We start from the raw sequence: 101,529 nt of genomic DNA on the forward strand, positions 1-101,529 counted from the left end.
TTTATTTTTTCCCTTATTTAATTATTTCCCTATTTTATTTTTTCCCTATTTTATTTTTCCCCTTATTTTTCCCTATTTAATTTTTTTCCTTATTTAATTTTTTTCCTTATTTAATTATTTCCCTATTTTATTTTTTCCGTTTAATTTTTTCCCTTATTTTTCCCTATTTTATTTTTTTCCCTTATTTTTCCCTATTTTATTTTTTTCCTTATTTTATTTTTTCCCTTATTTTATTTTTTCCCTATTTTATTTTTTCCCTGTTTAATTTTTTCCCTTATTTTTCCCTATTTAATTTTTTTCCTTATTTAATTTTTTCCCTATTTTATTTTTTCCCTCTTTAATTTCTTTTCCTAATTTTTTCCCTATTTAATTTCTCCCCCTATTTAATTTTTCCCCTGTGTTTAATTGTTGCCAATCTTAATTTTAATGCTTTCATGTTTTTATGCTATTGTAAGCCGCCCAGAGTCTCTCTCAAGATAGTGGGGAGAATATAAATTCGGTAAGAAAATTAGAATATTTTTTTTCCCCGTGTGATTATTGTTAATCTTAATTTTAATGTTTTTATGCTATTGTAAGCCACCCAGAGTCTCTCTTGAAAGAATGGCGATAATATAAATTTAATAAGAAAATTAGAATATATGACTTTTTCCCCCCTTTCTCCAATTGGAGGTGGAGACCCTTTTGAGAACTGTAGGCAAGGAAATGTCATTTTAATGTATGCCAATGAGTGTACATTCAAAGGGACAACAAAGTTAGTCTGAAAGTCTATTTGCCAAAATAATTCAAGAGGCGTGATGTATGGTGTAGAACCGTGATGGCAAACCGGTGGCACGCAGAGCCCTTTCTGGGCATACATGCCACCACCAGCTGTTCTTCTGGTTTTCAGCCAGCTCATCTTTGCGGGCGCCAGAGCACTGGAAAACAGCCTGAAAACAGCCCCCCAAACAGCCAAAAACAGGCTGTTTTTCCACACTGGCCAGCTAGTCTTCGTGGGCACCAGTGCTCTGGAAAATGGCCAAAAACAGGCCTTTTGGGGGGGATTTTTGGCTGTTTTCAGAGCCAGAAAATGGCCCGAGAAACGGCCTAAAACCCACCCAAAAACAGGCATGCGCGCACTGGCCCGCTGGTCTTCGGGTTTCCGGTGCATCCATGGCACTTGTTGCCAAAAAGGTTCGCCATCCCTGATATAGAGGGTGGAAACTGAATTCAGATTTTAAACAATTATGTGAAACCAACCAATAAAAACAGAATTCTACAGAGGGTAGGAGTAGAGGAGAAGTAAGGGAAGGAAGAAGGGGAAGGAGAGGAGGAAGGAAGGAAGTAGAGAAGGAAGGGAGGGAGAAAAGAAAAGAAAGAGAAAATAAGGTGGTGTCATAGCAGGTGTGAAGGATGGTAAATAATACATTCCAAATTATACCTTATACCCTTTTAAATGGAATAATAATAATATAAGAATGGCAAAGAAAAAGAATAATTATGTGAATGTATACCTATAACTGCATGTAAGAGAATAGATGACAGTAAAAATATAAAGCACAATATAGGTAAATAATACTTGATCATAAGTAGCTAAGTATAAATAAATAAATAAAAGTATATAAAAATGATAATGAATAACGAGATTATAAATGCAAGATAGAAATGTATAGAAGGGAAAACACTAACTGCAAAGAAACCGATTCGGAACTGCTGTATGATATACGATGGAACTTATTGTTCCTATGTTGTTTTTAAGTTATGTGGTTATTTTTGTTAATGTGTTTATGTGTTCTGTTGATGTGCTTATGTGTATAAAACAAAATAAAAAATAAAAAAACAGAATTCTACATCACTTGTCAGTATGGAGTTTAAGATTGCAATTGAGGGTGAAACAGACTGTTGTGGACTAGTAACTTGGATCAGTAGTAGTGTTTATGACCCTGACTGTAGTTTATTGTGGCTTTTCCAATCCAAGGAAACTGAGGTTTAACCACTGCCCAAGTTTTTAGAAGGGAGCAGGAGAAAAGGATTGGTGTAGGGGGAGAATAAAGGGAACCACTTTTTATGTTGTTGCTGGAAAAGAAATCATTTCGGTACGTGGCGAGGATAAGAACGCAAATGCCAGGCTTCTTCCGTTAAGTGTAATGGTTTTTTTTTTCCTTTTTAATTTACATTGTACAGTTTTAAATAATAAGAGCATTCTCTTCCAGTGCCCCCCTGTGCCATTCTTTTAAAAAAATTTTTTTTTTAAATACACAGAAATTCCAATACCGAATATACAAATCTGATAAAATACTTAAAACAGGAAAGAAATAAAATAACTTGGCAACCACATTAGGAGAAAGAAAAGGAAAGGAAATATGGGACATAAACTTGGGGTTTGGTTTCCGTTGACTTCTTCCCTTCGCAAAGACCTAAAAATGAAAGAGAGCATCTGCCCACAGGTAAGTAGCCTCTTGAAGGATGGGGCACTCCCCCCCCCTTCGCCCCAACCTTCCCCGTTCCCCCATCTCAAGGTCCGCCCCTGTTTGAGCACAGCCTTCCCTGCCGAGAGCTGGCGTGTTACCTAGGCATTCGGAGAGTTGCAATCCTAACGGGATTCCATGCAATCCCAAAGACGGTGCTTCACGGAGGAAAGGCAGCCTCTGAAATTCAGGATTTTTTAAGTTCTGGATCCAAGCAAGAAATTAGAAATATAAATAAATATTTCTGAGGAAAAAAATGGACGCGAGCCAGCAGAATTCGATCGGTGAATTCGCTGAATGAGATTGAGTTGGAATAAATAAAGAGAGATTAGCAACAGCAATAGCAGTTAGACTTATATACCGCTTCATAGGGCTTTCAGCCCTCTCTAAGCGGTTTACAGAGTCGGCATATTGCCCCCAACAACAATCCGGGTCCTCATTTCACCCACCTCGGAAGGATGGAAGGCTGAGTCAACCTTGAGCCGGTGAGATTTGAACCGCTGAACTGCAGATAGCAATCAGCTGAAGTGGCCTGCAGTACTGCACTCTACCCACTGCGCCACCTCGGAGATTGGGGTCACAAGGAAAAGAAAAGGGGGGGAGGCAATCCCCTTAATTTACGCAAAATTTTAGGCTGGCTGAGTCAAGGAAGTACGTACAGGCAGTCCTTGACTTAACAAACCATCCGTTTAGTGACCGAATCTACAACAGCAGTGAGGAAAAAGTGACTTATGACACTTAAGGACCACTGCAGCATCCTTATGGTCATGTGATCAAAATTCAGATGCTTGGCAACTGGCATGGACTTAATGACGGTTGCCGCATCCTTTGGCAAACTTCAAATCAATGTGGAAGCCAGATTGAGTCCGACGACCAACGTGTTACTAATTTAAAACTCCCGGACTGGCTGCCTGGAGAAATTCTGGGAGTTGAAAGTCCACGGTGTTTTTAAACTTGCCAAAGTTGGACTAACACCCCCCAGATATCTCTCCTTAAGACCCCGTAGTTCCCGGATTCTTTGAAGTGCTTAAACTGAATCCAGTGAGTAAACTGGAATCGGGCATAATTTACATAAGAATTTTTTTTTAAAAAGAAAATAAATAAATACTGGGGTTGCGTCAGTAAACTTCCTAACTAAACAACGACATATTATGGGGTTCAACCGATTTTTGTGCTTTGGAGATTTCATTGAAACAGAACACAGGAGAAAGTGAGGTTTGTGTCGAACCCCCCCCCCCTCTTGTGACGGGAGATGCGCTCTGGCCCCGCTCGTGGCTTAGGAAAAGATGCATTATTGATGTCAAAAAGGGGGAGAAAGCCCACCTGTCCCTTTGTTTTTTCTCCCTATCCCTCCCCCCCATCCCTCCCCATTTCCTCTGCCCCCACCCCCACCCCCAAGTGCCATTTTCTGCAGCGCAGTTCTGCCATTGAAAAACCTCCCTAAGGCCGTTTGGAATGCAGGGGACTAAAAAAAATTCTTCCTCCCGGTGCTTGTCAATAGCACCCAACTTTAGCCAGGGATATTGCATCCTCTCCAACCGATCGTAACAAACAGGAAAATAACAAGGTGTGCGCTTTTTTTGTGTGTTTGTGTATACCCTGTAAACCGAACCCTGTCTGCGCGAGGAGTAGCCTTTGGAAACGAGCCGTACAAAAATCTCGAGACGCAAAGTGCGTTGATCTGGGCTTGGCTTTCGGGCATGAAGAACCACAAAATCACCAAAAAGTAGATATATATATATGTGTGTGTATGTGTGTCTTTGGTTATTCAGGTTTTCTCCCGCGTAAAATTGGAGGTGTCTTGGCGACGTTTCGACGAAGTCTCATTCATCATCTTCAGGCTTCGGACGAAGCCTGAAGATGACGAATGAGACTTCGTCGAAACGTCGCTAAGACACCTCCAATTTTACGCGGGAGAAAACCCGAATAACCAAAGACCTACATATTAACACCCGCGAAAACCTCAGAAAACATATATATATATTAAGGGCAGGATGCAGGCGCCATCTTAAGTCGTACTAAAGATGTTCCTTTCCCCAAAACTGGAATATGCATCTTATCCCATAATAAATTTTGACCTAAATGAGGAAATCCACTAATATCCCCCCCCTTTTTTTTTTCTCTTCGTCATCCTTCAAGCTTGACATATCCCACAAATACAAGGTTTAAAATTCTGGAGGCTCCCTCAGCCGCTCTACAGCTAGTCCTTGACTTACAAACGTTCATTTAGTGTCTGAAGTTACAACGGCACTATAAAAAGGGGCCTTTATGACCCTTTTCCTCACTTATAATTGTTGCAGCAACCCTGTGGTCACATGATCAAAATTCAGAGGCTGGGCAACTGGCATGGACTTATGACGGTTGCAGCGTCCCGGCGGGGTCACCTTTTGCGGCCTTCTGACAAGCAAATTCAATGGGGAAACCAGTTTCACTTAAGAACTGTGTTACTAATTTAACAACTGCAGTGATTCACTTAAGAATTGAAGAAAGAAAGAAAGAAAGAAAGAAAGAAAGAAAGAAAGAAAGAAAGAAGAGAGAGAGAAAGTAAGAAAAAGAAAGAAAAAAGAAAGATATATCATAAAACCTGGCAAAACTCACTTAACAACTGCCTTGCTTAGCAACAGACATTTTGGACTCAATTGTGGTCATCAAGGAATATCTATATTTTGTTGTTTGCTTTAGGTGAGCAAACAATAACAGGAAATTGTGATTTTAATGTGCTTTTCTCTGCTTAAAAGATTCCATGCATTCTCACACCACCTTTCCTTAACCTATCACACCACCTTTCTTTCCTTAAAACTCTTCCATTGGGTTCAGACAAACACGGCCTGAGCAGAAAAGGGAAGGCAGAAAACTAAAACTTTTAGGAATAAAAATTGCCCTTTTACACTTTTAGGTTAAAAAATTTCAACATTTTACACCAGACTGTAAAATTGGACACTCTCAGCTAGCTCTTAACTAGCCTACAGATGCCGAAAACTCACCTAGAAAACATCAAGACCCTGATTTTAAAACACAGCCTGGGCTATTTTATTTTATTCTTATTTCTTAATAATAATTAAAAAAAACCCCACCTCTTCCATCCATCCCTTTGCTAGAGGAAATCTGCACATCTGCTTTAAATAGATTATGTAAACCGTACCTATCTGCCTAACAGATTATTTTGCATAATTCCTACAGATTGGAAGTTTGGGGTTATTTCAAGGAAAAATTTGGTTTTTGCTTTTGAGTCGAGAGGAAAAGGGGTGTGAACCGCTAAAGCAGGAAACGATATAACCTAAATGGAACTAAATTAGAGGATTTCTGAAAAATCGAACTCGCAGGATTTTAAGTGCTCTTATTCCACTGGTGGCTGGACCTGAATATTGTTGACTAACGCGGAAGAGATTTTAAGATTTAGGGAAATATTGTCTCAGCCCACCTGAAACCTAAGACGTGTTGCATGCAAACCAGGTCTCATTTTTCCAGGTAAGCCAAAAGACATTTTTTTTATGCACCGAAGTTTATCCACGTCCACGTTTTCCTTGAAAACCTTTTAACAAAAATATAACCTGGTTAAAAACGTTGTGCGTTTGTGTCAGGCATTGTATTTTGTGCGTGGTGTGTGGCCCCCCCGGGGATGTGGAGAAAAAGCTTGTGCCCCCTTCTAATGGGTAAAGCACAGAGAGAAAGAAAGATTAAGAGGATAACAGAGTTGGAAGGGACCTTAGAGGGCTTCTAGTCCAACCCCCTGCTCAACCATTCGTCGAGCGACTGTTCGAAGTGACAATGGCACTGAAAAAGATGACTTGCAACCTGTCCTCACACTTAACAACCGTTCGGCATTCTCACGTGATCAACATTTGAGCACTTGGCAATCAAAATGTCTTTCTGATGATTGCCATTTGCGACTTTCCGAGCAAAGTCATTGGAGGGGGGTGGGTGGGACTTGCTTAACGACTGTATCGTTCATGTAACAACTGCAGGATACCCTTAGCAACGATGACAAAAAGGTCATAAAATCGAACGCAACTCATTTAACAACCAGCTTGGTGAGCCACGGAAATTGTGGCACCCATTGTAGCCTTACTACCTGTAATGCAGGTATTAAATTGGGATTTAATTTTCTCTTGGGATTTTATCCAGGGATTAAATGGTCTTTTAAGGGGAAAACAGTCAGGAGAAAAATACAGGGCGGGGCATAACCTTTTCCTAGGGGGTCACAGCAACACTTGTAATAACAACACAAATAATTCATACACCATTCGAAAGCCCATCAAAAACTGAGTTTATTGACACGATTTAATAGTCAGTATGACCACCATTAGTCCTTCGAACAGCATTCAAACGAGGTGCCTCTCGAAAGGCAATGCATTTTATTCTGTCAATGATCCTTTGTTCTTCCGAATCGAATTTTCCAGCCATTCTTAAAGCAAATTTAACATTTAATAGCTCATTCAATTCAGTTTTTTATGGGCTTTAAAATGAGGTGTCGCGGAAGTTGTAAACTGCTGTCGATCTTGCTGTGACCCCCTAGGAAAAGGTTATGCCCCGCCCTAGAATTGCAAAATAATGACTGTTTGAAGATTTGTTGTGTTCTTATCCACCTCGTTTGAATGCTGTTCGAAGGGCTAATGGTGGTCATACTGACTATTAAATCGTGTCAATAAACTCAGTTTTTGATGGGCTTTCGAATGGTGTATGAATTATTTGTGTTGTTATTACAAGTGTTGCTGTGACCCCCTAGGAAAAGGTTATGCCCCGCCCTGTACGGCTGTCCTTGTTTCAATATATTTTTTAACGGCCGTGTTTGATTTTAGCCTGGAAATGCCCGACAGACTTCTGTAAGTCTGGGATCAGTCCAGGTAGTTCTCGATTTACAAACATTTGTTTCACAACAGTTCAAAGCTACGTTGACCTCAGGAGAAAAGGGACTTACGTCCTGTCCCCGAAATTACAACTGTTGCACCACTCTCGAGGTCACGGGATCGGCAATTTTAGGCGTTTGGCAACCAGCTCGCACTTACGACGGTTGCAGAGCCTTGCGGACACGTGATCCCAATCTGCGAACTTCCAAGAAGTAAAGTAAATGGCTCACATTACAACCGTACCGATTTACAATGAGAGTACTTGAGAGACCGCCTCCTGTCAATTACCTCCCTGCGACCAATTAGATCGCATAGACTAGGCCTCCTCCGAGTTCCATCTGCCAGTCAGTGCCGACTGGCTACTACACGGAGGAGAGCCTTTTCAGTAATAGCTCCGACCCTTTGGAACGATCTCCCCGTGGAGATTCGTACCCTCACCACCGTCCAGACCTTCCGCACAGCCCTTAAGACCTGGCTAGCCCATCAGGCCTGGGGATAAAGATAATTTGTCCCCACCCGAATGATGAATGAATGAATGTTGCTTACTATTTTACTTCTATGTATTGTTTTGCGTCTATTGTCTGTACCCTCCCTTCCTTATTTTGTGTAAGCCGCCCTGAGTCCCCTTAGGGGAAAGGGCGGCCTATAAATACTAATAAACATTCAAACATTCAAACAATGGAAATTCCTCTCTCAGATACGGTCATAAGTTGAGAACTACCAACACAGGGAACCAGGGGCTGGGGGTGGAGGGGTGGGGGGGAATCTCAGAAAGAGCAGCCTGATGCAAAAATATTAGCAAAAATCGGAGCCCCGGGTAACCTCTAAGTGTCCAAACATAATCGCGAGAACTTCTGCCCGCCTTCCGGGTAACGGAGTTAATGCCAATCGGAAACAAGGCGCATCCTTCTCCGGTTGGCGCAACCTTACAAAGCAAACACAGCTTGAGCAGAAAGCTAGAATGCCAAGCAAATGACCCCCCCCCCCCTGACTGGAAAAGACAGGAGGGGTTTAATATTACGACTTTTTTTTTAACCAATCGGGCGCCCAGATTGTGTCTCAAACTACAATTTCCAGCAGGCCGAGTTCTGGAATTGTGAAAGAGGAGGGAGGGTGGGTTCAGGATTTAATGACAAATCCACCACTCTCCTCTTCCTGAACCCTCACCATACCAGCAAGAACTTCTTATACACTCATGGAAAGCAGCTTTTGAAGACAGAGACATGTCCAGGACATCATGCTCCCCCCCCCCAAAAAAAATACAGGTAGTCCTCGACTTACAACACTTTATTTAGTGACTGTTCAAAGTTACAACGGCCCTGAAATCAGCCACTTCCGACTGTTTTTCACCCAACTGTTGCGGCGCCTCTATGATCACGTGATCAAAATCAGATGCTTGGCAACTGACTCATATTTATGACGGTTACAGTGCCCCGGGGTCATGTGATTCCCTCTTTAGCGACCTTCGGACAAGCAATGGAGAAGCCAGATTCACTTAACAGCCTCGTTGTTAAGAAGGGTAAGGGATTCACTTCACACGTGTGGCAAGGGAGGTTGTAAAGTAGGGCAAGACTCACTTAACAAATGTCTCACTCAGCAACAGAAATGTGGGGTTCAATTGGGGTTGTAAGTCGAGGACTACCTGCACCCAGGACTTAAAAACCGGGACTGCGATGGGTCGGGAAAAGGAAAGGAGAACAGGATGAGATCCAAAAAAGAGAGCCATCTTCTCGTCACCCATGATGAGCTCCCGTCCTAAGGCCAACGCTATTATATTTCAGTCTTTAGAACAGAGGTCTCCAACGTTTGCAATTTTAAGACTTGTGGACTTCAACTCCCAGAATTCCTCAGCCATCTGGCTGAGGAATTCTGGGAGTTGAAGTCCACAAGTCTTAAAGTTGCCAACGTTGGAGACCCTTGCTTTAGAAGACATTGGGGGTGTCACAGGGAGGACGAGGAGCAAGGAATGCTTGCCTGATTGGTTTGCCAAAATACACGGCTGGTCGGTGAAATCCATCTCGGTGGAGGTTGCCCAAGCCTGCCTTGGACTCATCCAAACATGTACAGCAAGGACGGGCGGAGCTTATGGATGTTACCGACATTGGTAAAACACGGGATGCTTTTGGAGTTCATCGTAAACTTTGGTCAAAATTACGGCGTAGTCCTCTCATTTTGTTTTGCCGAGTTCATCTCCCCTTTCCTTAAAATAAACCCTCCCCCAAAAATCAGCCCTAGAGAGAATATCGCAGGGAGGGGAAGGGGGAATACATGCCTGGTGTGCACCCATGACAACTTCTGACCATCTTGCTTTCTCTTTCTTGCAATAAAGTAAGTCCCATGTTGGGACCGAAAATCATCCCGTGAGGTCTCCCAGGAGTGCTACCAACCATCCTCACCCAAAGGGGTGAAAGGGAGTGTGGGAAGGGGAAGAGCCGGCTGGGGGAAGGACTAGAACCCCAGCAAGCCTCCGTCTGGGAGGAAAGCTGCCTGCCTTACGCCCGTCGCGGCCTTGGTGGCAAAAACAAAAACAAAAACCCCAAATGGCGCGTCCGGTAATTGCTCAGTTTCACCGGACGGCTTTGTGCTTGCCACCGCAGCAACCGCAGCGCTCACCGCAGGAGTAGCAGGCGTGGAGGGGTAGGTAGCAGCACATGCACGGGACCACCAAGGAGAGGGTGGCCAGAGCCAGCCAGCGGATGCAGAAGTGTGGGTGGCCAGTGTCGCAAGAACAAGGGTCCGAGTACTCCCCTTCCGAGTCTGACATGCAATGGTAGAGCATGCTCTCGGCACACCACATACAAGTAAACTGGTAGACACAGTGGCCGATGGGGTCTGGCGCATCCTGGCACTGTCCCCGCCCGTTTTCTTCGTTGTTAAAGACATCCCGGCAGTAGACGCACCGCGAGGGCACAGTGTCCTCTTCCACACCCATGATGGCTCCAGGGGGCGCCTGTGGTGACTGCTGTTGCTCCTTCACCGGCTTGTGTTTCATGGGAGAGGAAGCCCCATGGATCCGGCAGGAGGGCGAGGCCTTGGGGTCCTTGAGCCGCCCTTCCGCCCCAGGGGGAAAGCTGTACTCCTTCTCCCGGGGAGATCGGCTGCCCCGTCCGCCCTTCTCAAAGTGTACGCACAGGTCGATCTTCTCGGGGTCTGCCTGGTGCTTCTGAACCACGGCCCGCCGGTAGTCCTCGTAGCCTTTGGTGACCCAGGGACAAGGGGTGATGCTCTCCAGCTCCTCCTCCTCTGGGAGAGTCAGCTGCTGCAAGGGCTCGGCTTGCACCTGAGGGGGGTGGAGAAGAAAAGGATGGAAGTCATGCCCAAGAAATTCAAGAAGTGGGTGGAGGGGGGGGAGGAGGAAAAAGAGGAGAAGGGAGGGGAGAAGAAAAGGGGGAAGAAAGAGGAGAAGGAGATGATAATCAGAGTAGAGTAGTGAGGAAAGGGGAGAGGAGGAGAGGGGAGAGGAGAGACGTGAGGAGAGGAGATGATGATCCTGACTACGCACCGGTCCAGCCGAGCTCGCCCCTTGTGTTGAACTGAAGGGGAACTCTTCAGAAATGGGGGTGCGAATAAAGCAGGTGGAGGAGGACTCGCTGGTCACAATGGTGATGGGTTTGGGGAGCATCTCCTTCTGGCTATTTGAGGAAGACTCACTATCTGTGCGCACCTAGAGAGAGAGAGAAGCCACAAGGCAGAGGTTATGCCGAGTCCGAGAGCAGGTCCCCGGGCTTTTCATTCAGTTGCCCCTAGCACAAAGTAGACTTGTGACCAAATAGAGGAGCCATCTTTTACAGGTAGTTGTCAACCACAAGATACTTCAACTGGTTGTAAAGGCAAAGTCGTTGCCAACTGTCACAATTGGGATCACGGGATGGTACAATGGTTGTAACTATCACAAGTGTGAAGATATTTAAATTTAGCAGCTGGAACAGTGGGGTTGTGCAGTGAGCCAGAACACACAGTTATGGTTGATTGGCAGAAGAGGGCTGGCTCCGGCATGAGGCAATCTGGGCTGTGATTGGTTGCTGTGGGTGCAAAGGGGGAGGTTCCCTTTTTTCCCGCCTTTTTCTTCTGTGTGCCCCTTGCTTGCTCTCTGATTTACCTCACGATTCTCCTGCTTGCCTGATTAGCTAGTTTACTGTATATAAATGTATTTATTTCTGCAAAACTGCAAGTTCGTGTCAACATCTCTTGATTCCATTTGGACATCGGCTGCGGCAACTCCCTGACAGTGCTACTCTTTGAAAAGGACCCATAAAAGAGAATATTTGTATCTCTGGGCTGAACTGAGAGATCCTTCATTGCATAATATATTTATATATATATAGAACTACAAGTTTGTGTCAGCGTCTCTGACTCCGTTTAGATACCTGCTGCTCAAATTCCCTGGCAGCGCTACTCTGAAAAATAACAAAAAAGAATATTTTTAGCTCAGGGCTGAACTGAGAGGTGTTTTGTTTTCCTGACTTTGGTGGTTTTCGGTCAGACGTTTCACGACCCAACTAGGTAACATCATTCCTGCTAATAGTAGTAGTAGATATTTAAATTTAGCAGCTGGAGCAGTGGAGTTGTGCAGTGAGCCAGAACAACAGCTAAAGCTGATTGGTTGTGCTGGCTCCTGCGTGAGGCAATCTGCGCTGTGATTGGTTGCAGTAGGTTCGAAGGGGGAGGTTCCCTTTTTTCCCCGCCAATTTCTTCTGTGGGCCCTCTTTGCTCTGTGGTTTGTCTCACGATTGCCTGATTATATATCGATGTAAAATATATGTATTTATATAAAACTACAAGTTCGTGTCAGTGTCTCTGGCTTCATTTGGACACCAGCTGTGCAATTCCCTGATAACGAGGACCAGTGGCAGCAGAGGTGGGTTCCTACCAGTTCGCATCTATTCGGTAGAACCGGTTCGTCAAATCTACCGAACCGGTTAGAAGAGGTTCCACCAGTGGACCCGGAAAGCAGGCCACACCCACAGAAGAGGTTCCAAAGATTTTTGAAACCCATCATTGACACACACACACACACAAACACACAGAGAGAGAGAGAAAGAGAGAAAGAAATAAAAAAAGAAAAAAGAAATAAAAAGTGAGAGAGAGATGAAAGAAAAAAAGGAAAAAGGGACAGAGAGACAAAAGGAAGGAAGGAAAGAGAGAGAGAGAGAGAGAGAAAGAGAAAGAGAGAAAGAAAGAAAAAAAAGAAAAAAGAAAGAAAAAGTGAGAGAGAGATGAAAGGAAAAAAGGAAAAAGGGACAGAGAGACAAAAGGAAGGAATGAAAGAGAGAGAGAGAGAGAAAGAGAAAGAGAGAAAGAAAGAAAGAAAAAGAAAAAGTGAGAGAGAGATGAAAGAAAAAAAGGAAAAAGGGACAGAGAGACAAAAGGAAGGAAAGAGAGAGAGAGAGAAAGAGAAAGAGAGAAAGAAAGAAAAAAGAAAAAAGAAAGAAAAAGTGAGAGAGAGATGAAAGAAAAAAAGGAAAAAGGGACAGAGAGACAAAAGGAAGGAAAGAGAGAGAGAGAGAAAGAGAAAGAGAGAAAGAAAGAAAAAAAGAAAAAAGAAAGAAAAAGTGAGAGAGAGATGAAAGAAAAAAAGGAAAAAGGGACAGAGAGACAAAAGGAAGGAAAGAGAGAGAGAGAGAAAGAGAAAGAGAGAAAGAAATAAAAAAAGAAAAAAGAAAGAAAAAGTGAGAGAGAGATGAAAGAAAAAAAGGAAAAAGGGACAGAGAGACAAAAGGAAGGAAAGAGAGAGAGAGAGAAAGAGAAAGAGAAAGAAATAAAAAAAAGAAAAAAGAAAGAAAAAGTGAGAGAGAGATGAAAGAAAAAAAGGAAAAAGGGACAGAGAGACAAAAGGAAGGGGAGAGAGAGAGAGAGAGAGAGAGAGAGAGAAAACACATGGCCGGCAAGCCACTCCTACCAGGTCACATGGCCTGCAAGCCACTCCCCCAAAGGAGGCCACACCCACAGAGTAGGTTTGAAAAAGTTTTGAAACCCACCACTGAGTCATTTTTTACCCCAGTGCCCTTGTAACTTTGAATGGTGGCTAAAAGTATGATTGTAAGTTGACAACTACTTGTAGTATCAGGCATTGGAGAATGATTTGAACCTTACTCTGGCCATGCAAAGGACAAAAACTTTTTTTTTTTTTTAAAGGGTGTTTTTCCATTCCTTCCTTGGCTAACACGGATGAGAAAAACCGCTTTACAATAATCAGAAAACATCCCGTTCGAAGTAGAAAACGGACTCACAGGAAGGGCTTCGTCCTGACCAGCTGCTTCATCCTCGGAGGACGAAGAGGAGCCGCTGGCACTGGAACCAGGGGAAGAAAAACCTGGAAGGTGGAGGTAAAAGTCTAAATATGTGCACAAAATTATACCAAAAGTCTTTTTTTAAAAAAAATTACAATAACAATAGGCCTTTATCCTGAATGAAATATGCAAACATGAAGAAAAAAAAATGAAAATGTATTTGTATGAAAAATGAAAATGTATTCAAAAGAATGAAAATTTTCTCATAAGCAGAGGTGTGTGCGTGTCCGTGTGTGTGTGTTTTGGATTTATATTGGCATGCTGCCTTGAATCGATGGGAGCTGCCGGCTATTATACATTTAAAATATTATTATTATACAATTGTATCACAGCGTCCAGTTGTTTCGCCGGATTTGGCATTGGTTACTAGTCGGACCCCACCCAGGGGCCTAGATACCAGGACTTAAAAATCAAAATTCAACGACTATGGCACAAACCAGCAGTGGTAATTCCAGTGGTAATCGGCACACTGGGTGCTATTCCAAAAGCACTGGAATTACATTTAAAACAGTTAAAAATTGACAAAATCACCATCAGTCAAATGCAAAAAGCCGCACTGCTTGGATCTGCACGCATATTACGGAAATACGTTACGACGTCCTAGGCCCCTGGGTGGGGCCCGACTAGTAACCAATGCCAAATCCGGCGAAACAACTGGCCGCTGTGATACAATTGTATAATAATAATAATAATCCTAAATTTATCGGACTTGAACATTCTGACTCTACAAAAAATCACTCTACTTGGAACAGCTTAAATCCTCCGACGTTACCTTAACAGTTCCTAGGTCTTTGGTTAGGACTTGAGCTGTTGAGCTATCAACCAGCCTCAAAGGCTGTGAATTCTCACCAAAGATTAACCAAATAATAATAATAACAACAATAACAATAATAATAATATTTAAAACAGTTAAAAATTGACAAAATCACCATCAGTCAAATGCAAAAAGCCGCACTGCTTGGATCTGCACGGATATTACAAAAATACGTTACGACGTCCTAGGCCCCTGGGTGGAGCCCGGCTAGTAACCAATGCCAAATCCGGCGAAACAACTGGCCGCTGTGATACAATTGTATAATAATAATAATAATAATAATAATAATAATAATAATAATAATAATAATAATAATAATAATAATAATATAAACAATAATAATATAAACAACAATAATATAAACAATAATAATATAAATAATAATAATATAAACAATAATAATAACAATAACAACCTATTGTCATCAGGGCACTTGGCACCATGTCCAAGAATTTTATAAGATATATCAACAAATTGCAGCTTCCAGCAATAACACCAGCAGAACGGCCAAAAACTGCGCTACTCGGAACATCTTATATTTTAAGAAGGTCCTTGGTTGATACCTAGGACGCTGGCAGCAAACCGTATCAACCATTAGCACCAGTCACTGGTATTTGTGGTGCATTTTTGAATGTTCAGTTGGCTGAATTTCATGTTTAATGAATAAAGTATATAATAATAATAATAATATCAGCAGTGATAGGTGTCTTGGGTGCAACCCCAAGAGAACTGGAGCTCCACTTGAACACCATCGGCATTGACAAATTCACCATCTGTCAATTGCAAAAGGCAGCTTTACTTGGAACCTAATCCATTCTGGGACGACACCTCTAATGTCATCAAATATCCACATCTGCCTATGCCAGATCTTTAGGAAGGGCTCAGTAAGTGGATAAATATGCCAGATCGAGTCTGAACATCTGGCTTGACAGTGCGATGAACCGTAATAATAATAATAATTCCAGAATGAACTCCTAAATTGTCTAAGCTAGTTCCAGAAATTCTCCAGTGTTTCCTGCATTCATTTTGAGTAAGGAAAAAGCCTAGTAGAAGACAGTGCAATTACTCAGCATTTCAATAACTCTCTGTAGTAATTACTGTGACCCTACAACTTCTTTACAAATTACTCCTATTTCAGGGATTGGTGGAACTCAGAAAACAATACCTAGAAGTTGATCAATGCTGCCAGCTTTGAACCCGAAATTTTCCATTGTAACATGCTTAATGGAAGTTGCCGTATTCCAGTGGCTCAGTTGCATAGCCTGGTAGCCCCCCCACCCCAACCCCCCCACCCTAGTTTCCCAGCAGTCCCCTCACCTTCTGTGATCTCCTTCAAAGCGGCTTGCACGCCATTCTCAAAAGTCACTGCATCTGCAGGGCTCTGAAAAGTGAGGCCAAACTTGTTATCCCCGACTTTCCAGTGGTGGAAAATGGGGTTCACCTTGTTGTAGACCAGGTCCCTTTTCAAGGCACACTCCAAGATGGTCTGCAGGACAGGAAGGAGGAGGAGGAGGAGGAGGAGGAAGAGTGGATGATGGGAAGAACAATTGGAGGACACCTCCCCTCCCCACACCTCATGCTGCCCACCGAGACTACGTTGACCTAAATGTGGAGAAAAGCTGACTTTTGCCTCTAAGATTAAGACTGGGTCTGATGGGGAAGTCACTTGAGCAAATATTAATATCCTGAATTAAGGATTGCTACAGTCTTACTGGTAACATCCCGTATGCTTTATCGTCTCCTGCAATGGAAGGAGAGGAAGGGTCCGCTAATGCAGTGTTTCTCAACCTTGGCTACTTGAAGATGTCTGGACTTCAACTCCCAGAATTCCCCAGCCAGCGAATGCTGGCTGGGGAATTCTGGGAGTTGAAGTCCAGACATCTTCAAGTAGCCAAGGTTGAGAAACACTGCGCTAATGTACTCTTAATCTCTTTGGTTTGCAACCGTCTGCCTCCTATCCCCTTCCCCATCCCATCGGTCTCACCGTCTGGTCCCGGAGTCGCTCTCCGTTGATCAGGTACTGGCGGCGCGGCCCTTCGTCAGGGAGCCGGACTTTACAGATGGTCACATGGCTCAGGCCACCACCGCCCATGGGCACCCAACCGCCGCTTGAGTCGTCTCGAGTCATCACCACAGCCCGCACCCGAACCATGTAACTGGGAGGAAACAGCAGAGAGGAAGGATCAGGTCAAAGCAATCTCCCCCCACCCGCTCCCTCAAACCAACCTGGGCCATTGCTTTCCCCAGGTGATGTCCACCAAGCTTACAGCTCCATCGCTACCCCAGCTGGGGAAGATGGGGTTGTGGTTTTTATGTGTCGGAGAAGGCTGATCTAGACATGGTTTCCACCTCCAGAAATTCAAGTTTGCCTTGAACTAACCGAGAAGGGCCCTGGACCACCAACTTCCAAGATGGTGCCTTCTTCTCATAAGTTGCAAGTTAACTTTTGAAGAGTCACCAAAAGTGGTGAGGTTGTGAGAGATTGAATTGAGTTTCTCTTTCCAACAACCTCAAGGATCTCCAGAAGTTGCAGATACTCCAACACTGGGAGTTTTTAAGAAGATATTGGACAACTATTTGTCTAAAATGGCAGGGGTGGGTTTCAACCGGCTCGCGGCGGTCCCTGCGAACCGGTTGGTCGGCGAACCCGGAAGTAAGTAACTTCCGGGAACAGCGACTGGCTCACCCGCCCGCCCGCGCTCCTTACCCGGTTTTGACGAGTTCTGCACTTCCACGCATGCGTAAGATGCATACAGCGCCTGCGTGATCCTCCAGGAGCAGCTGGAGCATCGCACAGACGCTAGTACGTATGCGTGCGCTGCGCGCATGCATGAGGATGCCGCCGGCCCCGTTCCAACCGAACTGGTTGGAACGGGGCGAGAAACCCACCCCTGTAAAATGGTATGTAGTTTCCTGCTTGAGCGGGAGGTGGGACTAGAAGACTTCCAAGACCCCTTCCAACTCTGTTGTTCTGTCATACTTCTACTTCAAATTTCTGCAGGGTTCACGTGGAATGAAGTTCCAGTTGGTGGTACCTAAATAGTGTATTTAACACACCTGTTTCTAAAAGCTGCTCTAGGTATCGTGATCTCTTCTCATGGGGAAAGGCCAGGTGGCCTAAAAGGTAAAAGCCCTGTTTGCTTAAGGCCCACCGTGAATCTGCCTCCTTCACCTGGAAGGCACCTCCTCTCCACGTGAGGACAGACGATGATATGCAAAGCAGACTTCAGAAGAAAAACAGGTCCCACGTGGACATCAAATATTCTCATTACTTATTAAGCCGCCCACACAGAGAATAGGAAAAGGGAGTTCAGATATTTTCCCCCTTCAGATTCACATGGGGATAGAATCGGTTTTACCTGCAAAGATAAGGCATTTTACCTGCAGCCCATCTTTTGCAGCAAAGCTCCCCAGGTAATTTTTTTAAAAAAATAATTTATTTTAAGTAAAATCAACAACCGAAAAGAATAACAGAGTTGGAGGGGAGTGTGAGGGTCTTCTAGCCCAAGACCCTGCTCAAACAGGAAATTCTATACTAATTATGGCCTTTAAAGCGCTCCATGGCTTAGGCCCAGGGTACCTGCGAGACCAAGGTGGCGCAGTGGTTAAATGCAGCACTGCAGGCTACTGCTAGATCAGCAGGTCAGCGGTTCAAATCTCACCGGCTCAGGGTTGACTCAGCCTTCCATCCTTCCGAGGTGGGTAAAATGAGGACCCAGATTGTTGGGGGCAATATGCTGACTCTCTGTAAACCGCTTAGAGAGGCCTGAAAGGCCTATGAAGCGGTATATAAGTCTACAGCTATTGCTATTACCACCTACTGCTACCGGTAGCCTCCCACCGTCCAGTGCGATCCCACAGAGTTGGCCTCCTCAGGGTGCCGTCGGCCAGACAGTGTCGGCTAGCGACCCCCAGGGGGAGAGCCTTCTCTGTGGGAGCCCCTTCCCTCTGGAATGAGCTGCCCCCGGAGCTTCGTATAATTCCCCGACCTCTGGTCCTTCCGACACGCCCTAAAAAGTTGGCTTTTCCAGCAAGCCAGCCTGGCCTGAACAAAACAAAATAAATGATTGATCACTGTTAATTTTAATTCGAATTTTTTATTTTAAATGTCATTGTCAATTTTAATTGGGTTTGGGATATTCTATTTAATTTTTTAAAACTTTTGTATTATGTCTTTCTTTTAATGTTGTACGCCGCCCTGAGTCCTTGGGAGAAGGGCGGCATATAAATCTAATAAACCATAAACCTATACCATTCCAGACAAAACGATTGTCCAAATCTCTTCTTTAAAAACTTCCAGTGTTGGAGCATTCACAACTTCTGGAGGCAAATTGTTCCACTGATTCATTGATCTCACAGCCGGGACATTTCTCCTTATTTCAAGATTGCTTCTCTCCTTGATTCGTTTCCATCCGTGGTTTCTTGTCCTGCCTTCAGATGCTTTGGATTTGACTCCCTCTTCTTAATGACAACGCTTCAAATATTGGAGCATTGCTATCCTGTCAACCCTACTCCTTCTTTTCATTAAACTCAAACAGACCCAATTCCTGCAACCGTTCTTCGTAGGTTTTAGCCTCCAGGCCTCTAATCCCTCTTACTGCTTTGTTCTACACTCTTTCCAGGGTCTCAACATCTTTTTTTTTATACTATGGTGACATCATATCATAAAATTATCAGCGCATTATAAAATGATCTGCAAAAGTAAAAGCCACAAAAATTAAAAACGTAGTCCGAAACATAGCCTTATTGCATCCGCTGAATCGCGGAATCGCTGAATCGGGGGGCTCTCGAAATATCCAGCCCCCTGGAGATTGTGGCTGTTGTATATTTTAATGTTGTTTGTGTATTATTCCCCCTCTCTTGTTTTATTGTAAGTCGCCCGGAGTCCTTCGGGAGTGGGCGGCATACAAATCAATAAAACTATAAACTATAACTAAAAACATAGCCCGAAACACTGAAAACCCAAATCCAGTTAAGAGGCCCCGGGAAAATCTCCCTCTCGAGCAGTGGAAATTAAGTAAGCACATAAGCAAAAGACATCATGGCTGAAAGTAGCATTATTATGCTGACTTCTCTGATCTTACAAAATTCACCTACACTCAAAGGGTGGTTTTTGCGAAACACAGCGGAACAAGCCGAAATGAGATTGGGTCGTTGAGGATTCATCCCTTTATGGAAAACTAGTTGTGTTATGGGTGCAAACTAAGCTGTCAGGTTAAGCCTTGGCCACTTGTACTTCAACTCCCAGAATGCCTCATCGTGGTTGAGACACTTCGTTCTAAATCCTCAAAGGTAAAAAGTTCAATAGGAAAATAGGGATTTATGGGCGAGACTCACAAACCCAACTTTTCACCTGACAAACTAAAAATAAATAATAGAAGAATGATTCACCTACTGACATCCTCCAAGCTGCCATGGATGACGATCTAAATCACTCTTTCCCAACTTTGGCCAACTTGAAGATATGTGGACTTCAATTCCCAGAATTCCCCAGCCATCATGGCTGGCTGAGAAATTCTAGGAATTGAAGTCCACCCATCTTAAAAGTGGCCACAATTGAGAAACGCTATGTTAAGCCAACATACAGTTTATTTGCTTGTACAAAACACATCAACACAACATTTCTGGTTTGCTAGCTTGAGTTTCGAGTGTAGTGTTCTACATGAATCTAGTTGTACAAGGACGACGAGAAAACCAAACCTTGAAGGTGGAAGCTTTAGGACAGAGGTCTTCAAACTTGGCAACTTTTAAGACTTATGGACTTCAACTCCCAGAATTCTCCAGCCAGCTCCACAAGTCTTAAAGTTGCCAAGTTTTGAAGACCTCTGGTCTAGGAGGTTGGATGTTGAACTAGCTGTGGGAGGACTCAAGATTGTGGTCCTCTGTAGGACTTCGGCCTAACCCTACCTTCTCAGACTGGCCTCCCTCCTATTTTTGTTGTTCGGCAGACTTCATAAACTCCTGAACAAAAGATTGCATTTAACTCTCAACAAAAAAGACATGGAAATAAGAGTTTTATCCAGAAACTCCAATTCAAGTCTTAACTCTAACTCGGCCAAATATGGCTGGCCTTACTTAATCCCAGAATTCCCTGCCCAGCAACCTTTTAAGATGTCTGGACTTCCAATATGTTGGCTAGGGAATCCTGGGACTTGAAGTCCATCCATCTTGAAGGGGGTCAATGTTGAGAGACATTCTTCTTTCTCTCCAGCTTCCCTTTCTCTATTTTTTTCCCCACCATTTGCATAGTAGCTTCAGCTGCCTGGCCTCATCATAATCTCATCCTTCGGCAAACAGATGCTTTTCAACGTCTTGCTCTCCGAGTTAATGATTAAACTGTCTGAAATGGAAGGCAGAAGCAGGAAAGGATGTTTGAGCTGATGGAAAGAATTCACAGACAGCTGTATGGAAGCAGACGACTTAATGGAGACCTTCTATGTGGGTTGGACTTCAAGTCCCAGAATCCCCCAAACAACAACTCAATAGGCCTTATGGCTTAATTTATTCAAAAACTTCCTTGATTACGGGACTGGAGGCTAAACCGTACGATAAACAGTTGCGGGAACTGGGAATGTACGGGCTAAAGAAGAGAAGGGGTGGAGTAACACAGTAGCATCTTCCAATACCAGTAGTCCTTGACTTACATGAGTTCATTTAGTGGCCATTCAAAGTTACCACGGCACTGCGACCTTCTGACGAGCAAAATCAATGGGGAAGCCAGATTCATGGGTTACTAATTTAACAACTGCAACGATTCACTTAACAGTGGCAAGAAAAGTTGTCCCATAGGGGCAAAACTCACTTAACAAACAAACAACTTAGCAACATAGATTTTGGGCTAAATTGTGGCCGTAGGTCGAGGACTACCTGTACTGGAAGGGCTGTCACGAAGAAGAGGGGTGGTGGTCAACCAATTCTCCTTAACACCTGAAGAAGTAACGGATGGAAATTTATCAAGGAGAGGACCAACCTTCAAATAAGGAGAAACTTCCTGACAATGGAATGACTTTCCTTTAGAAGTTGTGGGTTCTCCATCACTGGAGGCTTTCAAGAAGCGATTGGACAGCCATTTGTCCTTGAGCTTGGACTAGATTTGATTTTGATTTTTGATTTTACTTTATTTGTATGCCGCCCTTTTCCCTGGGGGGACTCAGGGCGGCTCACAATATAAGGGAAGGGGAAAAACAGACAAGTTACAAACATGAAAACAATACACCGTTAAAAAAGCACAACAGTCATACCATTCGAGTGGGGTTGGAGTCTTTAGCCCCAGGCCTGTCGGAACAGCCAGGTTTTAACGGCTATGCGGAAGGTCTGGAGGGTGGTGAGGGCACGAATCTCCACGGGGAGTTCGTTCCAGAGGGTCGGAGCAGCCACCGAGAAGGCTCTCCTCCAGGTAGTCGCCAGTCGACATTGGCCGGCTGATGGAATTCGGAGGAGGCCTAATCTATGGGATCTTATTGGCCTAGTGGAGGTAATTGGCAGCAGGCGGTCTCTCAAGTACCCAGATCCTATACCATGGAGGGGTTTGTAGGTGACAACTAGCACCTTGATGACCTAGATGACCTCCAAAACCCCTTCCAAGTCTGTTATTCTGTTACTCAGAGGATACAAGCCGCCAACTTCTACCAGCAAAGGATCAGGTTCATTTTAGGTCTAAGCTAACGCATCATTTCACTTTGGACACCTCTGGATCATCATCTACATTCCCGGGTCTGTGCCCACGTCAAGATTCCTCTCCCAGGCCACCAGCTCAGAGCTTACCACGTGCTCCAGACATCCTACAAGCTCATAAAATATATATTGAGCATCAAACTTCCCTCTGGTTAAGATCCACCTCTTCTGCTCGGGAGGTGGCCCAGAAAGAACATTTCTTACCCACCTCCCTTGGCAAAAATGGAAGCAAACCCGTGCCATTCTCCGCCTTCGCATCGGTTTTGCCGATTGACATCACCTCCCCACCATCCAACCCCGGAGTAGGTGGTTCTCCATTAGCGTTTGTTCTCGGCAGAGCGGCCACAAAACGAACAGGAACGTCCTTTGGGCTGATCAATTGATCAATCCGAATAAAGCTGGAAGGGGTCTCTGGAGGTCCTCTAGTCCAAACACCTGCTCAAGCAGGAGACCCTCAACCGTTTCAGACAAAGGGGGTGTCCCGTCTCCTCTTAAAAAGCCTCCAGTGTTGAAGCACCCACAATTTCCACAAGGAAAGCCATTCCACTGGTTAATCGTCTTCACGGCCGGGAAGTGTCTCTTTAATCCCAGATTGCTTCTCTTCTCCAAATAAGACCCTCGAGATCCCTGTCCATTAAAAAGCAAAGCTGGCGGAGGCTTTCTTAATTCACAATCGATTTACCGAAATCACCAAAAAAGGCAGCTAAAGATGGTGGCCATCTTGTTTGGCAAGCAAACATTTAATTTCATCGTCTCTAGATAGATCAAGCGGAGTAACCCTATCCAGCCCCCCCCCCCCGCTTTTTTAAAAAGGAATTTAAATTTAAAACAGGAAATTTAAAACGGCAGATTTCTTTTTCCCCAAGAAAATTTAAATTCCATCGTGAAGGCCTGCCTCCAACACTCCCTGGGTAGAATGCATCCATGCCAGTTTCCCCCAATCTTTCCAGATGTTTGCCTTCCAAATCCCCATCCTGGAATTCTGGGAGTCGAAGCCCAAACATCTGGAAGGCACTAAGTTTGTAAAGGCTGGAACAGCGACCGTGAATCGGTCGCAAGATCGAGGCAAACGACAAATTTGTGGTATATAATGGCTGGGCTGGATTTCAAAGCATCCTGCATTATTTGGGGGAACCTTTCAGCCTCCACCAAGAATTCTAGAATTTATTTCATGTAGGAGTCACGCAATTCCCCCTCTTCTTCAGTAAGCCTGAATCATTTTATAATCATTCTTATTTAGGAAATAAACAGAAAACGAACGCTCTCAACAAATCTGTCAGCGATCAGCTATCTCCTAATTAACCGTTTCTGTTTCAATCAAATATAGATGCATGTTACCCCAGGTTTGGAGTAAAAACACAAAATAATAATAAAATAAACCCATTGAAGAAATGTGATTTCAAAAGCTCCTGTTTGTGCAGTTCAAATCTTATCTACGATATGCATTTTAAAAAATAATAATTCCTTATTAAGGCAACATGCCGGAATAGAAATGTAGGGAAAATCCAAAGTAGAAAAAAGAAAGGAAGGAAGAAAGGAAGAAAGAAAGAAAGAAAAAAAGAAAGAAAGAAAGAAAGAAAGAAAGAAAGAAAGAAAAAGAAAAAAAGAAAGAAAGAAATGACTTCTCTGAGCATTAAATCAAATTAGTTTTAGCTGATCATCCATCGGTTTTTATCCTGCACACTCAAAATAATAAATAAAATCTGTAGTGAAATCTTTAGATTACATTAACAATATTCCTCTCTCCTTATATTCTCCTTTCCCTTCTGCAAAGAAAGATTTTTTTAAAAATTGTATTACAGTCTGTTTAATGACGTCAAACCTCTTTTCCCCAGCTTATGATTTTTGCTCATTAAAACCTATTAAGCCATTTTAATTCTCTTGCCCAGGATGGACGCTGTCCATTACTACCCCACCCCTCAATTTTTTTCCCCCCTGTCGGCTGCTCTCCAACTATCTCCGTGTAACAAAGAGGTGCCTTCTGAGAACTAAGTGGCACGATAACACGCACAGAGACACAAACGTATCCGCCAGCAAACAGGGCACTACGCGGGAATGAAACTAGCAGCTGAGTTCGGGGCAGGGGGGTGGGTGGGAGAGAGAAACTGCGTTTATGGCAAACAGATTAAACGCATAAAGGGGAAGACCACAATGGACACATCACCCAGCCGAGGAACAAACAACACACGAGAAACGAAGCATTTGAAAGAAATGCAAACGAATGGCAAAAAAAGGAAAAACCAGATAACTCGTTCGCAGCCCTGGCTACTGCGTTAAACTTGTGCCAGGAAAGGCCAGGCGTAGAACTTTGGTTAAGGAAACCCTGAATAATGGCTTCCGAAGCAAAACTCGGCGTGCTAGGCTAATTCTGAGCATCTCAGTTCCTCCTGGATGCTGGAGAGATGCTTGTCTGTGTGAGTGGGTGTTATATTCCTTGTTTGGTTTTTATTTCTTAAACAAGGCTCCAGAGTTTTAGAGTCAGGAAGATGGGCTCTTGGGAAAAAAACAGGACCCCTTTCTGCTAAAAAATACCAACTCAACTCACCGCCTTCACCCCCCCCCCCCGGCTTTCTTGCCCTGTGGTAAGAGGGGCAGCCAGTCAATTTGACAAATAATTAAAGTGAATCAATAAATGATTTGACGGCCTCTTCGACGCCTTCAAGAGGGACTCTGCCGCATGGGTGAGAAGGACCCCCCACCCCCCGCGAAGGATAGATTGTATTGACCCAGGTGAGAATCACTCACACACACACACACACAGACTCTCTCTCTCTCCCTCTCTCTCTCTCTCTCTCTGTCTCTGTCTCCTCGACTTACAATGGTTCAACGGCACTGGGAAAAAGTGACTTAAGACCGTTTCCCACACTTACGACTATTGCAGAGCCTCCCCAGGATCACATGTTTCTTTACCCAACTAGGTTAACTTCATCGGTGCCCGTAGGGGGTGTGGTTTACAAACAGAGAGCCAACCCCACTCCCAGCTAGCGCTGATAATGTTACCTAGTTGGGTAATGAAACGTCTGTAAGAAAACTCATAGAACGGCAAGGAGCCCACAGTCTCCTCCTCCTCCTCTTCCTGTCCTCCATTCCGCAAACCCCACTCCCTTCCGGCGTTAATGATGTTGCCTAGTTTGGTAATTAAACGTCTGCAAGGAAACCATCAAACTCAGAGAGAGAGCATCAAGGACCTCACAAATGGTCCTTGATTCTCCAGCCAGGTGGAAAGGCCCAGCTAGAGATCTAGAAGAGCCAAGATTTTTAAGGAGCAGGGGATGGAAATCCCAGAAGTTACACATTCAAAAGGGAAACGAAGATTGACATCCATTTCTCAAAAGAGATCTGTCAAGATTGGAGGCCTCCTCGGGCAATCAGCCTGAATACAGACTCCGATCTCGGAGATAGTCGAGTGCAAAGATTAAAAGATGATGGAGTTGTTGTGTGGGTGGGTGGAAGGGTAGGACCATCAAGTCACATCAGATGATTTTCATCGCCTTCATGACGGTGAGGCCAAAAGCGTGGCTAATTGCGGCATGGATTTTTTAAAAGTATTTTTGTCCGTCCGTCTGCTTCCCCCCCACCCCCCCGTCCCAGTATAGATGATCTATTCCAGTGATGGCAAACCTTTTCGGTACCGAGTGCCCACCCCGGAATACGTGTACATGCACGCGTGTGTGCCAGAATGCCAGAAAGCTAAAAACCAGCTGGTTGGTATGCGCATGGCTGTTTTTGGCCATTTTCCGGGCCATTTTCAGAGTGTTTTTGGAGCTTTTTCTGGACGGTTTTGCATGCTGTTTTTGGCCTGAAAAATGGCCCAGCAATATCCTGGGGTTTTTTTTTGCCGTTTTTTCAGTCCGTTTTCCAGTGCTCTGGCACCCGCAAAGAAATCAGCTGGCCAGAAATCAGAAGTGCAGCTGGCGACGGTGCACATGGGCACAGAGAAGGCTCTGCGTGCCACCTTTGACATGCGTGCCATAGGTTTGCCATCACGGATCTATTCTACCCCTGAGTTTGCTTTTATTCAAGTAAGGGACCTCCAAATATGCTAGTTGCATCAGGGTTTCTCAAGGTTTGCAATTTTAAGAGATGTGGACTTCGACTCCCAGAACTCCCTAGCCAGCCAAGCATTGAGAAACAATGTGACCCAGTGGTCATTCTGGATGGGGATGATGGGAAGATCTGGAACATTGGTGGAAAAAAATTCTGCTTTGTACCTGAGGCTTGCTTGAGCATTGTATGTATGTATGTATGTGTGTGTGTGTGTGTGTGTGTATGTATGTGTGTGTGTGTGTATGTGTGTGTGTATGTATGTTTGTGTGTATATATATTTATTTATTTATCAGCACAATTACAACATATATATATGTGTGTGTGTGTATGTGTGTGTGTGTTTTATTTGTGCTGATAAATAAATAAAGGGAGACTAGTATAGCAGTTAGCTTCCTCCCATAATTGGGGCTTACCAGGGGTTGTAAAAATCTAATATATATATGTATATATATGTATATATATGTACATATATGTATGTATGTATGTATGTGTGTGTGTATATATGTATATATATGTACATATATGTATGTATGTATGTATGTGTGTGTGTGTGTGTGTATATATATATATATATATACACACATACACACACACACACACACACATTCTTTTCAATGCTGAGCTGGCCTTAAAAGAGGGAGGGAGGGAGGGAGGGAGGGAGGGAAGGAAGGAAGGAAGGAAGGAAGGAAGGAAAGGAAGGAAGGAAGGAAGGAGAGGGAGGGAGGAAGGAAAGAGAGGGAAAAGGAAGGAGGAACAGGCCTTTTAAAATTGAAAGGATCGTCTATGTATTCTTTTCAATGCTGGGCTGGCTCAAAAATTATCTATAAAAAGAGGAAGGAAGGAAGGAGAAAGGAGAGAGTTGGCAGGAAGGAGAGGAAGGAAGGAAAGAGAGGGAAAGGAAAGGAAAAGAGGAAGGGACCTTTTAAAATTGAGAGGATCGTCTATGTATTCTTTTCAATGCTGGGCTGGCTCAAAAATTATCTATAAAAATAGGAAGGGAGGGAGGGAGGGAAAGAGGGAAGGAAGGAAGGAAGGAAGGAAGGAAGGAAGGAAGGAAGGAAGGAAGGAAGGAAGGAAGGAAGGAAAAGGGACTCCTTCAAATCGAAAGGATAACCCTGCCTCTTTGAGATGACAATTTCCACTGGACCAGAGGAACACACCCCAAATAACAATAAACGCATTTGAGCAGCTGGCCGCAAAATTTGGAAAATTATGGGCAGGGCGTCACGCTGGGAAAAACTGCTACGCCCATTTCACAGATCAGCCGGGATAAAACCATCACCGTCCACTTATGCAATGAGGTTTATCTACTTCCGGAATTCAATCCATGTTTTCTTCTGAGATGTTTTCCTGGTTTTTTGGGGATGGGTGGGCGAAGGCCTCCACGTCCCACTGCAGCTTTCCTTGCAAGAGGCTTTCCGCCCTGGGCAGGGAAGACCGGAAAATAAGGAACACTTTCAACTATCCACGCCTTTCCTTAAGCCCTTCGGATGAAAAAAAATTACTTTAAAAAACAAAAACAGGAATTTGGAAAAAAAAAATAGTTCAATATTTCTTAATTATGTCCCTAAAACCAGATAACGGCCGAGCATGGCAGCCCGAAAGGGCTGAGTTAAGGCTGAGTTGTCGTTACAAAACAGATAAGAGCTCGGTGTGGTACCATTTAAGCTGGTGTCGATTTTCTCCAATGTAAGTGAAGGTTGGCATGAATTTCTTGGAGGGTTACGAAGCTTTGGTCAAGATGTCCCTTGAGCCAAGGGGACTCTCAAGACTTAGGAGGTTTTGAGGTGCTGCCAGAGATTGGTGGTGGCCATCGGTTCTTTAATCTCTTCCCAAAATTAATTCCAAGGCTTGAGCACCTGCGCAGATCTTGACTCTACCCAAGCTCAACTCTAACTATCAAACCTGGTTTTTCGTAGCCAAGACAAGAATCCTCTTTTTAGTATCGGCTCACAGGCTTGGAAAAAAAGACAGCCTCGTTATCCTGAAAAATAAACTTCCAAGAAAGAAAGAAAGAAAGAAAGAAAGAAGGAAGGAAGGAAGGAAGGAAGGAAGGAAGGATTGATTCCAACCAACCAACCAGCTTACAGAAAAAAATTGCATCACAATCCCAGGCTAAAGACAAGCCATCTTTGAAGGAACTCCACCAACAACCTTTGAAAAGAAAAAAAGAAAAAAAAAAACAATATTTGGGAAAAGGTGAAACCAAAATGGGGAAGGAAAAGGAGGCGAGGTGAGACCCCCCCCCCTCTCCACCTCATTTCTTGTTTTTGGAGCCTTTCGATCATATTTGATGTTTTCCTGGCGCAAAGAGGAAAGAAGTCTACGAGAGGAGGAGGAGAAAAAAAAAGCGAACCCAGATCGACACCGCCAGACGAAAGGGATCTTCGAACACCCCAAAATATTGTGCCTCCCCACCCACCCATCCAAAATTTGCAGCAGTGCCGGCTGTTCCAGAGATGTTTGGGCCATCCTCAAAAATCGAAGAGAAATGGCTGGTTGGTTCCCTCCAAAGGGCCAGGGAGAGAAAGAAAGAGAGAGAGAGAGAGAGGAAAAAAAACCCCTTAGAAATATCAATCCCCAATATTATCCATATCTATCTATCTATATCTATCTCACAGTATTTTCAACATCCAGGTGACATCACAACGCGTTGCCATGGAAAGCGACATTATGTATTACAAGATCAAGAAGCAAAGTGAAGACACGTATTCCTCGTTTTGGTGGTCAGAGGAAGAAAAAGGAGGGGAAAGAGAAGAATTCTCTCTCTCTCTCCCCCTTTAAAAAAATTTTTTTTTAAAGTCTTTTTTAAAAGGCTCCCTGAAACACGACCCTTTTTCCATTTCACGAAAAGGCACACCGAACTAAAGCAAAACCCCCCATTTTCTAATGTCAAAGAGGTTTTCTTTTTATTTTCTAAGATTTTAAACTCCTACACAGAGAGAGAGAGAGAAACACACACACACACACACACACACACACACACACACACACACACACGGTGAAACCAGCAAGCCACAGCAATAATAATAATAATAATAATAATAATAATAATAACAACAATAACAATAATAATAATGTGAATTTCCCACATCATTTTCCCCCAAGCTTTTTTACTTTTACGGCTCTTCGTCAAGTAGGGATAAAACTGCCAGTGTGATTTCGAAGGGCTGGGAAAACATGCCGGGAACCGACACCTGGCCAGCCTCACTTCAATCCCCACCTGTACGTCTGTCCCCCCACCCCCACTCACCTCGCCCCTCCGGTACACACCCAAACAAGCCAGCAATCTGACATCTACAACAAGCCATCATGTCAACTGCAGAAAAACGTACGCACACCCCTTGAGCTCCTGGCATTCGATCCCCACTGGAAAAGGCACATCCGCCTCACTCAAGGTCTCCTGCCCGGGCACCGTATCATAAAGAGATCACCCACCACCACGTACCAATGAATATACGACCTACCCACCCACCCACCCACCCACCCTTAAAATAAAGCATCTCTCTTTGGAAGCCAAGTAGCAAAACGAAAAGTCAGCATCGTGCTGGCTTTTTTCCCTTTCAAGATCGAGACTTAAGAAAAAAAAACATTTTTCCTCCGACATGCAAAAGAAGGTTACAAAGATTAGGCCACATATATAGGCAAACACAGGCATGTATGAAATATATATATATATATATTTCCATATATGCGTATTCGTTGCACCTATGCATGTGTGCATCAATATCTATATATATATATATATATCTCCAGTTTCAAACCTTGGTGCAGAATTGTAGCCTGCGATGATGTATATATTTAGGAAGGAAGGAAGGAAGGAAGGAAGGAAGGAATAAAAATCTGTAGCCCCCTCCCCCTCGAAGTGAAAAGGATGCTGAAAGCTGTCAGCAGTCTCTTCCTTGAGATCTGCAAACCCACCTACCCACTCGCCCCCTTTCGTCGTTGTCGTGGTCCTCCTCCTCCTCCTCCTCCTCCTCCTCTTCCTTCGTCTTCCTCCTCCTCCTCCTCTTCTCCTCCCTCGCTGGGGCTACAGAGCAAGCTCAGACAAAATACGCTCTCTCTATGGCCAAGCTAGGCTGCCTGTTCCTTCAACCCATCTCAATGGAAACCCTGGTCTGGATTTTTGTGAATGGAGGGTCACATGACCTAGGCTAGGTTCTTTGTCCCGGTTTCTTGAATAAACAACAGGTGAACAGGGATGGGGAGGGGGGGGGATATTACATATATAATATCTATATAATATTTACACACACACACACAAAGACATAAAATAGTCAAATATGGATATTCATCCCAGGAGAGAGAGGGAAAAAAAAAATAAGATTTAGAGAAATGCTTTCTTTGAAGCTCCAGGGGTTTCAAAAAATGATTGAGACAATAACAATTAAAAAAAATTATTACTGTGACAAATTAGTCATAAGAGCCCCCCCCCATCCCCCCACCCCCGTAGACCCCATGCAAACGTAGGAGAGAAAGAAATTAGCTCACCACCACGGCCATTGCAGATATAGATATAGATATATATATATAAAAAAAAACCTGGCTGTTTTTTTATGAATGAATCCAGATTCGAGTGGCTTCGATTCACAAACAAATAGACCCCCCACCCTCTTTCCCTTCCTTCCTCCCTTTCTCTCTCTCTCTCTTGCTCTCGCTCCCTCTGTCGCTTTTTTGGGTGGGATTGAATTCCATTCATAAAAGAGAGAGAAGACCCACCTTCATCTTTCCGAAGGCAAAAAAGAAAGAAAGGCTCATTGAGAAAAAAAATAAAGGAGGGGGGATAAAAACCCACCATCGCGGGCGGCAGACAGTACATCATTCGAAGCAGGAAAAGGGAAGGAAGAAGAAGAAGAAAAAAAAAAAGAATTCCAGTTCCACCAGCGGATTATTATTATTATTATTATTTATAATAATAATAATATTTTTTAAAAAAAACAAGAATGATTGAATATATATATATATCTATGCCAGAAATCAAAGACGAGGCTCCCCAGGAAGATTGTTTTTTTAAAAAAATTTTTTTTAAAAAAAATGGGGAAAAAAGGGGGGGGCTTTTAAACCCTGCGGATTTTTTTCTCTCTCTCTCTCTTTTTTTTTTATGAATGGAGCTTTGAGATCTCCCGCGGCTTAGAAGGGAGAAGGCAGCAAAATCCCCCTTCATTCTTAAAATAATGCATCGTTAATAAGAGGCAGGAAGGCGAATTATTCAGAGTGGTGGTGGTGGGGGGGGGAAGGGAAGGGAAAGGGGAAAAAAAAGGAGGGAGGAAACCCACCCCTCCACCCACATAAGATAAGGAGATAAATCAACTCACTGAGGATGGACTGTGGTTGAAGCTGGGGCTTTGGGCTGGCATAGTCCCACACCGGAGGAGAATGACCCACGCACCAGTTCAACCTGAACGCACAGAGAAGGGGTCGATACTATATATATATATATATATATATATATATATATATATATATATATATATATATATATATATATATATATATATATATATATATATATATATATATATATATATATATATATATATATATATATATATATATATATATATATATATATATATATATATATATATATAGGCTGACGTCGGTGGTCATACTATATAGAGGATGGGAAAAATAGCAGCCATTTCTTCCCCTCCCCCCCCCCAGGAGGGGAGCACATTAAGCCTGGTAACTCTCCCCCCCCCAACTCAGCCCCCTCTCCCCCCCTCCCTAGAGAACCTGGCCCTCCCTCCCTCCCTCCAACTCCTTTCCACCTGCCCCAATGGCACAGCTGCTGCAGGCAGAAGTACTAACCCCCCCCAAATGGGGAGGGGGGGGCAAAGACAGGGGTTTATTTACACCAGGGCCAAAATATGGGGGGAAGTGGGGGGGGCAAGAATCTAAACCTGAGAAATGGGGGGGGAGGAAAAGTGGTAGGGGGGGGATTTCTACCTGGTCCTAATGCCCTGGGAAGATAGAAATTGTAATATAGACCCAGGGATGGGATGTGGGGAGAAGCTAGAGAATGGAAATTGCTGCAGAAAATGCGGGTGTGACTGAGCTGGGAGGGGTAGCAGTGACTGGATGATGTGTGTGTGTGTGTGTGTGTGTGTGTGTGTGTGTGTGTGTGTGTGTGTGTGTGTAAGGGGGGGGTGTTAAGATGCTGGTTCCCGAGTCGAAGCTTCTTCTCTTAATGAACATGAAGCTGCTTTGGCAAAGGGGTTGCAACCCCCCCCCCAAAACAATCAATTTTAAACCAAAGATGGGGGAAGGAAGAAGAGCTGGGGGCGAGGGGGGGGGGGCTTTGCTGGCTTTCTCCGTGCGTTTATTTCTTGATCCAGCCAATTTTTACAGCAAGCCCGATTTGCACACGGGACGACACGCTGGGCGGTTTGCGGTTTTAAAAAAAATCCACCGTATCGTATCTCGTAAAAAAAAAAAAAACAACCCACCCCTCCCATCCCCCACAGCAGTAACTACAGGGAGTCCTCGTCTTACAACGGTCCGTTTAGTGACCAAAGTTACAACGGCACCGGAAAAAAATGTGACTAGAATAGAATAGAATTCAGAATTCAAATAAATTCAGAATAGAATAATGAAGAATTTAGAGTAGAGTCAATAGAATAATGAATTTAGAGTAGAGTCGAATAGAATAGAATAGAATAGAATAATGAAGAATTTATATAATAGAGTAGAATAATGAAAAATGTAGAGTAGAATAGAATAGAACAGAATAATAAAGAATTTAGAGTAGAATAGAATAATAAAGAATTTAGAGTAGAACAGAATAATGAAGAATTTAGAGTAGAGTAGAATAGAATAATGAAGAATTTAGAGTAGAATAGAATAATAAAGAATTTAGAGTAGAGTAGAATAGAATAGAATAATGAAGAATTTAGAGTAGAATAGAAGAATAATGAAGAATTTAGAGTAGAATAGAATAATAAAGAATTTAGAGTAGAGTAGAATAGAATAGAATAATGAAGAATTTAGAGTAGAATAGAAGAATAATGAAGAATTTAGAGTAGAATAGAATAATAAAGAATTTAGAGTAGAGTAGAATAGAATAGAATAATGAAGAATTTAGAGTAGAATAGAAGAATAATGAAGAATTTAGAGTAGAATAGAATAATAAAGAATTTAGAGTAGAGTAGAATAGAATAATGAAGAATTTAGAGTAGAATAGAAGAATAATAAAGAATTTAGAGTAGAACAGAATAATGAAGAATTTAGAGTAGAGTAGAATAGAATAGAATAATAAAGAATTTAGAGTAGAGTAGAATAGAATAGAATAATGAAGAATTTAGAGTAGAATAATGAAGAATTTAGAATAAAATAGAATAGAATAATGAAGAATTTAGAATAAAATAGAATAGAATAATGAAGAATTTAGAGTAGAATAGAATAATGAAGAATTTAGAGTAGAGTAGAGTAGAATACAATACAATAGAATAGAGTAGAATTCTTTATTGGCCAACTGTGATTAGACACACAAGAAAATTGTTTCCGGCTCTCAATGTACATACAACATAACATACATTTTTCACACTTAACAGCAGCAGCCTCACGATCACGTGATCAAAATCCAGCTGCTTGGCAACGGGTTCATCATTATGACCGTTGCCGTGCATCCCGAGCTCTTGTGATCCCCTTTTGCGACCTTCTGGCAAGCTGAGGTTCGGGGCAAGCCAGATTCACTTAGCAACCTGAGTTACTAACTTATCGACTGCAGCGATTCACTGAACAACCATGGCGAGAAAGGTCATAAACGGGGGGGGGGGAGGACGGGGGCAAAGCTTACTTCACAAATGTTTCACTTAGCAACAGAAATTGGGGTGTGTGTGGTTTCAATGGTGGCCGTAAGCCGAAGACCTGCTGTAAACAATCAAGTCAGTCACTTGATCGGTTCTGTCTCCCGGGGCCCGCTGGACAAACCACATTTTTAGAGTCTTACAAAAAAGCAGTCGTACTTCAGGGGAATGAGGTTGCACAGAGAAGGAGCCACCACTGAGAAGGCCCAGTTTGGCAGTCCAAATTTTATATATGTACAGTATATAATGGAAAAGAATGCCTGCTGGCAATTTCTGGTCAAATTATTTATCCATTTATCGATCTTAGAGCTCTGCCTACCTGCCTGCCTGCCTGCCTGCCTGCCTGCCTGCCTGCCTGCCTGCCTACCTACCTATCTAATCTGATAGATAGATCTTTCTGTCTATCTATAGGCCTCTCTCTCTCCCTACCTATCTACATCCATCCATCCATCCATCCATCCATCCATCATCTATCTATCTATCTATCTATCTATCTATCTATCTATCTATCTATCTATCTATCTATCTATCTATCTATCTATCTATCCATCCATCCATCCATCCATCCATCCATCCAATCTGATAGATCTGATAGATAGATCTGTCTTTCTGTCTGCCTGTCTATCTATCATCTATCTATCTATCTATCATCTATCTATCTATCTATCTATCTATCTATCTATCTATCATCTATCTATCTATCTATCTATCTATCTATCTATCTATCTATCTATCTATCCATCCATCCATCCATCCATCCATCCATCCATCCATCCATCCATCCATCCATCCATCCATCCAATCTGATAGATCTGATAGATAGATCTGTCTTTCTGTCTGTCTGCCTGCCTGCCTGCCTGCCTACCTACCTACCTACCTATCTATCTATCTCTTTTATCTATCTATCCACATCTATCTATCTGTCTGTCTGTCTGTCTGCCTGCCTGCCTGCCTGCCTGCAACCGTTCATCGTGTGTTTTAGCCTCCAGCCCTCTAAACATCCTGGTTGCTCTTCTCTGCACTCTTTCTAGAGTCTCAAAGTCTTTTTTATAGTGTGGTGACCAAAACTGGATGCAGTATTTATGTGTGGCCTTACTAAGGCTTTATAGAGTGGTATTAGCACCTCCCTTGATCTTGATGGTATCCCTCTGTTCATGCAACGTAGGATTGGATTGGCTTTTTTTGGCTGCCGCTACACCCTGCTGGCACCCATTGCCTTAACCGGTGCTTAAAATATCCCCCACCAAGTTCTAATCCTGTCCTTCCTCTTGATCTCAGGGCTGGTCTGGAAAGCTGCCAGCCCTGCGAGGTAGGCCAGTTGAGGAAATCAGACTCCACAAGGATGTTGGACCAAAAAAACCAAGCTTCAAACCCTGATAGGATTTCTCTCTCTCTCGCTTCTAACTCGCCTCATGCAACACTCCACATATACAGCTAGTTTCTCAACTTACAACGATTTGCCCTAGTGACCGTTTGAAGTTACCGTGCCGAAAAAAGTGACCTTGAGTGTGATCGTTTTTCACACGTATGACCATTGCCTCATCCCCGAGGTCGCACAATCAAAATTCAGACACTTGGCCATTGGCTCATCTTTACGACAGTTGCAGTGTCCCGGGTTCACATTGACCAGCAAAGTCAATGGGGAAGCCAAATGCGCTTAACAACCGTTTAAAGCTGGACTACTGTAACGCTCTCTACATGGGGCTGCCCTTGAAGAGTACCCAGAAGCTTCAACTGGTCCAGAATGCGGCTGCGTGGGTTATCATGGGGGGCACCCAGGTGCTCCCATGTGACACCCCTTTTAGGCGGCCTGCACTGGTTGCTGGTTATCTTCCGGGTGCGATTCAAGGTACTAATTATGGCCTTTAAAGCGCTCCATGGCTTAGGCCCAGGGTACCTGCGAGACCACCTACTGCCACCGGTAGCCTCCCACCGTCCAGTGCGATCCCACAGAGTTGGCCTCCTCAGGGTGCCGTCGGCCAGACAGTGTCGGCTAGCGACCCCCCAGGGGGAGAGCCTTCCCTGTGGGAGCCCCTTCCCTCTGGAATGAGCTGCCCCCGGAGCTTCGTATAATTCCCCGACCTCCGGTCCTTCCGACGCGCCCTAAAAAGTTGGCTTTTCCAGCAAGCCAGCCTGGCCTGAACAAAACAAAGTATTGATCACTGTTAATTTTAATTTGAATTTTTAAAAAAAATGTCATTGTCAATTTTAAATGAGTTTGGGATATCCTATTTAATTTCTTTTTAACTTTTGTATTATGTGTTTCTTTTAATGTTGTACGCCTCCCTGAGTCCTTGGGAGAAGGGCGGCATATAAATCCAATAAACCATAAACCTAAACCAAAGGTGCTAACTTAACAACTGCAGTGCTTCCCTGAATGACGATGGGAAGAAAAGTTCCAGGATGCGGCCAAGGCTCACAACCACCGTCTCGCTTAACCACATAAATTGGAGGCTCAACTGCGGTTGTAAATCGAGGACTACCTGCATTTATGGATTGAGAATAGGCTCTCCAAACTAGGGATCACCAACTTTTTGGACGTCAGGGACCCCTAAATTCACCATTTTAAATCCTGTGGACCACTAAACGAATTTAAAAATAAAATAAAATCGTATTTAGTGCAATTTCAAAAATGCAAATAATTTTCTCGCGGACCACCGCTTGGTGACCGCTCCTCCAAATACCACCAGAGTCCCTTCGCCACATTTTGACAGAGCCTTAGCCACGAAACCTTGCAAACCGAAGGAAAAAGATACGGGGTTTTTAAATCACGATTAAAAGTAATAAAACCTTACAGCTTCTTCCCTGTATAGGAGCACAACTAACACACCCCAATCCTGCGGAGTAGGCCGGGCTGAGAATGAGCATTTCCAGCATCTTCCACGGAGCTGCTGTGGCTGAGGGGCTGGGCATCCCTGGTGCCCATCTCCCTCCTTTACCCGAGTTGTCAAGTCTTCCCTTGACCAGCTCCTTCTCTTGATCTCACCCATCAAGGGGGGTGGGGGGGGAGAGAAACACGGCCCTCTGCCAGATGTACAGCTCCCTCAGCCAATGACAAATCACAACAGTCCCAGGTATGCCGGGAAAAGCTCTTAAAAGCCCCCTCCCCCTTACTCCTTTTGCCAAGATGCCATCTAAATGCTCTTCGCCACGACCTAAGGCAGCTGGCAGGGAAAGTCCCGGCTTACTCCTGGGCAATTAACCACTGATCTAGCCCAGGAAGGAGTGTTCCCACCCACCCCTACCCTGGCCAAGCCTTTCTTCAGGGGGATCCACCCCCCATCCAGCAGCGGAAGGGCAAAGGGCAGCCAGTAAACCATGCCAATGCGGGGGGGGGGGGACCCCATCGAAAGGAAGAGGGGTTTCTCAGAGGCTGTTGGGACCCAGCGCCCTCTCCTGCTAGAGGGGAGACCAAGATGGGACCTTCCCAGCCCAGACACAGCGGACCACTGTGTTGGGAAGCAATGCAAGAAGAGTGCAAACCCCCTCCCACAGATATACCCCGTGCTGGAAAGAAATGCAAGGAGATGAGACCCCCATACACAACCCCCATCCACACACACAAACTGGACCTTGGTGCTGGAAAGAAATGCAAGAAGGTTGGAAACCCCCTGCCCCAGATATATGCCGGACCCTCGTGCTGGAAAGCCATGCAAGGAGACGGGACGCCCTCTCCCCCAGATACACACCGGACCCCCCTCCCTGGAAAGCCATACAAGGCCATCCATCATAAGTCCAAGGACCGGGGACCCAACCCGGCTGACCTCGAGGGAGGGGAGGGGGTGGGCTGCGGAGATCTGGCGCCCATTTCCATCCCTTGGGGGGGGGCTCTACGCGCGGCCCGCATCACGCGCGCCCAATCCTCCTCCTCCTCCTCCTCCTCCTCTCCAGGCTGGACCGGCGACCCGAAAAGACCCGGCCCCGAGCACGCCTCACCTGTGGAATTCGCTCCCCAAAGCGGCGGCCCCGGCCAACGGCGCCCGCCCCTTCCTTGCCGGCTTTAAGCCTTTCCCGGTAAGCGATGCCGCAGCATGGAGTTAAGCAAGGATGGCCGATCCGCCTTCTCTTCTTCTTCTCCTCCTCTTCTTCCTCCACCTCCTCCTCTTCTTCTTCCTCCTTCTCCTCCTCCTCTTCTTCGCTTCCTCCTTCTCCTCTTCCTCCTTCTCCTCTTCCTCCTCCTCCTCTTTTCTTCCTTCTCCTTCTTCTCCTTCACCTCCTCCTCCTCTTCTTCTTCTTCCTCCTTCTCCTTCTCCTCTTTCTCCTCCTTCTCCTCTTCCTCCTCCTCCTGTTTTTCTTCCTTCTCCTTCTTCTCCTCCTCCTCCTCTTCTTCTTCTTCTTCTTCCTCCTCCTCCTCCCCTTTTTATTCCTCCTCTTCTCCCTCCTTCTCCTCTTCCTCTTCCTCCTCCTCTTCCTCCTCCTCCTCTTCCTCCTTCTCCTCCTCCTCTTCCTCCTCCTCCTCCTCTTCCTCCTCCTTCTCCTCTTCCTCCTCCTCTTTTTCTTCCTTCTCCTTCTCCTCCTCCTCTTTTTCTTCCTCCTCCTCCTCCTCTCCTCTTCTTCTTCTTCCTCCTCTTCTCCTCCTCCTCTTCTTCTCCGCTGCAGCCTCTCGATGCTCCAGGTGCCCCGAGCAGCTGCTCCGACTGCACACGCGGGCGCTTACCTAAGCGCGGCTGCCGGCGCTGCGTAACCAAGGCACACACGACTCAGCGCTTGCAAGACGCGGGGCCAGGGCGCTCTCCCCTGGCCGAGCGGCGCAAGGGAGCCCGGCCGCCGCGAACGCCGCGAGGAAGGGGGGGGGGGAGTGGGTAGGTGGGTGGGTGGGGGTCTCAGGGGGCGGGGCGCCCGTTATATCCGTTGCGGCCCCGCCCACCCGTCCATTTCCCCAGCTCCGTCCGGAGCAGCTAGACGGTGAGAGGGAGGGGCGGGATTTGGGAGGAGGGGGCTAAAGCCCCCCCCGTGTGTGGGTAGGGGGCAAGCGTGGTGAAAAGGGGCGGGAAAGGGGAGGTTCAGCCTCCAGGGGGCGGGATCAAGAGAGAAATGCCCCTCCCTTTCCCCCACCCGAAGAGGGGGTGGGTCGGGGTGGGGGGTGGGGGGCTATCATCTCCGGGCCTGGTTTTGTGACTCCTCCGGAGAGGTCTAACCAACCAAGGGTCCTTCATCTGTGAATGGGGTCAGCATAACAGAATGACAGAGTGCGAAGGGTACCTTGGAGGTCTTCTAGTCCAACCCCGTGCTCAAGCAGGAGACTTGTAGTATTTCGGACAAACTGACGTCCCATTCTCTTCTTTAAAAAAACCCACGATTGTTGAAGCAGTCACAGCTTCCAGAGGCAAGCAGTTCCACAGGTTGATTGTTCTCACCGTCAGGAGGAAATTCCTCCTTAATTCCAGGTCGCTTCCCTCTTTCGTTAGTTTCCATCCCTTGCTTCTTGTCCTGCCTTCGGGTGCTTTGGAGACTAGGTTGACCCCCCCCCACCTCTCCTTTGGGGCAGCCCCGGAGATATGGAACATTGGGTCAGAAGGGGCTCAGTGGCTAAGACGCTAAGCTTGTCGATCAGAAGGTCGGCAGTTCGGCGGTTCGAATCCCTAGTATAGGGTCTCCTGCCGTGACCCTGTAGATCAGTGGTCTCCAACCTTGGCAACTTTAAGACTTGTGACTTCAACTCCCAGAGTTCCTCAGCCAGCTTTGCTTTGCAAAGCAGGTAAAAAATGCAAGTAGAAAAATAGGAACCACCTTTGGTGGGGAGGTAACAGTGTTACGTGCGCCTTCGGCATTGAGTCATGCTGGCCCTCATGACCACGGGAGACGTCTTCGGACAGCGCCGGCTCTTCAGCTTTGGAAACGGAGATGAGCACCCGCCCCCTAGAGGCAGGAATGAGTAGCACATATGTGCGAGGGGAACCTTTACCTTTCAATGGTCACTAAATAAACTGTTGTAGATCGATTATTACTACCTGTATTCAAGCATTATTTCCCAACTCGGCAGCTTGAAGATGGGTAGAACTTCAACTCCCAGAATTCCCCAGGTAGCTTAGCTGTCTGGGGAATTCTGGGAGTTGGAGTTCACCCATCATCAAGCTGCCAAAATTGAGTGTATTCATGTGAACTGAATTCTTGTTTTGCTGCTATATTTTGCATGTAGTTGGAAGTCCTGGAATTCCAACAACCCCCCCCCCCTTTGCCCCGTCCCAAGTTCTACCTTGGGCCGCATTAGCCCCCTCCCCAAATCCCCCCTCCCCTGCAAACCCCTCCTCCCGGTGTCTCACACCCACCTTTGTCTCTGCAGGATGACTGACTATAATGGGCAATATTCAATCCGAAGCCGCCCAAGAATCAGAATCTGTCAAAGACGCGGTGGAGAAAACGCACCCGGACACGACCAAGTCCGAACGGGAGTTAAACCGAAGCAAACATGATTTGGGCAGCCGGCCCCCTGGTCCTCCGGTCCCTGAACATAAAGGGGTCAGCCAGACGCTGAGCAGCGAGCCAGGGGGAGGGGACCGGCAGACCGGAACGGCAGAGATGGGGAAGAACCATTCCAAAAAATCCAAGCTCAAGCTGTCCTCCATGTGGACCCAGAACCCCGTCAGTGGCGGGATGAAAGATGCCAGCCTTTGCGACAAGGACCCGGGGACGGAGAAGTGGGGCTTGTCCTGTCTCAGCAGGGCTGATCTTCCCAGCGGACAGGGGCTCCCCGAGGACCCCAAAGGCCTGAAGATGGCGCTCAGGCCCCCTCCGCCAGCTGACCCCCAAGATTCGAGCGCCAAGAAGGCTCCGACCCGAGGGAAGGCCAAAGCAGAGAATGTCCACCTTGCCAAGAACGCGGGAGGAATGCTACTTCAGCCCGCCAAAGTAGCCGAAATGAGCCCAGGAGGAGAGCCACCGAAGGTGGAAACTCAGGGGTGTTGGACTCAGCACATTAAAACGAGCAGTAAGGAAGGTGTGGAGAATGAGGAGCACCAACCAGAACTTCCGGCTTCCACCAAGAAACCGGCAGGGGGAGCAATACACAGCCTGGAGCTGCTGAAGACGGTTGAGGACAACCTGGGAGGTCCAGGCTGTAGACCCCTCAATGAGAAGAATATCTTCAGGCCAGTACCTCCTGGCTCTGTTGCTCCGCCGGGCATGAAGAAGGTCCCGCTGTCATGGGGGACTGGCCAGAAGGAGAAGGAGCAGACCAGACCTCCGGACAGCGCCCTGGGAGCGACGGGGACTTCCGAGGGCTAGCTGGTCCTGCCCAACTGTCCATGGATTGGGAAAACCCCTCCAACACCCTGCCGGAGAAGCTTCAGGGCCCTCCGGGGAGCCACGCCAAGGCGGAGGCGAACGCGGAAGCTGCAGGACCGGAAGCAGTCAATTATGAATCCATATATCAGGAATTTCTGGACAAAGGGGTGAACCTCTTCTACAGAGTGACCATCCAACCGGGACAGTGGCCGCCCAGCATCGTCAAACAGAAGCCCAGTGTCATTTCCTCCGGCATCTCCTACGCCGACGTCTTGAAGCAGTGCCCGCAGAAGAAGCCACCCGCCAGCCCTGCGCCCGTCCTGCCGAAAGCTTTGCAGCACCTCAGCCCCGCGGGCAAGAAGCTGCCATGCTTCAAGGGGCCGGAGAGGAACAATTCGGACGAGTTCTCCCCCCTCCGCCAGCTATTCTTGGAGCACATCAAAAAAGTGGCCCCCAAGGAATCGGGCCCGGCCACTCCCACCCAACAGGTGGTCACCTTCTTCGAGGAACTGTCCACCAACAACCCCAAGCGGGCTGAATGGCAGAGGCCCCGTCCCCCAACTCCGTACCCCCAGCGCCGTAAAAGCCAGGGTAGAAAGCTGCCCAAATTTGGCACTGCCGTGTCCCAAGTGGTCGCCTTCCTCAGCAGCGACACGAAATGCGATTGGTTAGTGCACGACGAGAGCGAGATGTTACTGGACGAGGCGCCAGGGGCCGGAGAGGAAGCTGCGGCTAACTGCATCGATTTGCCCAGCCCTATGGTCAAAGGGGCAGAAGTCGGCGGTGCCTCCCAACCAGTGACTACCCTCTTGTTGGAACAAGCCATGGGGCCGGAAATCAACGGGAGCCCCCAGAGATCCTGCAGGAGGTCCCAAGATCTGGAAGAGGGGGCCAAGGAAAGGTCCCCCATTAAGGGCCTCTCGTCCTGCGCTGCCCAGCACGCCATCACGCCACTGGCGGACGATCCGCCCCCGGTGCAGTTTGTAAGCCCAGGTCAGCCTGCTTCCCAGGAGACCCTGGAGGTTTCTTCCATCTACCTCTGGGCCCCGGCCTGCGCTTTGTTGGAGCCCACGGTGGACCCCAAGGTGCCAGCTGCAACTCAAACCAGGCCCAAGGTCCGTAAGCAAAGCCTGGCCGTTCCCAAATCGAAGGAGAAGCTCAAACCTTCAGGCCAGCAGAAAGGGAAACTGTTGAAGGGGAAAGGAGCGAAGCAGTGGCCCCGCACTTTCGGGATGAACTCCCAGCTGCGGTTAGACGGCGTCCCTCCTTTCCCGCCGTTCGAAAAGGTCGCGAGGCCGTTTTATTTCGGGGAAGCTTTGGTGAGTCCGGTTGATTTGGCCAGGCCTGGCTCCCTCCCTCCCTCCCTCCCTCCCTCCACCTCCCTCTATCCAATCCCCCCCAATCTACTTCTCTTTCTATCAATTTGGTATTTTTTTTGGTATTTATTGGACATTTATAGGCCGCCCTTTTCCCTGAGGGGACTCAGGGCGGCTTACAATCAAAAAGGAAGGGAAGTGTAGGACAATACAAAAAGAAATGTGAACAAAAATAAATTAAACAGTAAAACTCAACATTCACTCAGCATTTGGGATGGGCGAAAGTAGATTTATCCCCAGGCCTGATGGGCTAGCCAGTTCTTGAGGGCTGTGCGGAAGGCCTGGACGGTGGTGAGGGTACGAATCTCCACGGGGAGATTGTTCCATAGTGTCGGAGCCGCAACAGAGAAGGCTCTCCTCCGAGTAGTCGCCAGTCGGCACTGACTGGCGGATGGAATACGGAGGAGGCCAACTCTATGCGATCTGATGGGACGCAGGGAGGTAATTGGCAGAAGGCGGTCTCTCAGATAGCCAGATCCACTACCATGGAGCGCTTTATAGGTGGTGAGTAGGACCTTGAAGTGCACCCGGAGATCGACAGGTAGCCAGTGCAGCTCACGGAGGATCGGTGTTATGTGGGCGAAACTCAAGAAAGTTTTAGACACGATCCTGGCCAGCTTTGGACCAGTTTGCCTGAAACGACAGCGGAATTCGCGGGTGGCTCAGCCCACCCGCCCAGGGCCTACCACATCCCATTTAAGGCCCTCCATGTAGGCAAAGCGCATGGGCGGAAGGTTAAAGAGAGCCGAGGTGGCGCAGTGGTTAGAGTGCAGTACTGCAGGCTACTTTAGCTGACTGCTAGTTCGGTGGTTCAAATCTCACCGGCTCAGGGTTGACTCAGCCTTCCATCCTTCCGAGGTGGGTAAAATGAGGACCCGGATTGTTGTTGGGGGCGATATGCTGACTCTGTAAACCGCTTAGAGAGGGCTGAAAGCCCTATGAAGCGGTATATAAGTCTAACTGCTTATTGCTATTGCTAAAGCGCGCACTCACATTCGTGAACCGGTAGGGAAGGTAAGTGATTATTACCACTCCTGATCCTGACTCTTTTCTAGCCTGAAAATATTTGGGACTTCCTTGGTCCCCGGATGAGGGACAGGGCAGGACGCTTCCTTCGCAGCGTTCAGGGTAGCCCCTCCTAGGACATCCTGTATAGAGGGGTGGGGAGGAGGGAGCCAGAGGCATCCTTTGTTAGCCCCTCCCAAGAGGGTTGGTTCCCAAATGTTCAGCCTCGTTCCTTGAACATTTAAAAGGGAGATTTATTTATTGAATATCTCCCCCGCCAATCTCACCTAACCGATCCTGGCAGTGGTGGGTTTCAAAAATTGTTCGAACCTACTCTGTGGGTGTGGCCTCCTTTGTGGGAGTGGCTTGCCGCACATATGTAACCGGATATGAAGATGCCGACGACACTTGTCAGAACCACCTTAAATTACCTTGATACTGATGGTATCTCTTGTTAGCCGCTTGGGACAGGATAGAAACCAGTTCACCTGTAGCTCATTATCTGTCTAGGACCGTTCTCTTCCTCTGGACAAGCCCACCAGCCTCGAGCAAGATGCCTCTTACCCCCAGCCTAGTGCCGAACGAGATCCGGAGGCCGACCGATCTCGGGCCCACCACTGGCCGGCGTTTCAGGTCGCCGATTCGTGCCCCAGGAGATGCTACTGCAAACATCAGGACCAGAGGAAGCTACCCAAAAATGTTCTGGCTTGGTGAGCAGGGACTGGGGTGGCCAGATGCCAAGTGGAAAACCTCTCTATCCAGGTAGTCCTCGACTTACAACAGCTCGCTCAGCGACCGTTCAAAGTTACTGAAAAAAAGGGGCGCACGGCCGTTTTTCAGTTAAGATCTTTGCAGCACCCCCCAAATCCAGATGCTTGTCCTCTGCTTCATACTTATGACCCGGGATGGGCTCATGTGATCCCCTTTAGCGACCTTCTGACAGTCAATGGGGAAGGCGGGATTACTAAGCCACCACAGTGATTCACTTAACTGTCTCACTTAGCAACACAAATTGTGGCCTCAGTTGTGGTTGCAAGTTGAGGACTACCTCCATAGTGCTTTACAATGTCAGCCTACTGCCCCCAGCAATTTGGTTCCTCAGTTTACCGACCTCAGAGGGATGGAAGGCTGAGTCTTGAGCCGGTCAGGATCGAACTCCAGGCAATGGGCAGAGTTAAGATTGCAATACTCCCTCCTAACCACTGTGCCCCCTCGGCTCTAATATAAATTGTGTGATATGTGCGTGCAAAGATACGGCATTCCTCAACTTGAGACAGGCGGGCCTGTGCAGGGGATCTGCGGCGTAGGACCACAATCAGGACCCAAATTTCCGTTGCTAAACAAGGCGATCGTTAAGCGAGTCACGCCCGGTTTTATGACCTTTACGCCATGGGCGTTAGGGGAATCACTTTTGTCAAGCCAATCACGTGGTGGTAAAGCTACATTGGATCACCCCATTGGCTTTGTCGGAAGCTGAGAATGATGAGGTCGCCAATGATGATCACGTGAACCGTTGTAAATATATGGCCCAAAATTTGATCACATGGCCTGAGATGGTTGTCCATGCTAGGACAAGCTAGTTTTGAAAGTCCTGTTGTAACTTTGGTCACTAAACGAATGGCTGTAAGTGGAGGACTATGCCAGCCCTGCCAGATGATCAGACTCATTTGCCAATCTTGGCAGAGTGAGTTAAGAGCTTCCCCTGTTGGAAGTTGTGCGGCTAAGAGGGCAGAGCTGCTGTGAACCAAGTCGGCTTGCCGTTCTTCACCCTTCGATGTTCCCTCTTCCCCCATCCAGGCTCAACCCGTCTGCTAACCACCTGACGGAACCTCCCTGGGTCGCCACAGCCATGCTGGCCGTCTCCTTGGTAGCCGGCACCAAGTTCTGCCTGGATTCTTACAAACAGCAACACGTGGCCAACGAGGACTGAACCATTAGCTGCAAGCTTCCTGCTCAATAAACCTTCTACAACACCAGGAGAGTTTGCTCGTGCATCCAACCTTGCCACTTTTAAGGCTTGTGGACTTCGATTCCCAGAATTCCCCAGCCCGCATGAAACCTTCCTCACCACTGTGTCTGGTCTTCAGGTCCCAGAATTCCCCAGCCACAAGGAACCATTCCTCACCACTGTGTCTGGTCTTCAGGTCCCAGAATTCCCCAGCCACAAGGAACCATTCCTCACCACTGTGTCTGGCCTTCAGGTCCCAGAATTCCCCAGCCACAAGGAACCATTCCTCACCACTGTGTCTGGTCTTCAGGTCCCAGAATTCCCCAGCCATAAGGAACCATTCCTCACTACTGTGTCTGGTCTTCAGGTCCCAGAATTCCCCAGCTACAAGGAACCATTCCTCACCACTGTGTCTGGTTTTCAGGTCCCAGAATTCCCCAACCACAAGAAACTATTCCTCACCACTTTCTCTGGACTTCAGGTCCCAGAATTCCCAGCCACCATGGACCATTCCTCACCACTATAAGATGTCTAGATTTCAACTCCCAGAATTCCACAGCCAGCATGTTCATTAGCATGCTGGCTGGAGAATTCTGGGAGTTGAAGTCCGTCTGTCCCCTTAAAGTTGCCAAGGTTGAGAAACACTGAACTAGGGATACAAAGGGGCAGGTGTGGATAGGAGACGCGTGTCCATACTACTCTCTGCTGGGACTACAGCTCCCAGACAGCCTTGCCAGAAGTCATGCGACCTGGACAGTGTTGAGATTTTAATTCCAGGCAGTTTGGCAGCCCAGGTTGGAGATGGCAGGGTTGCAGTTCCCTTTAGTCTCAGGTGTGATGATCATGTGCTAGTTTGCCGCCTTCCAATTGTCATTTTGGTGTGTGGTGTGGGCTCCCGCAACCTAACGGAAAGTAGCTTGTCCGATCTGGGCTTATTTTAATATAAACCAGGGGTCTCCAACTTGGTAACTTTAACACTTGACACAGAATTCCTCAGCTAGCCATGCTGGCTGGGGAATTCTGGGAGTTGGAAGGCCACAAGTTTTTTTTAAAAAAATTGCCAAATTTAGAGACCCCTGGTATGTCGACTCCAGGCCCAGTGTGGCTTATTTTACAAACTCTAGGGAAGCGAACGGTGGCATCATAAAAAGGGTGAATTGGCTTTAAGAGAATCAGGCTTGTAGGAAAAAAACTGGCAAGCATGATCTAATTTAAAAAATAATAATAATAATTACAATTCTTGGGAGAACTATTTAATTCGGTTCAGATCAGACAGCAGAGGGAATCCGTTTCTGGTCAAAACCAGGGGATCCTGCGTATATTCATGACCAAATAATAAATGGGCCCTTTGGAGGTAAAAAAGGAAGTCCCGCCCTTGATTTGGCAGTCAAAAAAAAAAAAAAAACCCAAGGCCAATCAGCTTCTCTGTCCATGCTCAGAGGACCTCTCTCCACCTGGGGCCAAGGAACAAAATGACTTCGAATGACATGTGGACCACCAGACTTATTGGCTTTACTCAAAGAGAGACACTCACCTCATCCCAATTCCCCCCCCCCCAATGGCTCCCATCTTCCCCGTTTTAAGACAGAAGGCAGCCGGATCGATGTGAACCGGCGTGCACAGTCACACACAAAGAAAAATATGGAGGAAAAAGCCACAGCCCACAGTCCCAGCCTGCAGCGAGGGGCGCGTTCAGACGATCATTTCCAACTGCCGGGCGTACTCGATGACTTGCTTGGCCAGCTCCGTGGAGGGGATGGTGGCGTCTTCCGGCTTCTGCTGCTGCCCCGTGAAGCAGTAATGGTTGTTGGAACCCAGGAGCCAGCCGCGCTGGGAAGGGAAGGGAAGCTGGGTGAGCCGAGGGGGTCTGAGGGGTTGTGTGGATGAGTCCACACAACTCTGCGGCAACTGCAGTTAAGCTCTCGGGGAAATTCATTGCCCATGAGGAAGGGAGGAAAGGGTTGGGAGGATGGAAGGGAGGGAGGGATGAAGAGGGAGGGAAGGAAGGAAGGAAGGAAGGGATTGGCAGGCAGGCAAGAGGGAGACAGATAGGTGGAGGGAGGAAGGAAGGAAGGGTCAAGGAAGGGAGGGGGAAGACAAGGCAAGGGAAGCAGGAGAGAGGAAAAAGGAAGGAAAGAAGGAAGGAAGGAAGGAAGGAGAAAGAAAGGGCAGAAGGGAGAAAGGCAGAGAGAGGGAGGGAGGAAGAAAGAGTCAGGAGAGAGGGAGGGGGAAGACAAGGCAAGGGAAGCAGGAGAGAGGGAAAAGGAAGGAAGGAAGGAGGAAGGAAGGAGAAAGAAAGGGCAGAAGGGAGAGGCAGAGGGAGGGAGAAAGAGTCGGGAGAGAGGGAGGGGGAAGGCAAGACAAGGGAAGCAGGAGAGAGGGAAAAGGAAGGAAGGAGAAAGAAAGGGCAGAAGGGAGAAAGGCAGAGAGGGAGGGAGGGAGAAAGTCGGGAGAGAGGGAGGGGGAAGGCAAGACAAGGGAAGCAGGAGAGAGGGAAAAGGAAAGAAGGAAGAAAAAAGAAAGGATTGGCAGACAGGAGAAAGAAAAGGGTTGGTAGGAAGGAAGGAAAGGAGGAAGGAAAAAAGAAAGGAAGGGAGAAAAAGAACTTTTTTTTTTTTTAAAAAAAAGCAAGATTGTCTATGCACTCTTTTTGATGTTGAGCTGGCCTTAAGAGGAAGGAAGGAAGGAAGGAAGGAAGGAAGGAAGGGGTTGGAAGGAAGGAAGGGGTTGGAAGGAAGGAGGGAGACAGATAGGCGGAGGGAGGGAGGAAAGAAGGAAGAGGGTAGGGGAGGGAAGTTCGCCACAGAAGAAGCCAAAGCAGCTGAAGAATCCCCACATGGCCACACTGTCAGCTCCAGAAGAACATGGGAACAGTTGGGCCGGAGTCCAGCCGACTGGCCCAGCCTCCCCCTCCCCCTCCTCACCTTCTTGGCGTAGTCGGACATCTTTTTGGGGGTGAAGAAGAGCATGCGGGTGGCCTCATTGAGCAGGATCTTCTCATAGGCCTTCTCGATGCAGCTGGCAATTTCGTCCCTGCGGAGGGGGGTGGGAGAGGAGGGGGTGGGGGAGAACCCAGATTAGGGAAGGAAAAGCCCTGGGGCCTCTCCAGACCTCCATGGCCCAAGAGGGAAGAGATGCTGGGCGGAGGCTGAGGGGGAAGCTCTCGGCCAGAGTCCTTTGCAGCCGCATCTCTCAAAGGTGGTTTGAGTTTAAAACCAGGATAAAACCTTGCCCAGCCACAATCAAACCCCGTCCTGCTTAGCCTTGCCTTGCACACCTGACACAGACACCAACGGCCCCGTGATGGCCAACCGACGGCACGCGTGCTGGAAGTGGCACACGGAGCCTTTTCTCCAGGCGCGCCAGCTGTTACCCATTGCTCTTCCGGGCTCCGGTGGGCAGAGGTGCGCTGCCCAGGTGGTCTTGGCACGTGTGGGAGTGCAGGAAACCGGAAGAGCAGCGGCCTGGTGTGTGCGTGCCGGCCAGCTGGAAATCACGCACACATGCGTGGCAGAAATTGGAAGACCAGGTGACTGGCACACCTGGGCACGCCAGGAAACCCCCCTCCTCCTCCCGGAAAATCCAGTTGCCTCTTGAAAAAGCACCTTAGGGATGACTGAGAATCTTTATAGATTCAAGGATTACCTGTAGTAAGAGTGCCCCCTCTTGTCTTGGAGAAGGCGCAATGCAGCCTTGAATCAATCAATCTCCCTGTCTCTCTCTCTGTCACTCTCTCTCAGTCTGTCTCTCTCTCTCTCTCTCTCTGTGTTTCTCTCTGTCTCTCTCTGTCACACACACACACACACACTCTCTCTCTCTGTGTCTCCGTCTCTCTCTGTCTCTGTCTCTCTCTCTGTCACTCTCTGTCTCTGTTTCTCTCTGTCTCTGTCTCTCTCTGTCACTCTCTCTGTCTCTCTGTGTCTCTCTCTCTGTCTCTCTCTCTCTGTTTCTCTGTGTCACTCTCTGTCTCTCTCTCTCTGTGTTTCTCTCTGTCTCTGTCTGTCTGTCTGTTTCTCTGTCACTCTGTGTTTCTGTGTCTCTCTATCTCTATCGCTCTCTCTCTCTCTGTTTCTCTGTCTCTCTCTGTCTGTCTCTCTCTCTGTCTGTCACTCTCTCTGTCTCTGTCTGTCTGTCTCTCTGTGTTTCTCTCTGTCTCTGTGTCTCTGTCTGTGTGTCTCTGTCTGTGTGTTTCTCTGTGTCTCTCTCTGTCTCTCTCTCTCTCTGTCACTCTCTGTCTGTCTCTGTCTGTCTCTCTCTCTCTGTGTGTGTTTCTCTCTGTCTCTGTCTCTGTCTCTCTCTGTCTCTTTCTCTCTGTCACTCTCTCTCTCTCTCTGTGTTTCTCTGTGTCTCTCTCTATCTCTGTCTCTCTATTTCTCTCTGTCTGTCTCTCGGTCTCTCTCTCACACACACACAAACCCCATGTCCCCAAACTGAGGGGAGCAAAACACACCTCACAGTGTCCAGCAGGATGTCAATGAAAAAGGCGTAACTCTCGGCCGGGATGTTGCCTTTGGCCAGGAAGACTTTGTTGTAACTGCCTTCCATCAGGTACTGGAGAGAAAGGATAGGTTACGCAACCTGTCACAAAAACGACAGCAAAGCGAGCATCCTTCAGATGCATCCCGCAAGCGGAGTGAAGATGCGGGGGGGGGGGGCAGAGAGGGGGGGGTCTAGGCCAATTTGCCGCGGGACAAGAGTTACACAAATATTGGAAGAAACGGTGGGAGAGAATCGTTCAAGGAAAGGTGCGAAATTGACAACGATTGAAATCGTTTAAAAAAAAAAAAAATTAAATACTTCCACTGAATTGTGAAATTGTCCCACCGCCAGTTGTCCCATGGCGAATTGTCCCGTGACGAGTTGTCCCATTCTGGCAGAGAGGGGCACGTCCTGGATATGTTTGGGGGCTGGGTTTTTCATCTGCCCCCTTTGGAGATTTCTGTTGCTATTTTATTGATTAAACCAAGTCGCTCCTAAGGGACTCCGTGCAACTTACAACTGTTTAAAAATCCACTATGTAATAAAAACCCATACGAACACATTCCCCCTGTGGCAGGAGCAAAGGAATCAAGTCAGCCACGTGATTGCGGCCCCCAGGCATACCGATACAGAATAATAGAGTTGGAAGGGACCTTGGAGGTCTTCTAGTCCAACCCCCTGCTTAGGCAGGAAACCCTACACCACTTCAGACAAACGGCTATCCAACATCTCCTTAAAAACCTCCAGGGAAGTAAATATTTGTAAAAGTTATTTTCCCCCCAAAATTCTCAATTAAAAATAATAATAAAAAAACCTTTTTTAAAGCATCTCCAGAGCTGGTAGCTAAACAAAGAGTTCCGATGATCGCTGATTGTTGCATAGCTGATCGTCTGAACTTATATCTCTATCTCTATATATATTTTGTCACAACCCCTGGCATGCCCAAATATGGAAGGGAGCATACTGCTTCCTTTCTCTATCGGCTCATCTCAAGAGACCATCCAGACAGAAAGCCATTATTTTTAATGTTACCTTTTTGTTACATTTGTATTGCAATTTGTGCTGATTGATATGTATGTATGTATGTATATGTATGTATGTATGTATGTATGTATGTATTTGGTGTCACAACACCTGGTATGCCCAAATATGGGAGGAAGTTCACTGCTTCCTTTCTCTGTCTATCGGCTCGTCACAAGAGACCATCCAGAGAGAAGCCCAATATTTTTACTGTTGCCTTTGTTACATTTGTGTTGTATTTGTGCTGATAAATAAAGGGACACTAGTATACATTATATACTATTTGGGCATACCAGGGGTTGTGACGCTAAATACATACCTATTTCCCTGGCTCAGCTGATAAAGGAAGAGAACCTTGTGGCTTAGTGGTTAACACATCTACCTAATATGTAATACAGCCTAGGTTCGAATCCCAGTAAGGGTATGGGTAGCTGATGAGAGCTAAATAGCTTGAAATAGACTATACTAGTCTCCCTTTATTTATTTATCAGCACAAATAAAAAAACACATATACATATATATATTCAGAATATATCTATCTATCTATCTATCTATCTATCTATCTATCTATCTATCTATCTATCTATCTATCTATCTATATTCAGAAAACCTCAGAAAACATATATATATATATATATATATATATATATATATATATATATATATATATATATATATATATATATATATATATATATATATATATATATATATATATATATATATATATATATATATATATATATATATATATATATATATATGTATATACTAGATTTCTTTTGCAACCCCCGGTATGCCCAAATATGGGAGGAAGATCACTACTTTCATTCTCTGTCCTTCGGCTCGTCACAAGAGACCATCCAGGCAGAAACCCAATATTTTTACTGCTGCCTTTTTGTTACATTTTGTTGTATTTGTGCTGATAAATAAAGGGAGACTAGTATAGATCTAATGGCTAAGAAGTCTGCCTAGTATGTAATATAGCCCAGGTTCAAATCCCAGTAAGGGTATGGCTAGCTGATGAGAGCTAAATAGCTTGAAATAGATCTATACTAGTCTCCCTTTATTTATTTATCAGCACAAATACAACATACGTATATACATATATACATACATACTATTTTTAGCCTTTTTAAACTACCGGTTTGGGCGAACCAGTTGCATTTTTACTACTGGTTCGGGCAAACCGGCCCATACCGCTAGCATTTCACCCCTGGTTTAGGGCTCTTTTGGGAAAGCAACAGGGCCAGAGGAATCAGACAAAGAGTATCTCTCCCATAAAAAAATATGGTGAGATGTACGTTACAGAAACTCAAACTTCTGACCGCATCAAGCATCCGCATTTTCCTATCCCAGGTCCTTGGGGAAGATTCAATCAGTGGATAGAAAAATGCCAAATCCAGTCTAAACATCTGGCTGACGGTGCGACAAACCACAATTGCGGATTGTAAATAACCCAGAGTTTTTTTTAAAAAAAACAGCGTGGAAGGGAGCGGTTTACCTGCTCGAGAGAAACGGGGTGCTTGATGTAGACGTTGGTCTGAATGTCCTTGGCCGGCAGGCGTTCCAGCTCGGTGTGAAACTCGGCAACACGGTTTTGGGACAGCAGGAAGAGGAGATTCAAACCCAGCAGCTGGTGCTTGTAGGCCGATTCGGGCAATTCGTCTCTGAGGGAGGAGTAAGGAGAGATGGGGAACAGGTCAACAGGGGAGTGGGGAGGGCGAAGGGCCTGTGGGCAGAAAGCCTAAAATAAATAAGGCATTGTCATGCTTTGTTTAACCCTGATGAATCTCTAAGAAGCATCACACAGAGTTATAAGTTATGATAAGGTAAAGGTTCCCCTCGAACATATGTGCTAGTCGTTCCCGAATCTAGGGGGCGATGCTCATGTCCGTTTCAAAGCCGAAGAGCCAGCGCTGTCCGAAGACGTCTCCGTGGTCATGTGGCCGGCATGACTCAACGCCGAAGGCACACGGAACGCTGTTACCTCCCCACCAAAGGTGGTTCCTATTTTTCTACTTGCATTTTTTACGTGCTTTCGAACTGCTAGGTTGGCAGAAGCTGGGACGAGTCACGGGAGCTCACCCATTACGCAGCGCTAGAGATTCAAACTGCGGAACTGCTGACCTTTTTGATTGACAAGCTCAGCGTCTTATCCACTGAGCCACTGCATCCCTCTGTAATCTAAGAAATCTTAAGATTTCTACGCTGCTTTTATTCTGTACAACTCAAAGCGGTGGACCTAATGGTCCGGGGAGATGGGCTGAGAGAAAGGGAGTGGCCCAAAGTCGCTCAACCGGCTTTCAAGCCTAAGGCAAGGCTAGAACGTACGGTAGCCCGGTTCCAACCACCAGCAGCTTCACCCCCTACCCCAGACAGGTTATTTTTTTGACAGTTTCCACAGCGTCCCACGGCTTCCGGGGTAGCGCGAGCGAACACATCCCCTCAAAACTCCCCAAAGGTCAACATATTTACTTGTAGTCAAAGTAGTAGCATTTGAGCTGGGCCATATATCTTTCAAAAGACGGAATGTCTTTCTTCAGGATGCTCCACTGGGCTCCGATTTCTAAAATGTCTCCTGGAGAGGGAAGATAAGAAGGCGCAGGGCATGAACAAAAAAGAAGACACAACCACCAAGGACAGCAGAAAAGCACAGGCCCAACACCAGGGTGGATTTGATTTAAACCAGAGGTCTTCAAACTGGGCAACTTGAAGACTTGTGGACTTCAACACCCAGAATTCTCCAGCCGGCTGGCGAATTCTGGGAGTTGAAGTCCACAAGTCTTCAAGTTGCCAAGTTTGGGGACTCCTGATTTAAACCAAGTTGATTTAAATCATGATTTAAACCACCTAGTAAAAATGCTTGATTTAAATCAACTCGGTTTAATTTTAAATCGTAATTTTTAAAGAGCAACTATCATCTGCCCCGCAGTGGCTCCTCCTCTGATCCGCTGTTGACTCACCGACAGCCCCAGCCACTTTTAATGGGATGGCTGGTGATGCGACAGGGACCTGGCAGGTAGCAGGTCAGTGGATGCCCGAACAGGTGGATGCCCGCTAATTTCAAAATTAGAAGCTAGCTACGCGCCTGCTTGAAAAATACTCACTTGCCAAAATAAGCTGCTGTTTAGTCAATTTTGTGCCGGTGGTGGGCAGGAAGTTCAGTTCAAGCAGAGCCAACTGAAAGGCAAGAAGAAAGGAGGGCAAATGACAGACAAGCCACGGTGGGGACAATCAAGCTCACCAAAGTGTATTACATTCTAATCTAACAGCATCAATGCCATACATCAATGCCCCTGCAGCAAAGGTGAGGAACTGTGGGCCCTTTAAGGACTTGTGGACTTCAACTCCCAGGATTCCTGAGCCAGCCATGATGAATTCCTAAGACAGCCCTGCACGCTGGCTCAGGAATTCTGGGATTTGAAGTCTACAAAGCCACGTGATGTGAATCTGGCTCGCCCACTCACTTTGTCCAATGAAAGTCACAACAAAAGGTCGATCACGTGACCTCGGGACACAGCGACGGTCATAAGTACGAACCAGTTGCTAAGCAAGTGAATTCTGACCACCTGATTATGAGGCTGCTAACAGAGGTCTATGAGGAAGGGTCATATAAGTCACTCTTTTCAGTGCCGTCCTAACTTTGAATGGCCATTAAACGAAGTTCTGTAAGTCGAGGCCTGCCTGTACAAACAAACAAACCAATGGAAAGAAAGCAGAACCACCGGCAGCTGTCAGAAACCGAGCCTCCAATCCACCCTTGTTGGTACAAACGATGGAAAAGGTGGGTCTGTAACTTTGCTTTTAGCAACCGGAGATAAGCATTGGGCTGGAGGGAGCAGCCTATTCTGTTTGGAACATGTGACTCAACAGAGGAATTAATACAGGAAAAAACACCCAGCTGATTCAGTCACCTCCTCCCTCCCCATCATGAAATGGCATTTATGTTTTGTTTGTTTGTCTATTACTATATTTTACACGCAGCTTCATCTCCAGGGATTTTGGAACCATTTCTCACAACAGTCACTCGTGCCCTTGTGACCTCTAGGCTGGAATACTGCAATGTGCTCTACATGGGGCTGCCCTTGAAGAGCATCCGGCGACTTCAGCTAGTCCAGAATGCGGCCGCGCGAGCGATTGTGGGTGCACCTCGTTTCACCCACATAACACCTATCCTCCATGAGCTGCACTGGCTACCTGTCGATCTCCGGGTGCGCTTCAAGGTGCTAATTGCCACCCATAAAGCCCTCCATGGTAGTGGATCTGGGTACTTGAGAGACCGCCTCCTGCCAATTACCTCCACACGACCAATTAGATCTCACCGGTTAGGCCTCCTCCGAGTCCCATCTGCCGGTCAATGTCGACTGGCAACTACCCGGAGGAGAGCCTTCTCGGTGGCAGCTCCGACCCTTTGGAACGATCTCCCCGTGGAGATTCGTACCCTCACCACCCTCCAGACCTTCCGCACAGCCCTCCGAACTTGGCTATCCCGTCAGGCCTGGGGTTAAGACTACAACCCGCCCGAATAGTATGAATGTTGTGTTTTAATTATGTATTTGTCTTATATGTTAAAAGTTTGTCTCCCCCTCCTCCCTTTTTAAGTTGTAAGCCGCCCTGAGTCCCCCCAGGGAAAAGGGCGGCATATAAATAAACTTTAAATCTAAAAAATCTAAAATCTTTCTGGCCTTATTTCATTTATTAAACTTAGATGCCACTCCCCCCGGCCTCAAGAAGCAACCCCGGGAAAGGTTTAAACCAGAGGCGTCCAAACTTGAGAACTTTAAAGACTTGTTGGACTTCAATTCTGGGAGTTGAAGTCCAACAAATCGTTCCCAAGTTGGCCGTCCCTGGTTTAAACCAGTGTTTCTCAACCTTGGCCACTTGAAGATGTCTGGACTTCAACTCCCAGAATTCCCAAGCCAGCGAATGCTGGCTGGGAATTCTGGGAGTTGAAGTCCAGACATCTTCAAGTGACCAAGGTTGAGAAACACTGGTTTAAACAATAGCAACATTAACAACGTTCCTCCCAACCAGAGTTCTTGCCCCAGCTTCTCTCCCTCCCGTACATCTGAATGGGTATCCACGGAACACAATGCAGGTAGTCCTCGGCTTACAACACTTCGTTTAGTGACCGTTTGAAGTCACAGAAGCACTGCAAAAAAGGGGCTTTACGGCCCTTGCAGTGTCCCCATGGTCATCGAGACGCTGGGAAACTCGACTCGTACCTATGACGGTCGTAGCGTCCCGGGGTCACGTGATCCCCTCTTGCGACCTTCTGATCAGCAAAGACCAGTTTCTAGTGTCCCCCCCCCTCGCAAGTTTTTCCCCACGGCGGTTTCTAGTCTCCCCCCTTTCCAAGTTTCCCCACGGCGGTTTCTAATCTCCCCCCTCCGCCCCCATTCCCCCTCCCTTCACCTTCAAGCGTCCCAGCAAGTCGCCGCATTTGCTCAAGCTGAGGTTCTTGCGGTTCCACTCGGCCCGCAGTTGCTCGTACATGCCCGCCGCTTCCTTCAGCCCCGCCGCGTCCGCCCCGTTCAGCACCGGGCCGCCGGCCGCCGCCATCATGGCCACCGCCGAAGCCATGAATCTGCACCCGGCGGGATTGTCGCGAAAAAAAAGGCGGGGTCCGCTCGACACCGCGCTTTACGGCCGCCTGCCGTCAATCGAGCGTCTCCCTGGGCAGCCGGCTCGCGCTTCGCCCCGATTGGCTGGAGGAACGTCTTCGGCGGGGGCGGCGGCGGGAGAAGTTAGGCGCATGCGCGGAGCGTTATTGGAACCGCTCGGGCTGTCGGCGCCGGTTGAGAGGAGAGAGTTTTGAGGGGTGGGCGGATTAAACGGAGTTTCGGTCCGGTGGTTGAGGGGAAGTCGGGGAAAACGGGCCAGGCCCCTCTTTCCCTGAAGCACAAAGCGTGGCAGCGGAGGTGATTTTGGGCGTCGAATTAGCCAGGTCTCTTTACTTCAGCGGGCGAGGACGGTGACGGTTGGTGACGTCACTGGGCACTGGTGACGTCACCGCGCCAGCTCTTCACTCTCTCTGAGCTACACCGGCGTGGCCGACCGCTGGGTGGCAGCAGAGACAATTTCCCCTTTTCCGCCCTCTAGTGGTTCTGCAGCCCCAATGTGGAAGGTCCATTATTGCCGTATTAAGTACGGGAAGTCCTCGAGTTACGACCACAATTGAACTCCCAGTGTCTGTTGTTAAAACTCAGATGTTTCTTTAGAATAGAAAATAGAATACAATAGAGAAAATAGAGAATAGAATAGAATAAAATAGAAGAATAGAATAGAATTCAGAATAGAAGAATAGAATTCAATTCTTTATTGGCCAAGTGTGATTGGATACACAAGGTGCATAAGTGAATTTTGTCCAGTTTTGCACCTGTCTTGCCGTGGTTGTTAAAGGAACCACCTCAGTTGATAAGCCAGTAACCCGGTGGTTAAGTGAATCTAGCTTCCCCCTATCCTCCGCGAGCTGCACTGGCTACCTGTGGATCTCCGGGTGCGCTTCAAGGTGCTACTTATCACATATAAAGCCCTTCATGGTAGTGGGCCTGGGTACTTGAGAGACCGCCTACTGCCAATTACCTCCACTAGACCGATTCGATCGCATCGATTAGGCCTCCTCCGAATCCCATTTTCTAGCCAGTGCAAACTGGCAACTACCCGGAGGAGAGCCTTCTCGGTGGCTGCTCCGTCCCTTTGGAACGAACTCCCCGTGGAGATTCGGACCCTCACCACCCTCCAGTCCTTCCGCGCCGCTTTAAAGATCTGGCTGTCCCGGCTGGCCTGGGGTTAAGATTGTAGCCCCACTCGAATTGTGTGATTGTTGTGTTTTCTTTTTAACATGCTGTATTGTCTATTGTTTGTCTTCTCCCCCTCCCTCTTTTGAATTGTGAGCCGCCCTGAGTCCCCCCAGGGAAAAGGGCGGCATACAAATAAAGGCAAAACAAAACAAACAAACTCTGCTTGCCAGAAGGTCACAAAAGGGGATCACACAGCAATGGTCATAAGTATGAACCCCAATGCTTTCATTCAAGCATCAGATGCCATCCGCTGCTAAGTGAATCCCTGCAGCTTCTAAGCTAGTGACTGTGGTTGTTAAGCGGATTCCCCATTCATTTTGCTTGTTGGAAGGTCGCAAAAGGGGATCGCGTGAGCCCGGAACGCTGCAACCGTCATAAATACGAGCCAGTTGACAAGCCCATGAATTTTGATCATGTTGCAGTAGTTGTAAGTGTGTCAAATGGTGAAAGGTCGGTTTTTTTCACTACCTGTATGTCTTCAGTATCACCTTTCTCCAAGCAGTTTGTAGGCAAAACAAAACAGGGGGGGGGGAAACCAAGCCTCCAGAGGTTGTAAATGCTCCAACACTGAAGATTTTTAAGAAGATGTTGGATAGCCATTTGTCTGAAGTGGTGTAGGGTTTCCTGCCTAAGCAGGGGGTTGGACTAGAAGACCTCCAAGGTCCCTTCCAACAGCTGCCAGGACCTCCAGACTAATAGAAAAGAAAACCGAGAAAATTCCCATTGGTTATATTTTCAGTGTTATTTAAGAATTAGGGTTCATGGAAGGTTTAAACGTATAAATACGGTATATTTCCATATCCATATCCATACACAGACATTATTTTTTCCTTTTTATGACCCTGTAATCCCTTTGAACCGGCTGGAGTTGAAATGACTAAATGGAGTCATCTGGCATTTATTGGCCGGATGCCCTCCCTGACACCTACGTGGGGTTCACAGCAGATATTTTCTCTTTGCTGCAAACTCTGCATAGGCAGCAGGAAGGGCATATGTACATATATACATAATACTGAAAGTTGCAGTTATGTAATATCATTACACATACATACATACATACGGGCATACACATATCATTATTTTTGTATTATTACACATGTATTATTTTTACAACTAGCTCAAGATGATGAACATACCTAATACTTCCAATTTCTTCACAGTAACAGAAGCCCAGGAGGTGAATTGTGCTGAGAGTGAGGACAGGCCCAAAGTCACCCAGGTGGCTTTCTTGACTAAGGCAGGACTTGAACTCGCCATCTCCAGCTTTCTGACCTGCTGCCTAAATCACTAAACAAACTGGCTCTCCCCTTGATCCCCTCAGCATCCTTCTTGAAGTCATGCTCAGTGTGATCAAACGTGGAGCATGGTGGCCATAATGTCGATCATCTAATTCCCTGTTGATCGTAACCTTTTGAACAGGGATTCTTAAAGGAAAGTTGGAAGGGAGGGTTGGCTCGCTTTCTCTTTGCTTTCAGAGTACAGAAGCGATGCTTGAGCAGGATCCGTCCGCAGGATTGCCTGGGACGCTCCCTGTCCTCTGCACAGCCTGCTTGCCTTGTTCTCTGGTGGGGGAGGGGAGGGAGGGGGCTTTGTGGGACCTGAAGCAGAACATCCCGAGTCAGTCCGTTTTCTTCCCTACAGCTTCAACTTTGTGGCCTCTCAAGTTTCCTCTTCCCTCTACACATTCAAGATGGACAGGGGTTTGTGTGTGTGTGTGTGTGATGCATATGTATGTATAGGTGTAGGTACATGCTTATGTCTATAGGATGGGTATGTGGGTGTTATGTATGTATATGCTTTTCAGAGCAGGCAGCAATTTCATTTTTAATGCGTGCAACTGCATTTTATGCAGTAAAAAATGACAACAAATATCTTGTCCTCCCCTCTCCCCTCCCTTCTTCTCCCTCCTCTCCCTTGTCCTCCCCTCCTCTCTCTCCTCCTCTCCTCTCATCCCTTCCCCTCTCCTCCCTTCCCCTCCCCTCCCCCTCTCCTCCCTTCCCCTTCCCTTCTCCTCCCCTTCTCTCTTCCCCTACCCCCTCCTTCTCCCCTTCTCTCCTCTTTTCCCCTCTCCCCTCTCTCTTCTCCCCTCCCCTCCCTCCCCATCTCATCTTTTGTAGGGAAGCGCCCATGATGTGGAAATCTTTTCTGCCCCACCTGCTTTGTCTCCTCCTCCAATTGAAGCTTTGCCTCTCGCAGATACAATGCAGGTGGTCTGTGGATCTCCGTAAAACTCAGGATCCGGATGGAGTCTTAAGCAACTACATTGACCAGGAAGAGATTCCCAGTGTGGCCGATTTCTTCATGGATCTCAAAGATTCACCAATAGATCCCAATGACAAAGATGCAGTGAGTACCTCTTACCTCGGAGGCTATGAAAGACAGGAGAGCAGAAGGCGCATTTGGTTTCTAGATCCTCCAAGGCTCCTGAGTAAAGCATGGAAGCCTCAAGACAGACAAATGGATCCCCCCCACCCCTCCATATATGGGTAGACCTCAATTTATAACTGCAGTTGGGATCAGAATAGCCATTGCTAAGCAAGGCGGTGGAAGGGGACTTGCGTCTGATTTTATCTCTCCCATCCATCTCTCCCTCCCATCCACCCACCCACCTCCCTACCTACCTATCAGGGGTGGGTCCCAGCTGCTGGTACTGCCAGTTCGCTCAGGGACATGCTGAGCCTAGCTCATGTGCAGTACTAAACAATTGCCTATGCTGCTGCTGAGAGAACCGGTTGGGGAGCGTGGCAAGCCGAGTTACTATCTCCTATTATCTATTATCTCTCTGTCTGTCTCTCTCGCTCCCTCTCCCTCTCCTTCCCCCCCCCCTCTCTCTGTCTCTGTCTCTCTCTCTCTCCCTCCCTCCCTCCCCTCCCCAATCCAGCTTTGAATTTAGCCAGTGCAGTAAGCATCAAAGTTTGGTGAATTACTCACTGGAGATGTAGAAGATAACAGCTCTCACTAGCCTTATGGGGAAAAAGCATTGTGTGTGATGTCCTGAAAATAACTTTCTTTCTTTCTTTCTTTCTTTTAAAAAAGCGTTACTATGGATTTCCATACTTCCTGAAAATATCTCTAGTTTGCGTCTATTGGGTAAGGATGAAACGCATGCGTAATTGGTAAGGGTTCCTTGATCGAGAGAAGGAGTGGAATTAGGTTGGGAAGGGTCCTGCTTTTGTCAATCAGAATAGAGCTGGAAGGGACCTTGGAGGTCTTCTAGACCAGGGGTCTCCAATCTTAGCAAATTTAAGCCTGGCAGACTTCAACTGTTGAAGTCCGCCAGGCTTAAAGTTTGCTAGGGAAGAGCTGGCTGGGGAATTCTGGGAGTTGAAGTCTGCCAGGCTTAAAGTTGCCAAGGTTGGAGACTCCTGTTCTGGACCAACCCACTGCTCAAGCAGGAGTCCTATGCAGGTTGAAATGTGTGACTGCGGTCTCTTCCTAAAATCCTCCAGTGATGAAGCACCCACAACTTCTGAAGGCAAGCTGTTCCACCGGTTAACTGTTATTTGCTTTAGTTATTTAGTAAATAAAGTGACACACTTTGGTGGGGGGGGGGGGAGGGCTAGGCTGGATGACATCTGGAGTGGGCCTGCAGTTGCTGTAGGGAGCCAGGACCACCCAATCCTCCCAAGTTCATTAGCTTAGAATTACTACTATTATTGTTTGTTCAATGCGTTTGCCACCTATCTCATCACAAGGGCAATGCTTACAAGAATAAATAAAAAGCCTTATCATCATCATCATAAAAAGGATCACTTGGTGAGAGGCTCTCTGTCCTTCTCCTTGCAGAGTGGCGACTTAGCTACTCGGGTGGGCTACTACAGCGGACTGAATCCCATTCTGAGGGTCTATTTTGAACGGCCTGTCAACCCTATGCGCCAGAAAGTAGAACAACTACAGATCGAAATGTTGGCTGCCCAATTCCGGTTGAACGGTGGGTTTGTGGCAGTGGTGAAAGTCATTTTTTTTTACTACTGGTTCTGTGGGCATGGCTTGGTGGGCATAGCAGGGGAAGGATACTGCAACATCTCCATTCCCTCCCCACTCCAGGGGGAAGGATATTGCAAAATTCTCATTCCCATCCTACTCTGGGGCCAGGCAGAGGTGGGGATTGCCAGTTCTCCGAACCACTCAAAATTTCTGCTACCGGTTCTCCAGAACCTGTCAGAACCGGCTGAATTTCACCATCTGAATTTTGACCCTGGGGATGCTGCAAAGGTCCTAACCGCAAAAGACGGTCATAACTTAATATTTTTCTGGTGCCGTTGTAACTTCGAACTGTCGTAAGTCAAGGAACCACCTCTTTACATCCCTATGAAAACAGTGTAAAAATCATGCCTCTGTCGGGTAACATGGGAGAGATTTCTATCGTCTTTCGGCAAGCAGCTCAGGCCTTGTGATGTGCTGCTCTTTGTCTCTCCAGATTCAACTTGTGACAGCGAGGAAGTTTGCAAGATATTTTGGTTCGTGCCGATGCCCTTCATGAACGGCAGTGTTGTGAACCGCGTTTTAGTGAGGACTAATGGCTTTGGGCTCCCTGTACCCAACAGGAGGTAAGAATAGCTGTGGATAATGGTCTTTCTAGCCTTCCCTCTGGCTAAACGCTGACAACCAGGGAATTAATGTTAGATACCTTTCATTCATTTATTTTTTTTCCTGCATTTATTATTCTTTTACGAATAACTGAAGGTGGCGAAGCTATCCAACATACAGTACCTTCCTCTTCCTATCTTACCCACAATGACAACAACCACCCAGTGAGGGGAGTTGGACTGAGAGAAAGTGACTGGCCCAAGGTCACCCAGCTGGCTTTTAAACCCAAAACAGGATTAGAACTCACAGTCTTCTGTTGATTGCCCCAAAATCACCTAGCTTTCATGCCTAAGGCGGGACTGGAACTACCTCTCCTAGTGATAAGCCCAAAGTCAAGCCAACTTTCATAGCTAAAGCAGGACTAGAGAAAAGTCATGGTCTCCCACTTTCTAGCCTACTATCCTGAACCACTAGACCAAACTGCCTCTCAAACCACTTTGTTAGAACCAAACCTTTCGATTCCTCCTTTTCCTGCTGTTGCCGTCACATAATTTTATTCTAAATTGCTCCTCCCTCATTTCTTCCTTTTTGCTTTTCCCTTTGTTGCGGGTCTCTTGGACCCAAGTATCATATCACAGTATAATTTACTTTGGCAGACAAGTCACTCACAAACGTAGTAAATGAAATATTCATATGCACGAGCTTCCTCTTTCCCTTTCTTCCTAGGCTGATCATTAACGTAAATGGATTTATGGCACAATCCGAGAAATCAGAAATATTCAGGATTGGAGAAAAGGTGGGTTTCAAAAATTTTACGATCTATTCTGTGGGCGTCACCTATTTTGTGGGCGTGGCCTGGTGGTCATGTGACTGGGTGGGTATGGCCAACTTGATGTCACTCACCATGGATTAGGTAAAATGTGGTGAAGCTCACTTAACAATGCTCTTGCTTTGCAACCAACATTTTGGACTCAATTGTAGTCATAAATAAAGGACTATCTCTGCCTTCCTCTACATGGCAGCCTTGTCCTAGTAAACTCCTCCTCCTTTCTGGCAATTTTCCTCTCTGTTAGAGGCACCAAAAATAATCCAGACAATGTAAGGTTTCCTGCTCCAGCAGGGGGGTGGACTAGATGACTTCCGAGGTGGTCAAATTGCTGTGCTGTTTTTCTTTCTTTCTGCTAACAATGAAACCTGCCTAAGGCACATTCCTGATAGAGATAATGAGCCTATAGAAAGTTTGGCTCCATTCACAAGCAGGGAATCATCCAAAGCCTTCCGAACAACTTTTTAATTTAAAGCTTCAATTTAAAGTTTGCAGCATTAACACTTGTGGACTTCAGCATTAACACTTGTGGACTTCAGCTCCAAGAATTCCATAGTCAGGCATGCTCAGTTCTGATTTAAAGCGACAGCATTTGTTTTTCTCCTTTGTTGAATCTCCCGGCTAAAAGTTAACTTTCCTTCTTTCTTTCTTTTTTCTTTTTCTTTCTCCCTCCCTCCCTCCTTCCCCCCCCCCTCTCTCACACACAAACACAGGATTGGATCTCTCCCAATGGCTTGAAAGCAGCTCCTATGCACCCCCCATTCCCCCACTACCTTCCCCAAACACGTCCCCCATTGCAAATGCAGCATGCTGTTCAGGTGGGAAATGCCTGGAATGCAATAAAGCCCACACATTCACCTCTTGCTGGCAGGCTGGGGTGACAGGAGAGACAGAGAAGCTGGAGGGGAGCCGACCAGAGCCCTCCGAAAGAATGGGGCTGAGGGAAAGTGTGTGTGCTACAGCATGCCCCTTTCCTGGCTTCCCTCCTCCTGTGGTCTCCTCAGTGCTCGCTCATGCTCCCCCTCCCCAGTCTAGTTTGATTGCAGGTGGAGCCACATCGTCTTTTTCAAGCCTGCAGTCAGTGAAGCTGGGCTGGCTTTTTGCATAGCTTTATCCACACAGCTGGATAAAGCTATGCAAAAAGTCAGCCCTCACCGGTGCCTAGCTTCACTGACTGCAAGTTTGCAAATTGAGCTTCTGCCTGCATCAAACTACACTAGGGAGGGAGAGAGAATGAGTGAGCCAGAGCCCTTCACTCCAGCCTTTGCCTAAAGCCCAGCATCTCACCAGGAGGATGAAGTTTGAATTCCTTCCCCCCCCCCCCCCCTCCGACCTTCGTGCACCTTTTCCAGCTGCTTCAGAAAGGGCTTCAATGCTGTTCTTGTCCTCTAAAGAAGCCTCGCGCTCACTTCCTTCTCTTTGAGAAGTGCCTTGCAAACGGGTGCAGGCCAGGGGACCATACTGGTACGGGGGCATGGTCATGCCATCACACTACGGGTACGCAAATGTATGTCTACATTTGCAAACCCCCAGCCCACAGCAAATTACCTTGTCCCCACTCCTGAACTGGGTTCCACCCGGTATAGGCATACAGGGAGCTGGGTTGGAGACAAGGTAATTTGCAAATGTAGACATACGATGCTTGGGGATCGGTCCATGGTCTTAATAAGCCTGCTCTGACCCAGCTCCCCAAACACAACCAACCTTCTGAAGTGAACTCAAAGATTCCTTTAATTTGGGGTGCCGGCAGCTCCGGCAAAAACGTTTCTCTCTCACCACAGGCTAACAAGTCCGTCTGGCCAGAAGATGAATCGTTGTCTGCCACATTTATTTATTTCTGTCCCCTGCCTTTTACCTCCAGAACTAGGGTGGGGATTCAGTAGCAGCTGTGGCTCTTCCATCCCAAGGACCGGCTATAGATTTCCACTGCTCTCCTCTCCTCTGCCTTCTACGCATCCATGCATCAGGCACTGGGCCCAGCTGTTCCTCCTCTTCCTCATCAGCCACTTCCAGACCTTGGGACTGTTGACTCTCCATCTGAGGACTGTCGAACAGCCAGACTCCGCCTCTTACTCTCTCTCTCTCTCTCTGCCAGCTCCTTTCCCTCTTCCCCCTCAGAGCTCTCAGGTTGCCTTGATGCTGCCCTGACTCCCATGCCACCTCCTCCTCTGATTCAGTTGCTGGGGGCGCTGGCAGCCAACAGACCATAGCAAAACCTACTTGCATTCAATAAGGCAAATTCCTCTTGGTTCCCCTGGACAGAGGTCACTCCAGCGTCTCTTTCCATTGTGAATCCAGCTAGACATACCGTAGTCCAGCGATCGTTCTTTATATCTTTCAGCCACCCAGTCCCTAAGTATCTTTGGAAACATTGTGGAATCAAACCTTTTGCGTTGATGGGCAAGTGCTGACTGTTTCTTTTATCTCCCTGTCTGGTTGAGTACAGTTGAAGGACTTGAAGGGTATCTTTAAGAAGAATGACCCATCACGCCCCCTGTGGTTCACTTACCGGCATGCGCCTGTCCTTATCCTGGGAGGGATCCCCGACAAGAAGATCGTCCTCATCTCAAATACAAACTTTGATACGTTTCACCCCATAGAGGTAAACGGGGTAAATGGGGTGAAAAAAAATAACTACGGGTAGTCCTCGACTTACAACAGTTCATCCAGAGACCATTCTGAGTTACAACATTACTAAGAGCCATGGTGGGGCGGTGGTTAGAATGCAGTATTGCAGGCTAAATTCTGCTGCCTGCAGTTGAAGAGTTCGAACTGGCTCAAGGTTGACTCAGCCTTCCATCCTTCCCAGGTGGGTCAAATGAGGACCCAGATTGTTGGGGCAAAAATCCTGACTCTGTAAAACCGCTTAGAGAGGGCTGTTAAAGCCCTGCGAAGCAGTATGTAAGTTCTATTGCTATTGCTGAAAAAAGTCACTTATAGCCATTTTTCACACTTGCATCCATGGCAACATCACGTAAATCAAAATTCAGTTGACTCACATTTATGACAGTTGCAGTGTCCCAGGGGGTCACACGATCCCCTTTTGCGACCTCTTGACCAGCAAAATCCACGGGGAAGCCAGATGTCCTGAACAACCATGCAACCACCTTAACGTCTACTCTGATCCACTTAACAACTGTGGCAAAGAAAGGTCATAAAATGGGGGCAAAGCTCACTTAACCAACATCTCGCTTAGCCACAGAGATTTCGGCCTCCTTTGTAAGTCGAGGACTACCCTGTGTATAAAGGCTGCTGCCCTTGGGGAGGGCTGTCTCCCCTCAGCTGAGACAGCTTTGGCTTTTGTCTCCTCTGCTCCAGGTCGCCATTGACAGCTGCTGGATTGGCTCCCTTTCCTGCCCGCAGGCAAAATTCTCCTCCTCCATTGTAGACACCATCGCTACCGAAAGCACGCTCTTCATCCGGCAAAACCAACTGGTCTATTACTTTACAGGGCATTATTCACTTTTGCACCTAGAAGCCAAAGGATCTGGTATGTGTGCCTAAAAGGAAAAACCCACAAAAATGCTCCTGCGCCTCCACCCCTATCCCACCGCGATGCTCCCAGGAGCATGGCTTCACCAGGAAGGTCTATAATCCGTAGAAAAAATCAAAGCTTTATGCCAGAGTCAACTCAACCCACTGGATTCCTCGCGTCCCTGCATTACTCCGTGAATTATTAAGATCCCAGAGATTGAATGATCTATAATTACACGTGGAAATGTGATTCATTAGAGTAACTCCTCTGGAATCCCATGCGTGTTTGTGTGTGTGTGTGTTGTCAATAGCCGTGATGGTGCATTTCACATGGCTTTCCAGCCCTCTCTAATCAGTTTACAGAGTCAGCCTATTGCCCCCCAACAATCTGGGTCCTCATTTGACCCACCTCGGAAGGATGGAAGGCTGAATTGATCTTGTGCCGGTCAGGATCGAACTCCTGGCAGTCGGCAAAGTGAGCCTGCAATACTGCATTCTAACCCGTGTGCCACCATGGCCGTTCTGCACCTTTGGGGCAATTCTTTCAATGGTGCACTCACCCATCGGCCACTGCCCTTGAGTCCATCCCCCTGACCGCCGATCCTTCTCTTCGTCTCTTTTCGAAGGTAGCCGGAAGTTGCAAGAGGTTTATGGGCAGAATGCCAGGATCTTATAACCCTCTGTTCTTTCTCCCTCTGTTGCCCCTTTAGAGCTGTGGACCCGGATCTTGAACAACGTCTGCGTGAGGAAGCTGCTTCCTGTCTTTTTCCATCACAGTAACACCGAATTCGTGATCGCCCTCAGTGGTGGTTCCCAGGAAGGGGAATTCTTCCTTATAAGCTGCAAAGGTATCAGAAGTGTGTAGGGATTCTCCGTCATCCAGCTCACGGTTGTCCCAAAGTTGCTTTTTCAGGAGGCAACTGGATTTTCTGGGTTTTGTTTCTTTTGAAGACTTTTCGCTTCTCATACCAGAAGCTTCTTCAGCTCTGACCGGATGGTGGGGAATGGGAAGGATTGATGCTCCTTGCAGACAGCTGGTCATTTGCATCCTTTTGAGAGGGTCGTTGAGGCCACTTGGAGGCTTGTCTGTGTCCTCAAGGTCAACCGAGTGGTGCTCCTGGTTCTTGTAGTCTGCAATTTCTTTCTCTGGAAATCCATTCCAAGGGTCTTCATCCCAAATTGTATAGCTAAAAGTCTGCAGAGATTCCCAGTCCTCCAGGTCATGGTTGGGCCAAAGGTGCTTTTTTCAGGAGGCAACTGTCTGCAAGGAATATACATCCTCCCATTCCCCAACATCCGGTCAGAGCTGAGAAACGTCTTCCAAAGAAAAAACAAGGAAGTCCAGCTGCCTCCTGAAAAAGCACCTTTGGGGTAGTGTATTCGACTCCGATGAGAATGAACTGGGTCCCACCTGAGAGATGCTACTCTTCCATCCTCTCGTATAGCTAGTCCTCGGCTTATGACCACAATTGAGCCCAGCATTCCTGTGGCTGAGCGAGACGTTTGTTAAGTGAGTTTTGGCCCGTTTTTATGCCCAATTCCCTTGCCCTGGTTGTTCAATTAGTAACAAAGTTCTTAAGCCCATCTGGCCTTCCCCGTGGAATTTGCTGACCAGAAGGTCGCAAAAGGGGATCACGTGACCTTGGGACACGGTGACCCTCCTAAATACGAACCATCTGAATTTTGAACGCGAGAGCGCTGCGAGGGTTGTTAAGAGTGAAAAGCTGGTCCGAAGTCACTTTTTTCCCCCAGCGCCGTGGAAAAATGGTCGAACGGTCACTTAAGTGAACGGTTGTAAGTCGAGGACCACCACCTGTAAAATAACATTGCAGCATTTTGACAGGTGTGAGACCCTGCCCAGGAAAGGAAGAACTCTTTTTCTTCTGTTGTTTTTTTTAGATGGGATTGTGAAGGCGAGTGCCTCCCTAAAAGAAAAGAGGAGGACTGTATGCTTTCAAATATTCCGTAAGTCCTTTTCTATGTTGAAAAGTTGCTTTTCCTTTCCCCTCCATGTCAGCGTTCCGAGTAACACACCCATTGAAAGCAGAACTCCGAGGCAGGTAGATTCCTCAAAGATACATCCTGTCGGCACAGCCGGTGAAAACCAACTCTACGTTCCCACAGTTTTCACCTCATTTTCACACACACCCCTCCCAGGTGTCACCCGTCAGATTGTCCAATGAATACAGCCAGTGAGCTCCTCCTTCACCATCCACCTATTACGATGACCTTGGTTCCCACAGGAAAACTTTCTGTTTTGACTTGTTAGCAGGGCTCTCTACTTCCCTCCCCCTCCCTTCCCTCCCTCCGGCTTCGTGTCAACTATGAGGCAGCACAAGATGGCCTCAGCCAGCTTTGCTTCAGAGTTGACTCACTGGGTAGTTTCTGTAGGCTTCAGCTGCTGTGGAGATTTGGGAAAAAGGTGGACGGCACTTTGGGATGGGCGCATCCAGCACACTTCCATGCATCCCTCCAAATTTAGACCTCTCTTTTTCTTTTCTCCAGATGCTCCGTGTAACATTTCATGGGTCTCGATGATAGACCAAAACATGTTCTATTTGCTGGTGACTCACATTTCCAGAAGGAAATCTTACATTATTTCATACGACAGAGGTAATAATGCTCGTGTCCTTTTCCAAGGGACTCCTTGACCACAATGGAGGGGGAAATTGCTGCCGCTGAGCAACGCATTTGTGAAGTTGAGCTTGGCCGCATTTGATGGCCTCCCTTGCCACGCTTGTCAAGTGAATCACCGCACCTTAACTTAGTAACAGGCTGGTGAAGTGAATCTGGCTTCCCCTGTTCATCTTGCTTGTCAGAAGATCGCAAAAGGGGATCGCATAACCCCAGGATTATGACGGCTACTGTCATAATTACGAGCCATGTTACTTTTGATCACGTGACCACAGGGAGGCTGTAAAAGTCGTAAGGGTGAGAAGGAAGTGTCATAAATCACTTCTTTCAGTGCCGTTATAACTTCAGATGGGCACTAAACGAACTGTTGTTAAGTCGGGGACTTAGCTTATTTTCTGAGTATAAGATGCAACTTTTTCATCCCTAAAAGAGGGTGAAGATTTGGGCGTGACTTATACACTGAATGTAGCCCCACCCACTCACCGGCCCCAACCCTTTGGCCTCTTCCTCCCAGCAATTTACCTGTGGGCATCCCTGTGGGCCAGATCTAAGCACCCCGCAGGCCGGATCCGGTTTCTGGGCCTTGAGTTTGACACCCCTGCTTTCAACTGTTTGTGTTCACACACTCACCTTTGTTTCCTTTTCTGTTTCCAGAGCAGGAACACTTTGAAAAACTATATGAAATCCCTACCCGTGTCCCTGAGGGTAAGAAGCACACTCTTCCCTGGTTTATGAAACTCACTTGGTCCTTGGGAGGGGGAGGAGGTCTAAACATCTGGCTGCCTCTGTGACAAAACAGCATGATACTCATTTATCATACCGTCATGCCGCCCGACTCTCAATAACTGGGCAGCTCAGAAGAATGAAATGGCAACACAAACAAGAGGGAGATGAGAAAAACCTCTTTCACAAGAAAGAAAGAAAAACAACAGAGCGGGAGAAGAAGAAGGGAGGGGGCGTCTCCCTCCCCTTTTCAATGGCCTGGGAGAAGAACCAGGACTTCACTGCTTTTCCAGACAATAGCAGAATGGAGGCCAACCGGCTCTTAGGGGGAAACGTTGTTCCAGAGGGAAGGGGTTGCAACAGAAAAGGTGGGTGTTGCTTAATGCAGGGCTTCCCAACTTTGGCAACTTTAGGACGCATGGATTCAACTCCCAGAATTCCTCTGCCAGCCGTGCTGTTAGCCTGTTTGTCTGAGTTTTGTAACAGCAAACAACAGCCTCATCAAGGGTCACCATCAAGACACTGACAGGGCAAACCATTAGTATGTAAAAAAGAGAGCAAACCACACTTCCTCCTTGCACTGATGATACTTAGTTGGGTGATGGAAATGTCTGCAAGAAAACAGCCAAGCTCAGAGGGCACTAAGGACCTTACTCTCCTCCTCCTTCTCTTCCTCCTCTTCTTGTTCTTCTTCTCTTGTCGTCGTCCCCTTCCTCCTCCTCCTCCTCCTCCTCCTCCTCCTCCTCCTCCTCCTCCAACAACAACAACAACAACAACAACAACAACAAACCCCACTCCCTTCCAGCACTGCTATTGTTGCCCAGTTGGGTGATGAAATGTCTGCAAGAAAACAGCCAAGCTCAGAGGGCACTAAGGACCTTATTCTCCTCCTCCTCTTCTTGTTCTTCTCTCCTCCTCCTCCTCCTCCTCCTCCTCCTCCTCCTCCTCCTCCTCCTCCTCCTCCTCCTCCTCCTCCTCCTCCTCCTCCAACAACAAACCCCACTCCCTTCCAGCATTGCTATTGTTGCCCAGTTGGGTGATGAAATGTCTGCAAGAAAACAGCCAAGCTCAGAGGGCTCTAAGAACATTCCCCCTCCGCCCCAAGTTCTCTCCAATTGGTAATTTATCCTTGTTCCTTTCTACCTTGTGTTTCTGCTGAGTCTGTTGTTCAGGAGCTGTCCTATCCTCTGAATTTCAGGGGGACTTGAGGTTCAGAACGGCAGCCTTCAAAGAAAGGTCCTCAGATAAACGGGGGCACAAAACAAAGGAAGAAGAGATGCTTCTTCCCTCCTTCTCTCCCTTCCTCTCTTTTGTAGTCTTCCTGCAGCTGCCACTGAAACCTTTTCTTTTGACAGTTCTCTTTTCTTCCCCACAGCCTCTGATAAAGGGTTTGTGATGCTCCTGGGCACCGAGGAATACACAAATAAAACTCTGATCCCGCGAGGCCTGGCTTACAACCCCTTCAGCAAGGCTTTTTATGTTTGGGGGAACGTGATCTTGGTAAGGTAAGCGCGTCCTTCCCAGGCTGAACTGCCATAGAGTCCAAGGGGGTCATTTAGCCAAGTAAAACAAACAGGAATAAAAAATGAGAAGGACGAGGCAGCTTAGTCTCTCCAACACAGTCCTTTCAGCAGCTCCCAGAAGGTTCCACACCCATTGGCACGATTCAAGCATAGAGAAAACCTCCAGGTGACCTCAGAGACTCTCAGAGAGAGCGCTAAGGACCAGAGGACTGCAAGGAATTTAAATCCTTTCATCCCACACCATTTCAGTCAGAACTGAAGAAGCTGCTTAGACGAGAAGAGGAACGTCTTCCAGGAGAAACAAAGAAAGCCCAGTTGCCTTTTGAAAAAGCCCCTTTGGGACGAGGACAAGACATTTCAGTTATTTATTCATCAGACTTTACCCGAGCTTTATTACTTTTGTTACAAATAACACAAAGCGGCAAACATACCTCATATTTCGTCCTCCTGTTTTCCCCTGAGAGGTGATTGGGCTGAGAGAGAGCGTTTGGCTCAGTGATGGGATTCAATTTTTTTTTACTACCGGTTCTGTGGGCTTGGCTTGATGAGTGTGACTTGGTGGGCGTGGCAAGGAAAGGATACTGTAAAATCTCCATTCCCTCCCCACTCCAGGGAAAGGATACTATAAAATCTCCATTCCCTCCCCACTCCAGGGAAAGGATATTGTAAAATCTCCATTCCCTCCCCACTCCAGGGAAAGGATACTACAAATCTCCATTCCCTCCCCACTCCAGGGAAAGGATACTATAAAATCTCCATTCCCTCTCACTCTAGGGGAAGGATACTATAAAATCTCCATTCCCTCCCCACTCCAGGGAAAGGATACTGCAAAATCTCCATTCCCTCCCCACTCCAGGGGAAGGATACTGTAAAATCCCCATTCCCTCCCCACTCCAGGGGAAGCATACTGCAAAATCTCCATTCCCTCCCCACTCCAGGGAAAGGATTCTATAAAATCTCCATTCCCTCTCACTCTAGGGGAAGGATACTATAAAATCTCCATTCCCTCCCCACTCCAGGGGAAGCATACTGCAAAATCTCCAGTCCCTCCCCACTCCAGGGGAAGGATACTATAAAATCTCCATTCCCTCCCCACTCCAAGGGAAGCATACTGCAAAATCTCCATTCCCTCCCCACTCCAGGGAAAGGATACTGTAAAATCTCCATTCCCTCCCCACTCCAAGGGAAGCATACTGCAAAATCTCCAGTCCCTCCCCACTCCAGGGGAAGGATACTGTAAAATCTCCATTCCCTCCCCACTCCAGGGGAAGCATACTGCAAAATCTCCAGTCCCTCCCCACTCCAGGGGAAGGATACTATAAAATCTCCATTCCCTCCCCACTCCAAGGGAAGCATACTGCAAAATCTCCATTCCCTCCCCACTCCAGGGAAAGGATACTGTAAAATCTCCATTCCCTCCCCACTCCAAGGGAAGCATACTGCAAAATCTCCAGTCCCTCCCCACTCCAGGGGAAGGATACTGTAAAATCTCCATTCCCTCCCCATTCCAGGGGAAGCATACTGCAAAATCTCCATTCCCTCCCCACTCCAGGGGGAAGGATACTGTAAAATCCCCATTCCCTCCCGATCAGCTGGGATTTGTGAGGCAGAGAATAGGTGAGGGAGGAGCCAGTCAGAGGTGGCATTTACCGGTTGTTCAAACTACTCAAAATTTCTGCTACCGGTTCTCCAGAACTGGTCAGCACCTGCTGAATTTCACCCCTGATTTGGCTCAAAGTCGGCGTTTATATCAAAAGCAGGGCTAGAAGTCCCTGACTCCTAGTGATTGACCCAAAGGCCCCCAGGCGACTGTCATCTCTAAGGCCAGACAAGAACTGGAACTAGAACTCCCAGGCTCCTGATTTCTAGGCCTTAATCAAACTGGCTCTCCAAATTGAAGTGGGCCCACTACTCAACCTAACAACAGCATTTTTCTCTTTTCTTGCTTTGCTTTCCAGCCACGATATGGTGAATTTCATCTACCTTTCCAATTTCCCGAGTGCTTCTCCCATCAAGGATTTTGTCCTCTCTTTTACTGGGCCTTTTGCCGTTATGACAGAGTCAGAGGAGGTAACGCCTTTATATTCCTCAGGAATCCAAGGGATAAGAAAGGCTGTGGGAAGCGAGTGATCCCTGTCCATTTTCCCTACTTTCTGTTGTACTCTTCAGAGGTAGTCCTCGACTTACAACAGTTCATTTAGTGACCGTTCAAAGTGACAACGGCCCTGAAAAGTTTGGACAACCATTTGTCTGAAGTGGTGTAGGGTTTCCTGCCTAAGCAGGGGTTGGACTGGAAGACCTCCATGGTCCTTTCTAACTCTGGTGTTCTATTCCATTTCTATTCCTATTCCTATTGTATTGTATTGTATTTTGTATTCTTTTGTCTATTCTATATCTTCTCTATTCTATGCTCTCTATTCTATTCTATATATTCTATATTCTATTTTATATATTCTATTCTATATATTATTCTATATATTCTATTCTATTCCTATTCCTATTGTATTGTATTGTATTTTAGATTCTAGTGTCTATTCTATATCTTCTCTATTCTATGCTCTATATTCTATATATTCTATATTCTATTTTATATATTCTACATATTTTTCTATTCTATTTCATTCCACCCCATCCCCTATCCTGCCCAACCCTACCTGCATGCAATGTAGTTTTGCACGAAACAAGCCCCCCCTTTCTCCCCCTCCTTCTTCTCATCGCAGTTGTGGGTGTCGAAAGAAAACAGCGACAAGTTTAAAAAGGTTTTCCCTTCAGATGCCTGGCATAAGTTGAGTGCTTTCCAAAGGATGAGAGGGGCCTTAAGACATTCCACAACATCCGAAGATGCCATCACCAGCGTGTACTACGATCCAACTGGCTTGCAAGCGGTGGGTGAGATGGGCCAAGGGAGCTCCATGGATGTTTCATGCAAGCAAAGGGGTCTGGCAAGATCCTTATGGATTTGAACAAGGATCTTGAGGGATTTGCTTATTTATTTATTTGCATTCTATTGCCTATCTCATGGATGGGACACCGCGTAGCTTGCTACCCTACCTGTTTATTATCACAGGTAGTCCTCGACTTATGACCGCAATGGAGCCCCAAATTTCTCTTGTGAAACCAGACATTTGTTAAGCGAGTTATGCCCCATTTTATGACCTTCCTTGCCCCGGGTGTCAAGAGAATTGCTTGTTAAAAGTTAGTAGCCCTGTTGTTAAGTGAATCAGGGTTCCCCATTGACTTGGCTCATCAGAAGATCGTGACGCATGACCCTGCCCTCCCGTCATAAATATGAGTCGGTTGCCCAAACATCTGAATTTTGATCACCTGATGCGGCAAAGGTCATAACTCTGGAAACGGTTGCAAGTCAGTTTTTCAGTGCCATTGTAACTTTGAACGGTCACTAAAGTGACTGTTGTAAATCGGGGACTACCTGCGTTCTTTTTTTTAATTAAAAGTTTAAAAAGCTTTTACAAATATTTACCTCCCTCACCCCACCCGAACCCATCGGATACATACAAGCCAATTTTTTGGGTCTAAATGCCATCTATAAAACATCTTGTAGAAATTCTCCCTCAAATTTTGGGCTTGCGTAAATTTTACATTTCTTACCCATATCTTTTCCCATGTATCCATCATTATTGGTTCTTCAAAATTTTGTGCCCACTTTATCATACAGTCTTTAACTAATTCTGTTTCAGAATCCATTTCTATCAATATATTATATAACCTTTTTATATGCATTTGACTTTGATCCCTAATTTGTTTTATTAGATTGTCCTCATTTTGCATAATACCAATTTTCTGATCTTTTTTCCATCTGGCCTGTAACTGTCCATACTGAAACCATGTTTGGATTACCTTTTCTTCTTTTAGTACATTTAATACACCTCCTTCTATAGTAAGAAGCTGTCTGTATGTAATTACATCCTGGTTTTGTGCTATGCTTATATTCTCTATTGCATGTCTGGGAATTGCCCACATAGGTATCTTATCATTTAATTTATGTTGTTATTTTTTCCAGACATGCAATAAAGCATTCCTTAAAATATGACTTTTGAAAGTCTTGTCCACCTTCTTGTCGTATATCAAATAAGCATGCCAACTGTATACCAAATCATGCCCTTCGATATTCAGTATTCTATCCTCTGTTGAATTAATCCAATCACTAATTATTGATAAAACTACTGCTTCGTAGTATAGTTTTAAATTTGGCATTTTCAAGCCTCCTCTTTCACGTACATCTTGCATTATTTTAAGTTTTATTCTAGGTTTCTTCCCTGCCCAAACGAATTTATTAATACGCTTCTGCCATTCAAGCAAGTTTGCATTTTTTTAAAGTATTGGTATCATTTGAAAAAGAAATAAAAACTTAGGCAAAACATTCATTTTTACTGCTGCTATCCTTCCCAACAAAGACAATTGTGGTTTTTCCCAATTTTTCATCTCTACCTGTATTCTGTGCCATAATGGTTCATAATTATACTTACATAATTTCCCATTTGAAGTTGTAATATAAACTCCTAAATATTTAACCTTTTTAACTATCTCACATCCTGTTATTCTTTCTAATTCTTCCCTTTGGTTAGTGTTCATATTTTTAACTAACATCTTTGTTTTCCCTAGATTTGCCCAGGTTCGCCTGGTGCGCCAGTTGCGACCCTACCTGAATCGGGAGGCTCTCACAACAGTCACTCGCGCCCTCGTGACCTCTAGGCTGGAATACTGCAACGTGCTCTACATGGGGCTGCCCTTGAAGAGCATTCGGCGGCTTCAGCTAGTCCAGAATGCGGCCGCGCGAGTGATCGTGGGTGCACCTCGGTTCGCCCACATAACACCTATCCTCCGCGAGCTGCACTGGCTACCTGTTGGCCTCCGTGTGCACTTCAAGGTGCTTCTTACTACCTATAAAGCCCTTCATGGTAGTGGATCTGCGTACTTGGGAGACCGCCTTCTGCCAATTACCTCCTCCCGACCCATAAGATCCCACAGATTAGGCCTCCTCCGAGTGCCATCTGCCAGCCAGTGTCGGCTGGCAACTACGCGGAGGAGAGCCTTTTCTGTAGCAGCTCCGACCCTCTGGAACGATCTCCCCGTGGGGATTCGTACCCTCACCACCCTTCAGACCTTCCGCACAGCCCTCAAGATCTGGCTATCCCGCCAGGCCTGGGGGTAAAGATCATAGTTTGCCCCCGCCCGAATGTTGAATGAATGTTGTTTGATCTTAACTACACACTGTATTTTTATGTTATTGTATGTCTTCCCCTCCCATAAGTTGTTAGCCGCCCTGAGTCCCCCCAGGGAAAAGGGCGGCCTATAAATAAACACAACTGAACTGAACTGATTTATTTCAAACCCAGATACTTGACCATATTGATTAATCATGTTCATTAAGACCTTAGTAGATTTCCCTGGTTGGGTTAAAGTTACACCCAAGTCGTCCGCAAATGCTCGTAATCTATATTCGTGATGCCTAATCTTAATTCCCTGTAAATCAGCTGACCCCCGTATTTTATTCAGCAATAGCTCCAGGGTTATAATAAACAATAATGGCAATAGGGGGCATCTCTGTCTTGTACCTTTCTCAATTTTAAAAGATTCTGTTAAGCTTCCATTAACTATAATTTGTGCTGTTTGTTCCTGGTATATTGCGTTGATAGATTGTAAAAAATACTCTCCAATTTGCATCTTTTGCATTATTTTCATTAGAAATTGCCAATTCACTCGATCAAATGCTTTATCTGCGTCCAGAAATATAAGCGCTGCAGGGACTTGGTTATTCTTTCCCACATACTCCCATATATTAACAATTTGTCTTACATTACTTCTCATTTGTCTCCCTTGTATGAAACCAGGTTGATCATTGTGAATCAGTTGCTGTGTAGCTAACATCAACCTGTTTGCTAATATTTTGGCAAAAATTTTGTAATCTGTGTTGAGTAATGATATAGGCCTATAATTTTTTGGCTGGCTAAGATCTTGATCTTCTTTGGGAATCAAGGATATAAAAGCTGTTCTCCAAGATGGAGGTACCTTTCCTTCCATTTGGATTCTGTTAAATAATTCCTTAAGGGGTTCTACCATTTCTAATTGTAAATTTTTATAGTAAACCGCTGTCAAGCCATCTGTGGCGGGTGCTTTCTGAGCCTTTAACTGTTTAATTACCTGGAGGATTTCCCCTGAAGTTATTGGTTGGTTCAACCTCTCCCTTTGCTCATCTTTAACTATAGGTATTTTTTCTTTGTCCAAGTATCTATCTATATCTAAGCCTTGTATTTTATCACCCGTGTACAGTCCTGTGTAAAATTCTAAGAAGGCCTTTTGGATCATATCCTGTTGATAAACTTCTTTACCTTTATAATATATTTTTTGTATAGTACGAGATTTTTGTTTCTTCCTCGTCATATATGCTAACCATCTGCCTGGTTTATTTGCATTGCAAAAGTATTATGTTTAGCATATAACAAATTAGTAGCCACCTGATCTGACATCAACATATTAAATTGCACTCGTAATAGGGTAATTGCCTCTTTGTCTTCTTGTCACCTGGGTTGGATATTAACTCCTGCTCTTTCTTCTTTATCTCTTCCTCTAGTTCCTTTCTTTTTCCCCCCTGTCTACGTCTATGTAACTTATTTAAATGTATTAGGACTCCTCTCATGTAAGCTTTGCTTGCATCCCAAACCATTTCCATAGATGTACCCTTGTTTGTATTAAAAACAAAATATTCTCTCAGCAATTTTTTACATTCATTGACATTTTTCTCATATCTAAATAAATTTTAATTTAACCTCCAACACCTTCTAGATTCCTTCCCATATTCCAATTCCATCCAGACCGGGTTGTGATCTGTTAAGTCTCTAGAACAGTGGTAGTCAACCTGGTCCCTACCACCCACTAGTGGGCGTTCCAGCTTTCATGGTGGGTGGTACGGGTTTTGTCCGATGTTGAAGCACTTTCCTTTTTAAAATTTAATTGACTTCCCTACTTTATAAATCACCATTACTGTGGAACCGGTGGGCGGTTAGAAAATTTTACTACTAACAGAGATACAAAAGTGGGCGATAGGTATAAAAAGGTTGACTACCCCTGCTCTAGAACATATCTTCGTCTTCTTTACCTTGGAAAGCAAATCATTTGTAGTTAATATAAAATCAATCCTGGAAAAAGCTTGATGTCTATCAGAAAAGAATGTAAAGTCCTGTTCTTTAACATTTCTTTCTCGCCAGATATATCTTAGCTCCAAATCAGCCATCATATCAAAAAAAGACAGGTAATTTCTCTCGTGTTTTGATATTTTGCAAAAGACCCTTCTTATCTTTCTTGATATCCATAACTCCATTCCAGTCACCCATTAGTATGCAGGATCTATAATCCCATTGTATTAATTTGGTATGGAGCATCTTGTAGAATTTTTCTTGTTGTTGATTAGGGGCATATACGCCCATTAAGAGTATCTTTTTCCCTTCTAATAATAGTCCCAGTGCAATATATCTTCCTTGAGAGTCTGCTTCAATTAGTTCAGCCTTCATGTCCTTTCTTAGGTATATAACTATGCCATTTTTTTTCTCTGAGGCGGAGGCCACGGAATGTTGTCCAAGTCTTGCATTCATCAAATATTTCTGGTCATTTGTGTTTCTTGCAGGCAAATTACATCATTTTTGAATTGTTTCAAGTAATGGTTTATTTTTTTCCTTTTCTGTGGTGAGTTTAAGCCATTGACATTCCAAGTTAAAAATTTAATTGTCATTTTTAGCTCCCTGGAACTCCTGTAATTTGGTTTTAGGCCTGGATCCTCCCACCGCTTCTGAGCTAATATTTATGGCTTCTTGAGCCGTTGTCTGGGCTTGTTGCTGGGCTTTAGTTCTTTGCTTCTTTAGTTCTTGTTCCTTATGTCTGGTGGCCGCTCGGGTTTTTCTTTGCTCCTTGGTTCCTTCTAAGCCCACCAGAGGATTCCGAACTTGGGCCACCTCCAATGATCCTTGAGTATCTCGCTGTCTGGTCTCTCCTTCTTGCTCCCTTTCTCTAGATCCTGGGGGTGAGGGATGTCCAGCCTTTAGTACATTGTTGTAAAAATCTCTGGCCTTCCAAACTGAGTTAAGACAATGTCTTTGTCCTAGGTGGTTGACCACTAATCTGGCTGGAGCTTCCCATCTGTATTGTAACTGACGGTTTTTAAGTTCGTCCACTAGGAATGCATAATCTCAGCATTTTGGGTGGGATTTCCTTCAAAACGATCACCTCCTGGCACGCAATCCGCAACTTGGTTTTATAGGACTCTTGTAGTATCAGGTTCCTCATATCCCTTGTGGCAAAATACACTACAATGTCTCTTGGGAGTTGTTTCTGTCTGGCAATCCATGAATTAACGCGGTATATTTTGTCTATTTGCCAGTCATAGTCCCTTCTTGGTTGACCTACTAATTGATCAAAGGCTTCTGAAAGAATCTCCTTCAGGTTTTCTTGATTATTCTCTTTAAGGACTCTTATTCTCAGAGCGAATTCCATCTGCCTATATTGTAGCATTGTGATTTCATTATCTGCATCGTGAACCTTGTTTTGGACTTCAACCATTTTATTTGCTAAATTAATATTAGACTCATTAACTTCTTCCACTTTTTCATCCAATAAGGATACGTAGCCAGATAAACATTTAAAGGCTTCCACAATATCTTCTCTGATCTCTTGGTTACGAATCTGAATTAACTCTTTAATCTCTAAAATCTCCTCCGAGACCTTCTTAAAGGCAGCAGCAACCTTTTCCTATATTTTAAGTTCTAAAGCAGCTGCATGGTCTTTTAGGGCGTCATTTAAAACTTTTTGCAGCACTTCTTGGGTTAAGGCTTCTCCGGCAGGGGGAGGAAGGGGGGGGGTGTAGTAATGACTGTAATTTATTTGTCCGGGCTGGAGAGCTACCAGCACTTTTAGAGGCCATTGTTGTTTTAACTTGTTTTGAAGCCAAATCTTCAGTTAAGCTTATGTTCCACAAAATTATTCTTCCACTGTTTTAAATGATTTTAATATCTGTAGTAGTTTGTAAGATTACAATTCAGCCTCGCCTTCAAGACACCGGCGCCATTTTATCTTCTGTCTCGTTAGTTTTAATAGAAGGAATTTTTAGAAAATGGAGTTAAAGTTTATATATACATACAGTTGTAAATTCTCTGGTATCTGCTCTGCCTGCTTTGGGCTCAGATATAAATCAAACGTTGAACAGGGATGATCGTGAGCCTTGGTTTCTGCAGAAAAGCAGAATGAGTCCCGGGCACGGAGTTCGCCGAGTTGCAAGGGGGCTCACACCTTCCACACCCCAGAATTATCTCCCCAAGCTCAGCAGCTCTCATGTTTCCTCTTCGCCCGAGGAAAGGGTTATCAATCTGTCGGACAGCTGATATACGCTGTCCAAACAGTGTAACACGATCTCGGGGAAGGAGCTACTTCAAAGAGCAGCTTCTTCAAGCTACACGGGCACCAGAAGTCTGACTACCTGCTTTCTTAAGAACCAAAAGCATAATGAACAAAAATAAATAATTGAAATCAGAAGGAAAGCAGAAATTCCCAGCGTAAAGTCCTCCAGCCTTTTTAAAAAAAAACAAAAACAAAAAACCTTGCCATGAGAGAAATATAAGAAGTTGATGAACACAGTTGGGATACCAATTTCTGTTGCTAAGCAAGGCAGTTGTTAAGCAAGTCACACCTGATTCTATGACCTTTTTTGCCATGATTGTTAAGCAGATCACTGAGTTGTTCACTAATCCACACAAATCGGCTGGGAAAGCCACAAGTGGTGATCACATGGACCCTGGGTTGTAAATATATGTGACGGCTAACCCTCCAAATTTTGATCATGTGACCGTGGGGAATGATGTGACGGTCCTTAAGTGCGAGGACCGATCCTAAGCCCCTCTCTGCAGTCCCATTGTAATTTAGAATGGTTGCTCAACAAAAAAAAAAGCTCTTAAGCCAAGTAATGGCAGAAGTGAGGTGAAGATCATGAGGTCACCTTTGCATCTGTTATTTGTTAAATCACGGGTCCATTTTTCTCGGCTTTCTCCTTTTGGGCAGCTGATTTATGTGAAGGATGAGCGTGGCACAGAAAAATTCATGAAGAGGAATTTCCCTGTAGATACTGTCGTGGCCTACGATATCTTGATCAGCACACGTAACAAAAAGATGACCGTCGAGTGAGTAGACCACCAACGGCTCTGCGTTTCCCCAGTGTCCGCTAGGTCGTAGTGTCTTGTCAATGGAAGGGAGAAGAAAGGCTTCCCTTCAATCCTGGCCTGGCAACCGGTTCTGTGGGCGTGACTTTGTGGACGTGGCAGGGGAAGGTTACTGCAAAATACCCCTTTTCCACCCGATCAGCTGGGACTCGGGAGGCAGAGAATAGAAGGGGGTGGGGCCAGCCAGAGGTGGCATTTACTGGTTCTAAGAACTACTCAAAATTTCTGCTACTGGTTCTCCAGAACTCGTCAGAACCTGCTGAATACCACCTCTGCTGGCTTATCTTTCTTTGACCGCTTCTTGATCTCCTCCCTCCATTTGGCCTTCTCAACAAGTTCAGTTGACTATTCGATTTCATCTAGAGCGGACCACGTGCCCCCCCCCCCTTGAGAAATCAGGGCCTTCCTCAGAAAAACATATGAGGGAAGTCAGTGAATGGGGGTTGAGTGTGGTAATAGATCTTCTTCTTCATCCCATTGCATTTGGGTCCCTTCGGTGTTAAAGTGGTAGCTGGTATCTCCAGCTCGAGGTGAAGGGAGGGAGGTGTGAAGAGGGAATTGAGTTTAGAATCCTTGCAGGCTAGAAAGCGGTGCAGGCCTGACTTCGCCTGGAGTTCCTGAAGCCGGCCGTTCCCAAGCGAATGGTATCAGTCTGGTGTCAGTCTTGTAAATGGGCATTGCAGCTTTCATCAACTCAAGGTGTGGGCCTGGTTCCTTGTTCCTAGGGAGGAAATGAGGATGCCCAGTATTCTACTTATAGGGTTTCTTTGACCTTGGGTGGGCCTGAGGGAGAGCAGGATGGGCTCAAGGTCACCGAGCTGGCTTTCGGGCCTAAGTCAGTATTAGAACTCGCTGTCTCCTGGTGAGTGGCCTAAAGCCACCCAGATGGTTTTCATGTCAAAGGCAGAACTAGAACTTACTGTCTCCTGGTGATTGGCCTAACGTTACCCAGCCTTTTATGGCAAAGACTGGACTAGACCCACAGGTGAACATCCAGCCCATTTAGGTGCAGAGTTTAAGCTAATTACTCTATTATGTTCTGCCTATAATACAGGAATTCTCCAGATTGGCAGCCTTCTCGTGAGAACAAATAGATAAAGCCCCAAGGAACTCCCTTAGGTTGGGCTCAGCTCTAGTACTTTTGTGGTTTCCCAGTGACTCTAGACTAGCTGCACACTTGATCCCTCCTCCTTCTCCCTGCCAGTCCCACAATAGCAATCCCATTAGGAAGGCCTGGAAAACGGGGGATCCTGTGTTCTCTGTTCCCAGCGAGAAAAACTACATCCGATTCACCCATCTCTGCCCCTTCGCTACATTGCATGTGTTGGATGTGCCGCAGCCACAGCTCTACTCCCGAGTGGAGCATTACTGGGCTACGCCCCCAGATGTCATGGAGAAATCCGGATTCCATGAGGCTAAGTCGCTCAACGTCTACCAGGGCCTGGTCTACCAGTTGCTTCAGCTGCATTCATCGTATCACAGAGTAAGGACCGGTTCTGTTTTTTTCTGGACACAAAAAGGGCAGCCCATGGCATGCCCTACAGCAGGGGTGTTAAACTCGATTTCATGGAGGGCCACATCAGGGTTGTATTCGACCTTGGGAGGGGTGTGTGGCCATGGTGGGCGTGGCCAGCTTGACCTCACTTGTGTCGGGGACGCCTGTGGTGCCTGAGGGCTCTGCCAGTGGAAACGGGCTCCCAGGCACCGTTTTCAGCTGCGATGGCCTCCTGCATCCCTCTGCCAGCGAAAATGGAGCTTGGGAGAGACGCATGCAGCCCTCCCGAGCTCTGTTTTTGCTGGCAGAGGCACTGCGTACCGGTCCTTTGCTCTTTCCAGGGCAGCCCCGTGGGCCAGATTAAGCACCCCATGGGTCAGATCCGGGCCCCGGGCCTTGAGTTTGACACCCCTAACCCTATAAGCTAACTTCAGAAGCCTTTTGGGGGAAAGTCACGTAACGTCTCCAGAAACAGGGATCTGTCCCAGTTGACAACTGACGAGGTAAAAAAAAAAAAAAAAGGGAGAGAATGTGTGTGTGTATATGTGTGTAAAATACAGGTGGCCTTTGACTTTCAACTACAATTGAGCCCAACATTCCTGTTATTAAGTGAGACACTGATGAAGTGAGTTTTTGCGTCTATTTTACCACCTTGTTTGCCACAGTTGTTAAGCGAATCTCTGTGGTTGTTGTTAGTCACCTGACTGTTAAGTGAATCTGGCTTCCGCATGGACTTGGCGCTTGTCACAAGATCACAAAGGGAATCACACGATCCCCGGGAGACTGACATTGTCATAAATATCTGTTACCACATGACTCTGGGGATGTTGTAAGTGTGAAAAAGGATTGTGAGTCACTGTTTTCAAGGCCGGTGTAACTTCGCAGATGGTCACTGAATGAACCGTTGTGAGTCGAGGCCCACCTGCGTTCGATTGTGGCATTGAAAGAAACAAAAAGGAGAATTAAAAAATGATTGTGGGGGAAGAAAAGGCCCTTCAAACATAAATCCCTGCTAATATATGTCATCGACATAACAATAATAGATGCTAAGTTGAAATATATGAAGTGTTATGTTGGAGGTTCATTTCTTCGTGTAATCTTGTCTTCCCAGCCGTACGCAGACCCCGTCCATGACCCCACTTGGCGCTGGTGGAAGAACCAGAAAGAAGAGGCCGTAAGGAGAAAAACAACGACAACCCCTGAGTGTTATTTTCTCAGCCTTCGCACTACTTTATCCCCTTTCCAAGCCTGGCAAAATTATGAAAAAACAGTCAAACATGCCACCAAAGGGCAGTTCTGGGTTGGGTTGCATGGGAGGCCGCCAAATTCTCCCGTTCTCAAAATGTGCTTCATGAATGCAACAGAAAGTCAACGTGAACCATAAAATCAACCCTTCTGGAACTTACTTGTTGGTTTTTCCCTCCCTCCCTCTCCCTCCCCCCCCCTCCAGGAATATTTTGACTACAAGGCAAGAAACTGGGAATCATTGGGAGGGATCTTCATCGACATGACCAACTACGCCAAAATTTACAACTTGATGGCAAATAACCATCTGACCACAGATCTCTATCTGGACAAGAATACAGCCTACTCTTTTAAAGTGTTAATGACCATCAGAACAGCGAAAGAGAGCAGTAAGGAAAGATGGCTGATTGGGGGAGCATGCCTCCCTCCCTCCCTCCCTTCCAGGGCTGGGATCCTACCAGTTTAACAATCGGTTCGCTGAGCGCATGCTTCGCCCATGCACGGAGTTTACAGAAAACTCACCATCCGCATTAATGCTGGTGAGGAAAACAGCTGAGGTGCAGCAATCCACTCTGCTGCGCCGATCAGCTGGGCTTCGGAAAAGGAAATACAGGTGAATATTGCACAGGAGCAGGTGGGTGGGCCCACTTCAAAGTTGGAGCAAACCAGTTCGCTCCCAGCTGATAATTGGAGCCACCAGTATGCCCGAATCAGTAGAACTGGTAGAATCCCACCCCTGCTCCCTTCCCTCCTTCCCTCCCTCCTCTCCCTCATTCAATTTATAGGAATTCCCGTCTCAAATTCCTGACTCTGGGCAGCTAACAAGTCTTAAAACAAGATTCAAAAACAACAACTACTATTACAGTTAGTATGTTCCAAGAAGGCAATTTGTGTTTTAACCATGCTGTGATGTTGAATTCATTACCTTTATTTATACTTAGCTAGGTCTATTAGCTGCTTAGCTGGATCTATTAGCTGCTTAGATCTACTAACTGCATAGCTAGATCCACAGAGAGGAGGGGGTCAAGCTATTTTTCCAAGGCACATTTGAAGGCCAGACAAGTAACAATGGATGGAAACTGACCAAGGAGAGATTCAACCTGGAAATGAGGAGGAATTTTCTGACAGGGAGAACAATCCACCCATGGAACAGAAGTTGCCTTCAAAAGTTGTGGGAGATTCATCCCTGGAGGCTTTCAAGAAGAGATTGGACTGCCATCTGTCTGAAATGGTGTAGGGTCTGTTTGGGTGGGGGTTGGACTAGATGACCTAGAAGGTCCCTTCCAACTGTTAACCTGTAATGTATGGATTGTGCAAATCTTGGTTATTTTCACCTTGGTTAATTGCAATAGGGGAATGTGTATGTCTGTATCTCTGCAACTGTCATAAATATGAGTCAGTTGCCAAGCAACTGAATTTTGATCACGTGACTTTGGAACCGGCAGCAACCCAGGCCTGCCACCCATCTTCAGCTGTTGTGCTCTTTTGCCTCCAGTGGGAGAAACAGCCGATGAAAATTCCCTCGACTACATCTGGCTGGCTGTTACTATGGCCCATCCCCAATATGTCAAGGCAGAACTGCAGAGGCAAGAACTCATCAGCCGAGGCTCGGTGTTATATCGGGTAAGACCCAGATGATAATTGATTCTATGGACACGTGACTCTTCCTTGCAGGGTTAGCACTAGCACTGTGTTCTGACCCAGCTTCCCGAACATCAGAAAACCTCTGAAGTTAAATCAGTGGTTCCTCTATTAGGAGTGCCAGCAGCCCCAGCAGACTAACAAGTCTCTCCGTCCAGAAGATGAATAGTGGCCTGTCACATCTATTCATCTCCGCCCCCTGCCTTTTATCCTCAGAGCCAGGGTAGAGCTTCACTAAGAGCAGTGGTTCCTCCGTCCCAAGGACCGGCCCATAGATTTCCACTGCTCTCCTCTCCTCTCCTCTGCCTTTTGCGCATCCATGCGTCAGGCACTGGACCCAGCTGTTCCTCCTCTTCTTCATCAGTCACCTCCATACCTGGGGGATGTTATTGCGGGTTGGGTGCACATGCGATTTGCGCGCACACACTCTCTGCGTACATGCACAGTTGCCTGTAAATAGGTTTGTGCATGTGCAGAACATTAAAAATGTCCCCAAAACCATAGCGCGGCAACCGGGGAACCGATTCAGGGGCATGTCGAGCCTGCCGTCTCTATCCGTTCGGCAACCCAGTAGCAATTTCCACTCCTGATTCACGCAAAGCAGTGCGAACCGGTAGCAACCCACCTCTGATCTGACTTCTCCCCACCCCCAATAGGTAACCATTAAAGACAGTGGGAATTACCCAAGGCAGCAACTCAGTGGGCGGCGCCTTCTGAAAAGCTCAGCTGACTTAAAGGTGAGGCTTCATCAGCAGTTCTGGATATCCATGGATCTCCTCTCTGGTCTTAGTTGATTGATTGATTGGCTTGAGTGATTGCCCTCACCTTTGTCACTTTATAAGGAACTCAGGAGGGCGAACATTCCTTGTACTCCTTCCTCCTCTTATTTTCCCCATAGCAACTAGCCTGGGAGGTGGGTGGGGATGAGGAAAAGTGACTGGGCCAAAGTCACCCAGCCGGTGTTCATGTCTAAGGCAGCTCTAGAACTCATAGTCTCCTAGTGATTGGGGCAGAGTTATTCAACTGGCTTCCATGCCTAAAGTGGGACTAGAATTCAGTGTCTCCTGGCGGCCCAAGTCACCCAGCTGGCTTTCATGCCTAAGGTGGGACTACAACTCCCAGTCCCCTGGTGATTGGTCCAATGTCAACCAGCTGGCTTTCATGCCTAAGGCAAAACTAGAGCTCCCAGCCGCCAGCTTCTAACCTAGTGCCACAATCAGGAGACCAAGCTTGGTCCCTCTAAATCTCTCACCATTTTCTTTTCACCTCTGGCCAAGCGTTTCCTGTTCTGTCTTAATTGTTAGCTGGTGAAACTGCTCTTTCTACTTCCTTCCTCTGAGGGATCCATGAATCTTTTGTCCACTTTTCTCAGGTGGTCCATTCGGATATGGCCTGTTATCGTCATGGAAGCTTGTCCCCGCACTTGCTGGTAATCTGAATTCCTCAGGAAGGCAATTTCTTCCCAGTTTCTTTTCCTTCCAACAGACAAACAGCAGGGGGACCACACAGAACGACTGGCTTATTTTAAACAACAATGGATATCAACACACGTGGCGTAAGACACAGAATAAAGCCAGTAATAAAATGGGTACAAGATCTTCAAGACTTCCTCCTTAGAATGTCTTCCATTAGAGCAGGGGTGTCCAAACTGAGCCACTTTAAGACTTGTGGACTTAATAACTCCCAGAATGTTCTGGCTGGGGAATTCTTGAAGTCCACAAGTGTTAAAGTTGCCAAGTTTAGGCACCCCTGCCATAGGGGCAATGGGTTTTTTAAAAAATGGCCGTGTTTATACCTCAATGTGAAAGAGAAGGGATGTATAAATCCACTTCTTTGTTGGCCCCCAGGGTTCTAAAACATTCTTGATTCTTATCGGATGCCCCCCAGGCAAGAGATTGGCGTTTGACATCACTTACACACAGAATTACACCACGGAGAAGAACAAGCACTACTTTGACTGTGTTGAACCAGATCCAGAAATGCCCTGTTTTTTCTTCAGCGATGGTAAATGACTTTGCATCTCCCCCCCACCTCCTCTTCACAAACCCCACTCCCTTCTAGCACTGATAACGTTACCTAGTTGGGTAATGAAACGTCTGCAGGAAAACTCCCAAGCTCAGACAGCACCAAGGATCCCACAGTCTTCCTCCTCCTCCTCCTCCTCCTTTTCCTCCTCTTTTTCTCCCCCCCTTCTCTGACTCCTTTTCCTTCTGTCCTTCTCCGTCCTCTTTCTTTCCCCCTTCTCCTTTTCCTTCTGTTCGTCCCCTCTCCCCACCCTTCCTCCTCCTTTTCACCTCCTCTTTTTCTTCATTATCATCACTTCCATCATTGCCAATAACAGAGACAACCATATTTCCATACCATTCCTGGAAAGTACCATCATTCAGGGAATCCAGGTTAGGGGCCAACGTAGTTAGGACAGAGCCTCTCTGCATTTGTCTAGGTGGGCGTGTCTGAGGCCGCCCTGTGCCTACTCCTGAGTAACTCAGAAGGCAGGAGAGGCAAAAAAAAAAAAACCAAACCCGTGCGAATCCAGTTCCCCCGGAGTCAGCTTCAAGGATGGGTGTTGGATTTGAGTCAGCCACCTGCTGGAAACCTTTCGAGAGACAGCCTGGGAACCCCAGCGCGTTCCCCGCCGTGTTCCCATCTACTCCTGTTTGTGAGCTGGGAGCAAGGCACTTGCTTGTTTCCCTTGCAGTCTTCTACCCGTTCTTCTTGATCCAAGACATGGTGACCGGAGAGTCGGGGCGGTTCCAGGGCAGGTAAGAGAGGTGGGGACGGGCCTCAGGCCTTGCAGAGTTGGGACCTGGGGTTGGGGTGGGGAATGGGGCCTTGCCTTTGGGGCAGTGGGGAAATTCAAACATTTTCCCTACCGGTTTTGTGGGCGTGGCTTGGTGGCCATGTGACCAGGTGGGCGTGGCTGCACAACTGACTCACACACAATGTGAAAAGCAGCTGGACTTTGCACCAAATGGCCCCTGCAACAAGCCTCACAGACAATCAGGCACAGCTGATCGTGAGAACTTAAAAAAAAAACTTTTTAAAGCATTTTTAAACTACCACTTCGAGCGAACCGGCCTGAACCGGTAGCATTTCACCCCTGCTTTGGGGTCTTGGCAATAAGAGGTAGAAGAGGAAGAAAACTGGTTCAGGGAAGCTCCTACATCAGCACCAGAAAGGCTGGCTGGTTCTCTCTCTTTCTCTCTCTCCCTCCCTCCTCCCCCCCCCTCTATGTGTGTGTGTGAGAGAGGGAGAGGGGGGGGAGTGGTGGCAGGTTTGATCAGCCTGATAGTGAATCTTTGCCTAGCGCTAGCTGGGGAATTCTGGGAATGGAAGTCCACCCACGTTAACATTGCCGAGGTTGAGGCAGCGTTAGAAAATCAGCTTTGGCAATCAATTGGTGGCTTTTTAGTTCCTGCTATCTAAAATGGGGGGGGGGGAGGCCCAAAAAGAGAGGTGTGGCTTTTTCTCAACTGTGCAAATCATATTTAACCGAAAGGGGGGGATTGTGTAAGTTGGCTACATAACAACGATGTGATTGTGACATCACATAACAATAAGTGAGAAGAATCAGACTTCAGAAGTTGTGGGGTGTTTCATCGCAGGATGTTTTTAAGAAGAGACCGGACGGGCATTTGTCTGGCACGATACAACATGGTTTCCTATTTGAGCCAGGGGGTTGGACTAGAAGACCTCCAGGGTCCCTTCCAGCTCTGTTCTGAATCTGAATCTTCCGTCTTCCTTGTTCTCTTGACAGCTATCTCTTTACCATCATTGGCGGGGGTCCCTTTTCCCAGAGCAACATCAGATACTTCACTCCCGAAGAGATCGTAAAATACAACACTAACAGGTGACTTTTCAGCAGGCTGCTGCCTAGACCCAGTCTGAATTGAACTCACAAACGAACCGGTAACTGATGCTGCTCACCCAAAACATGTAGAGTTTTTGTTCTTTACTTCGATTAATAGATGTTCTTGAGTGTCTTTTAAATAATCAGCCAGTGCATGTTTTTCTTCTTCAACTGTTTGCTTCACTTGTAATAATCCTCTGCCACCTGATTTTCGGGGCAGATATAGTCTATCAGTATCACCACGTGGATGTAAACTGTAGTGCATTGTCATTAGTTTCCTGGTTTTTCGGTCCAAAAGGTCCAAATCAGCTTGTGTCCAGTTAACTATGCCAGCTGTGTATCTTATAACTGGTATTGCCCAGGTATTTATGGCCTTGATTGTATTTCCACCATTCAATTTAGATTTCAAAATTTTCCTAACTCTGTTGGTGTACTCTCGCCTGACAATAGTTTTTACTTCTCCATGCTTGATGTTATCCAACTGCAGAATGCCTAAGTATTTGTAGGCTTCATTTTCTTTGCATTTAATTAGTTGGCCATTGGGCATTTCAATTCCCTCACATGCAGTGATTTTGCCCCTTTTTATGGATACAGTGGCGCATTTTTCCATGCCAAACTGCATTGAAATATCGGTGCTGAATACTCGGACTGTATTTGTCAATGATTGGATTTCTATTTCTGACTTTCCATAGAGTTTCAAATCATCCATATATAGTAAATGCGAATGTTTTTCAGCTTTTTTGGCTGTTTGGTAGCCTAATTTCATTTTTTTTAAGATTACTGATAGTGGGATCATTGCGATGATGAAGAGAAGAGGTGAAAGTGAATCACCCATGAAAATTCCTCGCTTGATATTAACCATTCCGTAGCTCTCATTCCCTACTGCCAACTCAGTTCTCCATTGTTTCATTGCCTTTTCAGTAAAGGATGTAATATTTTTGCTAATGCCAGTTGTTTCTAAGCATTTTATGATCCAACTATGTGGCAGTGAGTCAAATGCCTTTTTGTAATCAATCCAGACCATATTCAAGTTCGTTTTTCTGTTCTTACAATTTTCTAATATCATTTTATCAATTAGAAGTTGATCTTTTGTGCCCCTGCTCCTTCTTTTGTTGCCTTTTTGCTCTACTGGCAAGATGTTGTTTGTTTCCAAATAATCCATCATGTTATCTGCAATAATGCCTGTGAGTAATTTGAAGGTTGTTGGCAAGCATGTTATTGGTCTATAGTTTTCAGGTGTTGTTCCTTTAGTTGGATCTTTCTGAATCAAGTATGTTTTTCCAGTTGTCAACCATTCATCAATTTGGCCCTTTTGTAAAATTTCATTCAGTTGCCTGGCCAATATTGCATGTAAACTGGTCAGATATTTGAGCCAGAAACCATGTAATTGGTCCTTTCCAGGTGATGTCCAATTCTTTACCTTTTTAACTCGATTTTTGATCATCTCAGTTGTTATTTCTAATACTTGCATTTGTTTGTTGCCAATGCTTTTCTCAAAGTCATGTATCCACTTTGCTTCCTTGTTGTAGTCCTTTGCATTTTCCCACAATTCTTTCCAGAATTCAACTGTGGCCTGCTTTTCTGGTTTTTCACTTTTGGTGTCACCATTCACATTAAGACTTTGATAAAAACGCCGTTGGTCTGATCGAAATTGCTGATTTTGTTTATATTGGATGATTCGTGCCTCATATCTTTCAATTTTTCTAGCTGTTGCTGTTATCTGCTGTTTTACAATCTCTACAGCTTCATTGATGATTCTTGTATCCAATCTATATCTTCTGATTAGCCGATCTATGATTTTGTTGCCGATCTATGATTTTGTTGAGCAGGGGCAATTATTATTATTATTATTATTATTATTATTATTATTATTATTATTATTATTATTATTATTATTATTATTATTACTATTATTATTATTATATACTTTATTCATTAAACATGAAACTCAGCCAACTGAACATTCAAAAATGCACCACAAATACCAGTGACTGGTGCTAATGGTTGATACGGTTTGCTGCCAGCGTCCCAGGTATCAACCAGGAGCTTCTTAAAATATAAGATGTTCCGAGTAGGGCAGTTTTTGGAAGTTCCGCTGGTTTTATTGCAGGAAGCTGCAATTTGTTCATGTATCTTGTAAAACTCTTGGACATCGTGCCAAATGCCCCGATGACCATGGTTACATGCTTCATCCATAGCCATGTAGTTTCGATGGCCAGGTCACGATATTTCATTATTTTTTCTACTTCTTTTTCTTCGACTCTGGCATTATTATTATTAGCTGGGACTCAGGAGGCAGAGAATAGATGGGGGTGGGGCCAGCCAGAGGTGGTATTTGCCGGTTCTCCAAACTACTCAAAATTTCCACTACCGGTTCTCCAGAACCGCTCAGAACCTGCTGAATGCTACCTCTGACACAGCCCCAAACTGGGCACACAGGACTGTGTTCTGCTCCAGCTTCAGCTTCTGAATAATCTTCTAGGGTAGCCCCCTGTAGATCATGTGGCAGTCAGGAATGGAAGATCTGCTACAAAAAAAGTGGGGGGAAAGGGCTCTGGACTCCTGATGTGGACGGTCTTGATCTGTATTTGGCTTCTCTAGTAATTCGTCAGCTTTGATCTGGGCGAGAGCCGACGTAGAAGTGAATGATACCAATGAGGAAGGATTCCCGATTCTCTCTGAATCCAACTCTGGAATTGTGTAAGTTCTACTGTGAAAGATACGCTTGTCGGTTTGGGTTTGCAGATCCGCTTCTAGGCAGGCTCTTCGAATTCTATCCTCCAGTGAAAGAGGCTTGGATATAGTTTGGGGTAGACCAACAACCAAGAAGGAAACACTAGCAACAGCACGTAGACTTATATACCGCTTCACAGGGCTTTCCAGCCCTCTCTAAGCGGTTTACAGAGTCAGCCTCTTGCCCCCCCCCCAAACAATATAGGTCCTCATTTGACCCACCTCACAAGGATGGACGGCTGAGTCAACCTTGAGCGGGTCAGGATCGAACTGCTGGCAGTGGACAGAGTTAGTCTGCAATGCTGCAGTTTAACTACTGCACACCATGGAAGGGAGGGAGGGAGGAAGTGCTTTACAGCCCTCTCAGCTTAGAGTCAGCCTCTTGCCCCCAACAATCTGGGTCCTCGTCTGACCGACCTCGGAAGGATGGAAGACTGAGTCAACCTTGAATAACAATACCCCAATCAAGAAGCTACCAACTCAGACAAACAATCAAACTCTAAACAACAGCCTAATTAGAGAATCCCACCAACACTGACAGTGCAACCCACTGTTTATAAACAGAGCAAATCCCACTCCCTTCTAGCCCTGATAATATTCCCTAGTCGGGAAATGAAATGTCTGCAAGAAAACAACCAGCTTCTGCCAACCTAGCAGTTCAAAAGCACGTAAAAAATGAAAATAGAAAAATAGGAACCACCTTTGGTGGGAAGGTAACAGCATTTTGTGCCACTTCGGGGTTGAGTCATGCCGGCCACATGACCACGGAGACGTCTTTGGAGAGTGCTGGCTCTTCGGCTTTGAAACTGAGATGAGCATCGCCCCCTAGAGTCGGGGACGACTAGCACATATGTGCAAAGGGAACCTTTACCCTTTTTGGATTTTACACCATCCCAAACCAATCTTAAAAAAAAACAGGATTCCACCCATAGATATGAAGCATCCCATTGTAGGATCTTGCCTGACACAAAATCTCTTTTTTCCCCCTTTAGGTGGATTTGTCAGAAAAACTCTCCGTGTTACGATATCGTCCCTCAAAGTTTGGCCACTCCCGATTATTTCTTTGTGATCAAAGTATCCAACAGGTACTTGGGATTTTGATGTTGAAACTGATTCCTCTGCCTGTAGTCGGGTGAAATCATGCCAGAATGCACGGGGAGAGCTTTTTCTAAGGGTGGATGTGTCTGTCTGCCTATCTGTGCATATGTGTGTAGTATGTTCTTATTAAATTACTAGCCTGCTGCAAGAGTGAAGCCCATGATCTGGAGACTGTTGGACTAAGACCTTGATTAATTATGTAGAACAGTGTTTCTCAACCTCCGTCATTTTAAGACGGGTGGTGTAGGAGAAGGAGTGGCAGAGGAGCCAGTTTAGAATCCCTACATAGTCACAGATAAACACAGCCCAACCTCCTTTGAATTCAGGTGACCCTTATCCACCCTGTTTCCCTGAAAATAAGACCTCTCCAGATAATAAGCCCAATCAGGCTTTTGAGCGCATGTGCTAAAATAAGCCCTCCCCCAAATATTGCAACACAGCAGCAGCCATGAGGTGACCACGCTCGCCACCACCTGCACCTGAAAAATAATAAGACCTCCCCAAAAATAAGGCCAAGCGCTTATTTCAGGGGTCAAAAGAAAATGAGGCTCTGTCTTATTTTCAGGGAAACATGGTGACTCTGAGCAGGTACTAAAGGTTAGTGGAGAAGATTCCTCTGCTTAGGCATGATTAGCAGTAAATCCCGTTTCCTTGGACCTTTACATGTGGATTCAGTCTTTCGCACCTGACAGGTGGACTTCAGCTCCCCGAAGCTGGGAGCTGAGGTCCAACTTCTTAAAGGCCGAGAAACACAGATGTAGAAACCTAGAAAATGAGAGCCTGCGATGGGATTTAATCACTGTGAGGCGAGGGAAAACTTTTTAAAAAGGACGGTGTCAGGGTTCCAAGTAATACCCCCATAGCAAACAAAATTCTTCCAAGAACAGTTTTATTGGATGTATCACATTGGCACAGACTGGTGAAAACCAACTCTGAATGTTCCCGCGGTTTTCACCTAATTAAAAGAAAAAGTTTTCTCTCTTCCCCAAACAATCAGTCACATGGTCCAATCAAGGTGGCCTCCAGTTGGCTGTAACTTCATTCCTCCTCTCTCCGAGCACCTGTGGGAATGGCCTTGGTTCCCAGGAGAAAGTATTTTGCTTTGGCTACAAACCCCGGCTATCTCTACTCCCCCCTCCCTATCCCTCAGCTCCAGTGTGGTAATACTGAAGCCTCAAAATGGCCTCGGTCCGGTCAGCTTCAGGTTGAGAGACGGACGCTTTGCTCCCGTGGCCCACCTCTCTCTGTTCTTGTCTGCTTCCACAGGGGGGTCGACCAAACCACCTACTGTGACTATGCCTTGGAGTTCATCGTTCACATCCACGGCCTGCGCCTCAGCCCCCACCGTGCCATGTACATAATGAAGGTAAGACAGCTGGGCTTTGACTAGGTGTCAGGATGCCAAGTAATAGACCCCTAGCTAGCAAAACTCCAAGGCGGGTAGATGCCTCAACGAAATAGCTTTATTGGATATATCATATTGGCACGGATCTGGTGAAAACCGACTCTGAACGTTGCCGCGGTTTTCACCTACCATATTTTTCGGAGTATAAGACGCACCAAGATTTTGAAGAGGTAATTTTTTTAAAGAAACGTTTTTGCACTCTGCAGGCCTCCCAAACCCTCTGCATGCCTCATTTTTGTTTGTGAAAAACGGGGCATCCAGAGAGTTTGAGAGGCCTGCAAAGTGCTCCTTGGGCGGGAGGGGGGGGGGACCGGAGGGCAAAAACAAGTAAAAAACGGCCCTAACCCTCTGCACGTCCTTTTTTGCAATATGGGCGGAGTTTTGAAAGGCCAAAAATGTTGTATTCAGTGTATAAGACGCACCCAGATTTTCATCCTCTTTTTGGGGGGAAAATTTGCATCTTATACTCCAAAAAATATGATAATTAAAAGTTTTTCACTTTCTCAAAACAATCAGTCACATGGTCCAATTGGCTACAAAGCCCCAACTGTCTCAAATCCCCCCATCCCTCAGCTCCAGTGTGGCAGCACTGAAGCTCCAAGGTGGCTTCGGCCAGGTCAGCTTCAGGGTTGACACTAGGTTCAGGGGTTGTGTGAAGGGCAACCCTGTTGGGAAGCCTATTCCGTGTGTAAAAGGAAGGGAAAGAGCCAGCGAACTCAGCAGGGAGACTCTTGACAAGTGTCGTGTATCCTCAGCCCCAGAGGCTCCCCGGTGGTTCCCTTCTGGGATCGGGAGGCTAAGGGCTTTAACAACTTGAAGATGTGCGGACTTCAACTCCCAGAATTCCTATGCCGGCATTTCTGACTGGGGAGATTCTGGGAGTTGAAGTCCAGACATCTTCAAGTTGCCAAGTTTGAGAAACATTGTCTTAGGGCCTTAGACCATCTTCAGAATGACAACGCTCCTGTTGAGGCCAGTTGGCAGAGCTAGGTTTTCAGGCCCTTTCAGAAGAGCGAAAGGGCCTGTCCGGATCTCACCTGTGTGTGTGTGTGTGTGTGTGTGTGAGAATTATTCTCCCCACCCTAACTAAAACGAAGGCTGAGCATTCCTGGGCCAGCAGGATAAGAAGACAATGCAACGGGGAATGGGTGGGTGGGGTTCTCAGCTGAGGAATTCACGGCCCACCCTTCGCCCTCTCCTCTTTCCTTCTCTCAGATTTCATTTGCTGTTATCATCGGACTGGTCATTCTGTATATCTTCGTTGACACAGTGGCCCCTTGGGTTAAACGATTCTGCAACAGGACGTTAAAGAAGATGGAGGAAGCTATAGCATTTCGGGCTGGTGAGTTTCCAACCAGTGGCCTCTTGGACTGTTTTCTTGACATTTCAACCAAACCTACGGGCAAACTAAAAAGTGACTTTGAGCTTGAAGCCCACTGAGCAGGGGTGAAATTCAGCCAGTTCTGAAATTTTGAGTTGTTTGGAGAACCAGCAAATCCCACCTCTGACTGGCCCCAGGAGTGGAGAGGGAATGGGGATTTTGCAGCATCCTTCCCCTGCCACGCCCACCAAGCCACGCCCACAGAACCACTAGTAAAAAAATATTGAATTTCATCGCTGAGGCTCCTTAAGGCAGATTTGCCCAGCCAGGGACCTTTGAGAAGGTGGGACCTTTGTCGCCAGAGTCATCTCTGCTTTCTTGGACCTCCTGGCATCTTGCTCAGGGACTCCTAGTGGGCTGCATTTTTCGTGCCCGGGGTACAAGAAGTAAAAATCGCATCTGCTTCTTGCCACATCAGTCTGCTTAGTCGAGGGGTGTCAAACTCAATTTCATTGAGGGCTGCATCAGGGCTGTGGTTAACCTCGGGGAGTGGGGGACAGGTGGGCGCGCTTGACTGGGTGGGTGTGGCCATATTGACGCCACTCCCCAAACTGCTGGCACGTTTCCTCTTCGCATTGGGTAGACTGGACTGAAGCGATGTGTGCCAGCCCCTTACATTTTCCAGGACATCCCCACGGGCCAGATCCAAGCACATCGCAGGCTTGAGTTTGACACCTCTGGCTTAATCTATTCCTGCTGAAGTCTGCAGGATCTTGCCGAGGTTGTGTCTCACCTGCTCTTCTGCCCTGCCATCCTAGAGTTGGGATTTAGGATATTCCGTTACTTCAATCAGGTGCCTTTTCTGCATGAGTTATCGGAGGGGTTTCTAGCAAGAGCAATATCCCTTAGACTTACATACCGCTTCACAGGGCTTTGCAGCCCTCTCTAAGCGGTTTACAGAGTCAACATATTGCCCCCAACAATCTGGGTCCTCATTTGACCCACCTCGGAAGGATGGAAGGCGGAGTCAACCTTGAGCTGGTCAGAATCAAACTGCTGGCAGTCGGCAGAGTTAGCCTGCAATACTGCATCCTAACCACTGCGCCACCACGACTCTGCCCTGTATGGTCAGACAGAATGGGCACACACGGCTCCTCCTGACTAAAACAATAGCATCTTTGGGGACCCCGCAAAGGTGTCTTTTCTGTTGCAACACCTAGAACAGCCTAAGGCAGGCCTGGAACTCACTGTTTCCTGGTGATTGGCCCAAAGTCAGCCAGTCTCCTTTCATGCCTAAGGCGGAACTAGAACTCACCATGGTGATTGGTCCAAAATCATCCAGCTGGCTCTCATGCTTAAGGTTGGACTAGAACTCACTGTTTCCTGGTGATTGACCCAAAGTCACCCAGCCGGCTTTCATCCCTTCAGTGGGACTAGAACTCAACTTCTCTCTTTTCGCCCAGGGCCTAAACAACTGGACCAAACTGGTTCATAGGATTTTATCTGTTAATGCAATACGATTATAGTATAGTATAATCTTTATTGTCATTGTACTTAAATACAACGAAATGATCATCCTTTGGAGGTATATTCTTCTCATTTTTTTAATCTGACTCTTTTACATGTTCTAATTATGGGGACTTGGAGCCGGCTCCTCCTGGCGAATCCTTAACTCTCCTGTCCTTTCTCTTGTGTCTTTTTCTTACCAGAATCCAGCCTCACCTTCTCTTCTTCCTTCAGCAGTCAAGGATCTCTTCGGCACCTGCCTTCTGACATCAGTTCTGGGGACCCCGCCAATGCCCCATCTACCACTCAGGCCCACTCCAGAAGATTTGCACCCCATCAGGAGGCACAATAGAGCAGCCGTGATTTGCCAGATTCATCGGGCACTGTGGTTTTCCGGTGCCTGGATATGTGTCATCTTTTGCCTGTGGTAATGGTCCGAGAAAGATCCTTTTTCTTTCTTCTCAAGATGGAGGGTATCAGCAGTGGGGAAGACACTTTAAGCACCAGCTGTCTGATTTTGGGAACAGGGTTGCGCTGTTAGGCTAGTCTTGCAAAAGGCTCGAAAGTCACCCTAACGCTAACCTATGAATTGGTTTGGGGTATTTTGTTGCTGTTATACTACTGATTTTCCACCCTCTCCTTTTTTTCTAAAAATTGTATTTCTTTAACACCTGATCCTCTCTCAGCTGCTGCAGTTCTGTGTCTCGATGCTGGGAACGGCTACCGGGAAAAATTAAATAAGGGGGTAACCACTAAAATAAATGTGGGTGATAAGAGGAAATGGGAATCCTTACAGGCAGCGGGTGGCAAGTTTCTGATTTTCCTGTTCAGAGTTCCTGACTCGGTTTTGTTTGAATAAATATTTGGGTTTTATTTGTTGTCATCTGGATGCTTTCTTCTTCATTTGGGCATTTTGGGCAATGCCAATCAAGTGGGAGGGGGTGGGGAGGAACCGGGAGCTTCTGAAAATAGATGCAGGCGAGCAACTGGAAGTTTTTTGCGCCCTGCAGCACAACTCTTAATGCTGCTTCCTCCCCGGGGCTGTGTGTGTGTTATAGGAAGAGGAAACCTCTCTGGAGTTTGAAGAGATGGGATTTGCTACAGGGTCTAAAAGGAATCTCGGAGTTTAAAAGCAGGCTACTTTTGAAAGTCAGGGGATCAACAAGAGGGGAAGGGTTGTGTGTGTGTTTGTGTGTGTGTGTGTGGGGGTTGCCCTGCTTGTGCATTTGTCGGTGCCTCTGGTGGAAGTTGGACTGGAAAACACACTATATTTTAAAGCAGTGTTTCTCAACCTTGGTGACATTAAGCTGGATGGACTTCAACTCCCAGAATTCCTCATGTCTGCAAATTTACAGTGTTTCTCAACTTTGGTGACTTTAAGCTGGATGGACTTCAACGCCCAGAATTCTCCCAGGCGGCTAGGGGACTAGGGAATTCTGGGAGCTGAAGTCCATCCAGCTTAAAGTCACCAAGGTTGAGAAACACCACTCTAAAGTCAGATTAATGACAGCTAGAGGTGAATCCAGAAAAATAGCTGGATTTTTGCTGAGCCCGCTTGCCAAAACTTTTGTCCTTTCGACCTTCCTATCCGCTGTTCTCACCTACAGATGCATCCTTGGTTTTAATCATCAGACCTATTAATTGTCCTAATCTCCCTCCTTACTCTGGCCCAGATCCAGCTTGGGGCCTATCCATGGATACATTGGGACTACCAGCCCCACAATTCCCAGCCAACATTGCCCGTAGGTTTGGGCAAGATCCCATCAAAGCAGCAAACAAAAGGAGACATGGAAAGAGGGTTAAGCTGCCATCTAGAGAGGTGTGTGTGTGTATGTGTGATTTTTTCTTGTGTGTTGCGGTATATGTGTGTTTTTGACACACAAGTCACTAATAGGCTTTATAAATTAAATTATAAAAAAACGTGTTGTGTCCACGCTTTAATTATCTGTTTATTTATTCATTTGAAATCTTTATATCTAGTTATTACTTTTAAAGCCCTACATGGCTTAGGACTTGGATATCTGAGAGACCGCCTCCTGCCACATACCTCCCAACGACCAATTAGATCTCACAGGTTGGGGCTCCTCCGGGTGCCGTCGACCGGACAATGCTGGCTGGCGGCTCCTCGGGGGAGGGCCTTCTCTGTACCTGCTCCGGCCCTGTGGAACGATCTACCCGTAGAGATCTGGACCCTTCCCACTCTCTCGGCCTTCCGAACAGCCACTAAAACCTGGCTGTTCCGGCAGGCCTGGGGCTGTTGAACAAGGTCCAGCCCCACTTAATGGAATGTATGGTGTGCTGTTTTTTTTAAATTATATCTCATGTTATTTTTTAATTCTTATTTTTATTTTGCTGTAAGCCGCCCAGAGTCCTATGGGATTGGGCGGCATACAAATTTATTAAATTGCCAATATCTTGCCAGGATAACTATCAGGGAGGTGGCAAAAAATATCTATCATGCAATCCTGGTTTGGTTTAGCTTTTTTTTAAAAAAGAAAGCGTTTTATTATTTTTTAAAAAGGAAATTCAATGAATGCCAAATAGCAGGGGGACAAACCCTTGGAAAAAACAACAGACCGAAAGGTCATTTCCAGGTGTCAGGATGGCAAAATGCAGATAGTCCTCAAATTACAGCCACCATTGAGCCCTGTCGCTAAGTGAGACGCTTGTTATGTTTTCTCAGGGCTGTTACAACCATTCATTTAGTGACCCTTCAACAAGCACTGGGGGGGAAATGACTTAGAGCCGAGGTGGCGCAGAGGTTAGAGTGCTGTACTGCAGCCACTTCAGCTGAACTGCTATCTGCAGTTCGGCTGTTCAAATCTCACCGGCTCACGGTTGACTCAGCCTTCCATCCTTCCGAGGTGGGTGAAATGAGGACCCAGACTGTGGGGGTGATATGCTGACTCTGTAAACTGCTTAGAGGGCTGAAAGCCCTATAGTTTATAGTTTATAGTTTATTAACATTTATAGGCCGCCCTTTTCCCTGAGGGGACTCAGGGCGGCTCACATAAAATCAGGAAGGGGAATACAAACAATGACGTAGACACATATAAATAAAAATAATAAGCAACATTCATTCATCATTCGGGAGGGGTGGCTATCTTTGTCCCCAGGCCTGACGGGCTAGCCAGATCTTAAGGGCTGTGCGGAAGGCCTGGACGGTGGTGAGAGTACGAATCTCCACGGGGAGCTCGTTCCAAAGGGTCGGAGCTACTACTGAAAAGGCCCTCCTCCTTGTAGTTGCCAGCCGGCACTGGCTGGCCGATGGAATTCGGAGGAGGTCCAATCTATGAGATTTAATTGGTCGCAGGGAGGTAATTGGCAGAAGGCGGTCTCTCAAGTACGGTATATAAGCGGTATATAAGTCTAACTGCTATTGCTATTGCTATTAGGACAAATTTTTCACACTTACGACCACCCGAGGTCACGTGATCACCCTTGTGAAAACCTTCCCAGCTGGTTTCCAAGAAGGAAAGTCGATGGGAGAGATCAGTTTTGCTCAATGACTGCAGGATTCCTT

The 101,529-nt window shown here is 46.3% G+C and overlaps 4 protein-coding genes across 4 annotated transcripts; 2 read left to right on the top strand and 2 right to left on the bottom strand.

The window, feature by feature from the left end:
• Window positions 1-9,462: 9,462 nt before the first annotated feature.
• Window positions 9,463-37,989, bottom strand: SPRED3 (sprouty related EVH1 domain containing 3). The gene is made up of 6 exons (XM_087727714.1): window positions 37,861-37,989; window positions 16,380-16,551; window positions 15,713-15,881; window positions 13,522-13,604; window positions 10,794-10,955; window positions 9,463-10,571 (listed from the first exon to the last, which is right to left on the bottom strand). Exons 2-6 carry the CDS (start codon window positions 16,545-16,547, stop codon window positions 9,858-9,860), a joined length of 1,296 nt encoding a protein of 431 aa, XP_087583840.1. The 5' UTR covers window positions 16,548-16,551; window positions 37,861-37,989; the 3' UTR covers window positions 9,463-9,857.
• Window positions 37,990-40,221: 2,232 nt separating this feature from the next.
• GGN (gametogenetin) lies at window positions 40,222-45,476 on the top strand. The gene is made up of 4 exons (XM_087727950.1): window positions 40,222-41,115; window positions 41,208-42,467; window positions 44,040-44,239; window positions 45,327-45,476. Exons 1-4 carry the CDS (start codon window positions 40,222-40,224, stop codon window positions 45,457-45,459), a joined length of 2,487 nt encoding a protein of 828 aa, XP_087584076.1. The 3' UTR covers window positions 45,460-45,476.
• Window positions 45,477-46,716: 1,240 nt separating this feature from the next.
• PSMD8 (proteasome 26S subunit, non-ATPase 8) lies at window positions 46,717-56,598 on the bottom strand. Its single transcript, XM_087727712.1, has 7 exons — window positions 56,395-56,598; window positions 54,087-54,159; window positions 53,455-53,557; window positions 52,481-52,646; window positions 49,928-50,028; window positions 48,402-48,510; window positions 46,717-47,307 (listed from the first exon to the last, which is right to left on the bottom strand). Exons 1-7 carry the CDS (start codon window positions 56,560-56,562, stop codon window positions 47,170-47,172), a joined length of 858 nt encoding a protein of 285 aa, XP_087583838.1. The 5' UTR covers window positions 56,563-56,598; the 3' UTR covers window positions 46,717-47,169.
• A 391-nt stretch (window positions 56,599-56,989) lies between these two features.
• Window positions 56,990-98,879, top strand: LOC148042894 (cation channel sperm-associated auxiliary subunit gamma-like; the record flags this gene model as incomplete). The annotated part of the gene is made up of 30 exons (XM_087727951.1): window positions 56,990-57,126; window positions 59,900-60,128; window positions 60,819-60,872; window positions 61,569-61,713; window positions 62,203-62,332; window positions 63,039-63,108; window positions 65,585-65,740; window positions 66,457-66,628; window positions 67,323-67,460; window positions 68,512-68,577; window positions 69,118-69,225; window positions 69,901-69,951; window positions 71,345-71,474; window positions 73,451-73,562; window positions 74,213-74,377; window positions 81,555-81,673; window positions 82,982-83,195; window positions 84,319-84,381; window positions 84,658-84,841; window positions 85,948-86,075; window positions 86,750-86,830; window positions 87,466-87,522; window positions 87,941-88,097; window positions 88,792-88,855; window positions 89,851-89,943; window positions 92,545-92,643; window positions 93,669-93,761; window positions 95,041-95,140; window positions 96,395-96,521; window positions 98,210-98,879. Coding segments are annotated over 30 exons (3,591 nt in total), but the record flags the coding sequence as incomplete, so codon positions are not given.
• Window positions 98,880-101,529: the final 2,650 nt, after the last annotated feature.

Source organism: Thamnophis sirtalis, unplaced genomic scaffold (assembly GCF_051295495.1).
Source record: "Thamnophis sirtalis isolate CommonGarterSnake01/CBP01778 unplaced genomic scaffold, rThaSir2_p1.2 scaffold_13, whole genome shotgun sequence".
In the NCBI taxonomy this organism is placed as follows: Eukaryota; Metazoa; Chordata; class Lepidosauria; order Squamata; family Natricidae; genus Thamnophis; species Thamnophis sirtalis.

Coding starts and splice junctions, on each gene's coding strand:
- SPRED3 (XM_087727714.1), bottom strand. CDS start 16,547: ATGGTTCGGGTGCGGGCTGTGGTGATGACTCGAGACGACTCAAGCGGC. Junction 13,605..15,712: donor TTTGAAGGAGATCACAGAAG/GTGAGGGGACTG, acceptor TCCACCTTCCAG/GTTTTTCTTCCCCTGGTTCC. Junction 10,572..10,793: donor GGGCGAGCTCGGCTGGACCG/GTGCGTAGTCAG, acceptor CACCCCCCTCAG/GTGCAAGCCGAGCCCTTGCA.
- GGN (XM_087727950.1), top strand. CDS start 40,222: ATGGGCAATATTCAATCCGAAGCCGCCCAAGAATCAGAATCTGTCAAA. Junction 41,116..41,207: donor AGACCAGACCTCCGGACAGC/GCCCTGGGAGCG, acceptor CTGCCGGAGAAG/CTTCAGGGCCCTCCGGGGAG. Junction 42,468..44,039: donor TTTATTTCGGGGAAGCTTTG/GTGAGTCCGGTT, acceptor TTATCTGTCTAG/GACCGTTCTCTTCCTCTGGA.
- PSMD8 (XM_087727712.1), bottom strand. CDS start 56,562: ATGGCTTCGGCGGTGGCCATGATGGCGGCGGCCGGCGGCCCGGTGCTG. Junction 54,160..56,394: donor ACTTGCTGGGACGCTTGAAG/GTGAAGGGAGGG, acceptor CTTGCCTTTCAG/TTGGCTCTGCTTGAACTGAA. Junction 48,511..49,927: donor ATCCTGCTGGACACTGTGAG/GTGTGTTTTGCT, acceptor CCCCCTCCGCAG/GGACGAAATTGCCAGCTGCA.